Source organism: Trachypithecus francoisi, unplaced genomic scaffold (genome assembly GCF_009764315.1).
Source record: "Trachypithecus francoisi isolate TF-2019V2 unplaced genomic scaffold, Tfra_2.0 Lachesis_group8, whole genome shotgun sequence".
NCBI classification, from domain to species: domain Eukaryota; kingdom Metazoa; phylum Chordata; class Mammalia; order Primates; family Cercopithecidae; genus Trachypithecus; species Trachypithecus francoisi.
Genome location: NW_022681473.1, coordinates 79,491,600 through 79,604,358, shown reverse-complemented (window position 1 = coordinate 79,604,358; position 112,759 = coordinate 79,491,600). Strand labels below are relative to the sequence as shown.

The window sequence follows — 112,759 nt, the reverse complement described above, 5'->3', positions numbered from 1 at the left end:
AATGCCTAGGTGATGGTAATCTGTGCAGCAAATCACCATGGCACACGTTTACCTACGTAACAAACCTGCACATCCTGCATATGTACTCCTGAACTTAAACGTTGAAGAAGGAAAACTACATTTTAAAACATCTTTTAATTCCTAGGAGTTTTGCTCACCATGCATTTTCCCCAAGCACTATATTAAAAGTGAAAGTGATTTCACACCAGATCTCTTTCTTTCAGTCTCTGCCTCTCTCAATACACATAAAAGCACCCTTTGCAGTGAATTTGATGATATTTTGTTTAATTTTCTTAATGTTTCTCCCACTGAAACACAACATTTAAAATAATTTATACCAACTATGTTAATGAATATTAACATAATAGTGACAAAGACTAGTTATGTATCATGAATTAAAATAATTTAATGTAATTTATTTTTATGCTATTTTTCATTTTGAAAGTTTTTTACAAGTAGCAAAAGTATATGTGCACAGTTGAATTGGGAGAATAAAAGTAAACAGGTATCGGTACAATATCTATAGGCTTTTGAATTAACAATAACAAAACTTTTTAACATAAAAAGTCCAGAACCTGTTAAGGCACTCAGGAGGGGTGGTTCCAGGTGCAGAGAGTGGTTCTCATTCCAGTTCTATTCCTTTAAAAGCTTTCTGAATAACCACTGCCACCATCAAGGTGACCACAAATGGGGCTTTTCAACATTAATATGCTTGTTGAATTCAGCTTCAATTTATTCTGAAACATAGGGAAGAGATGCGACTGGACCTTTGGTTAAAGGCTTTATTAAAGCCTCTTTGAAAACTACGGAGAAAGAAAAGCAAACAGTAACCAGAAGCCAGGTAGCCTAGTTCATGCAGCTCACTTTTCTCACCTTCCAGTTATTGCTTCTCCTCAAGGAACCTCCGTTGTCTTATCCTGCCTGCCCCACCACTCAGAACTGATGCGTTGTAGCTGCCCGCACTGTCCAGATCCAGGAAGAGGAGGAGATGGAAGAGGGCTAAAGTCTTCATTACCAGCTGTGCTTTGTTTCCTCTCTGAGAAGGCATCCTTCTTAGATTAACAGCCAGGCTGATGAGTTAGCCTAGTTGGTGCATCAGTATCACCTGAAAAGCTTCTGAGGCCACAGATTGCTGAGGCTTACTTCATTCAGTAGGTCTGGGCTGGGGCCAGAGAGTTTGAGTATTAGGCAACTTGCAAGAGGCTGCTGCTTGTCCCTGAACCATACTTTGAGAATCTCTGATTTACCCAATATTCATAAAAGATGATATGTTTAGGTCGTACAAGGATGGACAATTTTTAAAAATCTATTTGGAAAGCACAAAAATAGAAGTCCAGGATGTAAACTTGCCACTGTAGCTTCTTGTGGTTTGTGGTAGGTGAAAAGAATGGTAGGAAATGCATCCCCTTTTGCCCATACAACCACAGCACTGTGGGAAGGCTACAGTGCAGGATTCTTGCTTCTCAGGGTCTAGGAGCTCAAGGAACAAGATATAGACCCAATGTCCAGGGTCCCAGGCAGCCCTAGTTTTCAACAGTTCCCTTCCTTACCCCAACCTTACAACTAGTACGTAATCAGGAAATGGGGCCTTACTACAGGGGTTCACAATGTGTGGCTGTGAATACTTTTAGGGTGCATGAAGAATTGTCCTTCGAAATTTTATTATCACATGAGTATACACGAGATTTTCCCAGGGGCTACATGACACGTAATATCACAAAAGATTGAATGGAGAAGCAGATATGAGAATCCAGATGACTTCTATTAAGCCAGACATTAAAGGGATTTATAAACATGTAATCAAAGCCACTCTTTTATTTATTTTTATGGTTTTGGGAAGTATACTTACTTTTTACAGAAATATTATGTTACCAATTATGGTTTTATAATTGTTATTTTAAATTATTAATAAATAGATATTTATTTTTCTCGGCTTTAATTTCTAATATGGCATATCTTGACATTAAAAAACTCACATCAACAAGACCTTGTGGAGACTCTCAATTATTTTATCAGCTTAACTGAGGTATAATTTATGTACCATAAAATTTAGTTAATGTATGCAGTTTAATGACGTTAATAAATTGCTCTTAAATTCATTTTATGCACGATCACCATATCCACTTTTAAAACACTTTTGATCTTCCAAAAACATCTCTTCTCCCCTTTTATAGTCAATCTCTACTCACATCCCTGTCTTCAAGGCACCACTGCTCTGCTTTTTGTCTGTAAGATTTTTGTTTTTGTTGTTGCTATTTTTGTCATTGCTTTATAAAGAAGAGTCTCGCTATGTTGCCCATGCTGGTGTGCAGTGGCACTATCACAGCTCGCTGTAGCCTAAACCTCCTGGGCTCAAGCAGTCTTCCCTCCTCATCTTTCTGTATAGCTTGTACTTCAAGCAAACACCACCACACCCAGCTAGTTTTTAATTTTTTGTAGAGACAGGGTCTCACTCTGTATCCCAAGCTAGTCTCACACTCTTGGGCTCAAGTGATCCTCCCGCCTTGGCCTGCCAAACTGCTGGGATTACAGGTGTGAGGCACCCCACCTGACCTGTCTATAGGGTTTCGACTTTTAATAAATATTATGCATGTAATCATTCAATATACAATCCTTTGTGTCATTTAATATGTTTTAGAGATTCATCATGATTTTGTGTATATATGATTTGTTCTTTTTTTAATTTTAATTTTTTTATAATTTCAACTTTTATTTCAGATTCAAGGAGTAAATATGCAGGTTCTTTCCATGGGTATATTGCATGATGCTGAGATTTGGGGTACGAATGATTCCACCACACAGATAATGATCAATTTATGTATGTCTGAATCAGTGCCTGGAACTTTAAATAAACTCTTACAAATGTCTGTGGATTATATTATTTAAAATGAGCAGCCCTTAAAAATCCACTTTTACTAAAAACAGTTCATGAAATAGCCCCTTTGATAAAATATTTCTAAATTAACCCTTAAATTTTCTTACCTTTCCTTCTACAACCAACTCTACAGCCTTCCATCATGTCTACTCCATTGGATTGTTTAAGTCACCATCCACTTCAACATTGTTACGTACAATACCCTATCTCTAACCTCCTTTTAATCACTCTCTTTTCAATAATACTGTTGGTTACTTATTTCTTCTTGATTTCGTTTTATTCTTATAACTTCATATTCTGAAAACACTCATTTTTATTAGATTCTCAGACAAAATTTACATTCATCTGACTTCCCTCCTACCTCAGAGAACACCCTTTAGCAGACTTTTTGGAAGCCTCCATCTTCTCTGTTTCATATCCAACTATTAGACTGTCCAAGTGCTCAGTTTTGCTACCTTTCCCTCCTTGATTGTGCTCAAAATTAGTGTCGTATAGTCTGATGCTTTAATTAATACCTGATAACGTTACCCAAAGTTATACTTCACTGATGTATTCATCTATTCAATATTTACTCACTAAATGTGAGTGCAAGGCATTGTTCTAGATTCTAAACTGTTCAGTAAAAATTACAGGGGTCCTTGTTTTGGACTAAACTCCTGTGCTAGGCCCCAACAGAGCAGCCTAAAAACCAGAATGAAGTTTCCCACACTGAAGTTCTACATCATCAAACCAAAACTAAATTTTGGTTGTTGGGTTGATTTCTGAGTGTCCTATTAATATAAATCAGAAGATAAAGACGATGACAAGTAAATTCCCAAACAGGGTAGTTTCAGTCAGCATGATATTGAGGTTCTCTCAGTTTTAATGTTTACTAAAAAGATAACCTGAAGTATTCCAATATTAACCAAGCAGTTATTTTTCTATACTCTTTCTCCCTGTCCCTGCCTTACAAGCAACATAACTTTGAAATGACCAGCTTGGTTTCTATTCATTGTTTCTGCTTCTGCTTTCTTCAGCTCTGTATATAAAACCATGCTCTTCTCAGCTCATAAGAACACTTACTCTATTTTATGAAATAAAGTGTTGCCAACTTCTGGAATCACAGATAAAGCCAATTAGTATCTTTAAGTTAATGGTTATCATTTTGGTTTTTTAACAGAAACAAACAAATGTAATACATATTATAGAGTAGTAAACTATTATTTGGGCCCCAGATTCTTATATGCACTGGGATAGGTAATGGGCATTTCAAAAATCAGAACCCCCAACTTCCCTGACAAAACCTGCTTACCTTTTTCTAAATGTCAAAAAACCTAGGAAACATCTGGATTTCTCTTGTACTTTTACTTTCAATTTCAGGAAATTATCTTGCTAAAGGAGCATGTTCTAACCTAATGCAAGGAAGCTAAGAATCTTGATAAAAGGTTAGGGGAACTGCTAACTAGAATAACCAGTTTAGAGAAGGACATAAATGACCTGATGGAGCTGAATACACAGCATGAGAACTTTGTGAAGCATACAGAAGTATCAATAGCTGAATCAATCAAGCATATCAGAGATTGAAGATCAACATAATGAAATAAAATGTGAAGATAAGATTAGAGAAAAAAGAATAAAAGGGAATGAACAAAGCCTCCAATAAATATGGGACTATGTGAAAAGACCAAACCAATGTTTGATTGGTGTACCTGAAAGTAATGGGGAGAATATAACCAATTTGGAAAACACACTTCAGGATATTATTCAGGAGAACTTCCCCAACCCAGCAAGACAGGCCAACATTCAAATTCAGGAAATACAGAGAATACCACAAAGATACTCCTCAAGAAGAGCAGACCTAAGACACATAGTCATCAGATTTACCAAGGTTGAAATAAAGGAAAAAATGTTAAGGGCAGCAGAGAGAAAGTTCGGGTTACCCACAAAGGAAGCCCACCAGACTAACAGTGGATCTCTCTGCAGAAACTCTGCAAGCCAGAAGAGAGTGGAGGCCAATATTCAACATTCTCAAAGAAAAGAATTTTCAACCCAGAATTTCATACCCAGCCAAACTAAGCTTCATAAGTGAAGGAGAAATAAAATCCTATACAGACAAGCAAATGCTGAGGGATTTTGTGACCACCAGGTCTGCCTTTCAAAGAGCTCCTGAAGGAAGCACTAAATATGGAAAGGAAAAACCAGTGTCAGCCACTGCAAAACATGCCAAATTGTAAAGACCATCAACAATACGAAGAAACTGCATCAAGTAATGAGCAAAATAACTAGCTAGCATCACAATGACAGGATCAAATTTACACGTAACAATATTAACTTTAAATGTAAATGGTGTAAATACCTCAATTAAAAGACACAGACTGGCAAATTGGATAAAGAGTCAAGACCCATTGGTGTGCTGTATTCAGGAAACCCATCTCAAGTGCAAAGACACACATAGGCTCCAAATAAAGGGATGGAGAAAGATTTACCAAGCAAATGGAAAGCAAAAAATAGCAAGGGTTGCAATCCTAGTCTCTGATAAAACAGAGTTTAAGCTAACAAGATAAAAAAAGACAAAGAAGGGCATTACATAATGGTAAAGGGATCAATGCAACATGAAGAGCTAACTATCCTAAATATATATACACCCAATATAGGAGAACCCACATTCATAAAGCAAGTTCTTAGAGACCTAAAAGGAGACTTAGACTCCCCCACAAAAATAATGGAAGACTGTAAAACCCCACTGTCAATATTAGACAGATCAATGAGACAGAAAATTAACAAGGATATTCAGGACTTGAAATCCGTTCTGGACCAAGTGAACCTAAAAGACATCTACAGAACTCTCCACCCCAAATCAACAGAATATACATTCTTCTCAGTACTACATCACACTTATTCCAAATTGACCACATAATTGGATGTAAAACACTCCTCAGCAAATGCAGAAGAATGAAAGTCATTACAAACTGTGTCTCAGACCATAGTGCAATCAAATTAGAACTCAGAATTAAGAAACTCACTCAAAACCGCACAACTACATGGAAACTGAACAACCTGCTCCTGAATGACTACTGGGTAAATAACAAAATTAAGACAGAAATAAATAAATTCTTTGAAACCAGTGAGAACAAAGACACAACGTACCAGAATCTCTGGAAACAGCTAAAGCAGTGTTTAGAGGGAAATTTATAGCACTAATTGGCCATATGAGAAAGTGGAAAAGATCCAAAATTGATCTACACCCTAACATCACAATTAAAAGACCTAGAGAAGCAAGAGCAAACAAATTCAAAAGCGAGCAGAAGACAAGAAATAAGATCAGAGCAGAACTAAAAGAGATCGAGACATGAAAACCCCTTCAAAAAAATCAATGAATCCAAGAGCTGTTTTTTGAAAAGATTAACAAAGTAGATAGACTGCTAGCCAGACTAATAAAGAGGAAAAGAGAGAAGAATCAAATAGACACGATAAAAAATGATAAAGGGGATATCACCATTGATCCCACAGAAATACAAACTACCATCAGAGAATACTGTAAACACCTCTATGCAAATAAACTAGAAAATCTAGAAGAAATTGATAAATTCCTGGACACATACACCCCCCCAAGACTAAATCAGGAAGAAGTGGAATCCCTGAATAGACCCATAAAAAGTTCTGAACTTGAGGCAGTAATTAATAGCCTACCAACCAAAAAAAAAAGCCCAGGACCAGAAAGATTCACATCTGAATTCTACCAGAGGTATGAAGAGGAGTTGTTACCATTCCTTCTAAAACTATTCCAAACAATAGAAAAAGAGGGACTCCTCCCTAACTCATTTTATGAGGCCAACATCATCCTGATACCAAAACCTGGTAGATACACACACACACACACAAAGAAAATTTCAGGCCAAACATGAACATGAACATCAATGCGAAAATCCTCAATAAAATACTGGCAAACCAAATCCAGCAGCACACTAAAAGGCATATCCACCATGATCAAGTTGGTTTCATCCCTGGGATCCAAGTCTGGTTCAATACACGCAAATCAATAAACATAATATATCACATGCACAGAACCAATGACAAAAATTACATGATTATCTCAATAGATGCAGAAAAGGCTTTTGATAAAATTCAACACTTCTTCATGCTAAAAACACCCAATAAACTAGGTATTGTTGGAAGGTATTTCAAAATAATAAGAGCTATTTATGACAAACCCACAGACAATATCTTACTGAATGGGCAAAACTCGAAGCATTCCCTTTGAAAACCGGCACAAGGATGCCCTCTCTCATTCCTCCAATTCATCATAGTATTGGAAATTCTGGCCAGGGCAATCAGACAAAAGAAAGAAATAAAGGACATTCAAATAGGAAGACAGGAAGTAAAATTGTCCCTATTTGCAGATGAAGTGATTATATAGTTAGAAAACCCCATCGTCTCAGCCCAAAATCTCCTCAAGCTGATAAGCAACTTCAGCAAAGTCTCAGGATACAAAATCAATGTGCAAAAATCACTAACATTCCTATAAACCAATAATAGACAAACAGAGAGCCAAATCATGAGTAAACTCCCATTCACAATTGCTACAAAGAGAAAAAAATACCTGGGAATGCAACTTACAAGGGATGTGAAGGACCTCTTCAAGGAAAACGACAAACCACTGCTCAAGGAAATAAGAGAGGACACAAACAAATGAAAAAACATCCCATGCTCATGGATGGGAAAACTCAATATTGTGAAAATGGTCATACTGCCCAAAGTAATGTATAGATTCAATGCTATCGCCATCAAGCTACCATTGACTTTCTTAGTAACAGAAAGCTTTAATAATTTGTCCATAGCCATACTGTAAGTAAGTGGGAGAACTAGGGTTGGACCCCAAGCAGTCTGTCTCTAAAAACTCTGTTCCTGGTCAGGCGAGGTGACTCCCAACTGTAATCCCAGCACTTTGGGAGGTGGACGCAGTTGATCACCTGAGGTCAGGAGTTCGAGATCAGCCTGGCCAACCTAGTGAAACCCCGTCTCTATTAAAAATACAAAAAAATTATCTGGGCATGGCTGCAGGTGCCTGTAGTTCCAATTACTCAGGAGGCTGAGAGAGGAGAATCACTTGAACCCAGGAGGCAGAGGTTGCAGTGAGCCTAGATCGCGCCAATGCACTCCAGCCTGGGTGACAGAGAGACCCTGTCTCAAAACAAAAACAAAAACAAAACAATTGTGTTCCTGTCATTGCAATACCTCTTATGAATGACAGTGACATTAAATATGTTGCCAAAGTATGTTCCTAAGCCACCGAATTACATATAATAATTTGGGGGGATGCTTATTGCATGCTTGCAGAATCGATTGAAAGTTGACAAAGCTTTCAAGTATTATGTAGGTTTTGGTCCATTTTTTAGAATAGTTTTATTCACCTTATCCTACATCTACAATATTGTCCAACTCTCTAACAATGACATGACAAAAAGCCTGTTAGCATGCTCAGCCAAACCCTGTAACAAAGGCATTGTGGAAATCCTAGTATGCAGTGCAGCTTTTATTTTCAAAGCACAGAATGTCTCAGAAAGTCTCACATGCACGCTACTCTGATTACTCACAAAATGAGTGCCATCTATGGACTCTCCATACTGATAGAGATTGAAGCCAAAATAAAAAACAAGACTCAGTCTCTGAGGAGCTTATGGTCTAGTAAGGAATATAAGGGAAGGGGCAGTCATTCTGGAAGTATTCCTAGAAGAGATGACATGTAAGCTGAGACCTGAAGGATGAGGGTAGTCTTATCTTTTCTGGGGATAAAGCCTACATGGCAACTGTTGTCATAAGAAAATATTTTGGGACCTGGCATGGTGACTCCTGCCTGTAATCCCACCACTTTGGGAGGCCAAGGAGGGTTGATACTTTGAGCCGGGGAGTTCTTGACCAGCCTGGGATACTTGGTAAAACCCCATCTCTACAAAAAATACAAAAATTAGCCAGGCATGGTGGTGTACACCTGTAATCTCAGCTACTTGGGAGTCTGAGGCTGAAGAATCGCCTGAGCCGAGGAAGCAGAGGTTACACTGAGCTGGGATTGTACCATTGACTCCAGCCTGGGTGACAGTGAGACCCTGTATTTTAAAAAAAAAAAAAAAAGAAAGAAATTTCTTATCTTTTGCTGGGTTGATGCCCTTCTAATCCATCTAGGCCAGAATGCTTTCTGAAATGCAAATATGCCCATATCCCTATCCTGCTTAACCTTATTATGGGCTTTTGATAAACTACAGGAAAGTAGTTACACTCCTCTGGATGTCTTCTAAGCCTTATGTGTTGTTTTGGTGCTCAATGTATGGATTGTTCTTCCCACAAATCCCTTGGATTCTGATAACACTGAGTTCTTTGTATTTCTTTAACATGACACAATCTTCCATACTTGTTTTTTATCTTGAATAACATGATTACTTTGCCAGTGGGAATATAAATAAATAAAATCACTTTGAAACAGCTTGGCACTGTAAAATTGAAGATGCACAAACTTTACAACACAGACATTCAACCTATAGGTAGATACTGTCAGGAAAGAGATTCTCTTGAATATTTGCATTAGGATACATGTTCACAGAAACAAAACATATAAAACATTCCAAACATATACCAGCAGAAAATGAATAAATATAGTTTATTATTCACCAGTTATCCAACTTTGGGTTATCCACTCCAAACTCACTCTTGATTGTCTTCATAAATAGATCTGGGCCCATTAAATGGTTGTTCTTTGTCACGTGTTATGATGTTAAACTTCGTGAGTAGAAGGCATTGGAGAGATGTTCCAAGAAGGTGCTTTCCAATCTGCTTTCTGTGTGCACCTTGGCAAACTCTGGCAATGTAAATGACATCTCCAGCATCTGACACGGAGGGCATACAGGCCTACACCAGTGCCCAGATTCTGTGGCTGCTGCTCTGGCACCCACTTCCTGAAGTTCATGGTGGCCAGGAGAACCCAGTGGCCAAGGGCTTCTCCTGAAACTGTCCTTTGCCAAATTTGTAGTAAAGCCCCTCTGGCTTGACATTTCTTCATAAACAGCTTCACACAGTGGCCCAGAACACAAGTTTCTGGGGAGTTCTGAAGTATCAATTTGAAGCAGGTTCAAGGGCAACACCATAGGAACTTCTTAACATTGAGCGAGGCCACAGTGTGAGGGCACTCTTCATTGGCTGCTCCAAATTCACCATGGAGATAAGAGCAATTCCTTATATCTGCTCATCACATATTCTTGAGACCTCTCTTTACATATTACTAGGCAATATTTCATTGCTCCAATGCTGTAACAGTTAATAATTCTTTACATTAACTTTCCCTATTCACATTACTGTATGTTTTCTCTGTCTTGATGGACCCTGGATCTTACTCTCATGTGAATGAATGTTCTAGATCAACAAAATAAGGCAAACTATAGCCACAGTGATAATATATTTGAACCCTTAAAAGCCAATGAAAAAAATCAAGTACCTGAGAAATACACATGGTATGACTGTCTTTATAAAAAGTTCAAAAATGTATAATGCCAAAACATGTAAAGAATACAGCCATGTGTGGTACAATTATAAATAATGGAGGAAAGATAAATAAACATAAAATTCAAGAAAATGGAAAAGCATAACTGTCATTAGTACATGGGGCATCCAAAGATATTGGAAATGTTATATTCTTCATATGGCTATTAGGTTCACAAATGTTCATTTAATTACTATACATATATGTTATACTATAGCCTTTTATATACATTTAAAAAATAATTATTTCTTATACTATAGAGTGATTACATTTACTAAAAGTGTAATTTGATCCATTTCCCAACTGGTGTGCTGAGATAGTGATCTTCTCAGCCTTGGGTGACCAGGCAGGCCGTGAGGCCTCTGGCTTGGAATAGTCTTGTGCATATTCCCCGGTGTGCTCTATGACATACTGATGTTTTCTTATGTGTGAAATGACGTGAATAGATTAGACTTGATTACCTGATAATGCCAGATGCGAGTTTTACTGTATTATGCCATTCTCCTTAGATTTAATACTGAGTTAAATTTTTCCACTTCAGAATAACCTCTTATAATTATGAAATTCAATTTTTAATTTTTAATCCATAGGGACAAGACAAAAGAAACAATATAAACACACATATATAAACACCCACATAACTATATATAATATTCAACTTTATTTCAAATATACCAATTTTAAAATTTATCAATATACCCATTATGATTCTTTCTGAATGACATACCACACAAATTCAATATGGATTCTCTAAAGAATCCTCTTAGGCCACTTCACTCAAAGTCTCTGCAGCTGCTTGCACTGTGAAGGCTGCAATAGAAATCTGTCTCTTCACTTCTCCCCAGGCCTGGGAAGGGTCCACTTTGCTTTCAATATCAAACAGAGCATCATAAATTCCTGGGAATGACTCCCCTGCATACTTGTTGTGGCTGCTTGGAGCATAGATGACATGCCTGTTGATAAAATCGTTTGCTGTTTATTAGGTACCTAAATGACATACAAGAGAAACACAGGAGCACTCTGCAATTCCTGGATTGCATATTTCTATAACAATTTGAACAAGCCACTTGTCAACTGAACTTCCAAGTTCAATCATCTCTGAAGACTATTGTGTGAAATCTATAGTAATTAATTATATTTTTATTTCAAACAAATAACTTAAAGTGGTTCAGTGCTACAAAAGTAAAAATGATGATAGTAACCACAGCAATCATGTTTGGTATTGGTATTTAATGTTTACTTACAATTTTTCTAATGATTAGAAATAAACTCTACACAGTTGATATTAGTATTTCACAGAGGAGGAAACTGAGGTCTGAGAGATCAAGTAACTAAATGATTTGTCTCAAAACACATGACAAGTGCTGATTTTTTAATATATCATGCTACCTCCTACATTATAGCACAATTGTGATCATTACAGCCTTGTTTGTGATCAGCCAACCCTATATTGTGTTTGTCATTTTTAAAAAATCCACACTATCATGTTAGAATACTCAACATAGAGTTTGAAGAATCATCAAAAACAATTTTGTAATGTTCCACATGACCAAGGCAGAAAATGTTTTATAGAATGGGCTAAGAAGACATTTCATGTAATAGCCCATAGAAGAGAAGGACAAACTCCAAAGTAAAGAGGTAGATAAGGCCAGAAGCAGTAGCTTATGCCTGTAATCCCATGTATTAGGGAGGCCGAGGTGGGAGGATTGCTTGAGGCCAGGAGTTCTAGACAAGTCTGGGCAACATAGGGACACCCTGTCTCTACAAACCAAAGTACACATATTAGCTGGACATGGTGGCATGTGTCTGTTGTCCTAGCTTCCTGGGAGGCTGCTGTGGGAAGATTGCTTGAGCCCAAAAGTCTGAGGCTGCGGTGAGCTACAACTGCACAGCTGAACTCTAGCCTGGGAGACAGAGTGAGACCCTGTCTCTTAGGAAAAAAAAAAGGGAGTCTACGGCCATACCACCCTGAACGCGCCCGATCTCGTCTGATCTCGGAAGCTAAGCAGGGTCGGGCCTGGTTAGTACTTGGATGGAGAGGAAAAAAAAAGGGCGTGGGGGATGGATAAAAATATACTGCCATTGGCGATCCAGTCAACCTGTTTGAAGATGCTCTTACTACCAAGCCAGAACCTTTTATAATCCCTAGAAAGAAAGTTAGGGCCATTTCTGGCTGTCCAATGATCTATTTCATTCTGCAATATTTAGAAAATCAACCTGGGGACAGTCAATGTTTGGCAGGAAAAAATTCAACTGTCAGGATTTAGGAGGAAATAAAATCTCTAAATATCAACATTAGAGAAAAGAATAAATAAATATAAACTTATTGTATATATAATATATAGAGAGATGTTTGGGTTGTGTGTATACATAAGCAAAAATATATTTAAAATAGGAAAGGAGCTAAAATTATGCACACAAGAATATAACCATGATTTTATATTTTTCTGATAAAATTGGGGAGATTTTTATTTCCTGCTGTGGCTTTATGGATCTGCTATATTTTCTAAAATAAACATATATTCTATTATAATCAGAACAAAGATACTCAAAATAAAGATATGCAAAAATCATATTACATTATATGAAGAAATAATACCACTATAACTTCCTACACATATTTTGAAATTTTCCATTTGCTTGCAAGAAATCAACTACAATATCTTTCCACAATGAAAAAAATAAAAATAATTACAAGAAACAGTGATATTATAGAAAGGAGTCATATTTTCTTTTCTTACCTATAAAAAGGTCTGTCTGGTAACCCTAACGGATCAATAAATGCTCTTTCCAGAAACATGAGTTGATCATTCATCATTCTTAATAATATTGGGCTGAGAAAGAAAATGAATATAATTATAACTTCTTGAAAATATATTTCTATGCAGAAAATAAAAATTTCAGAACAAAACTGAATTTAGTTATCTCCAGGAATTGCTTCTAGGCCCACCCCCTACACCAAAATTTGTGCATACTAAAGTCCTGCAAGGAAGACACATGTATATGAAAAGTTGGCCCTCCTCCTCTGTGGAATTAACAGGGTGAGAATGAACAAACTATAAAAGAAATTAAATTGATCTCTTGGTATAATGATCCAGATTTAAGTCTAAAAGTTACTTAAAATTGTATCATTTCAAGTGATTTTCAGAATGGTTTAAGTACAGCATTCTTGGAGTGTGATATGACTTTCTGGATTAACTTGTTCTGCCTCAATGAGGAAATGTAGCTGTGTATGTGGAATCTGAAGCCACATCTGATCTCCCTTGGGTTAGCTGCCCCCAGTATAACTCTTACCACATGCTTAATCCCTCTTTGACATCTTAGTCTTCATATTGTTAAGACAATGAGATAGGCAATTATATAAAATAGAAAATGTTTACGGAACACATGGCTAGTAGTTTAAACGGAATGTAACAGTTGTTTTTTAAGTTTCTATAATTCTCTTACTTTATATTTTTCATTAGTTTCTCATTACATTATATTCCCATACATTATATTTCCATATTTAAAAATAACAAGAATAGTCGGTCCCCCATATATGTGGGTTTTAGTCCATCAATACTGTATTTTATTTTGTCTTCTTAAGAGATGGAGTCTTGTTCTGTTGCCCAGGCTGGTGTGCAGTGGCTTGATCATAGCTCAGTATAGTCTCAAACTCCTGGGCTCAAGCAATCCCCCTGCCTCAGCTTCCTGAGTACCTGGGATTACAGTGAATAATACTGAATTTTCCATCTGCATTTGCTTGCTAATGAAATCTATGGATAGAGAGGGCTCACTATATTAATGGAAAAAAGAATTCATGTATAAGTGGACCTGTGCAGTTCAAATCACTGTTGTTCAAATGTCAATTGCAAATTTTAACATTCTGTAATATGCAAATTAAGAACAATACAATACATAGCTATCACATTTTTAAAATCCTATAAAATACTGCTGAGGCTTATAAAAGCACAGAAACAGCCGTATGTGCCAATGGAAAAAATAATAGTGATTTTTATTTACATTGGCATAATAAGGCAAGATTTTCTTCACCTTAGGTATCCTAGTAATCTACTCACTGAAGTAATATCAATATTAAAATAAGATGACCTGCTAATGTTTAGTAAGATGCCTGGCAAATTAGAATTATTTACCAAGTGATAACTAACAATATTCCTTTCATTTTTAAAGCTAAACCTATTATGAACACAAGAGATGATGATTACTTCAGCCTTTTAACAATATTTAGATACCTCCTATGTATCAAACACTCCCTGCTTTTACAGAACTTACATTCCAAAAGGAGTGTTGAGGTTGTTTTGTAGTAAGAATGATTCAATATAATTGAAAGCTTATCAGCAAGCCCTGAATACTTCAACAATGAGTTACTGAATTTAATATACCAATTCTTTCATAATTTAATTAAGTAATGAGAAAAAATCATTACAATAAGAAAGCATAAATCATCTTGTTCATTAATTTCCCTCTTGCTTTTTATAATTTTGTTTTACTAACAGTTAGCATTTAGTGATCATTTCCTATGTGCCAATTACTGTTCTGAATGTTTATACAAAATGTGATTTTTAATTTTCAGAGAGATTCTGCAAAGTGGGCAGGGTAATAGCCCCATTTTGTAGATGAGATAACAAAGGATCATGAGTTAAATAACTTGCCTAAATTCACACTAGAAAGTTTTAGAGTGAAATAGGAGGTCGGTATTGTTCTTTCAACTGCACCTTGCTGACAAAAGGAAAACAGGAACAACTTAAATCCCCATAATTTGGATTTGAGCTATTTTTAATATTTATGTATTTAGCATCATGAATTCAGATTCTGTGATAGTATAAAGGTAAATTAAACACAGAATACCTGTTAGCAGCTCCCATAAACAGTTGAGACAATCGAATGAAGGATAATTTCAATAAGATGCTATGGGTTTCAGAATCAAATTCACAAAGCATTGCTACAAGTACAAAAACTCATGTGGCTACACACATGTAAATGCATGCATTTGCGCGTGCGCGCATGCACACACACACACACACACACACACTTCTCTTTCTCTGTATCCTGTGTCAACATCTTATATTCTTTGATGGGACAAGAAGTAATACAAGAAAAGCAGGATGAAGACATGTCTCTTCCTTAGATTTCAAAGTTTTGGTTGAGAAATTCAACATTCAGTTTAATTTACTTAGTTAGAATTTACTATTATTATGTGCAATGCACTGTGCAGGTGTTTCAGAATTTGTAAATACATAGGGAACAGAGTGGATCTTTACTATCATTTAGAGAAAATAAAACAACTGTAGAAATAATAAAGGAAGGGGAAGCTGAGTGTGCTAAACAACAAGTGTCCTAAACAAACCAGAATTCAAACCATAAGGCATTTTGTCAGAGGGAGAAAATATTTTTTCTTTTAAATACAAAAAGAAAACCAGTTTTATAGAATACATGGTGTTTGGGATCTCCTTAAAATGTATTTCTCATTGTTGACTTTTTTACCCACATACAAAAATTGTAAAGAATTGGAAAGAATAGGAAAACAATTCTTCCAATATTCCCTGAGGATAACATAATTATAATTATTAAAATAATTCCTTAAATTCCCTTTAAGTTTTTCCTATATTTGTTAAGTAAAAGTTAATCAAACTATATTTACAATTTTATAAACTTTCTGCTTACTTCATATTTTATTCTAAGTATCTTCTATTATATTGTATTTCTAATAATCCATTTTAAGTATTATAAAATGTTCACATTGGTGAATATCAAATTTTTTAGCAATTTCTCTTCTCTTAGGCATTAGGTTACTTTGAATTACTGGCTATTATAATTTTATACTTCAAATCTTTCTCCGGGCAGTCTTTCTTTTCCAAAACAGAGACTTTTTCCTAAGAAATAATTCAAGAAATGGAAAACCTATGTCAAAGCACAGGACTCTGTGACGGTTCTTGAACACATTAGCAATATGTATCTATCTTTTTCAAAAAAGCTAAAATAATTCATAATGCTATCAGAAAAGCATGGAGACCATATGCTTCAGTGTACCAGCTACAGCAGTGGGCACAACCAAGGTTTAAATTGGTATTAATGTGTTATAAAAGTAACGTCACATTACTTTCATTTGTATTTCTGAATTATGCATTAGTGAACTGCAATATTTTGCTATGTTTCTTTACAGGTGTTTCTTCGACAACATTTTTATAATTATTTGTCTTGTTTCTTACAGATATTTTCAGTTTGTTCTTTTGGACTATTTAAATTAATTTTCAAAAAATATTTTTATAATGTATATATTACTCTCCATTTTTGCTAGAAAATAAGTTTTCAACTTTCTTAACTTTTCTTTTGAATATTAATTTTCATATTCTGAACCATTTTAATGATCTCAAATATGATTGCATCATTTCCCCACTGCTTCTAAACTTGGCATCTGTCTTTCAAGAAATTTCCATTTTTACTAAAAAATTCTTTACAGCTGTTGTTTATGTGAGCATACAATGTGACATGCGATTCTGAGTTTAATTTTATAGCAGGTACTAACATAGTTTATACAATGTTATGATTGACTAATCTTTCCCAATTGATTTTTGCTGTATCGTTTATTACTAATACTTCCTTATATATCACTGAGCCTATTTCTACATCATCTACTCTGATCTTTTTATGTATCCTTACATCAGCTCCTAGGGATTTGATATTTACATCATGATACTATATTTAATACACATATCTGTGCCCTCAAAATTCTACTTTAAAAAAATTACCTTAGTATTCTCACCAAGTATTTTTCCTGCCATCTTAAAATTTTGTTCAAATTGTGTTGTACTTGTGTAATCTTACACAGAATTAATCCTAAATGTTTAACATTTCCAAAATTAATGACTTCACAATATTTGCTATTCTGGATAAATAGAATTTTGCCAGATGGAAGTGGAAATAAGGAGCTCTTTGTGGAGGTAATGAAATAAAAAAAAGAGGCAGAAAGAAATCATGCTTTGAAAATTAAATAGTCTGGCTGAGTTATGATGTACAGATACTGAAAAAACAAGAAATAAAACTGGAAACAGCTGGGGTCACACAGTGAAGGCCCTTCATTGTTAAGCAGAGTGTGTTGTAACTGATCAAATGGCAGGAAGGAGGGACTGACATTTCTCAGCAGCACAATTGCCACTCCAAATGTCAAAAGTAGGTCTTTTGAGTAGGGCAGCCCTACATAGGATGTGCTAGAGTGGAAAGACAGAAAGCAGCAGGAAATGGCACTTGTCTACCTATGTAACAAGCTGCACGTTCTGTACATGTATCCCAGAACTTAAAGTAAAACAAATTTAAAAAACAGAAAACAGCAAGAAATTCCCAAAGCTAGTTCAGCAACAGCGATGTTAGTTTCCTTTTAAATATATATATGTGTGTGTAGATATAGACACAGATATAGATAGATATAGATACAGAACGTACTTGCTTTTATCAAAGTCCTGGAGTCTCTCACTGAATTTGGAAGCAATTTCTGTAAAATTCTTTACTGCAGAAAAAAGTGAATCTGAAATAGAAATTGGGATCATCAAATGCTTAAAGAACGTAATTTCTAATGGCATTGTTCTATAGTTCAAGAAAAGGAACAATATAGAAGCCATCATCTTTTGTGTTTTACAGGGTATTTATATTTTTATATTATAAGATGTGAGCATCCATAAAATGAAAAACACATTTATAGACATAAGCAGAATATTGGATCACTTGAAATAGCAATCAATAATAAATGACCTAAGATAGCCCATTATGTTTTGGAGATTAACAGAACCATACAGATGAGGAATTTGAAAAAGGAATGGTAACATACCAAATGATACACTGTATGTCTTCATTTCCTGTGGATGATTCATAGAAATATTATAAATTTTGTCAGCATACTTTCTTAAAACCACAGCATAATCTCGACAATCAAAAGGGAGCACTATGGAATTGGCTAGTTCAAACACCATTCCTCCTCGAACCTGGGCCACAGTGAGGTGATATTTAAACATTGGATCATAAAACTTTTCCACCAACTCATATGTTTCGTAGACACTGTGATACAGTGGATAGCTGCTGAATTTGTTTGTTTCCTACAGAAAAAATAACAAAACATGTCTCTTATAGGATAGCGTACAATAAAATGATTAGCACCATATTTACTATTAGTATTAGTAAGATTGGTCAGTGATGGATCAAGGAAAGTACTTAAGCATCTCAATAAGCTACTTACTAAACAGCTAATATTATGATACGTAAACACACTCCAGGCTTGTACCAATTAAAATATGTGTATATGATATAACAAATACTATTTAAAAAATATTTCAAAGGGACCAAACAGGCTTGCCTCTAAGAATGCAGAAGATTGCATTCTTAGAATCTGAAAAAACAAGACAAGACAATCTTGCATTTGGGTAAAAATAAGAGAAATTGTTAAAGGCAAGTAAATAAGTATTACACAATATTATATAGGAGAAGACACTAAATTGTTTAATCACTAAAATTCCATGGATAAATGATTGTCTGACAAACAGTGTGCTGAAGGCTAGAGAGTCTAAGTGGTGAGGAGTGCAGTAGTGGATCTAAAGTCTCACTAAGGAGAGAGAAGGGAGGCCCAGACAGGTGTCAGGAAAACCAAAAGTATAGGTAGAAGGAACGACTTTTCAAATTGTGAATTGCTGGTTTATCACTTTCGACCATTAAGATGTTTATTTTTTATTATTAATGTAAAAGAACATTTTATGTACTGATGTGCTGAAGAGACTGGGATTCTGGAATTACCCTGCCAGGGTTTGAATCTTGGCTTCAGGACTTACTACCAAAAACTTTAGGTGGTCATCTGACTTTCTTTGTTGTAATGTTTTTCATAGTAAAATGTAGACAATATTAACATTTATCCTCACTATCAGCTCCCATATAACTCTGCCTAACTTCCTACCTCACAGACAGGAGATTGAAGATTTTCCATCTGGGAAGAATAGCCTGTGAGGAAAGACTTATAGAAATTTAATGTCAACTCTAAATCGCCAAATGTCTTTTCTGTATTTAGAATTGAGCTAAATCTCTTATTATTGCAATATTCTTATTGGAACAGTTTTGAATGAACTCTTCCTTACCATTTTTATAAGTGTGAGAATGATTTTTCTTTATAACATAAAATTTAAAAATGAAGACGTATCAGGATTAAAATATTACTTATAAATATGGACATATCATAAAAGCTGACAAAGGTTTCATCTGATTAACAGAAATCAGGGATGGTATGAATATGAAATGGAAATAAGAAACAATTGTTTTTAATTATAAAACAGTGTTCTTATAAAACTACTTGACATTTTATAAACTATGTACCCATTTTACTTTGAAGAAAATGAAAACTATATGTATGTGTGTATGTGTGTATATATATATATATATATATATAAAATCTACAACAGAAGAAAAGGAATCATGACTTTTACACGTTCAAAGTGTATTATACTGATATGGTTTGGCTCTGTGTCCCCACCCAAATCTCAACTTGAATTATGATAATCCCCACGTGTCATGGGAGAGACCTGGTGGGAGGTAACCGAATCATGGGGGAGACGTTTTCCTGCCCTGCTCGCCTGACAGTGAATAAGTCTCATGCGATCTAATGGTTTTATAAAGGGAAGTTCCCCTGCACCTGCTCTCTTGTCTGCTGCCATGTAACATGTAACTTTGCTCCTCATTCGCCTTCAGCCATGATTGTGGGACCTCCCCAGCCATATGAAACTGTAAGTCAATTAAACATATTTCCCTTGTAAATGACCCAGTCTCGGGTATGTCTTTATTAGGAGCAGGAGAACAGACTAATATATATAGTCTGTTCTTTCTTAAACAAATTTTTCATTTGTTTAATGACGTTATTTGTTTAATAATTAGAGATATAGTAAGAGATGGAAATTCAAATACACTGATTAATTTTGAATGATAATGGGGAGATACTGATTAATTTTGAATAAGGAGGAGGGTGAAATCAAAGACAATTCCTACATTTTCAACTTAAATGACTGAGTGAATGCAGTGCCACCAAATGAAACAGAAAATATGTTTAAGGGAGTACACGGAAGTTCACATTTGCAGACATGAGTATTGATACCAACTGACACTTGAATTTAGGGTAGGAATACTAGATACAGAGTTATCCTATGTAGTAGCGATACTGTCAACCACTGAGACTTCTCTTTGCTTTCAACTAACGTTTGAGTCACTTTTTGGAGTCAGAATTATTTGTTTAGTTACAACATATTCATAAATAATCTTGAATAATTTAGATTCACTTACCCAATTTTTAGTATACCGTGCTCTGCCTGAGGCAATTCCAAGTCGTTGGAAGAACACCTCAAAATCATTTCCAGATCCCAATTTGCTTATCCTTTTAGAGATAAAACAACATAATTATTTCAAAGTAATTTGTTCATTAAGTACAGATTACATGTTCATTAAACTAAACTCCATTCTATTATAAATGTAATTTTAAACATACAGATTTAGACATGCAGCAAAAACATGAAAAGAATATTAATTTTCATCACAAAATATCTCCTTCTATGAGACTATTTTGTGTAGGAATGACTATTTTATGTCACATTTTGTTAAAGGTTTCTGAATTTGGAAAACGTTTTCCTTAAGATTATTTCATTCCATTTATCATCTTTATCTGTTGTACATAAGAGAGTGAAAAGCAAATATTTTTCAGATAATTTGGACATAAATTTGCCCTTTATGATATAAATAATTTGTGCTGTTAACATCGATAAACTCAGAGTACTGAGATATTTATTCTTCTTCCCTTGCTTGTGAAGATACAACCAATGTTGAAGTGATGCTTGCATTTTTATTACAGTAAGAAAAATATTTGTTAACTATATGATATTCAGAAAAAGAATAATTACAAGGTGATGAGGTGACAGAAAAAATGAGAATTACTTTTCACCATTATGTCTATCAGGGGTTGAGCATCCCTTATCCAAAAATCCAAAATCTGTATCAAAATAGCTCATGCACCCCAAAAATATATACACCTACTACATACTCACAAAAATTAAAGATAAGAAAATTTTTTAAAATGCTGCAAAATCCAAAAGTTTTTAAGCACCTACACGACACTGAAAGGAAATGCTAACTGAAGCATTTCAGATTACGAATTTTCAGATTAGGGATGTTCAACCAGTAAGTATAATGCAAATATTCCAAAATCTTAAAAAAAAATCCAAAGTCCAAAATACTTCTCATCCCACACATTTCATATAAGAAATGACCAATCTATATAATCTGTTGAAATGTTCCATATGTATATATTACATATTCTAAAGACAAATCACGTTTTGATGTCCTGCAGATTTAACTACAAAACACACAGTAAATTTTATTTGTGAACCAAAGGAATGCTTTTCCTTTATCAGATTTTAGACCATTTTTAAAGTTAATTTTTCATTCATAGTTGAAAGAAAATACGCTTTTATTTTCAAAACAATCCCACACTGAATTCAGTGGAAATTTCATTCATTTGTTTACCTGGGCATGCCACTGAATTCAGGGGAAGGACTTTTTTCAGTCCAACTTTCATAAAGAGATTTGCCTTCAAAGCCTTCATCAGGGCTTTCCAGCTACACAAATTAAAAGAAAAAAAGAGAATACTTGTAAATCAGATATATTAAAAACTAGATATCCATTAACCAGAAGTGAATAAGCCACAATTCAGCAAAAACAAGGGATGCTATCCATACATTAGCAGTCATCAAGAATTATAAGTTTCTGACAAATGGGAAAATACTCATGTTATTATATATAGGTGAACTATATTATAAAAATAAATGTATGAAGTGCATAGCATAAACATGCTACACCAAATTCATACCAAGCCACTGTCTTTAGATGAATGGCATAGTGTATGATCTTTTTGTCTATTTTTCTGAATTAAAAGATACTACAATCAAAACAATTTATCCTCTCACAACAAAGAAAATAAAAAGAAGCAAGCTGGTTAAGGGAAAGTATTCAATTTAATATTGTTTCCTGCCAGTAGAGTTGCCAAAGTTATTCAATAATATATAATAAACTGCAATGTCTGTTCTTGTACCAGTACCATGCTGTTTTGGTTACTGTAGCCTTATAGTATAGTTTGATGTCTCCAGCTTTTTGTTCTTTTTGTTTAGGATGGCCTTGGTTATATGGGCTCTTTTATGGATCCATATGAATTTTGAAATAGATTTTTCAAATTCTGTGAAGAATGTCAATGATTGTTTAATAGGAATAGCACTGAATCTATAATTTACTTTGGGCAAGATGGCCATTTTGATGATGTTGATTCTTTCTATCCATGACCATGGAATGTTTTTCCATTTGAATATATGTCATCTCTGATTTCTAAGAGCAGTGGTTTGCAGTTCTCCTTGTAGAGATCTTTTACCTCCTGAGTAAGCTGTATTCATAGGTGTTTTATTCTTTTTGTGGTAATTGTGAATGGGTGTTAATTTGTGACTTGGCTCTTGGCTTGTCTGTTGTTGGTGTATAGGAATGTTAGCAATTTTTACACATTGATTTTGTATCCTGAGACTGCTGAAGTTGCTTATCAGCTTAAGAAGCTTTTGGGCTTTGGCAATGGAATTTCTCGGATATAGAATCATGTCATCTGCAAATAGGGATACTTTGACCTCCTCTCTTTTTATATGAATGAGCTTTATTTTTTTGTCTTGCCTGATCACCCTGGCCAGCAATTCCAATACTATGCTGAATAGGAGTGATGAGAGAACAAATACTTATTTTGTGTCAGTTTTGAAAGGGACTGCTTCCAGCTTTGGCCTATTCAGTATGATGTTGGCTGTGGGTTTGTCATATATGGCTCTTATTACTTTGAGGTATGTTCCTTCAATATCTAGTTTATTGATAGTTTTTAACATGAAGAGATATTCAATTTTATTGAAAGCTTTTTTTCTGTGTTTATTGAGATAATCATGTGGTTTTTGTTTCTAGTTCTGCCTATGTGATTAATCACATTTATTGATTTGCATATGTTGAATCAACCTTGCATCCCTGGGATGAAGCCTACTTGATTGTGGTGGATAAGCTTTTTAATGTGCTGCTGGATTCAGTTTGCCAGTATTTTGTTGAAGATTTTTGCATCAGTGTTCATCAAAGATATTGGCCTCAATTTTTTTTGTTGTTTTTGTGTGTGCCAAGTTTTGGTTTTGGGATGATGCTGGTCTCACAGAATTAGTTAGGGAGGAGTCTCTCCTCCTAATTACTTTGAAATAGTTTCAATAGAAATAGTACCAGCCCTTCTTTGTACCTCTGGAAGAATTCAGCTGTGAATCCATTTAGTCCTCGGCTTTTTTTGGTTGGAAGGCTATTTATTACTGCCTCAGTTTCAGAACTCATGATTGGTTTGTTCAGGGATTCAATCTTTCTGGTTCAGCCTTGGGAGGGTGTAAGTGTCCAGGAATTTATCCCCTTTTTTCTTTTTCTTTTTCTTTTTCTTTTTTTTTTGAGACGGAGTCTCGCTCTATCGCCGGGGCTGGAGTGCAGTGGCCGGATCTCAGCTCACTGCAAGCTCCGCCTCCCAGGTTCCCGCCATTCTCCTGCCTCAGCCTCCGGAGTAGCTGGGACTACAGGCGCCCGCCACCTCGCCTGGCTAGATTTTTGTATTTTTTTAGTAGAGACGGGGTTTCACCGTGTTAGCCAGAATGGTCTCGATCTCCTGACCTCGTGATCCGCTCGTCTCGGCCTCCCAAAGTGCTAGGATTACAGGCTTGAGCCACCGCGCCCGGCCTCTTTTTCTTTTCTTTTTTTTGTTTTTGACATGGAGTCTCGCACTGTCGCCTGGGCTACAGTGCAATGGCGCAATCTTGGCTCATTGCAACCTCTGCCTCCCGGGTTCACCCGATTCTCCTGCCTCAGCCCCCCTAGTAGCTGGGATTACAGGTACCTACCACCACACTCAGCTAATTACTATTTCTTCTTGATTTTTTAGTTTATGTGCATAGAGGTATTTATAACATTCTCTGATGTTTGTATTTCTGTGGGGTCAGTGGGAATATTCCCCCTTATCATTTCTGAGTGTGTTTATTTGAATCTTATCTCTTTTCTTCATTAGTCTAGCTATCACTCTATTTTATTAATTTTTTCTCAAAAAATTAGCTCCTGGATTCATTAATATTTTGAAGGGTTTTTCATGTCTCTACCACCTTCAGTTCAGCTGTGGTCTTGGTTATTTCTTGTCTTCTGCTAGCTTTGGGGCTTGTTTTTGTTCTCTAGTACACTTAGTTTTGATATTAGGTTGTTAGCTTGAGATCTTTCTAAGTTTTTTTTTTTTTTTTTTTTTGAGACGGAGTCTTGCTCTGTTGCCCAGGCTGGAGTGCAGTGGCATGATCTCAGTTCACTGCAACCTCCACCTCCCAGGTTCAAGTGTTCTCCTGCCTCAGCCTCCCGGGTAGCTGGGACTACAGGCGCATGCCACCACACCACATTCGGATAGCTTTTTGTATTTTTAGTAGAGACGAGGTTTCACCATGTTAGTCAGGATGGTCTCGATCTCCTGACCTTGTGATCCGCCCTCCTCGGTTTCCCAAAGTGTGGGATTACAGGCGTGAGCCCCCGCGCCTGACCAGGTACTTCTAACTTTTAATGTTAGAATCTAGTGCTATACTTTTCCCTTTTAATTCTGCCTTAGCTGTGTTCCAGAAGTTCTGGTATGTCATATCTTTGTTCTCATTAGTTTCAAAGAACTTCTTGATTCCTGCTTTTATCTCATTATTTACCCACAAGTCATTCAGGAGCAGGTTATCCAATTTCCATGGAATTGCATAGTTTTGAGTGAATTTTCTACTCTTGATTTTGAATTTGATTGCATGGCGGTACAAGAGATGTTTTTAATTTCAGTTCTTTTGCTTTTGCTGAGGAGTGTTTTACTTCCAATTATGTGATCAATTTTAGAGTAAGTGCCATGGGCTGATGAGAAGAATGTATATTCTGTGGTTTCTGGGTGGAGAAGTTTGTAGATATCTATCAGGTCCATTTGATCAAGTACTCAGTTCAGGTCCTGAATATCTTTGTTAATTTTATGTCTTGAAAATTAATTACTGTTTTCAATCAGCCATTAAGGTCTACCACTATTATCGTGTGGGAGTCTAAGTTTCTTTGGAGGTCTCTAAGAACTTGCCTTATGAATCTAGGTGTTCCTGTGTTATGTGCATATATATTTAGGACAGTTAGCTCTTGTTGTTGAATTGAAGCCTTTAGCATTATGTAACGCCCTTCTTTGTCCTTTTTCATCTTTGTTGGTTTAAAGTCTGTTTTGTCAGAAACTAGAATTGCAACCCCTGCATTTTTCTGTTTTCTATTTGCTTGGTAGATTTCCCTTCATCTATTTATTTTGATCTATATGTGTCATTGCATGTGAGATGGGTCTCTTGAAGACAGGATACCAATAGGTCCTGGTTCTTTATCCAGCTTGCCACTCTATGTTTTTTAACTGGTGTATTTAGCCCATTTACATATAAGATTAGCATTGATATGTTTGGATTCAAACCTGTCATCATGATGTTAGCTGGTTATTTTGCAGACTTACGTGATTGCTTTATAGTCTCACTGGTCTGTATACTTCGGTGTGTTTTTGTTGTGACCGGCAACAGTCTTTCCTTTCCATATTTAGTGCTTCTGTCAAGAACTCTTGTAAGACAGGTCTGGTGGTGACAAATCCCCTCAGCATTTGCTTTTCTTAAAAGAATCTTATTTCTCCTCTACTTATAAAGCTTAATGTGGTCGGATATGAATTTCTGGATTGGAATTTCTTTTTTCTAAGAATGTTGAACATTGGCCCCCGATCTCTTCTGGCTTGTAGGGTTTCAGCTGAGAGATCCACTGTTAGTCTGATGGGCTTTCCTTTGTAGGTGACCTGGCCTTTCCCTCTAGCTGCCTTTAACATTTTTTCTTTCATTTTTGTCCTTGGAGAATCTGATGATTGTGTGTCTTGGGGATCATCTTCTCAAGGAGTATCTTACTGAGGTTCTCTGCATTTCCTGAATTTGAATGTTGGCCTGTCTAGCTATGTTGGGAAAGTTCTCATGGATTATGTACTGAAATATGTTTTCCAAGCTGGTTCCATTCTTCCCATCTCTTTCATGTACACCAGTCAGTCATAGATTCGGTCTCTTTACATAATCACACATTCCTTGGAGGTTTTGTTCATTGCTTTTTCTCTATTCTTGCCTGCCTGTATTATTTCAGAAAAACAGTCTTAAAGCTCTAAGATTCTTTCCTTCTCTTGGTCTACACTGCTATTAATACTTGTGATTGCATTGTGAAGTTGCTGTAGTGTGTTGTTCAGCTGTATTCATTTCTATACTGGCTTTTTTTACTGTCAGTTCCTGCAATATTTTAACATGAATTTTAACTTCCTCGAATTGGGTTATAACACACTCCTTTAGCTCAGTAAACTTTGTTTCTATCCATATTCTGAATTCTCTTTTTGTCATTTCAGGCACCTCAACCCGGTTCCGAACCCTTGCTGGAGAAGTGATGCAGTCATTTGTAGGAAAGAGGGCACTCTGGCATTTTGAGTTTTCAGTGTTCTTGTACTGATCCTTTCTCATCTCTGTGGGCTCATCTGCCTTCAATCTTTGAGGTTGGTGACCTTTGGATGGAGCTTTTTCTTTTCTTTTTTAAACAGTCTAGCCACTTTTCTGCAGGGCTGCTGTGTTGTGCTGGGGGTTTGACTCCAATCTCTAGTTGCCTTAGATTTTACAGTACCTGGAGGAATCATCAGTGAAGGCTATGAAACAGCAAAGAATGCAGCCTGCTCCTTACTCTGGGACCTCCATCCCAGAGAGTCATAGACGTGTTGCCGGCCTGAACAGACCTGTAGGAGGTTGCTGGAGACCCCATTGGGAGGTCTTACCCAGACAGGAGAAAAAGGATCAGGGACCCAGTTAAAAAAGTAGTCTAGCTACATTTTTGTAGAGCAACTATGCTGTGGTGGGGGTCCACTTCAGCCCTTGGTTGTCTTGGACACTCCTAAGTCTGAAACCTGGAATGGCTAAGTCACCCAAATAGCAAAGATGGTGGTCTGCCCCTCCTGGGAGCTCCATCCTGGGGTGTCCTAAAACCTCTCTCAGCCAGAGAACACCAGTGGGGGTAGCCAGAAACCCTGGTTGGGAGGCTCCACCCGTTGATGAGGAACGCAGCTGGGGACCTGCTTTATAAAACAGTCTGGCCACATTTTTGTGGGGCCTCTGTGCTGTGCTGGGGTACTGCTTCCACCCCTAGTCACCTTGGGCTCTCCAAAGCCTAAAGGTTGGAATGGTTAAGCCACCCAAACAGCAAAGATGGCAGCCCACCCCTCTATCTCCACTCCCAGCTCCCCCCACCACCCAAGAGCTCTTTCCCAGGTAGGCGCAACACTGCTACCCGTGGCTGGCTGGAAATCCAAGCCCGTGGGTCTTATCCTGTGAGATGCTGTAGAAGTGGGGCCTGCAGACCATTGCGGCTCAGGCCCCTGAATTCAGCCTCTTTTTTATGGGTATGTATGAGTGTCTAACCTCCTGCTTTGCTGGAGTTGCAGCTACTTTTGCCATGAAGCCTGGAAAGCTGGAATATCTAAAGCTCCTGTGTCTCCATGCATGCCTGAGTGGCTGCTCTGCTAAGACTCCATGCAGCTGTGTGTCAGATTGAAGGCCCTGGTGGGGTGGGTTCACAAGGGTATCTGCTGACCTAAGGGCTGCAAAGATCCATGGAAAAAGCATGGTTTCTTGGGGTTGCACATTCACTCATCATTTTCCTGGATGGAGGAGGTTCCCTTGACTCTGTGTCATTTCCAGGTGGGCTGTCATCATGCCTTGCTTTTCTCCATTCTCCTTTGGTTGGGTTGTTTCCTTGATTAGTCCCAATGCGAGTACCTATTCGTTTCAGTTGAAGGTGCTGTATTTACTTGCCCGTTCCCTTTCTCTTTGTGAGAGCCACACACCATAGCTGCTTCTAGTCAGTCATCTTGGTCACTCCTCCATTCCATTCTTTTGAAACCAAAGCTTAATGGCATTTAAATTTTATTTATAATCCCTATCTGAAAAAAAGTAATTGTGGTCTCATCTAGCCTCTATTCCTGGAAGCCAGCACCTGGTATTCTTATGAATATTCTTTCTCAATCATTTAGAACATTTAATGATTCCTGTGTCCTGAATTAATTGGTATCACTATACTGAAGAGTATGAACAAGTTTTTAAATTAAGGAATTGAGCCATAGAACCAAGACTTGGTTCGGCTACTGTACAAGTTATGTGTGACTTTGGTGGCCGGGGTTCTTTGAGCTCAGTTTCACTGTTTTAAGAATGGAGATGGTAGACATGATGCTACTCATGGGCTACCTCACAGTGGTGTGGTGAGAAATAAGGCAATCTGTATAAACAGTTTACTAGATGTGATGGTCTGTGGAGATGGGATGTCATATTTGTTATATGAAAAGAAGACAAGAAGTTATAAAACGACACCAATGTTTAACATAATAATACCTCAAGAAAACATCACTCGTAGAACTTATATACCTCTTTTGTTAGGTTGTATACCAAGCTGTACATCAGTGGTGTACAATCAATTCTCAGAGTGTAGTTTCCTGAAAAATAAGAAAAGAATAGATTTTAAAATTTAATTTCTTTCTGTTATTATTTTCTTCAAAGACCACTGCTAACTTCCTAGCCAGAATGTTGTTTTAAAACCAGATTTCAACTATAACTCTCCAATGGCTTCCCACCTAACTCTGTAAATTCCATCATCCTCACCAAAGCCCACAGTGCCATATATGAAACCCCAGGTCACCTCTCAAAATCTGCATTTTACATTCTGCCCAAGAATACTCCTCACCATCTTTGCACACACTGCCCTTTCAGCCTGGAACAGTATTCTGAATTATATCTGCATGACTTACTCCTCCTCTGGTCTAATGTCACGTTTTTTGAGAGATTTCCCCTATCACCCTACCTAAAATAGCACTCTGTTACCCCCTAATTTTAGCCACTCTGTCTTTTAACCTTGGCTCATGTTTCTCCATATTACTCATCTGTTTAACATAAAACATATTAAGTACTTGTCTTTTTTTCATTGGCCCTCCAACTAGACGATAAGTCCCCTGGGAGAAGGTGCACTCTTTTGTTTGCTGCCATACCCCAGTGCTTAGAACAATCCTAGAATTTAGCATTTGACCAATCAATATTTGTTGGGACAATGAATTTGTGAATCAGGTGCTCTTCTTAAGAGTTTCAGTCCCCATTCCTCAGGAGGTCAAGGGCTGGTGGTTGTGACAATCAAGTGAAGCACCCAGGAGAGGTGTTCTTGGGGAGCCAAGACAGCACAGGGAGGGGTTGCTGACTCAGGAGGAGTTTTGGGGGAGGCAAGTCAAGACAACATCACAAACTTGTAGAGCGGACTCTTGAACTGGGTTTTCTAGAACCGGGACACAGTTGGGGTGGGGGTGGGGGGTGAATGGTATTTGCAGCTAAGGGCATAGCCTGTGCAAATGCCCAGAAATGTAAAAGCACATGAAACACACAGAGGATGGCAACTAGCTTTTATCTCAAAGCCTAAGATCCATGCTTGAGAACAGTAAAAATTGAGGCTTTTAAAATAGTGACACCTCAGCAGACTTGTTTATGGAACTTAAAAATTTGATATTAGAATTCTAAAATTCATCTGGAAGAATAAATATCTACAAACAGCCAATGTAATTTTTAAAACAGAAGTGCTTATAAGAGTGGAAATGGGGAGGGGAATAGTTTGGCAGCATTTATAACAATTTAAATGCACATATCCTAGAACCAAATAAATATACTTGTAGCTCTCCACTCTCTCCTCACATTATACAGAAAAATCATGCAAATAAAAGAATATTAACTACAACAAACTGAAACAATCGGTCCAGCAGCTAGAGAATTGATACAGAATTTGTCCTATTAAATACAATGTAGATTTTTCTTGTCTGGTGGTAGTGTTCGTTTTTTAAGTGAAACAGATATGTGCTGATATGGAAAGCTTTTCATAATGTGTTGCTGAATGAAAAATGCAAGTTGTAGAACCATTTAGCTGTAATCTATACCAAATACCTGTACAAGGTGGTGAGAGACAAAAGAGTATAGTGGTTAAAAGGGTAAAGTTGGAACAGACGAGTCTGATTTGAGTCTAAGCTCAACCCTTCACTAGCTGTGTGACCTTGGGAAAGTTACTTAACTTCTCTGAGTGTCAGTTTCTTCTTTTATACAAAAGAGGTAATAAAAGTATTTACCTACTTATCTCAGAGAGTTATGGTGATTGCTGAATAATTTTTGTACATGTAAAGCACCTGAGATAGCACCCACTACACTCTTGGTGCTTTGTGGAGCTAAATTCTATATATTAATGCCAACATGATGGAAACGCCCAAAACTGAGTACAGTAGTACCTTTGGAGAGAGGACTAAGTTTGAGAGTAGTTTGCATTGGGGAGTTTTGCTTTATTTGTAAATTTTACATTTTAACATTAGAAATTTCAGAATATATGATTATTGGTATTATTTGAGAAAGAAACATTAATACAATGCAAAAATATAAAACAAAGTGAAGTGAATGGTGTCCCAATCATATAGTGCCTCCTGTCCTTTGTTCTCGATTTTGAAAATTATAGAGACACAATGAAGCAATTTCAAGCCAGGGATGACATAAGTAGCAAAGCTTAATGAGTTTTTAAAATACATTAAAATATCAAATCTTAAAAAACTATGGCCAAGTATGGTGCCACACACCTCTTGTCCCAGCTACTTGGGAGGCTGAGGGGGGAGGATCAATTGAGCTCAGGAGTTTGAAACCACTCCGGGCAATACTACAAGATCTCGTTTCAAAACAACAAGAACAAAAAAGAAAAAACAAACAAACAAACAAAAAAACTATCAATAAAGACAAGGTTAGTCTACATTTCAGGAAAATATATTTGGAGTATTTATTCTTGGTGGGCAAATATATATATATATATATTTGACCTTATTATGTGTTTTAAGTAGGTATAATGATATTAATCAAAGTTAACATTTTTGATGTTTACTCTGTGCAAGGCACAGGTCTGGGAGATTTGCAAATGATTTTTTTTTTTTTTTTTGCCCTTACAGGAGTCTTTGAGATAGGGGCTCTTAGAAGTTATATTTAGAAGTGAGAAAACTGAGGCATAAAAAATAAGTAGTTTGGTTCACACAAATAGGAAGTTGCATGGCCAGGAATGAATCCAGGCATCTGGCGCCAAAGGTAGGCTCTTAGCCACTACCCTAAGAGAAGGAGAAAAGAATAACTAAATGCACTGTGTAAACTAACTTTCAGAACAGTGTGGCTCAGAGGCATTGACAAAGAAGAAAATGAAGGTTGGGAGCTGTGTCTCAGACCCGTAATCCTAGCATTTTGGGAGACCAAGATGGTTAGATAGCTTGAGCCCAGGAGTTTGAGGCCAACCTGGGTAATATGGTGAAACCTCATCTCCAATAAAAATACAAAGATTACCTGTTGTTTCCTGACTTTTTAATGACTGCCATTCTAACTAGTGTGAGATGGTATCTCATTGTGGTTTTGATTTGCATTTCTCTGATGGCAAGTGATGATGAGCATTTTTTCATGTGTCTGTTGGCTGTATGCATGTCTTCTTTTGAGAAATGTCTGTTCATATCCTTTGTCCACTTTTTGATGGGGTTGTTTGTTTTTTTCTTGTAAATTTGATTGAGTTCTTTATAGATTCCGGATATTAGCCCTTTGTCAGATGAGTAGATTGCAAAAATTTTCTCCCATTCTGTAGGTTGCCTGTTGACTCTGATGGTAGTTTCTTTTGCTGTGCAGAAGCTCTTTAGTTTAATTAGATCCCATTTGTCAATTTTGGCTTTTGTTGTCATTGCTTTTGGTGTTTTAGACATGAAGTCCTTGCCCATGCCTATGTCCTGAATGGTATTACCTAGGTTTTCTTCTAGGGTTTTTATGGTATTAGGTGCTGGAGAGGGTGTGGAGAAATAGGAACACTTTTACACTGTTGGTGGGATTGTAAATTAGTTCAACCATTACGGGAAACAGTATGGCGATTCCTCAAGGATCTAGAACTAGAAGTACCATATGACCCAGCCATCCCATTACTGGGTATATACCCAAAGGATTATAAATCACGCTGCTATAAAGACATGCACACGTATGTTCATTGAGGCACTATTCACAATAGCAAAGACTTGGAATCAACCCAAAGGTCCATCAGTGACAGACTGGATTAAGAAAATGTGGCACATATATACCATGGAATACTATGCAGCCATAAAAAAGGATGAGTTCCTGTCCTTTGTAGGGACATGGATGTAGCTGGAAACCATCATCTCAGCAAACTATCGCAAGAACAGAAAACCAAACACCGCATGTTCTCACTCATAGGTGGGAACTGAACAATGAGATCACTTGGACTCGGGAAGGGGAGCATCACACACCGGGGCCTATTATGGGGAGGAGGGAGGGGGAAGGGGGTAGGGATTGCATTGGGAGTTATACCTGATGTAAATGACGAGTTGATGGGTGCTGACGAGTTGATGGGTGCAGCACACCAACATGGCACAAGTATACATATGTAACAAACCTGCACGTTGTGCGCATGTACCCTAGAACTTAAAGTATAATACTAAAAATAAAAAAAAATATACAAAGATTAGCTGGACATTTGGCACTTGCCTGTAGTCCCAGCTACCAAGGAGACTGAGGTTGAAGGATCACTTGAGTCTGGGAGGTCAAGACTAGTGAGCCATGATTGCTCCAGGCACTCCAGCCTGGACTGCAGAGTGAGACCCTGACTCAAAACAAGCCAGCAAAGAAAGAAAAAAACAGAAAAAGAAAAGGAAAATGTAAATGCCAATGTAACTCCATCAAGGTCTCACGCTCCAAGTGTTGACATGGCAAATTTACTAATACACTAAAGAAAATATTCTAAAAAATCCCCCCTTCATTCATTTAGTCCTTTATTTTTTGCAACCGTGCCACAAATATTTATTTAATAAGGCATTAGGAATCCAGGAGTGAATAAGCAAGATACTGTCTGTTCCTTGTTAAAGAATACAGTCTATTACTTGTAAAACAAATAATTAATAATGACAGTTATGAGTGCCACAAAGACATGTCTTCCCTGAAAAAGTAACATTTCAAAGGAAGGTCTAAGGATAAGGATTAAACAGGTAAAGAGGTGTTGAAGAGCAATCTGAGTGTAGAGAACAGGAGTGCAATGGCTGGGATGTTGCATATGGTCAAGATACAGACATATTAGTGGAGCTGGATTGTAGTGACAATGGACTCTTTCATTTTCATGGAAATCAGTCTGAGATTTCCTTTAGTTTGGTCCTTTGCTTATTAAAAATATTTCCATTCTTCAAAGTCAGCCTCAAATGCCTATCCCATTTCTCAAGCCTTTTCTGAAGTTTCTATTATTCTCTCCTCTGAACTCCCAGAGTGGTTTGATCCTACCCTTTCTAAAGTACTTGCATATAATTATAATTCAAGATTGATTTTGTATATTATCTATACTGAGTGTGCCACCACACCCAGCTAATTTTTGCATTTGTAATAGCTATGGGGTTTTAGCATGTTGGCCAGGCTGGTTTCGATATCCTGACCTGAAGTAATCCACCCACTTCAGCCTCCCAAAGTGCTGCGATTACAGGTGTGAGCCACCGCACCCCACAAATGATACTTTTTCCTACATCATTCTAAATTATAGAACCTTTAGGTCCCTGATTTAATCATTCAACAGATACTTACTAATTTCCTGCCATATATACAAAGAAATCTGCCAGATGAAGCTAATCAAAGAATGCTGCTTTTCTGAATTAGTACTCTATACTTCAAAGCAAAAAAAAAAAAAGTAAGAAAAGAAAACAAAAGGAAAAGGAAAGGAAAGAAGAAAAGAAAAACTTGCTCACCTAGGCCTCACCCAACTGTCAACTAGGGTTCACACACTGCTTTCTGTCAGAGGTTGCAGTAGACTCCCCAACCACATGTTAATACATAGCCTTCCTTGTTAGTGCATAATTTATTAACTAGACTGCTGCTCCTAGTTTAATCACATCTTTTCTTATGAGACCAACAATATTCACCTTCTATAGATGAATCAGCATTAATATAAGCCACGCCACGCTCTTGAAGCAGTCTTGAATTCTCCTATAATAAAAAGGAAAACGATAAAGTTATAACCCACTCTCCCTCCTCCACAAAATGCACATCTACATTTAACAATTTAATGTATGTAGACTTCTAATTGAGCTGATCCATATTAATGACAAATTTGACATAAGAAATTCTCATAAAAGAGCTGCTTTGAAAGAATTTGAATCAAGATTACTGGTAGGAAACAACAAGCAAAACTTGTTAAAAACTAATATTTAAGATGAAACTGTCCATATACTTATGGTAAGTAGAAAGGAGTTAATTTCTTAACCATATTGTAGTTTATCCTTCAAAAAATTTTCTTAGCAAACATGAATGACCTGAGACTTTTCAGTGAAGATCTTTCTATAAACATCTCATTATTTAAGCAGAAAATCTTATCTGGTTCATATAGAATGAAGGTATTTTAAGATTATGAAATTTCAAGTTAAATTTCATATTATGAAAAATAAGTGAACTTAAGTCATCGCCTGACCATGAAGTCAGGTTCTCCTGTAGGATGGCACCATCTCCTGGTCAATATTGATAATTGCACATTTTTAGAATAACACATAGCAAAGTTTTTTTGCGATATCATTGTGGATTCTGAGTCTTTAAAATGCGTAATTTCCTAAGCATTCTGACTATAAGATAAAAAATGAAAAAAAATGCACTGTAAGTGAAAAAAACAATTTGAAAGACACAAATCACACCATCAAAATATTTAGGTTCTTCCAGATATTGGCATAATTCTTTCTTATAAAACTTTGACTAGGTCTACAAGAACACCATTTACTTTTTCAAAGAAAATTAAAGTTTACTGGGCTTCACACAGTATCTGGAGCATGACAGGAGCCAATAAGTATTTACAGCATGACTGGAAATTAATGGAATAAATATTGACCTTGCATATATTTACCTTATAGCTAATGTTTCTGTTATATAAAGCCAACAATACATGCAGGTAAAAGTACTTTTCAAAGGGCTTAGTAAATATTCGGTGGTGGAAATTTCTGCCTTACTTTTAACATAATTTAATATAGAGAGAGTCATTATGAATTAAGAAAGATAAATGAAAAGGATACCTTACAGCCAGGCGTGGTGGCACACGCCTGTAATCCTAGCACTTTGGGAGGCCGAGGCAGGCAGATCACTTAAGCTCAGGAGTTCAAGGCCAGCGTGGCCAACATGGCAAAACCCTATCTTACTAAACATACAAAAATTAGCCAGGTGTGGTGGTCTGTAATCCCAGCTACTTAGGAGGCTGGGGCAGGAGAATCGCTTGAACCAGGGATGCTGAGGTTGCAGTGAGCAGAAATCATGTCACTGTACTCTAGCCTGGGCAAGAGTGAGACTCCATCTCAAAAAAAGAAAAAAATGTATTTAGCTTTAGGAGATATTTTGGAAAGCGTAATAGAATCATGATAGAAATCAAACATGATACAGGAGAATTTGACTTCGTGGTCAGGAAATAGAGACAATTTAACTTCATATTTTTCATAAATTTGAAATCGCTTCATTCCCTTCGAATCAGAGAAGAATCTCCATTTAAATGGCATGTTTATGGGAAGATATTCACGGAAAAGTCTGTTAGGTTGTTCATGTTTGCTAAGACAATATTTTGAAGAATAAACTGCAGTATGGTTAAGAAACTGACTCGTTTTGATGTCTGGTTTCTAGCATATCTGCTTATTTACTCTCATACTCCCAGGAAATAAAGATAATTTTGACAATTGACATTAAGTGGCTCTTAAAAGTTCAAACAAAACTTAGTTCTTTAGCAAGAGATTTTTATTGCTGATTTTTGAACAAGAATATGTTGCTTCAGGTTTTGGGGGAAAAAAATTTTGAATATTTTCTTATTATATTCATTTCATATTTTTATGTGCTTGGCAAATAAGTCCTGGCTAATTTATTTTATAAAAATTTATATTATAGCAAATTATCAACTAACCTCTGCCCATTCAGTAGAGCCAAGAAGACCAAATTCTTCTGCATCCCAGCTTGCAAACAAAATTGTTCTTCTAGGTCTCCACCCTAAAATATATGTGTATATATAAATGCTAGAAAAAAATTCATAATGTACCCAGGATACTACCAAGCCCAGATGGAAAAAAACAAAACAAAACAAAAAAAAGTCATTGATTGTTTGGGAAGGGCGAATTGTGGTAAAAATCTTTACTTACGTAATTTTCTTTTGTAAGATTTTAAAAAGTTGTCAATACAAAATAGTACAATTACATAGAAATGGGGGGAAATGTGACAGTAAAGATCTTGCAAGATCATAAAACAATCTAATAGTTTTATAATAATTGGCTATGCATAGGAAGTCATTGGTGGTCTGCAACTGCCTAGAACAAAGAAAGAAATTTCTAGATGTGTTCGGTCTTCTGAAAGCAGATATAACTGAAAGAAAATCCTTTAAAATTCTTTCCTATTGTTCTGACATCAAATAAACAATTGTTCAATATCAGCTGGTCATATGATTTCACTCCATTCTCTGCCAGAATTAATCAATAAGGGCTCAGTTAGCAACAGCAATGTTTGCTGTTGCTGAAAACCACATAATTCAATAGAGGGGTGATGTGTCTTGGAGGTTATAAACACTGACCTTGGAGTTAAGGCAAGATCTTGTTTCAAACCCTGGTTCTCTCACTAGTAGCACAACTAAGGGAAAGTTATTCAAACCTACTGAACTTCCATTTCTTCATCTGTATACCAGGAACAAGAGAGTAAAGATGAAGACACCACTTGATTGTGGGAGGATTAAATGGAATAATGTTTAGAAAGCACTGAGTAGGTGCCCCAAAAATTGTGAGTACTCATCATCTTAGTAAATATTCATGTGTGCTTAAGAATGTATATACTATAGCTGTTGACGCTAGTCTTTTGTTTTTGTCAATAGTATTATTCAAATTTCCTATTATTATTCATCAGCATTCCATTTCTTTGGCATATTTTGTAATTGTCACAGTGATATTTTGTATAGTTACCACAGGGATTTCCTAGCAAAATCATGAAACATTTTTGTAATGAAATTAAACACTACCTACTTCGTGAATTATGTAAATTTAGGTCTCCATTGTTTTGTTTTGTTTTTTTCAAATATAAGATAGCTGTGTAGAAAAAAGAACTGAGCACCTTTACATTTCATTTTAAATAGAGACATCATGGTTTTGTGGACTGGTAGTCAGAAATTTGAGTTTAAACCCTGATTCTCTTATTCTGCCGCATGCTAGCTACATAATCCTGGGGAAACTACCGAATTCTCTAAACCTTGGTTAACTTATCTGTTACATGAGAAGATAAACAAATATGTCTTCTCCCTAGTTGCTATGACTTCAAAGTACATAGGACATATAAAAACAGTTTCTCAAAAAAAGTAAATACTGTGCAAACAACATATATTATTGTTTTTATTGTAGCTACAAATATATAGATTATATTTTACAGCCCCCAGACACCTTGTTTGCAGGGTCAATAAAGAGAATGAATCCCAGCACTTTGGGAGGCCGAGACGGGCGGATCACAAGGTCAGGAGATCGAGACCACCCTGGCTAATACGGTGAAACCCCGTCTCTACTAAAGAATACAAAAAACTAGCCGGGTGTCGCGGCGGGCGCCTGTAGTCCCAGCTACTTGGGAGGCGGAGGCAGGAGAATGGCGTAAACACGGGAGGCGGAGCTTGCAGTGAGCTGAGATCCGGCCACCGCACTCCAGCCTGGGCGATAGAGCCAGACTCCGTCTCAAAAAAAAAAAAAAAAAAGAGAATGAACTTCCTGCTCTCAATGTGTAATTATTATGTTAAAGAGCAAACATTTGAACTAAATTTTACTTTGGCTATCATATGAAGCTTCTAAAATGGCTAAAGTGATGATGTTATGAGTATAAACCTAATTTTGGTGAGAGCACACCAGTGCTCAGGGTATGAGAATACAGATTCCAAACTTTTGACAGAATCCCATTAGACCTAAGACCAGTATTTCTCTGAACAGAACATCTATCTCCTTAATTACTCCATACATTTAACCTGAGGTCTGGGGTTAGAAGAGACTGAGGAACGTCTGCTTACAGTCTCTAACTAGGAAGCTTTGGCTTATAATCTAATTTCAGTGTGTTTTCTCTAGTGATGTAACCTATCTGCATCTTCTTAGTTGCAAAGAAAAACCATTAACAGTATAATTCTTTTATTTCAGATTATCACTTAATACATAAATATCAATAATATAAATGTTATATAAATAAATGCAAAAATAAATAATATAATTAGCCGGGCGCGATGGCTCAAGCCTGTAATCCCAGCACTTTGGGAGGCCGAGACGGGCGGATCACGAGGTCAGGAGGTCAAGACCATCCTGGCTAACACGGTGAAACCCGCCTCTACTAAAAAAAATACAAAAAAACTAGCCGGATGAGGTGGCGGGCGCCTGTAGTCCCAGCTACTCGGGAGGCTGAGGCAGGAGAACGATGTAAACCCGGGAGGCGGAATTTGCAGTGAGCCGAGATCCAGCCACTACACTCCAGCCTGGGCGACAGAGTGAGACTCCGTCTCAAAAAAAATAAATAAATAATAAACAAAATAAAAAAATAAATAATATAATTAACCAACCAATATTAAAAATTGTATTGGTATTTTTACCAAACACATGTAATGGCTGAAGTAGTATTTTTATACTCCCTTTACCGAAGACTGAACTGAGACTCAGATAGGTTGGCTTTTTCGCTGTTGGTTTGTATTACCTTCCTTTTTCAGCATTCCAAAGCTCCTCACAATTTCATGAACAACAGCTGCTCCACTCTGAGGGTCAATACCACCAAACACCCATGAGTCCCGGTGACCTCCCAGAATGACGTATCTGTCTAGAAAGCATCGATACAAGACTATTTGTCATTTTGGGTCAATAAAAGAGAAAATTGCAAATAACTCAATAGCATCTAAATACAAAGCACTCATTACTCAAAAAAAAAAAAAAAAAGGCTAGGTTCCCTAAGATTTGTGAAAATATATTATTTCTGATTTTAATATGTGTTTCTGCTATCTGAGAAAGCATAAATGTGATAAAGCAAATATATATTTCAATGTATTACTATGATTATAAGTACTACATATAAGTAATTAAGCTGAATGTTATCCTTATTCACATTTTTTGTAATTCTCTATTACTCCTCTGTTACCTAACTTACCACTTTCTAATATATTCAAAATAAGGGAACATAGTGGCCACATAGGAAGTTCTCCAATTCCTATTCTTTCTATTCAGTTTTTAAGGTACAGCTCAAATATTTTCTCCCTCTATGAACCTTTTTTATTTTCTATAGAAAAGGGAATTTCTCTGCCTACCCAGCTCTCAGGAGTAATAAAGCATTGATCACCCTTAAGTATATGGCTCCCTTCACAAACTGTGAGCTCTTTGTCTCGGGTGTGTGTCTTCTTTTGTCTCCCCATCTCCAATGCTTATCACAGAGCTGGCACAAAATAGGTACTCAGTATTATTCAATAATAGCCACTTATATACTACTTAGTACTCATTAGAATATGCAAACAACAAGGATATCAATATTCTTGATCTAAAATAAATCACTGCTTCTAAGAAACATGCATTTAATATGTTTAACACACATTTAATAGTATCTGTTTTGGTAAGAAATATAGAACCAAATAGTTCATAAGAAACTGAGGCTTCATGAACTAAGACTATGTATAAAATGTATTAATTAGTAGATCATCTGAACTTCTATGGAAATTATATGTCCATATATTTTATCAGTGGCTTTAGTTGTGGAAAATAAAACTATGCAAAGGATTCATTAATATAAGATTATCTTAATTTTCTAAGAGTGTGATTTTTATATAGATGTCTATAGTTATCATGAAGATATTTCCCTATGCAAAATATATAGTAAAAAAAAAATTCAGAAAACTCAGAAAAAAATGCATCTTTCCCTACCCTGCTTCCCTTGATCCTTTAATTGAGGCCTGCCCAATTTATCATTCGCCTTGGTCATCTGCCCAGCCTAGCACCAGACATTCACTTTTCTTCACCACCTGTACCACAATACAAAATTATTTCATATTTATTTATTTTGTTTTTAGGTGAGTTCCACTGGTTTTCTTTGTTCGTTTGTTTGTTTGTTTTGATTTACTTTGCACTCCCAGAGGTTGGCAGTATCCAGCACATAACAGTTACTTGATCAATATTTGCTAAGCAAATGATTCCTTTACCTGGTTCCACTGCTCCTCTGAGAGTACCTATCACATTGTAAATTCTTGTCACTTCACTGGTAGAGTGGATGTGCATCTTGACTTTTCTAATGCAAAGATAAAAGACATTCTTTAAAAAAAAAAAACAAAACTGGTTAACAGATTAACACTATAAGGGTTAAGGGAATTTTCCCCTCTGCCTTTGAAGGTTCAAATCTGGTAAAATAAACTGAAAATCGATTAACAGGAGAAAAGGCATACAAACTTATTAACACACCAGTGTATACAGGAGCCAAACAAAATGTGAGACTCAAACAAAGGCCAAATAGCTGAAGTTTAACTGGCACCCTCTTCACAGGGGAGGGGGAAGTGGAGGACTGCAGGTGGTTTTGAGGGATGGTAAATGGTTTTCAAGAGAGTTAAATGGACCGGAAGAGCAGGCAATAGTTTGTAAACAATTCTCTTTGGAACTTCAATGGAACTAGGGAACAGTCAACAGCTTGTGACAAGGCCTGTCGATAAAGTGGTATGCCTCAGTCTTCCTTCCTATTATATGAGTTCAATCTTCCCTGGTCAGTAAAATTTCAGGGAGGGGAAGAAAAGTCATTGTCTTCCTTCTGCAGGAGCTTCACATAAGGGAACTTCAGAGAGAAACTTCCACTCAGCTCTTGTAGGGTGAAGTAGGAGGTCAGAACTATTGATTCTGAAGCTGCATCTAAGGACTTTTATCCTTTAGATCAAAGTGCTCAGCATGCCAGAACACCATACTTTGGGTTATCCATTTTCTGAGTTCCAACAACACCCATAATTTTTAAATCTTCAATCTTGTTTAAAGATGTCTAATTGTTCACAGGCAAAAATTACACTGGTTCTAACTTGCAGTTTTGTTTCCCGCTGGTATTACATAAACTTTACTTTTTCTGTCATCCTCTATAGTATTTTTTCTTTTCTTTTTCTTTTTTTTGAGATGGAGTCTGGCTCTGTTGCCCAGGCTGGAGTGCAGTGGGGTGATCTCAGCTCACTGCAAGCTCCGCCTCCCAGGTTAGCGCCATTCTCCTGCCTCAGCCTCCCGAGTAGCTGGGACTACAGGCGCCTGCCACCACGCCCGGCTATTTTTTTCTATTTTTAGTAGAGACGGGGTTTCACTGTGTTAACCAGGATGGTCTCGATCTCCTGACCTCGTGATCCTCCCACCTCGGCCTCCCAAAGTGCTCATATTACAGGCGTGAGCCACCGCGCCCGGCCGAGTATTTTTTTCTTTAAGGCTCTGCCTTAAAAGAGTTAAAATTAAAATAGTCTCTTAACTGTGTAGAAAAGTTTCCAGTAAAGCCAGGTCCAACATTGTAGGGCACTCTGAGACTTCCTCTCCAGCTGCTATCTGGTGGTGCTGAGCCACCCATTTTTCTGTTGGACACACAAAAAACATGATTAGCCACAAAAAAAAAAAAAAACCCTGAAGTAACACATTAAAATGTTAATGGATTCACTTTATTGAGAAGCTGCTCATAATATCTTTAATGAGTGCAAAGTGCTTTGAATATAATATGTCATTTAAACCTTATCACATTTCTGAGGAATTGCTTCCTCCACTTCACAGATAGGGCACAGGAGGCTTACAGATTAGATAACATGCCCAAAGTCATGCAACTAGTAAATGGTATAATTAAGATTCAAATTATTGATAAGAATTTGATCTGTGTTACCAGTAAATCTAAAAGTGCTTTCCAGAGCATGTGCTGAAGAAAGAGCTTGATGTCTAACTCTCTGAAATTTTCCATTGTTATTTGTCTCACTGGTATATAGCTATTTTTTACAAAGTACTTTCATACACATCTACTAAGAAGACAGGAGGATCCTTTCTTTTGAAAGGATTTCATTTCAGAAGCCCCTAAAAACTTCACGCTATTTTTTAAAATTCAGAAATAAAGATTCAGGCACACCACTCAGTGTATGTCATGGTCCCTGGTTATCTTTCAGCAGGTGACTGAGAAAGAAAACATGGTAATGTTTATGAAATGGTGGGGTTCTTGTAGTTTCACTTCAACATATCTGCCTTTACTGTATTAAGATGATGGATTAACTCATTCTTGACTGGGGCATGTAAAACAATATACTTTTACTAAATAGCTACTGAGAGACGAATGTGTTTCCAGACAAACTTAAAAGACTGTTCAAACTGAATAATCTCTACCTTAATTGTAACTACATTTTTATAAAAATTCAGCTGTAAGGCAAAAACAGACTTCTTTGGGCCTACCACGGGCATTTTGTTCCTGTTAAATGAATATTCCACACCTTAAACTGAGCTCCACTTAAATAATGGCCTGGAAAAATAAATGTCATTATCTGATATTATACTGAGATGTTTAGTTCTGAAATGGAAAGTGGAGAATTTCAGTCTGTCCTTTTTGGCTTTCTCTGGTCACACTGCACTCCAGGCTGTGCAGTGGAGCACGCTCTGCTGTGTCCTGTTTTCTTCTGTGCCTGTACATAGGTGCTTGTTCCCTGTCTATGTGTTTGAGGAAATGTGCATAGCTCAACTTAACCTAGAATCTACTACACATGCAATAAGAAAACAATCAATAAGATCACTTTCTCATGGAAAATTCATTAGAATTCATATCTCGTTTTAAAATGCTCTATCAACGTGTAAATAATCCCTCTCTTTTTTCCCTTTTTCACTAAGGAGTTTGGATATTAAACAGAATTTCAAGAAATGTATTATAAAATTTATTTAAACTATTTACAATAAAATACCATGTATAAAGCATCAAGCAACATGAAGAGGCATTTTACATTGGTAGAAAGCATAATACATAGTCAAAACAGCAGAGTATTAAATATACAGAAAAGTTGCAAAAGTCAAGTAAAGAATATACATACACTTAATTATACATAAAATATTGACACAGGAGGTAGAAAGAAATGATTTAAGCAGATAATGGGGGCAACAGAGTCCTTGGCAGAGTTTCCCTTCTAACAAAAAGCAGCCTAAGAAATTATTATTATTTTTTCTAACAAAAAGCAGCCTGAAACATGTAGCTGCAAACGTAGATTAGCAAGCTGAAAGTGCAGGGGAATGCCGGCAGCTGTGCCAATAAAAAAGGGCTACCTGTGGTCAGGCGCGGTGGCTCACGCTTGTAATTCCAGCACTTTGGAAGGCCGTGGAGGGCGGATCACCTGAGGTCGGGAGTTCGAGATCAGCCTGACCAATATGGAGAAACCCCGTCTCTAAAAAAAAAAAAAAAATTGCTTGGCGTGGTGGTGGCACATGCCTGTAATCTCAGCTACTCAGGAGGCTTGAGGCAGGAGAATCACTTGAACCCGGGAGGCAGAGACTGCAGTGAGGCGAGATAATGTCATTGCACTCCAGCCTGGGCAACAAGAGCAAAATTCTGTCTCAAAAAAAAAAAAAAAAGGCTATTACCTGGGGGCCAGGCATGTACACATGGAGGGTCCATCTTCCCTGTTTTTGTTACCACATGCACAGTAACAGAGAAATGAGCAACATGGCACAGCTCAGGCAGAAAACTTACCTGAATAATAAAAGATTAGGGTGGGGCTACCAGAAATTCACACCCTATGCAAATGGCATACCTGGTCTAACCGGTTTTTCCATGACTTATATACATCAGACATCACCTCTTCACATCTCATCTATAAAACCCTCTGCATTTTGCAGTGGACCAGCAGCATACTTTTTTCCAGGACCTCTCTCTGAAGCAGAGAGCTATGCTAATATACTATAAACTAATAACATCAGTTGCTTTGGAGGTGTAAATGGATGAGAGGAAAACTTTACTATAAATCCCTTTGAATTGTGAACTTTGTAAATGTATTTCCTTTTCAAAATAAAAATTAATAGTCCATATTCCCATAAAACAATACAATATAAAGCCATGATTGTAGTGTCTCCACAAGGACAGGTAAACAAATGACTAGAAGAGAACATAATAATAGTTAGATATAAGAATCTAATATACCAACAAAAAAAATAATACACATACATGGAGAATAGAAGTTTCAGTTGAAAAATGTTACTGAGATATAAATCTCTTTAAGTCCTTTTCTCACTTTATAAATAAAAAATAAATTCCACAAATATTTAAAAGTTGAATATAAAAATTTCAAACCACAAAAATATTAGAAAGTACATATAAATGTTGGAAAATGTCTCTGAACATATTTGGTAGACTGTAGATGCCCAGTAATTAATGTATAGACAGTATTGTTTATAATTCTGTATCTTGTAGTATATCAATTTTGATTTGACCATTTGGAGAAGATTTGTTGTCTACTATGTTTAAGGCACTGTGTTTTATTCACTAAAAGATATAAATATATACAAGACTCAGTCTTTCCACCAAAGAGTTTATAAATCACTCAGAAGAAAATACATATAAAACCAATCATAATATAAAACAGAACATGACAGATCAAAGGTAAAGTTTTAAAAAATGTGGACAAAAGAAAGCTTGATTCAGCTTGTGAGATCAGGAATTACTTTCTTTTTTTTTTTTTTATTATACTTTAAGTTCTAGGGTACATGTGCATGACGTTTATATCATGTATAACTCCCCAATGCAATCCCTCCCTCCTCCCCCCTCCCCATGATAGGCCCCAGTGTGTGATGTTCCCCTTCCCGAGTCCAAGTGATCTCATTGTTCAGTTCCCACCTATGAGTGAGAACATGCGGTGTTTGGTTTTCTCTTCTTGTGATAGTTTGCTAAGAATGATGGATTCCAGCTGCATCCATGTCCCTACAAAGGACGCAAACTCATCCTTTTTTATGGCTGCATAGTATTCCATGGTGTATATGTGCCACATTTTCTTAATCCAGTCTGTCACAGATGGACATTTGGGTTGATTCCAAGTCTTTGCTATTGTGAAAGTGCCGCAATAAACATACGTGTGCATGTGTCTTTGTAGAAGTAATTTATAATCCTTTGGGTATATACCCAGTAGTGGGATGGCTGGGTCATATGGTACATCTAGTTCTAGATCCTTGAGGAATTGCCATACTGTTTTCCATAATGGTTGAACTAGTTTACAATCCCACCAACAGTGTAAAAGTGTTCCTATTTCTCCACATCCTCTCCAACACCTGTTGTTTCCTGACTTCTTAATGATTGCCATTCTAACTGGTGTGAGAGGGTATCTCATTGTGGTTTTGATTTGCATTTCTCTGATGGCGAGTGATGATGAGCATTTTTTCATGTGTCTGTTGGCTGTATGGATGTCTTCTTTTGAGAAATGTCTGTTCATATCCTTTGCCCACTTTTTGATGGGGTTGTTTGTTTTTTTCTTGTATATTTGTTTGAGTTCTTTGTAGATTCTGGATATTAGCCTTTGTCAGATGAGTAGGTTGCAAAAATTTTCTCCCATTCTGTAGGTTGCCTGTTCACTCTGATGGTAGTTTCTTTAGCTGTGCAAAAGCTCTTTAGTTTAATTAGATCCCATGTGTCAATTTTTGCTTTTGCTGCCGTTGCTTTTGGTGTTTTAGACATGAAGTCCTTGCCCATGCCTATGTCCTGAATGGTACTACCTAGATTTTCTTCTAGGGTTTTTATGGTATTAGGTCTAACATTTAAGTCTCTGATCCATCTTGAATTAATTTTCGTATAGATTCAATGCCATCCCCATCAAGCTACCAATGAGTTTCTTCACAGAATTGGAAAAAACGGCTTTAAAGTTCATATGGAACCAAAAAAGAGCCCGCATTGCCAAGACAATCCTAAGTCAAAAGGACAAAGCTGGAGGCGTCATGCTACCTGACTTCAAACTATACTACAAGGCTACAGTAACCAAAACAGCATGGTACTGGTACCACAACGATATAGACCAATGGAACAGAACAGAGTCCTCAGAAATAATACCACACATCTACAGCCATCTGATCTTTGACAAACCTGACAAAACAAGAAATGGGGAAGGATTCCCTATTTAATAATGGTGCTGGGAAAATTGGCTAGCCATAAGTAGAAAGCTGAAACTGGATCCTTTCCTTACCCCTTATACGAAAATTAATTCAAGAGGAATTACTTTCTAAAGAAGGTTTCACTTGATCTGGATTTTAAAGGATGAATAAGGGCCGGGCATGGAAAAATGAGGGCGAAGAGCATTCCAGGCACAGAGGTGGGCAAGCATAGAGCAAGTGTAAGGCATGATGACTATTCTGGCTGGGATATAAAATGGCTAAGTTTCCTTGAGAAAGAAATTTAAAAATAGTGTAACTCAAGTGCACATGGAACACTTTTCATAATAAATCATGGCTGTAAAATGAGTCTGGATAAATTTAAAAGGTTGAAATTATACAATCATTTTATTACTCATATACTTCTTTTACTAATCCAACCACAATAAAAGGAATTTAGCAATCAATAACAAAAGTAAATTTAGGAAATTCACAAATATATGGAAATTAAACAACTAACTCCTAAATAACCAATGGGTCAAAGATGAACTCTCTGAAATACAATTTAAAAATGCTTTGAGATGAATGAAAATGAAGACACAACGTAGCAATACTTATGAGATGCAGCAAAAGCAGTGCTTAAAGGAAAATGCATAGCTGTAAACACCTATATAGAACAATCTCAAATCAGTAAGCTAAACTTTCACCTTAAGAAACTGGACAAAGAAAACTAAACTAAACTCAGAAAGCATAAGAAAGGAAATTACAAAGACTGAAAGAGAAATAATAAAATAGAGAATAGAGAAAATCAATGAAACAAAGAGTGATTCTTTAAAAAGATGGATTAGGGACTTAAATGTTAGACCTAAAACCATGAAAACCCTAGAAGAAAACCTAGGTCATAGGCATGGGCAAGGACTTCATGTCTAAAACACCAAAAGCAACGGCAACAAAAGCCAAAATTGACAAATGGGATCTAATTAAACTAAAGAGTTTCTGCACAGCAAAAGAAACTACCATCAGAGTGAACAGGCAACCTACAGAATGGGAGAAAATTTTTGCAATCTACTCATCTGACAAAGGGCTAATATCCAGAACCTACAAAGAACTCAATCAAATTTACAAGAAAAAAACAAACAACCCCATCAAAAAGTGGGCAAAGAATATGAACAGACATTTCTCAAAAGAAGACATTTATGCAGCCAACAGACACATGAAAAAATGCTCATCATCACTGGCCATCAGAGAAATGCAAATCAAAACCACAATGAAATACCATCTCACACCAGTTAGAATGGCAATCATTAAAAAATCAGGAAACAACAGGTGCTAGGGAGGATGTGGAGAAATAGGAACACTTTTACACTGTTGGTGGGACTGTAAACTAGTTCAACCATTGTGCAAAACGGTGTGGCGATTCCTCAAGGATCTAGAACTAGAAATACCATTTCACCCAGCCATACCATAACTGGGGATATATCCAAAGGATTATATGTCATGCTGCTATAAAGACACATGCACATGTATGTTTATTGTGGCACTATTCAAAATAGCAAAGACTTGGAATCAACCCAAATGTCCATCAGTGACAGACTGGATTAAGAAAATGTGGCACATATACACCATGGAATACTATGCAGCCATTAAAAAGGATGAGTTTCTGTCCTTTGTAGGGACATGGATGCAGCTGGAAACCATCATTCTCAGCAAACTATCGCAAGAACAGAAAACCAAATACCGTATGTTCTCACTCATAGGTGGGAATTGAACAATGAGATGACTTGGACACAGGAAGGGGAACATCACACACTGGGGCCTATTGTGGGGAGGGGTAGTGGGGAGAGATAGCATTAGGAGATATACCTAATGTAAATGACGAGTTAATGGGTGCAGCACACCAACATGGCACATGTATACATATGTAACAAATCTGCACATTGTGCACATGTACCCTAGAACTTAAAGTATAATAATAAAAAATTTTTTAAAAACTTAACAAAATTAGCAAACCATTAGTTAGACTGACCAAGTTAAAAAGGGAAGACTGTAATTACTAAAATCAAGAATACAGGAGAGTACATTACTACTGTCTTTACCTAATTCCTACCTTTACCGCAGTGCCTGAAATATAAAAGTCATTCTATAAATGTTCCTTGAGTGAGTGGGCTGTGAGAAGCCATTAAAGGTCTCCTGAGCAGAGGCATAAGAATGAGATAACACCATAATCAATAGAGGTGGCTACTAAATGCTTGTTTAGTTGAGTAGAGAGTGAATAGTGTTTACCAAAGTGTCTTTTGCATCAGACATGAATTTGGGTCCTGGCTCTCTCACTTACTCTGTGAACATTGGTTAAAATGAGTATCACAATACTAACTCATATAGTTGTTTTATACGTTAATTAAGGAGATGTATGTAAAGCATTTAGCACAACAGTAAGTGCTAAAGCATAATTAGCACTCCATCCAGGATACCTGCTATTACTGTTACCGTTGGCACTATAATTATCATCCTAGAAGTTACTCTAGAAGGCAAATTAAAACTGCATAATCACACTGTGTTCGGTATATATGCAAAGAAAAATAGGAAAAAACATACATGGTGTCCCCTTTCTCTCCCACTCAAGTCAACATAAAGTTTTTACCATCACTCACATTTCATCAATTTTTTATTTAAGTTCTCAGCATTCTTGGGTCATTATATAACTTTATATCTCTCCTTGTTTTCTCACACATGTATTAATAAACTTTTATTTCATGATATATTCCATTTGTAAGACACTGTCTTTTCTATTTAATGCACAATGCTAAACTGCTACCCACTTGAGAAAACCTGAGAGTTGAGTACTCCCAAGGTACATGTGCAAAGAGAGTAAATTTTCACAGTGAAATTCATAAGCAAACCATATGTTCTTTTAAACAATTTTTAAAAACTAAATTACACTTATATGGACTATTTCATTATGGCTTAGAAAGTGGATAAATAGAAATGCCTATTTTTAATTATGAAATTTTGAATGTAAAATGCACTTTTCCATGAAAGTTATGTTATTAACGGTGATTGTATTTATAAAATGGCTCACAGGGGCTGACACAGTAATGTCAGATGAATTACATTTGTAATTTTTCAATCAGGTAATTCCATTATACAATCAGAGCACAGCTGATATTGACCTAGTGAACCAGACCAAATTGTAAACATTTAAATACATCTCACATCTAATTCCATGATATTATGCATCCTTTTTTTCTAATTACAAAGATAATACAGGTTCATGTTTTACTTTTTTTTTTTTTTTTTTTGAGACTGAGTGTCACTCTGTTGCCCAGGCTGGAGTGCAGTGGTGCGATCTCGGCTCACTGCAACCTCTGCCTCCCAGGTTCAAGCGATTCTCCTGCCTCAGCCTCCCGAGTAGCTGGGACTACAGGCAATCACCACTATGCCCAGCTAAGTTTTGTATTTTTAGTACAGACGGGGTTCACCATGTTGGCCAGGATGGTCTCCATCTCTTGACCTCATGATCCACTCGCCTCGGCCTCCCAAAGTGCTGGGATTACAAGCATGAGCCACAGCGCCCAGCGCCATGTTTTAAATTTTTATATAACTGAGATAATACTCTCTTTCTATATATATAGTTTTGAAATTTGCTTTTCTTCACTCAATAGTATATCATAAGCATTTTTCTATATTATTAATTATTCTGGTACAACATATATCTTTTAATCACTTCATTTACTATCATAGTCATTAATGTATTATTTGAGTACATATCAATTGTTGAAGATCTACAGTTTTCCACTATTACAACTAATGCTAAAATCAGTTTTATCTTTTAAATATCATGAATACTTAGTCTTTATTTATACATATTTTTAGGCAAATGTACAGTCTATGGTGCTATCAGAAGTTGTGCCTGTGTCCTGAATCTTAAACAATGTAGTAAACTTTATAGCCCCAAGGAAGAAAGACCAGGGTACTTTCTCAATCTGCCCTTAAATTGAACAGATGCGTCCTACTCCCCAGATGTCTGGCTCCTCACGTCTGAAACTGAGTGCCTTGTCCTAGGTCAAAAAGTGCTTCCTCATACATATTGGAATAAAATGATTCAGAAATGCTTGAACTCAAAGAAGAAAAGGGACTAACTGGCCAGATGCTTTGGTATCTATCAATTTCACTTTTCGAAAAGCCAGTGTTCTCTCACCTCTAAAGAATAATGGTGGCTGGGCGCGGTGACTCACGCCTGTAATCCCAGCACTTTGGGAGGCTGAGGCGGGCGGATCACCTGAGATCAGGAGTTCAAGACCAGCCTGACCGGCATGGTGAAACCTCATCTCTACTAAAAATACAAAAATCAGTTGGGCATAGTGGTGGGCGCCTGTAATCCCAGCTACTCAGGAGGCTGAGACAGGAGAATTGCTTGAACCCAGGAGGTGGAGGTTGCAGTGAGTCAAGATTGTACCACTGCATTCCAGCCTGGGCAACAGAGTGAGACTGTCTCAAAAAAAAAAAAAAAAAAAAAAAAAAAGGACATGGCAATGGGAGAAAGAAGCACAGGAAAGAGGAAACAGTTCCAATGCCAGGTTAAGCAGAACAAATCTGGGAAAGTTTTGATAATGAAAGCAGAAAGTTTCGATAATGAAAGCAGAAGGAGAAGAAGACTAGAGATATAAACAAAATGGAAGTGGCTCTCATAGTGTATAATTCTGGGTCCTCTCAGACTTAGTCAGAAGAACACATGAGTAAGAGATTTACTAGGGAAAAGCATGTGTGGAAAATGAGAGAGAGCTAGGAAACCCTGAGAAAATCCTTAGACTGCAAGGTAGGTCTAATATTGAATAAAGGAAAAAGGGAGGAGGAAAAGAAAGAGGAGCATTGGGTGCAGCATCTATTTGAGCCAGGCTATCAGGGAGTCCCTGGGTTAAACTTTTGCATCAGAGGAGTCCAGTGCATTCCAGAAACAGGCCTGTAGTAGTATCCTTGCCACACTCAGTCATTGCCTGAGAAGAACTACAGGAAGCATGGTCTTGACACAAATAGAGTGGGGTTTCAAAGCACAGCGTCTGGAGCAATTGATCAATTAGGCTCCCTGCAGTTACATATCTGAAAGGCTCATTTTCATGGCTGTCATACACTAGATACTCATGTATATACTAAATTCCAGAACAGAAGCACTACTCTATTTTATAGTGATAAAATTATAAGCAGCACCCATGTTGGAAAATTTAAGTACTAAAAAACGGAGATAAAAGGCTAACATTTGAAAACTATCAATAATGAAAATTACTCAAACAGCCATCCATTGTTTCTTATAAACTTACTCTAGGAGCTTCTGTGCATCATAATATCCAATTGGATGAACAGGAATACTTGGAAGACCAACAGCCTCTGCAATTCCACGCCTATAAGCATATTCTGAGAAAAAAAAAATTGCCATACTTCCAGTAAAAACTCAGTTTCATTCAAATGGTTCTCTGTAAATCACATTAAATACATTCTAATGTCACATTTGCTAGAATTGTTAAAGTAAAACAGATTAACAGTTCAAATATTAGCGAGAATGTGGAGCAACTGAAATCCCCATACATCGCTTGTGTGAGTCTAGTCTAAAATTATACAATCACTTAAGATAACTCTTTTGAAAAGCAATGTCAAGCAGAAATGTACACTATGGCACAGCAATTACACTCCTGGGTATTTACTCTAGAAAGATGAGCACATGCCCACAAGAAGACGTATACAAAATTGTTCATAACAGTCACATTTATATTAGCCAAATATTAGACAAAGTCCAGGTTTCTAACAGAAGAATGAATAAACAATCCATAGTATAATCCCACAATGGAATGCTACTTAATCATCGAAAGAAAAAAACTAATACATACAATGTGATGGAAAATCTCAAATTACTACACTGAAATAAACAAAGCTTTAAAAAAAAAATCTACGGTTTGATTCCATTTACTTGAAGTTCAAACCCAGGCAAACTAATACACGATGCTAGATATTAGAAAGTGATTGCTTCTAGGGGACACAGAGAAAATTGACCAGAAAGGGGTACAAAAGAACTTTCCAGAGTGATGGAAATGCCCTTATATCCTATTTTTAGTAACATAAACACATGCAATTTGCAAAATTTATTGAACTGAACTCTTAAGATCTATGTATTTCATTGCATGTAAACTCTACCTCAAAATAAGCACACACATTCTATCATTTCTTCAGATTTAAGAAAAATTAGAGCTGTTTTTCCATTTTTTTTTCTGATGTTTTTAAAACAATCTAATAAGAAACTTAGGGCCGGGCGCGGTGGCTCAAGCCGGTAATCCCAGCACTTTGGGAGGCCGAGACGGGCGGATCACAAGGTCAGGAGATCGAGACCATCCTGGTGAACACAGTGAAACCCCGTCTCTACTAAAAATACAAAAAACTAGCCAGGCGAGGTGGCGGGCGCCTGTAGTCCCAGCTACTTGGGAGGCTGAGGCAGGAGAATGGTGGGAACCCGGGAGGCGGAGCTTGCAGTGAGCTGAGATCCGGCCACTGCACTCCAGCCTGGGTGACAGAGCAAGACTCTGCCTCAAAAAAAAAAAAAGAAACTTAGGTAACTGCAAATCCTTATTCTTTTTATGCATAAAATGACATAATGATATGTTGTGTGGGATTTGTTTTCAAATTCTCTAGAATAATAGCAAAAAATTGGAATGATAAACAAATAAAACAAGATTGACAACATGTTGATAACTGTCTCTACTTTCATATATGTTAGAATTATGCCATAATAAAGAGTAAAATTAGAAGGAAAATAAAAATGTATAGGGCACAAAAAATAATTCAATAAACATTGGTCTCATAGAAATAACATAATTTTCCCCCTAAAATACCATCATTCAAATTTGAAGAAAATCAACAGAAACATTCCAGTTAATCTCATTTTATTTTCATTATTTTGACTTTGCATAACTAATAAAGCTTAGGCTAAGCTGCGTTTTTTAAAACTTGGAAATAAAAAGGTGGAGTAAATAAAGTTCAGGTATATTTATGTAATTTTGCTATAGCTTAATATGTATCATTTTTTAAAAAAGAAAAAAAAATTCTGACAATATATTATGTTCTAAGATTTACAAAGCCAAAAAAAAAAAAAAAAAATATATAACCTTTACAGGAGTCTATGATTTAAGAGTAAAACCAGATGAAGACGTAAATGTCACAGATAACTTGGCAAAGTATTTCACACAAGTTTTAAAAATTTAGTTAGCTTTAAACCACACAAACTTAATAATCACAGATTTTTGTAAACATTATCAAATAGTTGAGCACATTCAAAATAAATTAGCTCCCTTTGTTAATGTTTTACAGGGGAGCCTTTCAGCATAGGACTAGTATGTGGACTCTGTGAGCCAGACTGTCTAAATTTGAATCCAACTGCTCATTTAGAGGAGGGGTGATCTTGGGCTGACTTCTAGTCTCACTTTCCTCCCCTGTCAAATAAGACATAATAACATCCCCTAGCTTTAGGGTTTTTTAATGCAAGTAAAATGCATTTTAATGCAAGTAAAATGCTGCCATTTAGGAAACATTCTTTTAAAGTTATCTCTGTTACCTTATAGCAATGAAGCAATATGCATTTCCTGGGCTCTATATCCTAAATTGGCCATTTAACAAGTTTATGGAACTTCTGCTCTCCTGTCCCTTACCCACAACTGTGAAATCCAAAAACACTGTGAAATCTGTAAATCTGGGGGGAATTTATTTAACAGCAAAACCTGATCTGAGCTGAACTCATTTGAAAGGAAAATTCGAGTTGAGCAGACATAAGCCTGTTTATATTCCTTATTCCCCACCCCCCACTTACTACTTAGTGTAAGTATTCATACACTCTGCAGCAAAAATATGTATATGCTTTTTCCTCATATTCTGTCCCAGGCCCCTACGTCACTGTTATGCAAGTTATGGTATATGTGTAACACCATAATGTTTTTTAAATATCTGAAAAAGTCTGAATTCGAAAACCCACCAGGCCCAAGTTTCCAAATAAGGGGATAAGGGACCTGAACCAATCATTTTAGAGTTCAAAATTCTTTCATTCTTAAATGCAAAGAGAATAAAAAAAGACATGCTTAGTCCATTGTGCCAAAGGAAATTCTATAATAAAGTCTCTTTCAAATGTTAAGTTTCCTGTTATATTCAAGGATTGATCACTCACCATTTGCTGGGTAACCTGGTGTGAGAGGGTCTCCTGCGCCATTCAGATTTAGGATATTTCCACGCTGGACACCACCTCCAGGAAGATTCCAACCATCTGGATAGGACTTCACTCCAGGAGCAAAGTAGTCAGCAGGGTCTGAGTAGAGAATGACTCCTTTGGCCCCTGCCAGCTGGGCATTTTTAATCTAGAAAACACAGTGTCTTTCTTTCCTTATTTTAAACTGGTTGCTTCAGATTCGGTAATATCAGTTTTCAATATTACACTTAAATGAGTAGTAGAACTTTATCTTCAAACTTTTGTCATTAGGCCTACAACAAAGGATATCTCAGAGAGAATTTCCCTTTTCTTTTTGCTACTGTAAGCTCTAGAAATCCTCAGAGCGTCAGATTTGGTAATGTTCTTAGTAGTGGTAGTGAGTATTTGCTTTTTCCTTCCTCTAGCTTAGAAGTATAATAAGCAAGTAGATCCCACAGGCCAAATTCCTATTGTTCTATAGTCGAAAGGGAATTTTTTAAAATTTAATTTCCCACTAAAAAGAAAAATATATTTATTAACAAATAAAATGAGAGTAATATTTAAATTTGCTATGTGTAAACTGTTTTCCCTCATTATTTATAACAATTCATACTACAATTTAATTTAGTAAATATTTTTGTAGAAAATATTTAAAACAGAAATACTGAAACTTAATAATAAACCCAGTGCATGTTTCTTCGTAGGCCACAGCATAACCTGTAAGCACAGAAAAATTTGTTCTGTTCACCCTAACCATCTGCACTGGTCAAATTCCAATGATCAAATTTAACCCTGGGATATAACCTAGTAAATGTAAGCTTTATGCCCACCTGTCTGTAACATGGGCACATCACAGAATACAAGAAAATCATGGTATTCATAAAGTTTTAAGAAAATGATTCTACACATGTAAAACCCACTATGAGGGAGAGAAAAGATGATTTTTTACCTTATTTCCTCTGAAAACTTTCCCATATCTGGCAATTACAATTTTCCCAGAGCAATTGATTTTCATGTCCCGTTCCAATTTGAAGAAGTCTTCAGTTCGTGCATAGTTAACATACACTAGATCGCCCTGTTGAGATCAGGAATGACTTCATGTAAGTCAGATGTAAAACAAGGAGGTTTTTCTGCATGGGGACTGTTGGACATTTTTGAAAGAGGGAAGAGGTTAGAGCACACAAGAGGGTCAGAAATGCATGAGCTCCAAAGAAGAGATTCAAGGGAAAAATGAATTTAAATTGAGAATGAAATTAGATGGGCTAGAGCATATGAATTAAGTAATATCTGTTTGTATTTGTCCCACATTTAGTGGCTATGAAGCTGAAGCTACAGAAGCACTCTCCCACAGAAAAGTATTATACATAAACACATTGCAGCACGCAACGTGAAGGGGTCCAGATACCCTAGGCTAAGAAGCCCTTAATGAGATCTTTCCTTCTTCAGAGTGTGTTCACAGGGAGCAGTTTAATGCTTCTTAACAACTACCAAGTAAAGAAAAACAGACAGGTAACATCACTGGTTTATAGGTCTAATTTCAATCATTAATGTGATGATGTGCAAATCTTAGCTCATATTTGAGTCTCAATATTCTCATTTGCTAAATGACCTGCTAGATTAAATCAGTGACCTTCCAAGCTTTTTTTGCTCACCTGTTCCCTAAATTAATGTTGGCAGTGTACCCCTTCATCTAAAATTTTAAATGTTTTATCATACCACTAAGTAGCTGCAAAGCATGCAATATCTAGCTTACTATAAATATTAACATTTTTAGATGAAATTGTATATAACTTTTATATCAATCCAAAGGAATTTAAAAACTATATTTCTTTGCTATTCAACATCATCAATTTTAAAAAATACATGAACATGCTCTTCTTTACAGTTAAAGTTTTGTCATCTCTTTTTTTTTTTTTGAACTTGTATATTGTCCACCTTCCTCCACAGAATTTTACTGTAAAGTAAAATATATTTGTACTGGGCACTAGGATGAGCTGTCCAGGTTCATGGTCAATGAGGGACTTTTTGCTCCAGCTTCAGGGAAGCCTCTCTGCAGACAACCTTCATCTGTCAGCCCCTTCAAGGATTACCTCAGCTGTAGACAGCCCCCTTGCTCAAGGTCATGTCCCTTCCTAGAATGCTACACATTCAGTGACTGATTGATGTGAGGGTATAGAGACCTGGACATCTCAGTCTAACATAGGATAATTCTGAGAAACTATTCCAGACCTCCTTATAGGCTTAGCCAAGGCTATCCTTGAGCTGGCATTGCAAGGTGACTTCTCCCTCTGCCTAATCCAGCTTTCCTTCTCACAGATGTTGATCCCAAGAGAACACTCCATAATTATCAACTAGCATTCTAGATTTAATTCTAGAATCTATTACCTTAAATATGAGTATGCTTGAAAGTCTTTTATTAATCACTGTCAAATTTCCTTGAATCAGTATATCTATATGTCAATTTTTTTAAAAAAATATTTATTTTTGTGATAGATTGTGTTAAGAAACAGCTTCAGGAGTAAGTTATAATTATAGGCCAGGCATGGTGGCTCATGTCTGTAATTCCAGCACTTTAGGACACTGGGGCAGGCAGATCACTTGAGGTTGGGAGTTCAAGACCAGCCTGGCCAACATAGTGAAAACCCATCTCTACTAAAAACATAAAAATCAGCTGGGCGTGGTGGCAAGCGCCTGTAATCCCAGCTACTTGGGGGCTGAGTCCCGAGAATTGCTTGAACATGGGAGGTGGAGGTTGCAGTTAGCTGAGATCATACCATTGCACTCTAGCCTAGGCAACGGAGTAAGACTTGGTCTCAAAAATAAGATAGTTATAATTGTAATTACTAGTAGTATCAAATTAAATCTAACAACATCATTGCAATTCTTAGAAATAATGCATAACCCTAATATTTGATTAGAAATATATCTTAATGCAATGAGTGGGACAGTGAAGCATTATCTTAACACATTTGTTCAGTAGGTGAACAAATTATTGCTAGAATGAGATGGATCAGCAACAACAGTTCAATTTATATAGTAAGTTCTGAGAAAACATGGATAGGAATGAAAGATGTGTTATGGAATTGTCACTAACTTATTTAAACTTCTTTCAAGTTATAATCTGAAAATCACAAATTGATCTTTCATACAAGTGTATTTTAATGATATTAGCTGGAAACTCAATTGGGTTTACTTTCAATTTTGCTCAATTGTAAACTTTGAATTGCTAAGAATTTGTTACCCAGCTATTAGAATCATTCATTATCTTAACATTGAAAACAATATTTCTAATTGTCTCTTTTTTTTGGAGCCCCAGAGATTTTTACAACACAGAGAAATGCTTCATATTGACTTAGAATGGGTGGGAGATGTTTTTCATTTGTAAAATAAGGTGAAAATGCTTGTAAATAGGGAGCAGGACCACATGACAGGCTAGCTTTCAATACCATGAAAAAGTACACAGGGTAATTAATGATCTGGAAACTGATCTCTTTAAAACCTTGTCATGCTTGCCTTCCAAAAGTCTTTACACAGCCCAGTTTGAAAACCCTGTCCCAGATGATTTCCAAAATCCTATCATTTTATTTTGGCTATTGTTTCCCTTTTTGACCACATTTTTCATAGCATGTACACAACAAATATATATGAGATATTAAAATAGAATCGTCTCCAAGCTGATTCTAGGATTCATTTGACAAATTGGTGAAAATGTATTATGTGTTAGGTAGTGCCTTATGTAATGCAACAAATCTCTGCCCTTGAAGGAACTGACACAGCAGGTCCTCCTTCAGTCACAATGGGATTAAGTCTTATTAAACTCACCTAAGTTGAAAATAATTATACGTCTAAAGTGTATTTTTGACTTAGGATATTTTCAATTTATAGTGGGTTTATCCAGACACAACCTCATGGTAAGTTGAGAAGTGGATTGAATGAGTATGGCTATTGCACCATCATAAAGTCAAAAAATTTTAAGTAGCCATCTTAAGTTGGGGATTTCCTGTAACGTGGATGCGATAATATGATAATGAGTATTAAATTTAATAACTAAGCAAAGCATACATTATATTAAAAGGTGATAAGTAGTATAAAAAAGCATTTAAATAGAGTATACAAATGGTGAACTGGAGCTTAAGTGGGTGTAATATTAAATAAAATGTGAATCTGATTGGGAAACTGACATTTGAATCTTTGCCTCTGTAAAAGGATTACATTTAGCTCTTGTATTTCTTCCTAAGACCAATGTAATATTAATGCACTATTAATCATAACACTATATTTCTGATTTATCATTGTTAGCCCTCTCTGGAGCACACTCTTATTCTATTTTAACTGTGGCTACAAAGTCATTAACCAATTTGATTTAAGCAAAATAATTTTTTTAGTGTAAGTATCCTACATAAAATTTACCCTTAATATAACTTTGAGGAGACTATACCTTTAAATGTCTCTAAATATGGCTGTCCTTTGATGTATCAGCAATTCTCACAAAACAAATTGTGAGGGAGAGAAAACTGAAAAAGATATTAGCTTAAAAATGAGAGTAAACTTTGAAAATGAAAACAAGTGTGACAGATATTCCCTCTCAGCACTTCTCAAATGCAAGTTGTCACTGTGAGTTAGCAAAGAGCTTTGTTTTTAGACAAAGACCTTCTTGTACAATTTACACTGTACCATCCATTGTTCTATGACTGTGAATAAATAGAATCTTGCACCTCTTAGCCTGGAATTTTCTTTGTTTCCTTAAGCTTCCATCTCCCTAACTCTTATTTATAGAGATAGAATTGGGAGGCAAAACCAGTGATTCTCAAAGATGGTCCTTGAACCCTCAGAAACAATATCACACTTGTTACAAGCACAAACTCTAAGGCTCCACCCCATTAAACTTAGGAAGTGGAAAGCAGAATCTGTGTCTTACAAGCCATCCACATTATTGTGACAGACACTAAAGCTTGAGAACCACTAGAATAGCCTATATTTTATCAACACTGCAAATTGCTAATTTTAAACATCATAAAGCAGAGTCCCATATTTCCTATTTCACAGGATTCAGACGTAAATTCAAAGATTACTGATCGTGAAAGCGTGAATTTTTTTTTATTTTTTATTTATTTATTTATTTTTTTGAGACGGAGTCTAGCTCTGTCGCCCAGGCTGAAGTGCATACATTTAAATAATAATTTAAAATAGCTAAAAAATATGAAATGTACTTTAAAAATCTTAAATTAATGTTATCTGTTGAAAAAGTTGAAGTGTGAAGTGTGAAACTGAAGAACACTGAAATGTATTGAGCAGTGAAAAGATTATGTATAAAATAACAGGTGGGCCTGATGCGGAGGCAGGCGGATCACCTGAGGTCAGGAGTTGCGATCTCGGCCCACTGCAAGCTCCACCTCCCGAGTTCACGCCATTCTCCTGCCTCACCCTCCCGAGTAGCTGGGACTACAGTATCCCGCCACCACGCCTGGCTAACTTTTTTGTATTTTTAGTAGAGACAGGGTTTCACCGTGTTAGCCAGAATGATCTCGATCTACTGACCTCATGATCCGCCCGCCTCTGCCCCCAGAGCGCTGGGATTGCAGGTGTGAGCCACTGCGCCCAGCCGGTGAAATGTTTTAAACACACATACGGACACACATAGTTTTGAATTAACACTCCACTGGCTGGGTTACAGATGATCCAGTGAGGAACACCGATCAGCAAACTCATCTGATATTTGAACATAAACAGCAAACCCATACAACATGTGTGCTCTTTCTATTTAGCCATTGATCTGGAAGATTTTAAGTCTATTTGAAGGAAATAAGAGACAATGATCTTTATAATTCTTTCTTATGATTAATAGTAATGTCAAAGTCCAAAAATTATTTGGAAGATTTTAATTGGGTATGTAGTAAACCTACAAACTAATTTAGGTGTAATCTTCTCCTTATAACATGATGTTTTCTCATCCAGAAAAGTAAACAGTTTAATTGTTTTTTGTTTTGTCTTTCTGAGATGGAGTCTCCCTCTGTCGCCCAGGCTGGAATTCAGTGGCGCGATCTCGGCTCACTGCAAGCTCCGCCTCCCGGGTTCACACCATTCTCCTGGCGTATCTGGGACTACAGGTGTGTGCCACCGCATCTGGTTAATTTTTTTTTTTTTGTATTTTTCATAGAGATGGGGTTTCACCATGTTGGCCAGGCTGATCTCAAACTCCTGACCTCAGGTGATCCACCTGCCTCCGCACCTGGTCAACCTGTTTTTTTATACATAATCTTTTCACTGCTCAATACATTTTAGTGTTCTTCAATTTCACACTTCACACTTCAACTTCTTCAAGAGATCACATTCATTTAAGATTTTAAAAGTATAATTTATATTTTTTAGCTATTTTAAATTAAATTGATTCATTATACTTTCTGCTATCATATATTATTTGGTCATTTCTGTTTAGCTTCAATCTGGTAATATTAATATTATTTTAAATAAAAAATTATTGTTAATTTTTGGTATACATAAGTGATGCAGTTATATCACTGTAAATAATAAACAAGGAGAATATTAATAAAGAAAGCCCAAAGTGCAAAAACATAAGGAAAATAATTTGACAATATCAAAATTAAGAATCTCTTTTCAACAAAGGAAAACACAGACTGAACAAAAAAAATGAAAAATTAGAATGGGCAAAACTAACTTATGGTGGCAAAAATGTCAAAGAAAGATATCTGGTGTGTGTAGAGCTGATTAAGAAGAAGCATAAGGGAATTTTCTGAAGTAAAAGTAATATTCTGTACATTGATAGGGTGCAGATCATCCAGATGTAGGCATTTGTCAAAAATCAATAAATGTGCATTTGGGATTTGTGCATCTCATTGCAGTAAATTGTATCTTTAAAAATACTATGAATAAAATATAATCAATATTCCTCCTTCTTACGAAGACATTCTCATTACTTAAATGTGGAAAAAATTAATTGGATTACATCAAAAGTCCCTTTATAACCCTTTAATTATTGGCTGAACGTATGAAGTGGAGGAAGGCTTCTTTTTGTCATTTTTATTTTGTTGCACTGTGTTTTACCTCTGGCATTCCTTGAGGAGAGAAAGCACTGAAAGGTGGTACAATATCCGAAACATTTTCATATCCTGCAGGAGGTGGTTCAAATAATGATGTGTTGAAAATCTAGAGAAACAAAATATTATAATCAAAAGTAAATCAGTTAAAGTTTGATTACTATAATCAAACATAAACAATGCATATTATCTTTTATGTCAGTAGAGGGTGAATGAATCCTTCAGGATTCTGATGATATCAGATACCCAGCACTGTGCTAGAAGTTGTGAGGAATTCATGAGATGAATAAATCACAGATTTTGTCCTCAAAATGGTAAGATCTATTCAAGGAAACAAAGCTAAAAACCCCCACCAATAACTAAAAATCAACCAAACAAAAAACAACAATCATAAAATAAGTAAGTACTATAGAAAGAAAAGCTCAGAAGAGGTAAAAAGATACTCTTCTGAAAGGAATATTGTGTATTGTAACCTGTATACTGATAGAAGGAAGAATTAGAAATTGATTTTTTGTAAGTGGCATACATACCAAGCTAGTGTAAATAAAAGCCTAAATATGTAATTGCTTCACAGAAGGTTAGAAGTAAATTAACTTCATGAATTTCTTGAAAGAACTTATAAGGACTAGCTTTTGATTTTGGAGAAAAATTTTAATCCCCAAATAAAAAGTAACTTTGTTTGGTAATATCAATCATTATAATAGTGCTTAGATAATTACCTAGGAACAAAGTAAATATTAAATTTACTTAAAAAAAGTACATGATTGGGGAATCCACAAATGGCCATATCTAGATTCTCTGAACAGCATATGCACTGAAAAGAATGAAAAACACTGAACCAAATATATGTCTTTTTAAGTTTATAATTAAATTGGAAAAAATAGTAAGGAATATTCAGAAGCAAAAAAATAAAATGAAAGCAAGAATCCTCAGAGGCAGCATGGAATTTGGCTTTGCCTTAGGTGGATCTATCAAAGCCTATGGCCCCATGAAAAGGATTCAGGAGTTAGTCTAAAACTGGTTCACATAATGGAATCTAGCAGAAGACTGTGCATAAAGCTGGTCTAAGTACAACAATATCCTGGCCAGGTGCGGTGGCTCACGCCTGTAATCCCAGCACTTTGGGAGACTGGGAGCCCAAGGTGGGCGGATTACACGGTCAGGAGTTTGAGACCAGCCTGACCAACATGGTGAAACCCGATCTCTACTAAAAACACAAAATTAGCCGGGCGTGGTGGCATGTGCCTGTAATCCCAGCTACTCAGGAGGCTGAGACAGGAGAATCACTTGAACCCGCAAGGCAAGTTTGCAGTGAGTAGAGATTGCCGCCACTGCACTCCAGTATGGATGACAAAAAAAAAAAAAAAAAAAGAACATAATCGTAATAATAATACAATCCTTTAGGGTTAAGGATAAATTCAAAATAAACTTGCTCCATGGAAAGTAATGGCTTAGGGTAAACCAGGAAAAAAGGGTTCCAGATAATTCATAACCCTGTAGATTTTCATTCACTATTTATACAGTATGCCTCAAGCTAAAATATTTATTTTAAAGCAGTGCCAGGATTGTAGTGCTCCCTGGGGCCTAAGAGAAATGATCAGGAGGAATCAGTCTTCAACTTAGCTTTAAATAATTTCCAAATTCTAAGGGAGAAGAACTCAGAGCCACAAAATCACCAAACACCTCCAAAGTACAATGGAAAAGAGCCAACAGAAGGAACAGAGTAAAATTACAGCTGCAAAGACTGTATTTATGGTATGTATCATACACATGATATTGAACTAAAATTTAAATAAAAATTAAAGCCAGGCTGGGCACGGTGCCTCATGCCTTGTAATACCAGCACTTTGGGAGGCCAAGGCAGGTGAATCGCCTGAGGTTGGGAGTTCAAGACCAGCCTGGCCAACCTGGGGAAACCCTGTCTCTACTAAAATTGCAAAATTAGCGGGACATGGTGCTCCTGTAGTCCCAGATACTTGTGTGGCTGAGGCAGGAGAATCACTTGAACCTGGGAGGCGGAGGTTGCCGTGAGCTAAGATCGTGCCACTGCAGTCCAGCCTGGGCAACAAGAGCAAAACTTCGTCTCAAAAAAAAAAAAGAAAGAAAGAAAAGTTAAGGCCAGGTGCGGTAGCTTGTGCTTGTAATGCCAACACTTTTTGGAGGCCAAGGCAGGTAGATCACTTGAGGTCAGGAGTTCCAGAGCAAAACCTCCCCTCTACCAAAACCTCTCCAAAAATGCAAAAATTAGCCAGGTGTGGTGGTATGTGCCTGTGGTCCCAGCTACTCAGGAAGCTGAGCAAGAGAATTGCTTGAACCTGGGCTGTGAAGGTTTCAGTGAGCCAAGATTGCGCTATTGCATTCCAGCCTGGGCAACTGAGCGAGACTCCATCTCTCAAAATAAATAAATAAATAAATGAATGAAATAAAAATACAGAGGTACAGCACCAAATGCAAATTGTGAACATTGAAATAAATAAATAAAACTAAATGAAAAATGTGAAATAATGTATGGATAAAAAATATTTAGACAAAGCTATAGAGAATTGTTTTAGGAAGTAAATCTAAAGAAATAATTCAGAATGTAGCACAGAATCATAGAAAAGAGAAATATGAAAGAAATATTAAACACCTAAAAAACAAAATGAGAAGGTGTGGGATACATATGGAATTACAAAGGAAGAGAAGAGAAAGAATTTAGAAAGCCTAAATTTGAATGACTAAAAACATTCCAAAACTACCAAAAATCATGACCCCGACCTCCATAATTTCACATTCAGGAGATCCAGTGAATCTTGACCAAGATGAATAAAAATAATCTTTACCCAGCCCATTACAATAAAATTGCAAAACTTAATATAGTACTTAATGATAAAAATTGCAAAAGAGAGATTATACATGATTACCCAAGCAGAACAAAAATTAGATTGGCAGTTGACTTCTCAACAGTGGCAATGGAGGCTGGGCGCAGTGGCTCACACCTATAATCCCAGCACTTTGGGAGGCTGAGGCCAGTGGATGACCTGAGGTCCGGAGTTCAAGACCAGCCTGGCCAACATGGTAAAACCCCGTCTCTACTAAAAATACAAAAATTAGCCAGGTGTGGTGGCACACACCTGTAGTCCCAGCTACTTGGGAAGCTGAGGCAGGAGAATCACTTGAACCTGGGAGGCAGAGATTGCAGTTAGCCAAGATCACACCACTTCATTCCAGCCTGGGCAACAGAGAGAGATTCCGTCTCAAAAAAAAAAAAAAGAAAAAAGAAACACCAAAAAAACCAGTAGCAATGGAATCATAATTCAGTAGAATATTGTCTCCATGGTTTTGAGCAGCAATTACTGTCAAACTGCAAATTTGTGTACTATAAAATCATTCTTCCTTTGAGAATGAATATGAAAAACACATTTTTCCACCAAATTTTAACAGTTTTGGGTCGACAGGTGTTCACTTAAAACAAAGAACATTTGTAAACAGTATTGTTCAATAAACAAAACAATACCATACAACAAATGAAGCCTCTAAAAGAATTTCTAAAATGATGCAAGAGAATCAGAAAGGAAAGATACTGCAAATGTGTGGTAAAAATTAAATGAGGACTGTATACGATAATAATAATGTATTACTATCATAATAACAAACATATTTTTCAAGTTTATGAAACAAGATTGAATTAAAATTATGCATATAAATTGGTAATATATAACGAAAGTGAAAGTGTTCTAAGGTTTATATACTGTAGAAATATTGATTGAATTATGACACCAAAGCTTTAGGGGAAAAAAGGAAGAGTAAAATTCATACTAGAGGAAGGTAAAAGTGACCTAAATATTGTATATCAGAATTATAATAAATGAAAATGGAAAAAAGAATAATTAAAAAGCATAGCATGTCAGACTAAATAAAATCAGCTGTGTACTAGCTGACAAGGAGTGAAATAAACCTAAGCAAGTTTAAAAGTGACAAAACTGAAAAAGAAATACCAAACAAATATTTGCTTTAAAAAAAAATTTTAGGGCAAAGTCAAATAACATTACGAAGAGATAAGGAAGGCTACTACGTAAGTGTAAGTCTGTCATTTTATCAACAATTCTAATTTTGTTTACATATGACAATAGGTCCCCAAATTATAGATAACATAAATTTATGAAATTATAAGTTATATATATAATATAACAGAGACACCACTATAGTGAGGTGAGATAACTTAACATTTTTTTCTAATTAATAAAGGAAGCAGACAAAATGAGAGCACGTTAAGGATAATGGAGATTTCAGCCAAATAATAAACAAACTCAAACTAATGTACAAATATAAAATATTACCCCAAACAACCATCAGATTACATGTTTTTCCCAAAGAAACACAGAACATTTATAAAAATTGAGCACATATTAGGCTCCAAAGGAAGCCTCAACAATTGTCAAAGGATTAGTGTCCTACAAACCACATTATTTGATCTCAATATATTCAATTTAGAGATCAGATCAAACAAACAACAAGAACAATGTTTACATTCAGAATTTTAAAAAAGACTTGTAAATAGTTCCAGGATCAAAGAAGAAAATACAGAAATTAAAAAATATTTAGATGCTAATCATAACTAAACTACTCCTAATCCAAATTTGTGAAATGTAGTTGAAGTGGAAAGGGAAGTTAAAGGGAATATTTATGGCTCTACATACTCATATTAGAAATGAAGAAAGACTCAACATCAGTAAATTAAGCATTCTATTGATTTTACAAAGAACAGCAAAGTAAACACAAAGAAGATAAAAGAGGTAATTATAAAACAAGAACAGAATTAATAAAATATAAAGCAAAGATAGATGAAAAAAGATTGCCAAAGCCAAATTTTATTCTTTGGATACACTAGTAAATTCGACATATCCCTCTCAGGAGCAATAAGAAAATAATATAGCAAAAGCACAAATAAATAATATCAGTTATCAAAAAGAGGCACATCTACAGATGCTGAACAGATTAAAAAAGATAAGAAAATACTAGGAACAACTATACTATACATTTGAAAGCTTACATGAAATGGAAAATGCATTTTAAATAAAACTTACGAAAACTGACATAAGAATACATTTTTTAGAAAATCGGCCATGCACAGTGGCTCACGCCTGTAACAATCCCAGCACTTTGGGAGGCCGAGGCGGGTGGATTATGAGGTCAGGAGTTCAAGACCAGCCTGGCCAACATAGTGAAATCATGTCTCGACTAAAAATATAAAAATTTGCCGGGTGTGGTGGCACGTGCCTGTAGTCCCAGCTACTCGGGAGGCTGAGGCGGGAGAATCGCTTGAACCGGGGAGGCAGAGATTGCAGTGGGCCGAGACCGTGCCATTACACTCCAGCCTGGGTGATAGAGTGAGATTCAGTCAAAAAAAAAAAAAAAAGTATAGTTGTCTAGCCATATAACAATAAAGTCATATATCAAACAATAAAAATTGTTATATGACATAAAATTATCATATGACAAACAATAAAGCCATTTAACAAACAATAAAAATTGTTATATAACATAAAATAGTCATATAACAACCAATAAAGAAATTAAACCAGTAGTTTAAAATTTTCCACAAATAGAGTCAAGGCCAACTGGTTTTCCTTGAGTTGGAAAGGTTAAAGGAAAAGATAATTTAATTACAACAAAATCTATTTCAGAAAATATTAAAAACCCAACTCATTTTAGAAGGCAAGTATAATATTGAAATTATACCCCAACAAATAGATTGCAAACACACAGACTAAACATGCTATGAGTATAAACAGAATATATATCAATATATGAATTTAAAACTCTAATGCTAATATCGTAAGTTCAAAAAATGTAAGATTATTCTAACATTAGAATATCACTGAATGTCATCTTCAGATCCAGAAAGAAAAATTGCATGCTGATCTCAAAGATAAATGTGTTTAATATAAATCCATATGGCAAAAAATTTTAGTATACATGGAAAGGATGTACATTTAAGATAACCAGAAAAATAAAACAGTAAATATCATAATTAACGGTGAAAAAGAATTAAAGGTATTTCCTTCAAGACCAGAAGAAAGTTAAGGATATCTGGTATCAAAACTTCTTTTCAACATTATACTGTATAGGTCTTGCCCAGTGCAGTAATACAAATGGGAGGGATTTGGAGATGAGGAATGGATCTGGGCAGATTTTACATTGTACTAACTAGAGCAGTAGTTATTTCCCTCTTCTGCGACTGATAGAAGCTAAAATGAAACCATATCAACTACTATTTGCCAAATCCTCACATCTTCTGAATTTCCCATGTTTTTTCTGTGATTCACATATGAACTCATCTGAATCACTAGGTAAAATTAAAAGAAATATTATGCTGAGGTGCAATAAAAATCAATAAAGGAACAAAGTCGTTATATAAGCATGTCTTTCAGGCAAGGGAATATTCAGACTTGTCTCACTTGATTTGCCTTTATGGTAATCAATTTTGCAGCACCACTATGCCACACTGAATTTTAAAGCAAGTTTATGAGCTATTCTAACAAGAAAAGTTTTTTAATGTCAAGGAAATGACTTTTTGGCTGATTTTATCAAAGATAGATTATATTTCAGTCTTAGAGTATTTCTTACTTTTCAAAATGCACTAGTAGCCTCAAATTACATATTCTGAGTATAACTAAAACAATATTAGTTTACGATTTCTATTTACATTTTGTGACATAAAATCAATACATAGTTCAATCTTTATGGTATGTTATTTCTGCATAATCAAAGGTGAAACAATATCTCTGTATACATTAAAAATATTTCTGGGGAGACCGAGGCGGGCGGATCACGAGGTCAGGAGATCAAGACCATCCTGGCTGACACGGTGAAACCTCGTCTCTACTAAAAATACAAAAAAATTAGCCAGGCGCGGTGGCGGGCGCCTGTAGTCCCAGCTACTGGAGAGGCTGAGGCAGGAGAATGGCGTGAACCCGGGAAGCGGAGCTTACAGTGAGCCGAGATCACGCCACTGCACTCCAGCCTGGACGATAAAGCGAGACAGTGTCTCAAATAATAATAATAATAATAATAAAGTAAAAAATAAAAAATTCTGATAGGATCCACAAAATGCTAATCATATTTGGCTGGGAGCAGTGGTTCACGCCTGTAATCCCAGCACTTTGGGAGGCCAAGGTGGGCAAATCACGAGGTCAGGAGATCGAGACCATCCTGGCTAACACGGTGAAACCCCGTTTCTACTAAAAATACAAAAAATTAGCCGGGCATGGCGGCGTGCGCCTGTAGTCCCAGCTGCGGGGGAGGCTGAAGCAGGAGAATGGCGTGAGACTAGGAGGCAGAGCTTGCAGTGAACCGAGATCGCACCACTGCCCTCCAGCCTGGGAGACAGAGCGAGACTCCGTCTCAAAAAAAATACTAATCATATTTGTTGCCTATAGGATGGAGAACTTGTCTGTTTTGTGTAGGAGTATAAAAGGAATCACAGTTTACCACACAGCTCAGCTGTGAATTTTTATTCATACCAATTAAATTATACTGGGAGATGGAAGATAGTAAGAGAACCTGGTGGTTGGGGCCAAGAGATGAGCAGGGAGTTGACTTGTCACAATGTCAATAGATAATGCCTGCATCTGAAATAAAAGCATATAAGCATGTAGTTTACAGAAATAGATGTAAATATCAAAAGAATGAACTTATAGTTGAATAATGATTGCCTCTGGAAAGAGGAAAACAGAGAAAAAGCAAGGCACTCAGGAGAATTGTGTGCATATATGAGTATATATATATATGCACATTGTGAGATTATGTACATACATAACTTGGATAAAAATAAAAAAGAACTAATGATGTAATTTTAAAAAATTAAGAAACTAGGTATCTAACACTATCGAAAAATTTCCCAAATGAAACTTTTACATGATTCATTTTGTATTCTCTGAAAGGCTTTGGTAACATTATGAATAGGCCGGGCGCGGTGGCTCAAGCCTGTAATCCCAGCACTTTGGGAGGCCGAGTCGGGCGGATCACGAGGTCAGGAGATCGAGACCATCCTGGCTAACCCAGTAAAACCCCCTCTCTACTAAAAAGTACAAAAAACTAGCCGGGCAATGTGGCGGGTGCCTGTAGTCCCAGCTACTTGGGAGGCTGAGGCAGGAGAATGGCGTAAACCCGGGAGACAGAGCTTGCAGTGAGCTGAGATCTGGCCACTGCACTCCAGCCAGGGCGACAGAGCCAGACTCCGTCTCAAAAAAAAAAAAAATTATGAATGCTCATAATACAAAAATAAATAATGAAATAAAATAATCAATGATACAGTCAAAACTGGAAAGTGAGGAGGAAGGAAAAAAGAAGAAAAAACAACAACATTAGCAAGACTTCACCTTAAAAAATAAACTAAAATATATTATATGTTTGCTCTTTCCCGCATTGTACCTAGACAATTCCCAAATCTGATACATCAAAACAGAGGCTTAAGCATATATATACTTTTTAACATTGTCAATATTTTATATCTTTAAATATTTTTTCTGAACATATTTTAAAGACCCCTTGGTATTTAACACTATAGATATGCCACCCCTTATTTAACAACCTGAGTCTCTATGATGTGTAATGGTATTCCATTTTAAATATAATATATTTTAGGGGTTTTTTGTTTGTTTCTCTTTTTTTTTCTTTTCTTTTAAAGTGGAATCTTGCTATGTTGTTCAAGCTGGTCTGCAACTCCTGACTCAAGCTATTATCCTATCTCAGCCTCCCAAGTAGCTGAGATTAGGGGAACATGCCACCACGCCTGGCTTAATAATATTTTTTAAAGTTATATTGTTAACTACTTATAATTGAGAACAGCAGTTAATATGAAAAGCTCCAAGCACATTAGGAAATTTAGTATGGAATTATATCACTGACTGTAAAACATAACAACATATTTATCATTAAGAAGAGATTGATTCATTAGTCAATAAAAGGAGGTTATTGACCTATAATGAAAAAAATTAAATATGTACTTATATCACATGACATTTTCAGTTCACTGATTAAACTGGACATATTTCAAGCTATATGTAATTAAGAGTGCCCAGTAATAAAAGGACTAAAGGAAGTTACCTAAATTGAAATGGACTCTTCTACATACGGTAGCTCTAAAACTAAGGTATGTTAAGTAGGGATGAATGTGTGTTATATTTTGTGATCTTTCATATTGAACATATCACAATAATAAATATATCAATTTATCTGCATTGTCTTCTGTTTCTTAAGTATATGCCCCAACTTGCAAACAAGATTGCAAATTCTTTAAATACCATGCTAAAGACTTTGCCTCCAAACTTGTCCTCTCCAAATGTCCACACACAAATTCTTCTCACAGAGCTCAACCTGATCATTTGAGACATAATCATTAAGTACCAATAAAAACTTGCTGGGTCAAACTGCATACTGGATCCCTGAATTTCCCAGCAACTCCAAATCTGTGCAGTGTCTTTATAAATTAAACATATCAAAAATGTATCTGTTGGCCAGCCGTGGTGGCTCATGCCTGTAATTCCAGTACTTTGGGAGGCTGAGGCAGGTGGACACCTGAGGTCAGGAGTTCGAGACCAGCCTGGCCAACATGGCAAAACCCCATCTCTACTAAAAATACAAAAATTAGCTGGGTGTTGTGGTACACACCTGTAATCCCAGCTAATCAGGAGGCTGAGGAAGGAGAATCACTTGAACATGGGAGGTGGAGGTTGCAGTGAGCCCAGATGGCACCACTGCACTCCAGACTGCCCGACAGGAGTGAAACTCCATCTGAAAAAAAAAAAAAAAGAATCTCTTTTATAAAGTATATTTTTATGCTTGTAAGTTTACAAGTATATCATATTTGATATTAGTGTGTAGTACTAAAAACAAAAAAACAGCAACTGTTATCAAGCATTAATTTCTCAGAATCTTTCTAAAACACATTAAACTCAAACATCATAGGAAATTAGTTGACATGGATAATGAGATATTAAAGGTATTCACAAGATCCAATAATATTGATTTCTATTAATGTTTAGAGATGGGATAGAACATTATTTCATAAAGGTATTTGAAAAAGAATAAATAGGGGCAATGTTTCTTTTATTTATTTATTTATTTTTTACCTCATTTCCATCTTCATTAATTATTGAGATGTAGTTGGGATGAGTCTTATTTGGGTAGGATAACAGGACATCATAATGAGTTAGCTCAACAGAATCCAGGCCAAATTCTTTCCACTGGGATTGAATTTGCTTTGCAAGTTGAAAGTTTTGTTCTGTTCCTGCTAAATGTGGTATCTGTGTAAAATTACTGGTGAACAAAAATTGAAACTGGTTAGATATTAATGTTTAATCAACTTTTATTCCAAATCAACAAAATAAAGCAGAGTTACACAAAAATACTTTGAAATGTGATATGTTAAAACATTAAAGTAGTACTATTATTGCATGAAATAGATTTTCAAAGTCTGCTTTGAAATTTTTATGTTCTAATTTGTACTAAATCAAGAGAAAAATTGGAGAAATTGATCTTTGTATCATTATGTGTAATCCTATGACTATAACCTCATATGGTAGATTAATAAAGTGTCATATTCTTTCTTAAGACCTATACTTCTTGGAACTTACATGGAATTCTCTGTCTATATCACTGTGTAAATTATTGAAACAGACAAAAATATTCTATCCCAAAGACCAAGGTGTGACGTGGCAAGAATTACTAATAATTACATTTATTTAAATAGTGAGAATTATAGACAAGCGATAAACTTTTTGACTAGCAACCATTTATAAAGTACCTTCCTCAAAGAATAATCTGAACATACTGACACAAGTTCAAAATGAATCTCTTGCACTTCAAGCACTTCATCTATAATACAGAGTAACACACTTAAAATCAATGACAATAATTAATCTGAAGAGTAATATCTTTAACAAAGAAATTATGTGGCCAAAATTTGGCTACCAGGAATATTTTCAGTAGACTAATTTCTCATTTAATATATTTAGACTCTGGTGCTTTTGATTGTTTTAAATTTCTCCCTCCTGGGAAATTTCTTGTTTCCCTGAAGAGCTCATTGGTTAGTATTTTTAACTTAAGCCCTTAAATATGTGACAAGATATTATGTAGCATGAAAATATGTGTGTGTGTATATATATATATATATATATATATATATATAGTTCATAAACTTTTGGAACTACATAAATTCTAGTTTTAAATATGTAGTTTTATAAAATCAACATAATTCCATCCTTATGATGATTTAAAAAAAAACTAATAACGAACACGGCTATGATAATCCCAGTTTCAAGTTTCATTCTGACATGTGTTTTAATTTTTTTCATTTGGTGAATCAACAATGAATTAAAGTAACTCAATTTTTTAAAACTGGAATTTCCTGTAACTTGTTTACTTTTAATAATTATATTAAAGTTATTTAAATAGTATTTACAAAAATAGTATTAAAATCCTCATTTGGTAAATGTTTAGGGGCAAACTATCTGACACAGAATTTCTAATATGGAAAATATTGTAACAAAAAGAGCACAAACACAAGAGGCAGCTAAGGAGTCTCTATCCCTTATCAGTGAGCACCTGCAGGGAAAACAGAAAAACAGCCAACATGTCACTATTTTCTTGAATATTACAAAGATCACAAACTGCAATGTAACTAATGTAGGATGCAGATTTCCCCAAGTGCCAGCTATGCCTCTGTCCCTACAAGCAAAAGGAATTACTATGGGGAATCGTGAACCTACTCACAAAAAAGCGGGAGAAAATCATTATAAGGCTATGCTACTGTAAGTGAATTTTCCTGTAACAGTCTTGTCACTACCAACTAGGAAACAACATTTTGCTGTTATCAGGGTTGGGACTCACTCATTTGAACAAAACACGTCCTGGAAAAGATTAGTACGAAAAAAAGATCCATTGCAAATACTAAATAAATTAATTAGCATAAATCCTGTAAGTGGTCTTATACAGGTGTTGTCATTAACTCAGTATGTAACCCCAGCTGTGTCTTGAGTTTCTCATCTATATATGGTGAGAACATCACTGTCTCATTACTTCACAAAGACTTGAGGCTCAATTAGATTGTGTATTAAATAGCACTTCTCAATGATTTTAATCACTTGAGATGTTGTGTCACAAGTTGTTGAACCTACTAGAATATCAAATTTTGCAATAAATAAATAAATAATAATAATAATAATAAAATGAGAATTTACAGATTTTCCCAAATAGCCAAATTCTGTTTATATATCACTGTAAGGCTGGGTTTAAATGTGTTTCTAGTATTGTCACATTATCTGAATTTTTTTTGCTTTTTTTTTTTTTTTTTGGTGAGAGGTGGGGTCTCATTCTGTTGCCAGGCTGGAATACAGTGGTGGAATCATAGCTTACTAAAACCTGGAACTCCAGCCTCCTGAGTAGACAGGACTACAGGCACATGCCACCATGCCCAGATAATTTAAAAAAATATTTTGTAGAGACAGAATCTCGTTATGTTGTCCAGGCTGGTCTCAAACTCCTGAACTTAAGGAATCTGCCTGCCTTGTCCTCCCGAAGGGCTGGAATTACATGGGTGAGCCACTATGCCCGACTACATTTTCTCAGTTCTTAAACAGAGCTACTGTTATTTCTGTTTCAGTACATTTCATCTTGTTTACAAATAATTTGGCAATGTTTCCAAGAGTTAAAGATGACTTGAAGGCATTTAGTAAAAGGTGGAATTAGCTGAGCATGGTGGCATGTGCCTGTAGTGCTACCTGCTGGGGAGGCTGGAGCTCCAAGCTGCAGTGAGCTATGATTGTGCCACTGTACTCCAGCCTGGCAACAGAGTGAGACCCTGTCTGAAAAATAATAACAATAATAATAATAATAATAATAATAATAATTGAGATAATGTGACAAGACAATACTTGGAACATATTTAAACCAGTCTGACAGAGATCTACTAATGGATTTTTGCTATTCTGGAAAATGTGTAAATTCTTATTCTTACCTTTTTTTTTTTTAACACAATTTGATATTCTAGTATCAATAAATGACTTGTGACACACATCTCAAGTGACGAAAAAATTGAGAAGTATAGTTTAATATGTGATTTCATTGGGCCTATATATCTGTATTCAAATACAGACCAGTAAAATTCTGAGACCAAAGTCTAAAACACGTTTTAAAACAATCTTATCTTGCAAAACAAGGTGGAAAAGGAAAAATTCCTCTAGAGATGCAAAATGGTAAACAGATCTGTGAATTCAACTGGGTGTTTTCAAAGAAGGGAAAACACATACAACCCTGTATCTCAAGGCAGAATGAAAAAAAAAAAAACTGCTCCTAATTAATCCTTCCATTCACTACTGAGGCAGATATTTCAGAGACAGTGGGGGCTTTTACGAGCAGAACAAAGGATTATAAAGAGGGACAAGATGGAAGGTTAGAGGCCTTAATAGTCCCTGACCCATGGGTATATTTTAATTAAAAGCTCTCTGATGGACAAATGGCAAATTGGAAATCTAGAGAGTTTAGGAGGCTTCGAAGATTCTGTGGTCCTTGGAGGAATGAGAGGGAATTCTTTCAATTTCTTTATTTTGTGTGTTTATGCTGAATATCCTCTGGGTAGAGGAGCTTGGTTAGGGACATGGAGAATAAACAAGAAGCTGAGTGCTTAATCTTGCTTGACGGTCCAAAAAGAGAAATAAAGAAAGGCATTTATTTTTCTTCTTTGTTGGTCAATCTATGTCACAAGTTAGTATTACAGGTAGTTAGACAGGAGCAAGGCAGGAGAGGCCTCTCCCCTGGACCCACTAGAATGTCAGGTGATTGTTCAGTTCAGCAATTATCGCATTGTGTTGTTCTGTTAAATAATTATCGCATTGTCTCTAAAAATGATTCAGCAGTGCCAGGGAGAGGCCAGTTCTTGATGGTCCCCACCAGTTAACACCAAACTGTTAATTGAATGCAGACTCCAGGGAGAAGCAACTTCCTGGGCATGAGTGTTAGAGACAAAAATGATATAGTATAATCTTCCAGGTACACTCCATCAGAAAAAGGAAGAGAGCCTCAGATGGACCTGTGTATACTTTCCTACACACATTGCTGGCGCGCACTTCCCAAGGGTTAGCAGGGCTCTGCACATGAGGGCAGCCCAACCTAAGGGAAGAATCATGGGAAAGAGGCAAGCTTAAAAAAGTCCTAGGATCACAGTTAAGTGGGGCACTTGCCCTCTCACCTTCATGTGCCTGCTTGGCTCTCTTCCAAGCGTACCTTTCTTTCTTTCTTGTTATAAGACCTTTTAAAATAAACTTCCATTCCTGCTCTGGAACTTGCCTCAGTCTCTTTTTCTGCTTTTGCCCCCAGCTGAATTCCTTCTTCTGAAGAAGCAGGGACTGAAGTTGCTACCGACTTTATGGACGGTAAATTGGAGTAACTTGCATCTCTTCCACCACTAACATTGGGAAAGGAAGAAAGCTGGAACAGCAGCTCTGTCCAGGAGTAAAGACCATACCTTACCAGACCTCCACTTTTATTATACCTACTATACATTATTATAGTGGAAAAAGTGCAACAGGCAGAGGAGAGGTTTCCACAAAGATAAAGAAGTTCGAGCTTCAGAGTCTCACATTTAAAAGGTCCTTTCAAAGACCTCAGAGTTATCCTATCAATTTTTATTTATACTTTTAATTTTGCTGTAATTAATACAAATACATATGTGTTTGTATGATTATATGTGTGCACATCTACGCACACCTATGTGTATGTGTGTAAAATGGTCTTTTAGAATTACAACCTTTATTCACCAGGGAATCCTGCAATCATTAGAAGGACTTCAAGTATTTTTTGACACATGAGCTAAGTCAATTTGTAAAAATTCACAAAAGGATCTCATGCTTTGAAAAAAACAAGTATTCTGGGCTGGGTGCAGGGGCTCACACTGGTAATCCCAGCACTTTGGGAAGCCAGGGCGGGCAGATCACCTGAGGTCGAGAGTTTGAGACCAGCTTGACCAACATGGAGAAACCCTGTCTCTACTAAAAATACAAAACTAGCTGGGTGTGGTGGGACATGCCTGTAATCCCAACTACGCAGGAGACTGAGGCAGGAGAATCGCTTGAATCTGGGAGACGGAGGTTGCAGTTTGCTGAGATCACGCCATTGCACTCCAGCCTGGGCAACAAGACCAAAACTCCATCAGGAAAGAAAGAGAGAAAGACAGAAAGAAAGAGAGAAAAAAAGAAAGAAAGAAAGGAAGAAAGAAAAGTATTCTAACCAATTATATATAGTAATTCTATATAAGTATTTTATTTTCGGTTGCTTTTTCAATTTACTTATTTATCTCTTTTGTTCTACACTGGAAATAGCTATTTCAGGAATTAGGGAGATGGCTTTTAAAATATGCCAAATATATGCCCTTTGACTTCATTCATATCATAATAAGATCATTATTCCCATTTTACAGATGTGGAAAAGAGAGCTCAGAAAGGTTAAGTATTCATCCAAAGTATCAATAGGCAAAGATGGAGTTCAAACTCAATTCTAACTCAAAGTCCTTTTTTTTTTTTTAACTGAAATGCACTGTCTTTCTCTAAAGCATGAATCAGCAAACTAGGTTCCACTGGCCAAATCTGGCCCACTAACTCTTTCTGTATAGTCCATAAGCTAAGAATAGTCTTCATATTTTAAATCAGTTTTAAAAATAATAATATTTTTGACACATCAATTATATGAAATCCAAATTTCAGTGCCTATAAGGAAAGTTTTATCAGAACTGACAGACTGTTTATGTATTTTCTATGACTTCTTTTGTGCTGCAATAGCAGAGCTGACTAGCTGTGACACAGATCAGCTGGCCTACAAAGGCTGGCCCTTTCACAGAAAAAGTTTGCTGACTCCTGCTCTAAACCTCTGCAATGACAAACTTTAGCTGAAAGTATAGTCCTCCTCAGATGAAATGTGATACAAGATCTTTAATAAATAAAACTTTAAGAAAAAAGGCCAGTTCCTCTATATAAAATATTGGACCAAAACAGAATGATAAATTTTTCTAACAACTTGTCCGTATAAACTTTCGAGAAAGTGCTTACTGTAAGAACTTCTTGATGTTCTCAGCTTTCAGTTCATCCAAAAATGCTTTCATATTATGCTTTGGAGTAATGTTAGTAGCTTCACTGGAGGATTTTATAAACCATCCTGAAAAATACATCCAAAAATAGGCATGAGATATGAGCCTATAGAAAGGATTTATTATTCATTATTGTTGTATGTATCATTTGTAAAACACAAATTATCAACATTACTTCTGACATTGAGGTTTTCCTGAAATTTAATTTCTCTTGCTTACTTTCACTGAAAAAAAAATCATGCAAACAGATTTTTAAGTTACAAACCAAATGAAAAATATTTTTTATCTAACATCAATGATAGGTATTGCTGTTATTCTAAGAAATGTTTTATGAGATAATGAGTACCAAAATAAAATGACATTAATGTTTCAACAAATGGGTATGAACAAGATCTTCTGAAAATGAAGGCAAAAAGGAGATTCACCTTCTACCTTCATAAAGCTTCTATCTTCCTCTGCTGACTCAGAATAAGCATTTGATACATTTTTATGATGAATTAACCATGAATATATTTCAAATATATAAATTATTTCCAAGTGTTGAAGGCAATTCAGACTTCTAATTTTCCCTGTTTCTGAAACTACGACAAACTGCTGTGAGAGTTTGTGTTTCCAGTGAAGTAGGCTTGAGAAATCCAAGTTCAGACAGCTACAATGAAACTACAATTTACCCAACCTCTCTGCCAGACATCCAGTGCATGCATAAGCAGCCAGAAGCAATGGATAGCTAGATCCTGCAATCATTAGACCTTACAGTTGGCTTTTAACCTAAAGGAGATAAGGCAATATTCCAAGGTTTATTTAGAGAAATTACAGGATCTGGGAATAAAATAGTTACAAAATTAGCACCCAACCAGCTTTCATGGAGCTTTCCAATTATAATTATGCTAGTTCTTAATCGCATGCATACAAATGGACATACATATACACATGCATATTAAAATACATGATTGGACACAAACGGAAATAAGATTCCACCTGTGCATAAAACAAAAAGACTTGGATTAGAGTGAGGGATCAAGAAACAACACACTGAGGATGAGATGCTTGAACTGAGATCTGAAAAATGAACACGATAAAGAGAATGGAGGCCCGTAGCGGGAGGGGAGAGCAGAGAATCCTAGGGGGTGCGGGGCGGGCATCAATAAAGAACTCTTCTGTGTCAGCCACTGAGCAGGGAATACAGGGACGGAAGTGAGGGCAATACCAGGAAGAGTAAAATCCTTTTAAGAGATGAAGAATGTTATGAGCACAGTGTGTGGTTTAAAAATCTTTTAACAACCCCAAGGTGAAGCTAGTGGAAGAGATTGAATTTGTTTAAACCCATCTGGTCCATGCCCTGTTCTTCTAAATCCTAAAAGAGGGTCAAGAATTCCGAGCAGGAGTGAACTACCTGGTGATACCTTAGACTAGTCCTGTGCATTAAGGTCCAATGAGGAGCATCTTGGTAAAAGAAGAAATAAAGTGGCTAAAATCCCAGTACTGTGCTAGGAGATTTACATGCTATATTCTTTACTATTATCAATAATTTACAGATAATGTTATCCTCATCATAAAATAGGGAAACTAATGCTGAGAGGGACCCGGTAACTTGTTCAAGGTCACTAAGAAGTGGCAAAGCCAAAATTGGAATTTAATAAGAGTCTGAGCTCGCCTGTGCTGTTCTGCTTTTTTTTTTTTTTTTTTTTTTAGAAAGTAGGATTAAGTCTGCAAATCAGTACACAGGAAAAACCGCAAAAGACCTGCTGGTAGAGATCTGTCCGGATCGCTGACCTGGTTCACACAGTTCCCAAACTTGCCTCTGTTACTTCCAAGGAAGAAAGAATGCACTGAGAGAAAAAAAAACCAACTTCCTTTGCAGCAATGTCCTGAATTCTACCGTACACCTGAAACAGTACGACCCGGTAAAAACCTTAACAAGTCTTGGTGCACAGCTCCCTGGGCGGCCTGGTTCAATAGCCCTCAGAGGTTGGCGCTCGTCCTAAACCCTTAAAAGTGCCTTGTCTTGCAGGGTTCCAGCACGTGGAACCTTCCTACGCCCAGTTTCAGGTTCCTTCTGTCCTACCCTCAACCTGAGTGACTGTCCTACAAGCAGCTTGTCTAGAACTCAGCCCTGCACCGTTCCCAGCTACCCTCCTCCTAACTCGAGGGGTGCTCACCCCACATTACCCGACCTTAATCGCCGCCCCTGGGGAAGACCAGCAACTGGACCCCACTCCGCAGCCGACCCGCGAGTGCCGGCACCGCAGCACCACAGGGAAGACTCCGAGGTTTGCTCTGCGAGGCGCGCCCCTACCGAAGAGGAAGCCGAGGAGAAAGAAGCCACCCGCCAGCACCAGTGCCCCAGCGCACAGCCAGCGCGGGCGGCGCGCGGTGGCCACAGCCGAGTCGGTTTCGTGCAGGAGATTCCACATCTTAGCGCGAGCAGAGCCTGCCTCCTGGGACCCGCGCCTGTGCTGCTGCTCCACTGCGCGCCCTCCGCCCACCACGGCGGGGTAAAGTCTCTCTCACACTAATGCCTCGCTTATCAGCCCCGGAGGCTGGAATTCGCTCCCAACCCTGGGGTTCAGTTTCTCCCCGGTAGCAGTGTTTCTAGAGTGCGCTGAACCAATCGGAGCGCTCGAGAGGCAACATCTGCCTTCAGGAGAAGGAAACCCGGCCCCTTTTGAGAGGCGCCTAAAACAACAACAACAACAACAACAACAACAACAACAACAACAAACTTTCTTGGAAAATGTACAGCTCTTGCTTAAAAATGAGAGGAAGAAAGAGAGACTCTCCTCTCTCCACTCCTATAATTATGAGGAACTTTTATCCAGCTCTGACATTCTGTAAAATCTTTACAATACTCTACTGAATAAAAGTAGAGCAGAAAAAGCCTCGCTTTTTTCTATAGTGAGGTATGGTTGTCATCAGCGTAAATCACCACCACGCCCTCTTTCCCAATGACTATTATTGTTGTTAATGAATATGTAGGGTATTATCCTCCACTTACATTACAAAACAATTTTTTAAAGAAACAGGCTGGGCGTGGTGGCTCACCTGTAATCCCAGCACTTTGGGAGGCCGAGACGGGCAGATCACAAGGTCAAGAGATCGAGACTATCCTGGTCAACATGGTGAAACCCCGTCTGTACTAAAAATACGAAAATTAGCTGGACGTGGTGGCGGGCGCCTGTAGTCCCACCTGCTCAGGATGCTGAGGCAGAAGAATCGCTTGAACCCAGGAGGCGGGGGTTGCGGTGAGCCGAGATCAGGCCACTGCACTTCAGCCTGGCGACAGAGTGAGACTCTGTTAAAAAAAAAAAAAGAAAGAAAGAAAGAGAGAGAGAGAGGAAGGGAGGGAGGAAGGAAGGAAGGAAGGAACTTTATTTTCATATCCCAGTTATGTCTGGCTACTGTCTTACGTAATAGACATAAAATCAATCTTGGTTGAATTAACCAGATAAATCAATCATACAAAATTCTATCCCTGCCATAAATTCTTAATAATAATAATGATATTTTGAGGGAGAGAATAACTACATGCTTTTTAAAATAAACTGTGTTCTTATAATCCGTCAGAGAATCCGTGAATTGACTAGGAGTACTTTATGGAAGCACTGCTTTTAACAGAACCATGAGATACAGGTAGAATTTGACCCAGTGGAGATGAGAAGAAACACTAGGGCCGGGGGGCCAGCTGAGTAGGCAAAGGAAGAAAACTCGAGGTATATTCAAGGAATAGCAAACAGTTTGCTTTGAGAAAGGGAGAGCACACTATGAGTTAAGTGGAGAAAGATGGGATAGATTGTACAGTCTTGGGTCCTGCGATGAAGACTTTCTGAGCAAAGTGAAAAATTAGGGAAAATTAATTTGTCAATGAACCATGACAACTCCTAGATGACCTAGAGCAGGAAAGAAGGGAATTTCTTCATGTCTTTCTAACAAAATCCTGAATGTACTATATCTTTCCTAATGTTCCTATTGTCAAATCTCATCAGAGATAGCTAATAAGAGTGACTAATATTTAAAGAGCACTTATTATGAGTGATGCATGCTATGTATGTCACCTCATTTAGTCACCATTGGTACCCTGCAAGGTTTGTCCTATTACTCTTCCCGATTTACACTTGGTAAAACTGAAGTTTAGCAAGATTAGGTAAATCATTCCAAGTCACAAAGCTAAAACTTAATATGATGTCTGTCTTACTTTGTACCACTCTACAGCCTCTATTCAGCACATGATACCTTTATGGAGTCTGCTTGTGGCATTGGAGGGAACACTGGATTTGGAGCCAGAAGACTCTTAACAGACTTTGGACCTGGTCCTGTCCAAGCTGTGTACCCTTGGGTGCTAAGTATTCAACTTACCAGAATATATCTCCTCATTTGTAAAATGCGGGATTACCCAGTAACATTACCCAGTACATTTGGTTAATGTGTTTTCTTTGAAGGTTAGATGTGATTATAAGTGAGCAAATTTCAGTTAAATATAAAAGTGATTTTTGAACAATAGAATTTCTTCAATTAATAACTGAATTAATAAGACACTATGGTGAAGAGGATATATTGAAGAATTCAGACAACGAATGAACATCTGTCACATATTGTAAGCCTTGTGGAACTTACAGTTTAGTGGAAAAGATAAACCTTCAACAAGTAGTTAATAACCAATATACTGAGCATTTTCTATATGGTAGACACTATACTATGTGCTTGATATGCATTACTTCATTTAATTCTCATGACTTATCCTGAAATAATTTAAAATCTCTAACACATTATTATATAAACCACACTAGATTTTTCTGTTGCACACTGCATTATTATTTACCTTTTACAGATAAGAAAACTGAGGTTTAGAGAAATTGATTAACTTTTGTGGAGTGCTAAGGAGTTAAAAGAAAAATGAAAAATGAGTTTAGCTGGCAGGAACAGAAACAGGGGTAGATGGGAATGAATGTTCCAAGAATAGGGTCAACTGCAAATGGTTCACTTAGCGTCCTGTTACAAGCACCCAACTCACAGCCCATCTGTACCCAACCATCCTGTCTGCAAGCATTCAGCCTAAGGAGCACCCTTATAAAACTCCACTCTAGTCCCTGCCTCTTTGCAGACAGCCTTCCTCTGCTGTCTGGCCAGTTGCTCCCTTGCAATGTGTCTCTCCTTTTCTCTGAATAAATATGTCTTTCTAAACTCATTACTGTCTTGGTATTAAGATAAAATTGTTTTGCTATCTGCATGCCAGCCTCACACAGTTGTTGATCATGACAACTTTCTCAAGAAAACAATTGGCAGATGTTTGTTTTCTGAATCCCCCCAATAAGCATTAGGTCATACTATACTTCCTTCTTTAACTATTGGGAAAAGATTGAAGATGACTCTTCATGTCAGAATTTGTAGAAACAAACATGAATTAAATCAAAGTATTATATTCATCTATGAGGTGTGTTCTGGAAGAAATTAAAATATTTTTAATTCCTCTTATTTCCAGCCTTTTACACATATTTGCCTTTGAAAAATACTTAGTCAAGAAAAATCACTGGCTGCTTTCTTTCTTTATTAAATAAATTATTAAATAATACATTTTAAAAATGTATTATTTAATAAATAAATTGTTAGTCAAAATCTGGCTTTGTCCCCTCAAACTCCTGGGCTCAAGCAATCCTCCCACCTCAGCCTGCCAAGTAGCAGAAGCTACAAACACCAGCCACCATGCCTTACTCATTTAAAAAATTTTTTGTAGAGACAGGGTCTTGCCGTGTTGCCCAGGCTGATCGTGAACTGGTTACAAGCAATCCTTTTGTCTCAGCCTCCCTAAGCCCTGGGAATAAATACATGAGCCACTATACCCACCCTCCTTGGCTACTCTGTGATCTGTAAATATAGCATTCTTGAACTCTAAACTGCATGCTAAACAACACAGCTCTAGAAGATAAAAATTCTAACTTATTTCTCCACGTAATTTGATTTTTTAAAAATTTCAATCTTTTTAAATTGGGAGTGATTACATAGGCATTTATATTTGTTGAATTATTTTTGTCATATGTTAAAAATATGTGCACTTTATTGTATATAAAGTATACATTTTAAAATTGATTTAAACAAAAAGATAGGGCCATAGATAAATAAGAATGTTCCCTAATGGTTCATCTGAATTCTATTGTTTCAAAGTAATTAATTATCATTCTCCTTAAGCTAACTTTACCTAAAGTAGGGGAATATTTGCAGAGGGAACACTGTAGACAAATTTCTTTGCTTTGGAATTTTGAAAAATAGAAAATGTAGTAATACTGTTCCCAATTTAATGATGAAGTGGAGTAATAACCGAACATATTTTAGGAAAAATTGCTTGTAATATTTAAATAAAATGTATTTTTTTCCTCTGTTAATTTTTATTACTGAAATAAAATACTTTTTTTTCCTTTTTTTTTTTTTGAAACGGAGTCTCGCTCTGTCGCCCAGGCTGGAGTGCAGTGGCCGGATCTCAGTTCACTGCAAGCTCTGCCTCCCAGGTTTACGCCATTCTCCTGCCTCAGCCTCCCGAGTAGCTGGGACTACACGCGCCCGCCACCACGCCAGGCTAGTTTTTTTGTATTTTTTTTTTTTTTTTTTTTTTTTTAGAGATGGGGTTTCACTGTGTTAGCCAGGATGGTCTCGATCTCCTGACCTCATGATCTGCCCCTCTCAGCCTCCCAAAGTGCTGGGATTACAGGCTTGCCCCACCGTGCCCGGCCTTTTTTTTTTTTTTTTGAGATGGAGTCTTGCTCTGTTGCCCAGGCTGGAGTGCAGTGGCATGATCTTGGCTCACTGCAACCTCTGCCTCCCTGGTTCAAGCGATTCTCCTGCTTCAGCCTCCTGAGTAGCTGGGACTACAGGTGTGTGCCACCACACCCAGCTAATTTTTGTATTTTTAGTAGAGGCAGGGTTTCACCATGTTAGCCAGGATGGTCTTAATCTCCTTGACCTCGTGATCTGCCTGTATCGGCCTCAGAAAGTGCTGGGATTATGGGCGTGAGCCACCGCGCCTGGCCAAAACACTTATTTTTTGATGTATACAGAAGTATAAAAAGTAAGAAGCTCAAGTACTGTTGCGGGAAGTCAGGGACCCCCAACGGAAGGACCAGCTGAAGCCGAGGCAGAAGAACATAAATTGTGAAGATTTCATGACTTTTATTAGTTCCCCAAATTAATACTTTTATAATTTCTTACACCTGTCTTTACTGTAATCTCTGAACATAAATTGTGAAGATTTCATGGACACTTATCACTTCCCCAGTGAATATCCTTGTGATTTCCTATGTCTGTCTCTACTTTAATCTCTTAATCCCATCATCTTCTTTGTAAGCTGAGGAGGATGAATGTCGCCTCAGGACCCCGTGACTGTGTCAACTGCACAAATTGTAGAGCATGTGTGTTTGAATATGAAAATTGGGCATCTTTAAAAAAGAACAAGATAACAGCCATGTTCAGGGAATAAGAGAGGTAACTTTGAACTGGCCGCCGGTGAGCTAGCCAGAACAGAGCTATATTCCTCCTCTTTCATAAGCAAATAGGAGAAATATCGCTGAATTCTTTTTCTCAGCAAGGAATATCCCTGAGAAAGAGAATGCACCCTGAAGGTAGGCCTATAGACAGCCCCTTTTCAGGCGTCCTGTCTTTTATGGTCCAAGCCCATGGGATGAAGGGATGAAATAAACCCCGGTCTCCTATAGTGCTCCCAGGCTTATCAGGTGGGCAAAAATTCCCACCTAATAAATTTTGGTCAGACAGGTTATCTGCTCTCAAACCCTGTTTCCTGATAAGATGTTATCAATGACAATGCCTGCTGGAAACTTCATTAGCAATTTTAATTTCACCTCATCCGGTGGTCCTGTTATCTCGCCCTGCCTCCTTTGCCTTGTGATATTTTATCGCCTTGTGAAGTATGTGATCTCTGTGACCCACACTCTATTCGTGCACTCCCTCCCCTTTTGAAAATCGCTAATAAAAACTTGCTGGTTTTAGGGCTCAGGGAACATCACGGATGCTGCCGACATGTGATATCTCCCCCGGACACCCAGCTTTAAATTTCTCTCTTGTGCTCTTTCCCTTTATTTCTCAACCCAGCCAAGATACTTAGGAAATAGAAAAGAACCCATGTTAAACATCGGGGGCGGGTTCTCCTGATAAAGTACCATTTTATACCCCTCTGTCCTTTCCCTTAACGTATCACCATCCAGATGTGAATACCATCAACATTTTGGTAGTAATTATTTGAGACATTTTTCTTCAAATACACACAATACTTCAAATGAAAAATGAAATCATGCTATGCCTTTATTTTTATTTTAAGAAAACTTTTAATTAACATATACATACATAAAATGTACAAGGTTTAAGTGTACAGCTTGATGAGTTTTTACAAAATGATCACACTGGTCATTCAGCATCAAGATCAAGAGATACAGTATCACCAGAACTCCACAAGGCCCAGTCACCTTTACATCACTATCTTTCATGCTGATGGATACCCACTATTCTCCTATTCTAATTTCTAACACTAATGTTTAGTTTTGCCTGTTTTGAAATTTCTGTAATTGGAATTAGGCAGCATTTATTTATTTATTTTGCCTGTACTTTATTTTTATTTATTCATATTTATTATTATTATACTTTAAATTCTAGGGTACATGTGCAGGTTTGTTACATATGTATACATGTGCCATGTTGGTGTGCTGCACCTATTAACTCATCATTTACATTGGGTATATCTGCTAATGCTATCCCTTCCCCCTCCCCAACCCCAGGACAGGCCCTGGTGTGCGATGTTCCCCATCCTGTGTCCAAATGTTCTCATTGTTCAATTCCCACCTATGAGTGAAAATATGTGGTGTTTGGTTTTCTGTCCTTGTGACAGTTTGCTCAGAATGATGGTTTCCAGTTTCATCCATGTCCCTATAAAGGACAGGAACTCATCCTTTTTTATGGTTGCATAGTATTCCATGGTGTATATGGGCCACATTTTCTTAATCCACTCTATCATTGATGGACATTTGGGTTGGTTCCAAGTCTTTGCTGTTGTGAATAGTGCCGCAATAAACATATGTGTGCATGTGTCTTTATAGCAGCATGATTTATAATCCTTGGGTATGTACCCAATAATGGGATGGATGGGTCAAATGATATTTCTAGTTCTAGAACCTTGAGGAATTGCCACACTGTCTTCCACAATGGTTGAACTAGTTTACAGTCCCACCAACAGTGCAGTGTAAAAGTGTTCCTATTTCTCCACAACCTCTCCAGCACCTGTTGTTTCCTGACTTTTTAATGATCGCCATTCTAACTGGTGTGAGATGGTATCTCATTGTGGTTTTGATTTGCATTTCTCTGATGGCAAGTGATGATGAGCATTTTTTCATATGTCTGTTGGCTATGAATCATGCAGTATTTATATTTCTGTGTTTGGCTTGTTTCCCTAGGAATTATGCTTGTGAAATACATTAGTAGTGTGCTAGTAAATCAGCTCTAAAGAAAGGGAAAAGCCTTGGTTTGCAGCATTTACTGATTTATGTGATGATGCAAATATTCCTACCATGGCAGATTTCAAGGAAACAACAAGAAGTTACTGAATGTGCAGTCTGAAGGGATGGCCACAATTGCCTTTTGTAAGCTGGCAGAAGCAGGCTTCAGCACACCACTGGACACTCCATGTCTTTCCATGTAGCAATAGTTCACTCATTTTCAGTGCTGTGGATTTATCAATTGCATAAATTTTGCAGTTTATTTATCTATTCTCTCCTTGATAGATTTTTAGATTTTCTCGACTTCTTGGCTATTAGAAATTGTACTTCAGTGAACTTTCTTGTGCATATGTTTTGGAGGTCATATGTATTTATTTTTGTGGGTATTTATCTAGAGGTCATAGGTATGTATATGTTCAGCTTTAGCAGAAACTTTTAGAGTTTTCTAAGGCTTTTATGTACTACTCATACTAGAGGAGTATGTGGAATTCCAGTTTCTCTCTTTTCGTGCCAACCAACTGGTATTTTACTGATGACAACTAAAATGGAGCAGCTTTTTCTGTGGTTGCTGCTAATTTGTACCCTTCTTTTTTTGCACTGACCAGGTGTTTTGTCCCATTTTCTCTTGGGTGTTCTGCCTTTTTCTTTTTGATTTGTAGGAGTTTTTGTATATATTATGACTCTAATTTTGTAATTTATTTTATTCCATAAGGCAGAATTTTACATGAGTATATAAAAGATCTAGCTTTTCATTTTGTCACTTTGTAATATTTATAGAATATTATATTTATAATATTTCAAAGGATAGACATAAAAATGGGGTCTTTCGTGTTATTCAAATCAAAATTCTTATCAAATATGTGATTTGCAAACATTTCCTCTGATATTATAGTTGTCTTTTCACTTTCTTGGTAATATCACATGAGTACTTAAAACAAATTTTTTTTACATATACCTGATTCACCAAGAATTTAATAGATGCTCCCTGAGTTATGATAATCTGACTTAGGATTTTCCAACTTTATGGTGGTGCATAAGTGATACACATTCAGCAAAAACCATACTTCAAGTACTCATACTATCATTTTGCTTTTTCACTTTTTGTACAGTATGCAATACATTACATGAGATATTCAACACTTTATTATAAAATAGGCTTTGTGTTAGATGATTCTGTTTGACTGTAGGCTAATGTAAGTGTTCTGGATGTTTACATTAGGCAAGGTTAAGTTATAATGTTCAATGGGTTAGGTATATGAAATCATACATACCTGATTTTAAATTTATGTCAGTAACTCATATATGCAAATATAGGCAAATTGCTCAATTTTACCTCATCTGTAATCTTTACGTTCCCAGAAATGGCTCTTCTCAAAGTTACCAATTGTTAGGCAGGGATCTAGACCTGACATGGCGGCGCCACCCGGTGTAGCAGGCCCTTTGTTCAAGACTTCCCTTCCTCTGTGAACACACCCGCAGACTTGCATAGGTCAGAGGTTCCGGCTGGGCAACCATACTCCCCCATGACCTGCAGCTCACCTGCATTCCACAAGTTCGTAAACAGCAGTTTTGGTTAACAGTTTCCAAAGACCCCTTCCTCATGACCCTTACTCGACTCCTGCCCTAGTAGTTTCAAGACCCCCCAGGCCCTGTTTGTACAACCAGCTTCCCTACCTCTCGAGCTATACAAAAGCCCCTACCCTCCTCCCTCAGTGTGACTTCCTCGGCCCGCACCTTTGGACTGAGGAACCTCGCCCGCAAGTCCTAATAAAGGCTATTCTCACTGCCATTTGCCTTGTGTCTTCGTTCCCGGTTTGGCTCCAGCCTCAGTTTACCTTTACACCAATGGTCTATGTCTTGTCAAAGGCAGTGATCAGTTCTCTTTGATTCTGTTTTGTGTGTGTGTGTGTGTGTGTTTCAGTGGAATGACTGAATCATGTGACATGGTATAGCCATAAGAATTATTTAGACCCATAAGAACATATATTCTTACCAAATAGGAAAAACATGACAAAGGCGTAGGTTTCCATCAAGATCAAAGGTATTTTGACCTATGAAATAAGATATTTTAAATAATATAAAAGCCAAAGAAAATTATATCCAGTGATGTAACCACTGGATGAGTTTGCAGAGTTCTGTGAGAAAAAATATTACAGGTGAAATCCAAACTGAAGCATGTAATGTACCTGGGCTATAAGATCTGCAAGACCATTGAGTGAGTTGATATGGTAACTACAGATAAGACTGAGTTTGTTCTATCACCATAACAGATACCAGAGTCCCTGGTCAGTATCTAAGGCAAATATGCATATTCCAACTATCTAAGAGACTATCCTTAAAGACTCTGTGATAACACTGTTGTTTCCTTTGTGGGAAAGCCCACTTTTACCATTAAAATATTTAAAGTAACATAGAAATATTTGGGTAATTAAACCCATTAGTTAAAATAAGTTTAAGCATATTTAGTATTTCGAAAACATGATGTGTACTGTTCAAAAGAATACTGACTATTCAGTGAAATTTGTTTCTAATGTAAGCTATATAAATTAAGTAGTTGAGCTCACCTTTTGGGTTTTATTTATTTATTTTTTTTGAGACGGAGTCTCACTCAGTCGCACAGGCTGGAGTGCAGTGGCGTGATCTCGGCTCACTGCAAGCTCTGCCTCCCAGGTTCACGCCATTCTCCTGCCTCAGCCTCCCAAGTAGCTGGGACTACAGGCGCCTGCCGCCATGATCGGCTAATTTTTTGCATTTTTAGTAGAGACGGGGTTTCACTGTGTTAGCCAGGATGGTCTCAATCTCCTGACCTTGTGATCCGCCCGCCTCAGCCTCCCAAAGTGCTGGGATTACAGGCATGAGAGACCGTGCCCGGCCACCTTTTGGATTTTAAATTCAAAGTACTTACTTTATTTATATGCACTGTGACTGGAATATGGAAAAGAGGTTAAAATTGGGCCAGGCACAGTGGCTCACTCCTAAAATCCCAGCATTTTGGGAGGCTGAGGTGGGCAGATTGACTGAGCTCAGGAGTTCCAGACCAGCCTGGGCAACATGGTGAAACCCTGTCTCTACAAAAAATGGAAACATTATCTGGGCGTGGCAGCTTGCGCCTATAGTCCCAGCTACTGGGGAGGCTGAGATGAGAGGATAGCTCACACCTGGGAGGTTGGGGCTGCAGTAAGCCTGAGTGCAAGCCACTGCACTCCAGCCTGGGTGACAGAGTGAGACCCTGTTTCAAAAAAATAAATAAATAAATAAAATAAAATAAACAAAAGAAAGAAAAGAAAAAATAAGTTAAGATTACTCATAATTATAAATTAAATATATTAGACTTACAAGAATTAATTTTAAGTACTTAGAAATGTTTGCTGGACAGACCATTGAACTACCTAAAAATTAATAGAATACATTTATAAATGTTGCTTAAAATGCTTAACAGTATTTAATTAACTATGTAAAATAAGATGAAGACTATGAAATATCCTGTAAGTTATTGTTAAAATTTATTAGATTTCTAAATAGAGTAGATATATATGTATGTTGAACATAAAGAAGCTAAATAACAGAGTTTTTTTTTTATCTAGGTTCAATCAGTTAAATATTGATTATAAAAATTATTTAAATATTGATTATAAAAATTAAAGTAAAACTCTGAAGAGTTTTCTATATATAAATCTGTCCTCAAGGATATAAAAAAAGTCAGTGCACACACTCAGAGACTTTAACAAAGTTAATTGCTAATTCCCTCATTAACTCTTTCTCTTCCAAACTGTGTGACACCATTGTCCTCTGAAATTGACTGGCGTCCCTTTTCAGTCTCCTTTGCCAGCCCATCTTTTTTTTTTTTTTTTTTTTTTTACCAGACTTTTAAATGTTGGAGTGTCCCAGGGCTCTCCCTTTGGCCCTACTCTTTTCATTCTTTAGTGTCTCTTGAAGTGATTTCAAACTCATGACTAACTTCCTCTAAAGTTTTGCATATTATGAAAGTACCATAGTCACAATGCTGAGAAAAGGAGTAAATAAGACAATGTATATAAAAACACTTGGTTCAGTCCCTGGCTCTGTGGTTGATAAATATTAAGTTAGTATTAATTATTATTATAATAATGACTTAACTTCCAGCATACTTGCCTGTAATGTATAACTATAGCATACTTGCCTATAATCATGACTTAACTTCTAGAAAGTTAAGTACCATCTGTATCTGACTGCCACTGGCTAGAGGTTCACCAATCACATTTCCCTGTTGTTCTGGGAATACAGCTAGGCTGCATGTCAGTCTCCCTTAAAAGTAGGGGTGTCGGCCGGGCGCGGTGGCTCAAGCCTGTAATCCCAGCACTTTGGGAGGCCGAGACGGGTGGATCACGAGGTCAGGAGATCGAGACCATCCTGGCTAACACCATGAAACCCCGTCTCTACTAAAAAATACAAAAAACTAGCCGGGCGAGGTGGCGGGCGCCTGTAGTCCCAGCTACTCGGGAGCCTGAGGCAGGAGAATGGCGTAAACCCGGGAGGCGGAGCTTGCAGTGAGCTGAGATCCGGCCACTGCACTCCAGCCCGGGCGACAGAGCGAGACTCCGTCTCAAAAAAAAAAAAAAAAAAAAACTAGGGGTGTCCTCATTATTGTGTAAGAGCTAATAAAATATGAGAGGAAGTGATATATGCCCCTTCCAAGCTTATCCCCTCTCCAAAACCTCCTATACAATTTTTCCCTCTCATTGTTTACCTTAATGGTTTCTGGAACAGAGCCTCCAGCAGAGGATTCAGAGGCCCTGGAGAATGATACAGCCACAGACAGAAATAGCCCAGATTACTGAATCATTGCTAGGCTCAATCAATGACACCCAAATAAACTTTATGGCAATAAAAGAATACATTATTTTTTTAACCGAATGGGTTGATTTGGTACAGAAGCTGGTGCACTAAACACTTCTGATCTTGATTGAGACCCGCATTTTTCATATTTGTTGTCAACCTAGACTTCTCCCTTGAGATACAGCATTAAATGTGTAATTGCTTAATTGAAGTCTCCAACTGGAAGCCTATTAGACAGCTCAAACTTCACACAGTGAAAGATAAGTTGCTCCACAACCCACTGTCCAACAAATTTACTTTGTGCCTCCCCAATACCAACCTAGCCTATTGCCAGCCTTCCCTCGCTGTCCTACCTGGATAAATGATGACATCACTCTTCACTGCAGTTCAGGCTAAAATCCCATCACTCTTGACTATTTTACTCATAACCAACAGCTACCTCTACTTAGTCCTAAAAGGAAAAAAAAAGTCATATTTTCCTTGTAAACCTTTGCCTTTATTCTTTATTTTTCTCTGCAAAACAAAGTTTAAACTTTTCATCGAGATGTATAAATCTTTTCAGAATCTCATACAAATCTAGTCTTGTGATGAACTTTTACCTTGAAAACCTTATGCCCCTGGTCACAGTGAAATGGATGAAGAGTAGATATCTGATTCAGCTTTGGAGAATATTTGCACTAAGTTGTTGAATTAAAATTTAAAGTGACTGGAAGCATTACCTGAGTGGCTAGCCAGCTTCTACCTCCCATATGAATTGAATAACAAAGAAAGCAGGATTAAGTAGAAAGCAGAATAAAGCAAGGGCCCAGAGAGTAGCAGAAACAATATTAGAAATGGAGCACTCCTTCAATTTATAATCTCCAAGACCTTAATTCCTGCGTTTTCTGAGACCCATTGTCATTTCTACCTTTGGCTTCTGTGAGACATTCTTGTGTCTTTATAATAAGCCCCTACCACCCTTAATCCCTCTCTTTTTTGCTTAAGACAACTGGAATTGGTTTATTTTACCTATTGTATAGAATTCTGAATAATTAAGCTTTCCAGCCTCATCTCTAATTCGCTAGTACTCCCCCATTCCCTCCTGCCATCACATATGAACACTGGATACATAGAACTTCAAATGGTTTCTAGAATATTGTTGGCTATTTTGAGGCATTAGGATTTAAAAAAATCTGTCTCATTTGCCTGTGATATTAACTGCCACTTAACTTTCTGGAAATGTTTTAGGCATACATTAGGGCTCATCTCAAATATCACCTTTGCATTGGACTTATTTGGACCTACTGCAGGAAGATATTTTTATTTTATCTGTGCTGTCATAGTACTGTATCTACCCATCTGTAATGACATGAAGGACATGAAATCATTATTGAAAGATTTTCTTCCTCATTAGACTGACTCAAAGGCAGGAATGATGCCCAATTAATTCTGAATGACTCAAGTATACTACACGATTTGACACACAGTTGTATGTCTGTTCTTCAAATGAAGGAAGAAATACATGAAAGAAGAAACTGTGCTAGCCCTGCCAGTTATTATTTTAGCAGATGATATCTTTTTTAATTGTTTAAATTTTAAATGATCTTTGTGGTATACTGGCCTATTTGTTTAGGTTATTTTTCAGCACATTCTTTGCATATTTTATTACCCATCAGCAATAAAAGTCAAGAAGGGAAAGAAGGAATTGTAATAATCATCTCTTCACACCTCTTATTTCTCTTCCCTAACGTTTCCTGAAGTTTTTATTTTGTTCTCACAATTAAGTATACTACCTAGAAAATAAGATTAAATCTTCTATGTTCCTTTGGTTAGAAATTTTTGTGGGATGGATTTAAATTTGAACATCTACTGCAACTTAAAATTTTTGTTAAAGTTGCTCTTTCTTCCTAATGGCAATTATGTTGGGCTAGAGGATAAATAGTTGGAGATAATGGACTTTTCTTTTAGTGTTATGGCTGCCTCCATTCTTCTATATCTTGCAATGGACTCTTTGGATATTATAATAATAATTAATACTAACTTAATATTTATCAACCACAGAGCCAGGGACTGAGCCAAGTGTTTTTATATACATTGTCTTATTTACTCCTTTTCTCAGCACTGTGACTATAGTACTTTCATAATATGCAAAACTTTAGAGGTATTTTGAGTTACTAAGAAATAACATGAAAACAAGCTCTTTGTGTCCTGTAAGATTACTAGCTAGGATGGCTTTGTAAGAGAAAGACCTCTTTACGCTTCAGGAGTAGCAGGAAAAGTATGCTATTCAACAGGATTGGCTTATCCACCTGACTCTGATATAATCATATTTGAAATGATACTGACATCAGCTTTCTTTCTCCAGTTGTTGATAATTCAGTTCCTTATTTCTTGTCCTTCCTCGTGAATAATTTGATCTGTCCTGCTCCAGTTCTTCCCTTCCAGAGCAGGAAAGTCAAAGGAAAGGAGGAAGTTGTGTAGAAGAAAACAGTTTCAAGGGGCATTCTCCGGAAAGACTGAAACATTGTGCTGACCGGTCAAAACATATTTTGAGAAGTTAAATTTGGATTAGAAGTCTCTTTCTATAAATGTGTTTTTTTTTAATTTTTAAAAATTTTCATCTTTAAAAAATGTGTTTTTCAAATTTTTTCAAAAAGCTCCAGCTTTGTCCTAGCTGAATTCACAGGAAAAGGAATGTTTACAAATCTCCGATCTGAATAAGTAGGGGAACAGCTTATCTCTGAGGGGGCAAGCTGGTAAAGAGGGCTCTATTTGAAAAACTCAGAAACAAGAAAGGATTTTAAGTGGGAATGAGGAGTTTCTCTTCAAAACAATCCTTTACACTTTACACTCTGTTCATTATACATATAAAAAGTAGTCCTTTCGGATGGTCTAAGGATTTCTCAACTGCTGATAATCACAAGGGAACAAACTGGGTCTCTAGAAAGGGAGAAGGTGAGAGTTGCAACATAGTTCCAGACTCCAGAAGAAAAGGGTTCACATGCCACAGATTGCCAGGATATCCTGTGATAACTTAGCTTCTGCTTAGAGTGCCCAGGCCTATATCTCCTGTCTACTATTTTCTCTATTTCGTGGGAAAGCTGTCTGATTCCATCTGTGTTACTATCTGAGTATTTAGCACTTATTGCCGTTTTATTATATTATATATTATTCAACTGGATTTTGTGGTTTAATAGAATGTTGGGCTAGGAATCAGAGCAGTGGTTTAATGCACTGAAAAGACATAATGAAGTTATAATAACTAACATTATTGCTTATTTGCTCTGCATTGGGACTGTGCTTAATGCTTTACATGGGATGCTGAGAATTACTGAAGTGTTCAGTGAGCAACAAAGTATGATGGTAGATCTATGTGATAAAAATTTAGTTGGTAACAGAAAAAAATATGTAAAATGAAGTTATCTGTGGTGTATGTGGGATCCTGGTATGCTTTGCCCTTAGACATAAGTGTAGGAGGGGGCATTTCAGATGAATGTTGCTATTTCTACAAGTCAAGGCAAGTAACTCAATAGAATAAAAATTTGCCATTATTAATTATTATTATTATTAATTTTGTCAAACCGGGGCAGCTATATGTCTTACCTTCAGTAAAAAGGAATATCCATAGCCTAGACATTGAAACTAGTATATTTATTGTTGCAGATACTTAACACAGCTGAGTGATGCCCTTCATTCAGGAGCTTCTGGGGAACATGGTGCTATATAATAGAGTGAAATGGGAATCAGTGAAAGAAGGAAAAATAACTTCATCAGGAATGTGAATCCAAGATTTAAAAGGGCAGAGTACTTTTCTCATTCGTTGTTTCCCTTTTACCTCCATTCAGTTAAAGAGACTTGGGGTCATCGATGTTTCTTTTCTCTTCCTTATTGACTTAATACATAAATGGAGTATGTTATTGACAGAGGGGCCTCCTTGTGGTCCAGCGTAAACTCGCTCATTCAGTCAAAACTCAGGACACCGAAAACCTGTGTGATTCACAAGCAAGTGCCATAGGTGTTTGCGCTAGGTCATATTTCAACAGGTAGCATAGCTCCAATTTATTTGTTTGTTTTTGAGTTGCTTACTTTGTATTTGCATTTTCTGAATACTAGATTCTTGGTAAGAATCAGATAAGGCTATCATAGCCCAATATATGGAGTTTTATAACTCAGCACTTTAAAGAAAATACTCCTCAGGACTTTAAAAAAGTTTTTTAAAAAGTTTTCAAAAAGTTTTTAAAAGGCAAATTAAATAATTATTTGTTTTTTAAAAATAAAATCTTTGTACTTTTAAAATGCTATTAATTCAAACATGATTAGGGACAACAGATTGCTAGTGATAAATGATGGGGTGTTGGATGAGCCAGACATTGTACAGCTTCCCTTGAGGCAAGCATGGTGATCAATGTGGGTTTTGCATGCTGGGGTAATTCAACTTGGTGTCCTAGTCTGGTATATATATTTAATTTCACATTTAAAGTGTACAACTATATTATTTTGACTATAGTCACCCTGTTGTACTTTTAAATACTAGGTATTATTTATTCTTTCTAACTATTTTTTGTACCCAATAACCATCCCCACCTCACCCTCATAGCCTACACTGCCCTTTGCAGCCTTTGGTAACTATCCTTCTGCTCTCTATCTCCATGCGTTCAATTGTTTGATTTTTAGATCCCACAAATAAACGAGAATATGCAATATTTGTCTTTCTGTGCCTGGATTATTTCACCTAAAATAAAATGTTTGTCTTTCACCTGAAATAAAATAATGTTTGTCTTTCTGTGCCTGGATTATTTCACCTAAAATAATGATCTCCAATTCCATTCATGTTGTTGCAAATTTCTTCTATGTGTCTTTACCTTCTGTTCTGATACCATACCCATCTGTGTTCAAATTTGTTTTGTACTGAAAAGTATATATATACACACATATATATATACATATATGTCTCTCCAATTCCCTGTGATACCGAGGACAGACAGCATATATATGTATATGTGTGTGTGTTTGTGTGTGTGTATATATATATCCAATTCCCTGTGTACTTTGCAGTACAAAAAAAATTGAACACAGATGGGTATGGTACCAGAACAGAAGATAAAGACACATGGAAGAAATTTGCAACAACATGAATGGAACTGGATATCATTATTTTAGGTGAAATATATACACACGCACATGTATATATACGTATATGTGCATATATATGTGTGTGTATATATATGCTGTCTTTCCTAGGTATCCTATATATATGTGTGTGTATATATATACACACAAACATATATATACACACATATATAGGATAGCTACTGAGTGACAAGTGGTATGGTATATCACCTGTCACTCAGTAGCTATCAGATATATATATATATATATATATATTATATATATATATATAGGAATTGTTTCCAGGAACCCCAAAGATACCGAAATCTGAGGATGCTCAGCTCAAGTCCCTTATAGAAAATGGCATAGTTATATCGTTTCTCTGACTTTTGGCAAGATGAAGTTTAGTATCTGTTCTTATTAGTTTAAAGTGGCATAGTATTTGCATATAGCCTATGCATCCTCTAGTTACATTAAGTTATCTCTAGATTACTTATACTACTTAATACACATACATGCTAGGTAAATAGTTGTTATACTGTATTTTTTATTTGTATTATTTTTTATTGTTGCATTATTTTTTAATGTTTGTTATTTCCAAATGTTTTTAATTCATGGTTGGTTGAATCTATGAATGCAAAATCCGTGGATACAGAGAGCCAAATGTATACACATACACACACTCATAATTTTCAAAGTCCACAGTAAGTATCAAGCAGTGTGTGTTTACCTGCATGTGTATGTGAATTAACTATGTTCCTGACGTGGTTTTATTTCCCTCCATTGGATTCTACTTTATTTCTTAATGTCAAGAAATAGCTTATCTCTATGTGAGTACCTGTACTTCCTTTCTCTGTCTCTCTCTGCTGTCTCTGTCTCTCTCTCTTTCTCTCTCTTAGTGTTTGTGTGTGAGAGATCACCATTCTGCCTGCACCACTCAAAATGCAGCTCTCCTAACTAAAAGATTGTATTATTCATGGAGGTCTCAAACGAAAATGTTTCTCCCATTGGACAGAAATGAGGATGCCCTGGCACTTCTCATATAACACCACTTAATATATTCTTTCAATTGCAACAGTTTAGAATTATTATTGATTAATAATTCTAGTACCATTTAGTGTCCAATAACATATTAGGGAAACATGATAATTTACCACATCCTCTCTATATTCTTGTTCATTTATTTTTTATTATGTCATGCTCTGTACCTTTGTATATGCCACTTCAATTTGTTTTTTACTAGAGCTGGAAACATGTCACTTCTCCTATAAATCAGCCAACTCTTTATGTGCTTATTATGGATTCAGTATATCCCTCTTCCCAATTCACAAGAAATGGCTCCTCTCTCTCTGAGATAGAACAAGGTGAAGTCCTATCCCTCCAGTACTCTACTTTACAATGTGAAGTTATTTAGACATAGGATCTTTACATAGATAATCAAGTTAAAATGAGGTCACTAGTATAGGCATTCATCCAATATGACTGGTGTCTTCATACAAAGGGGAAACTTTGGAGACATTTAGAGTGAGGATAATGTAAAGAGATGTAAAGAGAAGATGGTCATCCAAACGTTAAGGAGCAAGGCCTGGGACAGATTCTCACCCACAGCCCCCAGAAGCAACCAATCCTACTGACATCTTAATTTTATACTTCCAGCATCTATAACCGTAAGACAATAAATTTTTGTTGTTTTCAGCCACTAAGTTTGAGGTGATTTGTTCTGGCAGTCCTAGGAAACTAATACAGTGCCTTTATTAAAACAATTCACCTGTTTACTCCAGTTTTTGTTTTGTTTTGGTTTTGGTTTTTGGCATATCTGTTTCAGACTGGACTATGTACTCATCAAGAGAAATGATCTTACCTGTCATATACTTCACTCCGTGGTATTTGTGTGAGGGACATAAAATGTAAGATATGATATACTATGTAAGATATGATACCTGCCTTAAAATCCAGTGTTTATTCATCAAATATTTATTGAGTGCCTGATGTAATTATGTAACAGCCACTCCTCAGGATACTGGTCATACAACGGTAAGCACAGAGATGATGGTCTCCTCTCTCATGGAGCAAACAGTCTGGAAAATGGTGGGGTGGGGGTACATTAAAACACAGGTAAAAAGAAAATAATTGCACAAAAATAATTATCAAGAAGGAGAGAAACATCTGTATGTAAAGAAGAGGAAGCAGCGATCATTCTTCGCCATGGGATGATCTGGAAAGGCTTCTAAGGGAGAGCACTTGAGCTCAGTCTAAAAGGGGCAGTAGATTTTAATAAAAGGCACAGAGAGAGAACATTTCCTTGTGAAGAAGAGAATGGGGAAGGAACCCTGGGTCATTAGTAGTCCATTTGCCTGGAGCATAGAGAAATAGAATAACTAGAGTAATCATGGCAATGATAGTTTTTTGGGGTTTTTTAAAATGCTTACTAAGTGTCAGCCTTACATTATGTCCTTTACCTTCACATTTTTTGAGGTAGGCTGTTGTCATCCCAATTTACACATAAGGTTGTTGAGCTTTGCTTAACCATATCTTTGTACTTGTTATTACACCATACCACCTGTCACTCAGATTTATTCCTAGGGATAACTATAACTTGAAATGAAGTCTCTGACTCCACAAGCTCTGTTGCTTTTTTTTCATTCCATAGCAGGGAATTATTCCCTAAAATGTAGAGTCAGAAAGAGAGGTTGCAGGCAGATTTTAGAATACTTCCATTGCTAATCAAAGAATATAAAAATATACTTTACAGTAAACAAAAGAGAAAAAATCAAATGTCTGCAGAGTAGAAACATGATATACATGCTAAAAAAATTGAAATAGGAAAAAATATTGGGGGAAGTAGGATTCCTAAGCACTTACTGAAAGAAAAATCCTGATAAGAAATGTAAATGTACCAGACTTGGTGGCTCACACCTGTAATCCTTGCACTTTGGGAGGCCGCGGCAGGCAGATCACTTGAGGCCAGAAATTTGATACAAGCAGGGCCAACATGGTGAAATCTCATCTGTATTAAAAATATAAAAATTAGCCAGGTGTGGTGGCACGCACTTGTAATCCCAGCTACTCAGGAGGCTGAGGCAGGAGAATCGTTTGAACCCTGGAGGTGGAGGTTGAAGTGAGTGGAGATTGTGCCACTGCACTTCAGCCTGGGTGACAGAGTAAGACTCTGTCTCTCACACACACACAAAACAAAACAAGAAATGTAAATCCATCATCGGAATGACTTAGTGTGCACAAGAATCATCTCAGTTGTCTGTTAAAAATTCCTACTTCTTTGTAATAAGAATATTCAAAAATCTCTCTTCAAGGTTGTGCATAAATTACCTCAATTTGATCATTACACAATGCACACATTTAAACACATATTGAAACATCAGGTTGTACCCCATAAATGTGCACAATTATTGTGTGTCAATTATATTTTTGTTTAAGTTCTGCTTCCAGTCACCACCCCAGAGGACTGCTGACATGAGGAGGTTTTAGACAATATTCTGTTCTTGCCTAGCCAAGGGATTAGGGAGGCAATGTAAGACAAGCTTCCTTCTTCACAGCAAGCTCTTGGACTGCAGGGATCAAATTTCATTCATCTTTTTATTCCCTTTTCCCCTAGGTCCCAGACCCTTGCTCATAATAAGCATGTGGATGACTTGAATTGAACTGTAAGAGTGAAAGACTCTTGTCAAAGAAGAATCATTAGGACTGTGTGAATTTAAAAAGAGAACAAATTCAAGAATACATGCTTTGTAAGTCTGGGAAAGGGAACATGCAGGGTACAAGGGCGGTAACATGTGACCAAGAAGAGAAGAGTAAAATGAATTCACTAGCCAATTATATTCGAGTGATCTGCTACTTAGAATGCATGATTTAACTCCTAGGTCTTATAGCCACTGGGAACTTTTTCTCTCTAGACTTTGAAAGCACTTTAAAGACACGGTGTCACCTAAAGGTTGGTGATTTGTGTTGGGTTCCCCCACCCTAGAACTGGTAGGCAACATTCTCACTGGTAAATACCATAGGAAGAAATCAGAGAATTGTATTTTCCATTGAAATAGTTGGAAGATATACAGAGAAGCCTAATGTGATTTTCTGAGTTGGAAATTTGCTAGGACATAGGGATGTGAATGCCTGTCTTCTCAAAAGACATGCTGTAGATGCCAATAGATCTGAGCAGCAGGATGGAATTTATCAAAATAAATGGCAGGATTATCCAGTGCTGGAGTCCTTATTTAAGAAGCCCATATTAATTGAACTGAATATAGTTGGCATTCCAACAAATACGTGCTGAAAGAAAAATAGCAATAACAAACTTAGGGGATTTCTCTCAAGTGGTTGATAATTTGTCGCCTATCCCTCTTCTGTCACTGAACCTGGATGTGGAAAGGTTGTCCATTCTACTTCCATTCTACTTCAGCTACTCAGATCTTGGCTGTACCCTAGAACTTTTCATGATGGATGATTGTCCCCTTCTATACTTTTCATTTAAACCATGTCACTAACTGATAATCACCTAAATTTTCAGCTCATTGCCTTTAGTGCCTTGGCTCCAAACATTCTTTGACCCCACTGTATTTACACTTTTTCTCATTCGTTTATACTCCAAAATTCTCAGTCCTCTTCTTACTTAGCTAATATGTTTCAATCTCACTCTCCCACAACACCCTCAAATAGCTTTGCACATCTCTTCTTCATTGTGTTACTTTTGTAAAATCCAGGCCCTACTTAAATGCAATTTTCCATGTATTCTGTGCCTGATTCTATGCAGCTGATGTAGCTGAAGCAAAGCAGGGGTGTTGGCTGGCCTCACCTTACATTCTTCATCCTTTTTTTTTATTTTTTTTTTATTTTTTATTTTTTATTATACTTTAAGTTCTAGGGTACATGTGCATGACGTTTATATCATGTATAACTCCCCAATGCAATCCCTCCCTCCTCCCCCCTCCCCATGATAGGCCCCAGTGTGTGATGTTCCCCTTCCCGAGTCCAAGTGATCTCATTGTTCAGTTCCCACCTATGAGTGAGAACATGCGGTGTTTGGTTTCTCTTCTTGTGATAGTTTGCTAAGAATGATGGTTTCCAGCTGCATCCATGTCCCTACAAAGGATGCAAACTCATCCTTTTTTATGGCTGCATAGTATTCCATGGTGTATATGTGCCACATTTTCTTAATCCAGTCTGTCACAGATGGACATTTGGGTTGATTCCAAGTCTTTGCTATTGTGAATAGTGCCGCAATAAACATACGTGTGCATGTGTCTTTGTAGTAGAGTAATTTGTAATCCTTTGGGTATATACCCAGAAGTGGGATGGCTGGGTCATATGGTACATCTAGTTCTAGATCCTTGAGGAATCGCCATACTGTTTTCCATAATGGTTGAACTAGTTTACAATCCCACCAACAGTGTAAAAGTGTTCCTATTTCTCCACATCCTCTCCAACACCTGTTGTTTCCTGACTTCTTAATGATTGCCATTCTAACTGGTGTGAGATGGTATCTCATTGTAGTTTTGATTTGCATTTCTCTGATGGCGAGTGATGATGAGCATTTTTTCATGTGTCTGTTGGCTGTATGGATGTCTTCTTTTGAGAAATGTCTGTTCATATCCTTTGCCCACTTTTTGATGGGGTTGTTTGTTTTTTTCTTGTATATTTGTTTGAGTTCTTTGTAGATTCTGGATATTAGCCCTTTGTCAGATGAGTAGGTTGCAAAAATTTTTTCCCATTCTGTAGGTTGCCTGTTCACTCTGATGGTAGTTTCTTTAGCTGTGCAAAAGCTCTTTAGTTTAATTAGATCCCATGTGTCAATTTTGGCTTTTGCTGCCGTTGCTTTTGGTGTTTTAGACATGAAGTCCTTGCCCATGCCTATGTCCTGAATGGTACTACCTAGATTTTCTTCTAGGGTTCTTATGGTATTAGGTCTAACATTTAAGTCTCTAATCCATCTTGAATTAATTTTTGTATAAGGGGTAAGGAAAGGATCCAGTTTCAGCTTTCTACTTATGGCTAGCCAATTTTCCCAGCACCATTTATTAAATAGGGAATCCTTTCCCCATTTCTTGTTTCTCTCAGGTTTGTCAAAGATCAGATGGCTGTAGATGTGTGGTATTATTTCTGAGGACTCTGTTCTGTTCCATTGGTCTATATCTCTGTTGTGGTACCAGTACCATGCTGTTTTGGTTACTGTAGCCTTGTAGTATAGTTTGAAGTCAGGTAGCGTGACGCCCCCAGCTTTGTCCTTTTGACTTAGGATTGTCTTGGCAATGCGGGCTCTTTTTTGGTTCCATATGAACTTTAAAGCAGTTTTTTCCAATTCTGTGAAGAAAGTCATTGGTAGCTTGATGGGGATGGCATTGAATCTATAAATAACCTTGGGCAGTATGGCCATTTTCACGATATTGATTCTTCCTATCCATGAGCATGGTATGTTCTTCCATTTGTTTGTGTCCTCTTTGATTTCACTGAGCAGTGGTTTGTAGTTCTCCTTGAAGAGGTCCTTTACATCCCTTGTAAGCTGGATTCCTAGGTATTTTATTCTCTTTGAAGCAATTGTGAATGGAAGTTCATTCCTGATTTGGCTCTCTGCTTGTCTGTTACTGGTGTACAAGAATGCTTGTGATTTTTGCACATTAATTTTGTATCCTGAGACTTTGCTGAAGTTGCTTATCAGCTTAAGGAGATTTTGGGCTGAGACGATGGGGTTTTCTAAATATACAATCATGTCATCTGCAAACAGGGACAATTTGACTTCTTCTTTTCCTAACTGGATACCCTTGATTTCTTTCTCTTGCCTGATTGCCCTAGCCAGAACTTCCAACACTATGTTGAATAGGAGTGGTGAGAGAGGGCATCCCTGTCTTGTGCCAGTTTTCAAAGGGAATTTTTCCAGTTTTTGCCCATTCAGTATGATATTAGCTGTGGGTTTGTCATAAATAGCTCTTATTATTTTGAGGTACGTTCCATCAATACCAAATTTATTGAGCGTTTTTAGCATAAAGGGCTGTTGAATTTTGTCAAAAGCCTTTTCTGCATCTATTGAGATAATCATGTGGTTCTTGTCTTTGGTTCTGTTTATATGCTGGATTACGTTTATTGATTTGCGAATGTTGAACCAGCCTTGCATCCCAGGGATGAAGCCCACTTGATCATGGTGGATAAGCTTTTTGATGTGCTGCTGAATCCGGTTTGCCAGTATTTTATTGAGGATTTTTGCATCGATGTTCATCAGGGATATTGGTCTAAAATTCTCTTTTTTTGTTGTGTCTCTGCCAGGCTTTGGTATCAGGATGATGTTGGCCTCATAAAAAGAGTTAGGGAGGATTCCCTCTTTTTCTATTGATTGAAATAGTTTCAGAAGGAATGGTACCAGCTCCTCCTTGTACCTCTGGTAGAATTCAGCTGTGAATCCATCTGGTCCTGGACTTTTTTTGGTGGGTAGGCTATTAATTGTTGCCTCAATTTCAGAGCCTGCTATTGGTCTATTCAGGGATTCAACTTCTTCCTGGTTTAGTCTTGGGAGAGTGTAAGTGTCCAGGAAATTATCCATTTCTTCTAGATTTTCTAGTTGATTTGCGTAGAGGCATTTATAGTATTCTCTGATGGTTGTTTGTATTTCTGTGGGGTCGGTGGTGATATCCCCTTTATCATTTTTTATTGCGTCTATTTGATTCTTCTCTCTTTTCTTCTTTATTAGTCTAGCTAGCGGTCTGTCAATTTTGTTGATCTTTTCAAAAAACCAACTCCTGGATTCATTGATTTTTTGGAGGGTTTTTTGTGTCTCTAGCTCCTTCAGTTCTGCTCTGATCTTAGTTATTTCTTGCCTTCTGCTAGCTTTTGAATGTGTTTGCTCTTGCCTCTCTAGTTCTTTTAATTGTGATGTTAGAGTGTCAATTTTAGATCTCTCCTGCTTTCTCTTGTGGGCATTTAGTGCTATAAATTTCCCTCTACACACTGCTTTAAATGTGTCCCAGAGATTCTGGTATGTTGTATCTTTGTTCTCATTGGTTTCAAAGAACATCTTTATTTCTGCTTTCATTTCGTTATGTACCCAGTAGTCATTCAGGAGCAGGTTGTTCAGTTTCCATGTAGTTGAGCGGTTTGGATTGAGTTTCTTAGTCCTGAGTTCTAGTTTGATTGCACTGTGGTCTGAGAGACAGTTTGTTATAATTTCTGTTCTTGTACATTTGCTGAGGAGTGCTTTACTTCCAATTATGTGGTCAATTTTGGAATAAGTGCGATGTGGTGCTGAGAAGAATGTATATTCTGTTGATTTGGGGTGGAGAGTTCTATAGATGTCTATTAGGTCCGCTTGGTGCAGAGATGAGTTCAATTCCTGGATATCCTTGTTAACTTTCTGTCTCGTTGATCTGTCTAATGTTGACAGTGGAGTGTTGAAATCTCCCATTATTATTGTATGGGAGTCTAAGTCTCTTTGTAGGTCTCTAAGGACTTGCTTTATGAATCTGGGTGCTCCTGTATTGGGTGCATATATATTTAGGAGAGTTAGCTCTTCCTGTTGAATTGATCCCTTTACCATGATGTAATGGCCTTCTTTGTCTCTTTTGATCTTTGATGGTTTAAAGTCTGTTTTATCAGAGACTAGGATTGCAACCCCTGCTTTTTTTTGTTCTCCATTTGCTTGGTAGATCTTCCTCCATCCCTTTATTTTGAGCCTATGTATGTCTCTGCATGTGAGATGGGTCTCCTGAATACAGCAGACTGATGGGTCTTGACTCTTTATCCAGTTTGCCAGTCTGTGTCTTTTAATTGGAGCATTTAGTCCATTGACATTTAAGGTTAATATTGTTATGTGTGAACTTGATCCTGTCATTATGATAGTAACTGGTTATTTTGCTCGTTAGTTGATGCAGTTTCTTCCTAGCCTCGATGGTCTTTACATTTTGGCATGTTTTTGCAATGGCTGGTAGCGGTTGTTCCTTTCCATGTTTAGGGCTTCCTTCAGGGTCTCTTGTAAGGCAGGCCTGGTGGTGACAAAATCTCTAAGCATTTGCTTATCTGTAAAGGATTTTATTTCTCCTTCACTGATGAAGCTTAGTTTGGCTGGATATGAAATTCTCGGTTGAAAATTCTTTTCTTTAAGAACGTTGAATATTGGCCCCCACTCTCTTCTGGCTTGTAGAGTTTCTGCCGAGAGGTCTGCTGTTATTCTGATGGGCTTCCCTTTGTGGGTAACCCGACCTTTCTCTCTGGCTGCCCTTAAGATTTTTTCCTTCATTTCAACTTTGGTGAATCTGGCAATTATGTGTCTTGGAGTTGCTCTTCTGGAGGAGTATCTTTGTGGCGTTCTCTGTATTTCCTGAATTTGAATGTTGGCCTGCCCTACTAGGTTGGGGAAGTTCTCCTGGATGATATCCTGAAGAGTGTTTTCCAACTTGGTTCCATTTTCCCCCTCACTTTCAGGCACCCCAATCAGACGTAGATTTGGTCTTTTTACATAATCCCATACTTCTTGCAGGCTTTGTTCATTTCTTTTTCTTCTTTTTTCTTTTGGTTTCTCTTCTCGCTTCATTTCATTCATTTGATCCTCAATCGCTGATACTCTTTCTTCCAGTTGATCGAGTCGGTTACCGAAGCTTGTGCATTTGTCACGTATTTCTCGTGTCATGGTTTTCATCTCTGTCATTTCGTTTATGATCTTCTCTGCATTAATTAGTCTAGCTGTCAATTCTTCCACTTTTTTTTCAAGATTTTTAGTTTCTTTGCGCTGGGTACGTAATTCCTCCTTTAGCTCTGAGAGGTTTGATGGACTGAAGCCTTCTTCTCTCATCTCGTCAAAGTCATTCTCTGACCAGCTTTGATCCGTTGCTGGCGATGGGCTGCGCTCCTTTGCAGGGGGAGATGCGCTCTTATTTTTTGAATTTCCAGCTTTTCTGCCCTGCTTCTTCCCCATCTTTGTGGTTTTATCTGTCTCTGGACTTTGATGATGGTGACGTACTGATGGGGTTTTGGTATAGGTGTCCTTCCTGTTTGATAGTTTTCCGTCTGACAGTCAGAAGGACTGTCTGTTGGTCTGTTAGAGATTGCTTGAGGTCCACTCCAGACCCTGTTTGCCTGGGTATCAGCAGCAGAGGTTGCCGAAGACAGAATATTGCTGAACAGCGAGTGTACCTGTCTGATTCTTTCTTTGGAAGTTTCCTCTCAGGGGTGATGCCACCCTGTGAGGTGTGGGGTATCAGACTGCCCCTAGTGGGGGATGTCTCCCAGCTAGGCTACTCAGGGGTCAGGGACCCACCTGAGCAGGCAGTCTGTCCGTTCTCAGATCTCAACCTCCGCGTTAGGAGATCCACGGCTCTCCCCAAAGCTGTCAGACAGAGTCGTTCGGGTCTGCAGCGGCCCCGCTCTTTCCCCTAATGGACTGCAGCTGTGCGCTGTCTGCAGAGGTAGAGTCTACAGAGACAGGCAGGCTTCCTTGAGCTGCTGTGAGCTCCACCCAGTTCGAGCTTCCCAGCGGCTTTGTTTACCTACTTAAGCCTCAGCAATGGCGGGCGCCCCTCCCCCAGCCTCGCTGCTGCCTTGCGGATAGATCGCGCAGACGGCTGTGTTAGCAGTGAGGGAGGCTCTGTGGGCGTGGGACCCTCCCGGCCAGGTGTGGGATATATTCTCCTGGTGTGCCTGTTTCCTTAAAGCGCAATATTGGGGTGGGAGTTACCCGATTTTCCAGGTGTTGTGTGTCTCAGTTCCCCTGGCTAGGAAAAGGGATTTCCTTCCCCCTTGCGCTTCCAGGTGAGGCGATGCCTCGCCCTGCTTCAGCTCACGCTGGTCAGGCTGCAGCAGCTGCCCCGCACCGATTGTCCGGCACTCCCTAGAGAGATGACCCCAGTACCTCAGTTGAAAATGCAGAAATCACCGGTCTTCTGTGTCGCTCGCGCTGGGAGTTGGAGACTGGAGCTGTTCCTATTCGGCCATCTTGCTCCGCCCTAAAAATGACATTCTTCATCCTTAATTGGAAATGTATCTTAACACTCCCTGGCAATTCTACTTTATGTATTTTTACACCTATTACTTTTCCTGAACCTCCAATACTGCCTTGCTCCTCTTCATTTTGGTTTATGAACCTGGCTTCCTATTTCACTGAGGAAATAGAACTAATCAGTAGATAACTCACATGCTTGTTCACCACCATATCGACCAGTCCGTCTTATCTGTACATGTTTATTGTCTCTTCCTTCCTGCTCTTACTTGAGCTGTACATGATCCTATCTGATCACACTTATGCACAGGATCTCATTCTCTTTCACTTAAGCAATTAGACTCTTCTTTAAAAAATAATTTTCTGTCTCAACTTGATTATTCCCACAATAGGGCAAACATGTTGTAATACTTTTTTTCTTTAAAATAATCCATTTTCTTTAAAATAATTTCCAACTATCACCTGATTTCTCTGTTTCTCTACACAAAAAAAGTCCTTAAAAGAGATTTCTTATGTTGCTTCTCCCCCTTTTCTCTCTTTCCATTCTCATTTGAATCTACCTCAAAAGGTTTACCACGCTAAGAAAAAGAACTCTTCTCAAGATTACCTATGATTTCCATAGTGCTAAATTCAGTGATAAATTTAGTCTTTGTCTTAATCAGCCTCTCAGTATCTTTGATTCAGTAGGTAATTATCTCCTTCTTGAAATACTTTCTTCACTTGACTTCTGGGAGCTACTCTCAGTTTTTCAATTCACTTTAGATGTTCCCCAAGCTCTCTTTACTTGTTTATCTCATCCCTCCACTGGAGTTCACCAGGGTTCAGTCCTTAGATCCTTTCTCTATCAACACTCACTCACAAGGTGATATCACACAGCCTTTGAATAGTATCCGAATGTTGATGATGGTCAAATGTTATTTCCCCTGAACTCTAGATTCTATTCAACTCCTACTAGGCATCCTTACCTGTACAATTAATAGACATATCAAATTTAATATATCCTAAGTTGGACTCTTGATGTCCTGCTCCTCCAAACCTGGTCCTCTTACACATTTTCTATCTCATTAAATGTCTATTTCTTTCCACTGCTTAAGCAATTCAGAGTCACTCTCGAAGTGACTTTTTCTCATTTCCCCATGCATATTTGATCCATCAATCGTGTTAATTATGCCTTTTAAATGTGCCAAGAATCTAATTACTCCTCTTTCACTGCTAACTTTTCTTCAAATGACCATCAGCTATCTCCTGGATAAATACAATGCATTACTTTTGGTATTACTGATTCAGCACTTGCTTCCTTATTATCCATTCTGAACATAGCATCTGGGTCAGACCAGGTCATGTCACCTCTGAGTCCCAAAGTCTACAGTGATTCCCAGCACCCTCCTTATCAAGGCTAACAAGGCCCTACACGATCTGGTCCCCACTTCTTTTTAGACGTAATTTCTTCTACTTTTTTCAGGCCTCACTCATTAGCCACACTGTCCTCCTTGGTGTGCTTCCACTCTCAGCACATTCCCAGCACAGGGCTTTTGTTCTGATTGTCCCCCTGCTTGGAGATCTCTTCCTTAAATATCTGCAAAATATCTGCTTATCTTCTTCCATCACATCCTTCAGTCCTTTCCTCAAATGCCAATTTCTCAGGGAGGTTTTCCCTGGCAACCATATCTAAGATTACACTTTCCTCCCCCAGCATTATTTAACCCCACCCCTGCACAGTTCTCTTCCTATTTATAGCCATCTGACTTACTACATACGTGACGTATCTACGTATTGACTGCTTTCCCCTCTAGAATATATGTACAATGAAGGCATGGATTTTGTTTACTGTTTCATTTCCAGCACCATAAGGAGAACCTGGTATATGGAAGACCTTATATAAGTAACAATTGAATACTTAAAGGCAGGCAGCTCTAGGGTTTCTTCCCCAGACCTCTGTACCAGAAATTGAAATAGGAAATAGAAGATACTAAGTATTCTCTACCTGTGTTATTGACCAGAAACATCAACATAAACTTTTTCTTTACAAGGACTAAGCTAATCAATAATGAAGCAATGTCACTGACAATCACACTCATGGAATAAATTTAAATAAAGATATTTTTTATTTTGGATGCTTTTTGTTATATTTGAGAGAATGAATTGAGAATTTTTGTTTTTTCAAGTCAAGTGGACTCCTAATAACTTTTAAATGTGAAGTTAAAAAGGTCTTATTTTCTCTAAAGCATTTCTGACTTACCAATCACTCACTCTTTCCTCAGTATATTTTATGTATATCTTAACTCCAGCTCTTTTTTTTTTTTTTTTTTTTTTTTGAGACGGAATTTCGCTGTGTCGCCCAGGCTGGAGTGCAGTGGCGCGATCTCGGCTCACTGCAAGCTCCGCCTCCCGGGTTCCCGCCATTCTCCCGCCTCAGCCTCCCAGTAGCTGGGACTACAGGCGCCCACCACCTCGCCCGGCTAGTTTTTTGTATTTTTAGTAGAGACGGGGTTTCACCGTGTTAGCCAGGATGGTCTCGATCTCCTGACCTCGTGATCCACCCGCCTCGGCCTCCCAAAGTGCTGGGATTGCAGGCTTGAGCCACTGCGCCCGGCCTAACTCCAGCTCTTATCAAATTATTTCATAGTTCGCTGTATTGGGTTAATTCCACAGCTAGACTTTGTGTCCCCAGGAGCTACAACTCCTTCTGTCACATAGTAGGTTCTCATAAATCTTTGTTGAATAGCTTATGTAGACTCAGATGCCACAAGATCAGCAATAATTCACTGTTATTACAAAAAGATAATCAATGTAAAACATCACCTGTTTGTAGACATATTAAAGAAGAAGAGAACCATGAAATACAATCTTAAGGCATTACAATGTGTCCTCTAAGTTTTGGATTTAATCATCCTACCTAAATCTTAACAAACAAAAGCACATTGATACTTTATTTTTCTTCTTCTTATGTTTTGTATTACCATGACTTAGTCACCAGATGTCACTATGAGACTGTTGTCCAGGTAACTCTTTCTTTAAGAAAGAAACAAAGACCTGACATGAGGCATAGAGCAAAACCTATGACCTTGTAGAAACACCTTATAAATGTTAAGGCTAGTAGCTTTAGGTTTTTATTTTAGAGTGGATTTTGGCATAGCTTAGTGTGTAAGAAAGAGCACTGAACCGGGAATCAGGAATCCTGGATTTTAGCTCCAATTCTCTCATTTAAAAATATTTGACCACCTGGTAGATTTCTTTACCTTTCTGGGCTGTGAAAGATATCCTCATCTGAAAATAAAGGCGGCCAAAGAACCTCAAAACCTTCAAGCTCTAACATCCGGTGATTCTATTCCCTTCTTTTGCTAATTTCTTGGAAAGTAGCCAGAGGTCTTCACTCCCAGGGATGATTTGGAAAGCCAGCGTAAGTGAGAATAATGAGCACCTATTGCATATTCTATTTTATTCTAAACACAGTCTCTGTTAGGTTTGACCTATCATGAAGTGGGGAAACCTTTATGGTCATTCTCACTTCTACACAGTCTCTGTATATTGGTGGTACATGTTGTGTGAAATACCTTTTCCATCTAGAGATTGCTTCTTTTTTTAATTATAAAAACATTACACAAAATTTGTTTAAGGTGTCATGTAAATATACTTTTAGTGACTGTCATTTTGGGGTTTCACTCTCAGAGGAAAATGAATTATTTATATTAGGTATTTCTGAATACCTAATCTGAATATTCTTGCTTTTTTTAAAACCAGTTCTCTGCAATGTTCACCCATCCACCTACCTAAAATACGCACCACTTAATCTTTTATTCATGCTGCTCCACAGCGTCCTGCAATCATAACCCACTTGTGGTAGACTCAGACACTGTTGTTGTATGAATGCCTCATTTATCTCTTTCTGTGCATATTTATGTTTCAGTTAACTATTTTCATTGCATGTAGTTCCTTCTGTAGTGTGGGTTCTTGTATTCTCAGCCATTTTCTTTGTCATTATTTTACTCAGAGTCAAACCACAGAGTAAATATTTTTGAGAATAGTCTGAATTACATGGAGCCTTTAACACTTAGAGGCACTATCCTAACACCCAAATTATTATATAGAACAAGTTGACACATGCTTTTATGGAACTATTTAATCCTGAAACATATTTTGAGGTATTTACTAAATGCTCCACACTGTCTATGTTCTGGGATTGAGACAACAGATAACACAGTGTGGCACAGAGAGAGCAGGAACAAGCATTTACACAGCAAAATGGTGACTGTTACAGTGGAGTTATGTGCAACACACAGCGGGAGGCTAGAGGAAGGCAGCCAGGCTTCACAGAGGATGGTATAGACTTACCCTTGAGCTGACCTTCAAAAATAGTCAGGAGGGTTTGCATGGGAG

The 112,759-nt window shown here is 37.1% G+C and overlaps 1 protein-coding gene across 2 annotated transcripts; it reads right to left on the bottom strand.

Annotated features, from left to right (window-relative positions):
- Positions 1 to 11,024: 11,024 nt before the first annotated feature.
- On the bottom strand, positions 11,025 to 80,737 carry FOLH1B (folate hydrolase 1B). Of its 2 annotated transcripts, none has more exons than XM_033205826.1 (19): positions 80,364 to 80,737; positions 78,030 to 78,135; positions 72,063 to 72,249; positions 61,955 to 62,056; positions 55,842 to 55,967; positions 54,875 to 55,061; positions 51,993 to 52,086; positions 42,069 to 42,167; positions 40,785 to 40,870; positions 39,302 to 39,421; positions 36,516 to 36,598; positions 34,513 to 34,576; positions 28,940 to 29,007; positions 21,921 to 22,012; positions 20,688 to 20,778; positions 18,205 to 18,469; positions 17,823 to 17,904; positions 13,124 to 13,216; positions 11,025 to 11,335 (listed from the first exon to the last, which is right to left on the bottom strand). In XM_033205826.1, the coding sequence occupies exons 1-19, from the start codon at positions 80,479 to 80,481 to the stop codon at positions 11,146 to 11,148; spliced, it is 2,253 nt and encodes a 750-aa protein (XP_033061717.1). In that variant the 5' UTR covers positions 80,482 to 80,737; the 3' UTR covers positions 11,025 to 11,145. The 2 variants fall into 2 exon arrangements, with proteins under 2 accessions (XP_033061717.1, XP_033061718.1); XM_033205827.1 differs by lacking the exon at positions 80,364 to 80,737 and adding an exon at positions 78,739 to 78,811.
- Positions 80,738 to 112,759: the final 32,022 nt, after the last annotated feature.

Bases quoted from the DNA above. Each gene is read 5' to 3' on its own strand.
- FOLH1B (XM_033205826.1), bottom strand. From the start codon at position 80,481: ATGTGGAATCTCCTGCACGAAACCGACTCGGCTGTGGCCACCGCGCGC. The intron at 29,008-34,512 runs GTGAATATTGTT...CTTATTTTTCAG, and splicing joins TGCTGATTCATCTATAGAAG to GAAACTACACTCTGAGAATT. The intron at 18,470-20,687 runs GTAAGTGAATCT...TTTTTTCTGTAG, and splicing joins CACGGTATACTAAAAATTGG to GAAACAAACAAATTCAGCAG.